The following is a 144,179-nucleotide window of genomic DNA, read 5'->3' as shown; positions in this document are numbered from 1 at the left end:
TGTTCCTGAGAATCTAAAAGCTGAGCTGAATTGTGATTCAAATGCTGTGTCCTTCTCATGGGATGAGGCAGATGGAAGAAAGTTTTACATTGTGACTGCTCATGACAGTCAAAAGGTCACTGCTTTATTCAACACTAGTGACACAAAGGCTCAATTCCCAGACCTGCAGTGTGGTGAACATTACACAATGTCTGTTCTTGCAGCGGACAACTTCTGCAGAAGTCCCCAGAGTGCAGTGGTGAATGTACATGCAGGTATCACTCATTTCCACAAATCATTTTGCGACATTGCATCCATAAACAGTATTTCAATGTGTGAACTTTTATGTTCATTTTAATATTCTTTGTGGTGGATCTCTGTACATGGTTTAGTTTACATTGTAAACGTCCTTTTATAGAACCACAGCTAGGATCACTGTTTGTGTATTTTGATACTGTTAGTATGACCACCCAGAAATGCCCACACACTTCAGTTTTATGTCCTGTTTGGATCAGTAAAGGTATTTGAGGTCAACAAGAGCAGGTCTGTTGTTCAAACTGGTTTTGGATAGTACATTTTCCAAGCTTGCCTTGTTCAACCAGTAAAATTGTCCAAAATTCAAAACTTATATCTTTCGACTTGCCTAACACCAACTTCTTCTGCACAAGAAATATTATCACTAAGAATATACATCTGAGCCAAACATTATATTTATTGCAGAGCTTGGTACTTAAGGAAGAGTAGATTGAACTAACATCTTTCCAGGTTCATGGAACATATGAGGAAGTTTATTTCTCATGAGAACATGTGAAACTGTATTGAAAAGTGACTTGTGGTGAACTAAGCTGTTAAAATGTCTTTCCTAATGGTTATTGCCTATCCTATAGGATAAAGAAGATTATATACAACACAGAAAAGTGGCTCAGACAGTGAGGAACATTGGCAAAAGGCTGCTCAAGTAATTTTTAATACTTTCCCTATTAGCCCTAATGGTTGGGCTGCTCTTTCACTGTTGTCAGACTCATTATAAGGCTTCTTCACAGTGAAATTAACTTTGCAGGAAATTTGAATGTCCATTCCGATCGACTAGAATGCCATAGAAGCTGAAATGTGGAGTCAGTGTTAAAAGGTTGAAGCAGAAATTAGTTAGAACTACTAGGTAGTTACAGCAAATAATGACAAAACCATTATTATTACTTTTAGTCAGTGCCGCTAACTGATGAATAATGCACATATGTGATTTATTTTCTATTTTCTTTGCATTTTATAGAATGATGGATGCCAAAAGAATTATTGACTATTTAATAAATTTATCCATCCATGTAATTATTTCAAGTTATACTAATTGTTTGAATCTGTTATCCTACATCTATTTTAACTTTTAATGTTATTTCCAGTTGCTTGCAAACCACAGAACATGGAAATAAGACTGGATTGTAATCTAAACACAGCCTTGGTCTCATGGGACCATAGTAGAGGTGCTCTGTGGTACACTGCTATTGCGGAAGGACCTGATGGCAACGTCACATCGTGCAGCACATCAGAAACATGGTGTCGAACGCCTGTGTTACTCTGTGGCCAGTTATATTCTGTGTATGTCATAGCATCTGACAACACATGCAACCAATCTCAGAGTTCAATTGTTAAAATTCAAACAGGTAATTCCTTATTTGACCTGACAAAAAAATGGATTGTGTAGTTCACAATGAAGTAATCTTCTAGAATATTTTGATAATTTGTACAATACCGCAGTGCATGACACGAAGTAAAAACTGTCATTGTCTCTATGGCACGTTGTTCAGCTTTCCTTTACACCACGTCATTCCCGATCATTAGATTTTCCCAGAAATCTGAGATTCCACACTTACCTATATTTGATTGTTTCTGACAGCTGTCATAGAGTCATAGAGTCATAGTGATGTACAGCATGGAAACAGACCCTTCGGTCCAACCCGTCCATGCCGACCAGATATCCCAACCCAATCTAGTCCCACCTGCCAGCACCCGGCCCATATCCCTCCAAACCCTTCCTATTCATATACCCATCCAAATGTCTCTTAAATGTTGCAATTGTACCAGCCTCCACCACATCCTCTGGCGGCTCATTCCATACATGTACCACCCTCTGCGTGAAAAAGTTGCCCCTTAGGTCTCTTTAATATCTTTCCCCTCTCACCCTAAACCTATGCCCTCTAGTTCTGGACTCTCCAACCTCAGGGAAAAGACATTGCCTATTTATCCTGTCCATGCCCCTCATAATTTTGTAAACCTCTATAAGGTTACCCCTCAGCCTCCGACGCTCCAGGGAAAACAGCCCCAGTCTATTCAGCCTCTCCCTGTAGCTCAGGTCCTCCAACCCTGGCAACATCCTTGTAAATCTTTTCTGAACCCTTTCAAGTTTCACAACATCTTTCTGATAGGAAGGAGACTAAAATTGCACGCAATGTTCCAACAATGGCCTAACCAATATCCTGTACAGCTGCAACATGACCTCCCATCTCCTGTACTCCGTACTCTAACTAATAAAGGAAAGCATACCAAACGTCTTCTTCACTATCCTATCTACCTGCGACTCCACTTTCAAGGAGCTATGAACCTGCACTCCAAGGTCTGTTTGTTCAGCAACACTCCCTAGGACCTTACCATTAACTGTCATCACATTCTAACAAGCTCTTCAGGAAGGCTTTTGCCATTCTCCCATTCTCCCTACACAACCGCTAAGTACAAATTACCTGTATCCACAGAACAAAAATGAACTTGGTTTTGATCCTAGGCTTCATTACTTTCAACTCCTCTGCAATGCAACCAACACTATGTTCACTAGCTCTTAGTTCCTTATTGTTCAGCCAATGGCTTTTCCATGTTGCTACATTTCCTCTTCAATCATGCGCCTGAAATACTGATAACAAAATTCTTATGTGACATCTTATCAACCACCTTCTGCAAATCTCCATTCACTATATTAGGATCATTTAAAATATGATGGCATGGATAGACCAGTGTTGCAACATTTATTTTGGACATGATACTGTATGCTGTGAAAGGGTTAATTAAGGGTCTCACAGTAAAAGATCTTCCAGGCAATAATGGTTGTAGCATTCAGTTTGGGAGTTAGAAACCTGAGTCTGAAACTAGTGGCATAAACCTAAATATAAAGGCAGTTATAGACATATGAGGACAAAGTTGGCTATAGTGGCCTGGCAAATTAAGTTAAAAGGTGGGACAGTAGAAAAACAGTAGCAGACATTGAAGGAGGTATTTCATTACTCAACAAAAAAGATTTTCCAATAAGAACAAAAGAATCTGTGACAAGCATGCCCCATGTGGCTAACTAGAGATGTTAAGAATGGTATCAAACTGAAAGTGCACAAAGCCACAAAAATAAATGGTAGGTGAGAAGATTAATAATTAGTATTTAGGAATGTTAGTTTTTATTGCAAGAGGGAAAACTATAAAAGGAGGGAAAATTTGTTCCAACTCTGACTGTGTTACACAGATTCTTTTACCTATAGCAAGACAAGGCTTGGGGAGACAGGCAGAAAAGTGGTCATAGTCAGAACTGCCATGATCTGAGAGTATGGCCGAGCAGGTCTCAGACATCAATTGGCCTACTCCATTTTCTAATGTTATTAGGTAACAACTGCAGCAATACGACTGAAATACCAGCGTGTGCAAACAATGTGACAATTAAGATTAGATGCAGTTAATGTTGTTATTTGCTAGTCAAGAAGACATTATCATGCAGCATGTAATTTCCTTATTAGCCAAGTATGAAGTTTTTTTATTTTTTTGTGTCATTGTTCCTGGACATAGATCCTTTTGATGTTAACAGAAACAATTACATTTACATTAATTATAAATCATTTCAAATGCAATATGCATGTGCACAATCATAAGCCTATGTTCAAAAAAGCTTCAGCCTTAATCCATCTTGTTTCTCTGATAACCCTCAGCCCCTTGCAGTCCCCAGACTGTAAGTGCTTCTTTGGAGTGTGCAACACACACAATGTCAGTATCGTGGGAGCAGAGTGATGGTGCAGTGAGCTACATTGCAATTGCAGAAGGAATGGAAGGGGACAGATATTCATGCAACACAACAGAAGAACGAGAGTGTGAGATTGTAGACCTCCCATGTGGTCAGATGTATAGTATTACAATATTAGCAATGGATGGGAGTTGTGCCAGTTTACCAAGTCCACCTTTTGAAATGCAAACAGGTAAAACTATGGTTTTGATGAAAATAAGCAGAATAAAGTCCCTAAATGATATTAAGAACTGCAATTAGTATAGCAATGCAAAACTGTATATTTAAAAAAAAATTGTCACATATTCTGTGTATTGCTAATTTCACTATTAATCTTAGTTACGCAATCAACCATCGACATTTTTATAATGGTAGGTAGTGATCTATGTTCTAGTCCCTCTGTTGCAGAATTTACTTTAATTTGGTAATGCATCCTAGCATGTTAGAATCGTAGAATGGTTGTAACTCCAAAGGAAATCAGTCAGCCTTTTGATAGAGTCATAGAGTTGTACAGCACTGAAACAAACCCTTCAGTTCAACTTAACTATGCCACCATGGATTATCCTGGATTAATCTAGTCCCATTTGCTGGCATTTGACCCATATCCCTCGAAACCCTTCCTATTCATGTACCCATTCAGATGCCTTTTAAATGGTGTAATTGCATCACCCTCCACCAGTTCCTTTAGCAGCTCATTCCATACACATACCACCCTCTGCTTGAAAAATTGCCCTTTAGGTTCCTTTTAAATTTGTCCCCTCTCAACTTAAACCTATGCCCGCCACTTTTGGACTCCCCCACCCTAGAAAAAAGACTTTGGCTATTCACCCTATTCATGCTCCTCATGATTTTATATACTTCTCCAAGCTCATCGCTTAGCCTCTGATTATCCAGGGAAAATACCCCCCACCTATTCTCCTCTCCCTATAGCTCAAGCACTCCAATCTCTGCTATATTCTTGGAAATCTTTTCTGAACCTTTTCAAGTTTGACAACATATTTCTATAGAAGGGACACCAGAATTGCACACAGTATACCAAAAGTGGCCAAACCAATGTCCTGTACAGCTGCAACATGGCCTTCCAACTACTATACTCAATGCACTAACCAATAAAGGCAAGTGTACCAAATGCATTCTTCACTACCCTGCTTATCTGCGACTCCAGTTTCAAGGAAGTATGAACCTGCACCCCAAGGTCTCTTTGTTCAGCAACACTCCTCAGGACTCTACCATGAAGCGAATAGGTCCTGCCGTGATTTAATTTAATTTAATTTAATTTAATTTAATTTTCCAAATGCAGCACCTCACATTTATCTGAATTAAATTCCTTGGCCCATTGGCCCATCTAATCAAGGTCCCATTGTACTCTGAGGTAACCTTCTTCAGTGTCCACTGCACCCCCAATTTTAGTGTCATCTGCAAATTTACTAACCATTCCTCCTATATTCACATCCAAATCTTTTATATAAATGACCACAAGCAGTGGACCCAGCACTCATCCTTGCAGCATGCCACTTGCCACAGGCCTCCAGTCCAAAAAAACAATCCTACACTGACCCTCTGTCTCCTATCTTCAAGCCAATTTTGTACCAGACGGCTAGTTTTGCTATTGACTCCTTGCAAGAGTAATTTCGATAGTCATATACCATCATCATCATAATTTCTGATATATTGCAGCTATGGAAATATAAATGAAATGTTAAACCTACGGTCTGTCGAATAATGATTATATCTCATTATGCTTATCAAAGGGAGACATCATGAGTGTTGTCTACAGACAACCAGGCACATCTAAAATCTGAAATGAGGTCCAAGCCAGTGTCGTTCTAGGAATATCTCACTGACAAAACTCTGCATGTGCTTAATTAGTTAATAAAAAGTTCCTGTTCGCCAATATGAAGGCAGACATGCCACTATCAGTGCAAACTCAACATGACTTACTACCTTAAAGATTAAGAATTCTATTGTCTGTTTTCTGTTGTCTGCAGTGCCTTGTGTCCCACAGAATGTGGTTGCTCACATCAACTGTGAAAATAATAATGTGTCAGTGTTTTGGGATCCCAGCAATGGTACAGAGTCCTACCTTGTAACTGCACAAGGAAACAATGACCATTGGGCCTCATGCAAGACAACAGGTACTGAATGTGAGATCTCTGATGTGTACTGTGGATTCAGCTATTATATAACAGTACAAGCAATCCGCATGGAGTGTAACAGCTCTCAGAGCTCTGCTGTTACAATTAAAACAGGTAATTCTGACAAAGAACTTACAATGCAATATTCTAAAATATATACATGTATTTAAATATTGTAGCTTTGTATTAATAAATAGTCAAATGTACCAATGTTTCTATTTGATGGTCTTTATGAATTTTCACTTTGCAGTGCCATGTATCCCACAGGATGTTGATGCTCATGTGAACTGTGATGCTGGATATATGTCAGTCTCATGGGAGTTAAGTGAAGGTGCAATTTCATACATTGCAATTGCAGAAGGGAGCAATGTCCAACATTGCAGCGCTAATCAAACAATGTGTGATATCACTGAGCTCAACTGTGGAGAAACTTACAATATCACAGTCCTTGCACACGATGACTATTGTGACTCTGTTGAAAGTCCTTCTGTCACCATGAAAACAGGTAACTGATAGGGAACTCGAGTTCTCTGTGCGGTATCACTAAATTCTTCATTAATCTCACTCACACTAATGTTTGCGCTGTCCAAATTACTGTTCTCCAAATAAAATCTCAGCTACATTTACATCAATCAGAAGATAATTCTGCAGATAAAAGCAGCTCCTGGGTAAGTGCTCTTTTAAATGTTTTTGTTTTTTTCAGTATCGTGCATTCCACAGAATCTCGATGTGCAGCTGGACTGTAACACAAACGATGCTTCTGTGTCATGGGCCCAAACTAAAGGTGCAGTGTCTTACTCTGCAGCAGCAGAAGCAAGTGATGGCCACACAGCATCATGTGATACAGCCAACAGACAATGTCAAATAACCAATCTACACTGTGGACAGATGTACAAAGTAACTCTCACAGCATTGGATGGTGTTTGTGACTCTTCAGAAAGCTCTGTATTTAAATTCAGTACTGGTAAGTCTTTGGTATGGAATTAAGTGCTTCAAAGGTCACACAACCAATTCACAACATCTTCATTTATATAGTAACTCATTTCAAAACACCTCATTAGGAAGAGAATCTGAAAACTGAACAACAATTGGAAGAAACAAAAACAGAAATTGCTGGTTAATCTCAGCAGATTTGGCAGCATCTGGGAAGAAAGCAGTTAATGTTTTAAATCCGGTGACTCTTGATCAGATGCTGTCCGACCTGCTGAGTTTTGCCAGCAATTTCTGGTTTTGTTTCTGATCTCCCGCATATGCAGCTCTTTATTTTATCATAGGAATTGGGAGAAGGTGTGATTGAAGTTGGGATTGAAATTAAAGTGCAACATCTGGGTTATAAGGAGCTTGTTGAGGATAGGTAGAGAGGTTTCAAGTTTAAATAAATTCCACACAATCAGTTTGTGATATCTGAAAACTTGATCAGCAACCATAGGGTGGAACTATTGGGTGCTAAGGGAGACAAGGAGGAATGGAAGAAAATTATCTGGAATTGGAAAACCAGGGACTGAAAAGTGCAATAAGGAACTGGAGATATTTTCTGATGTAGGATGAAATGAGACAGTGCATTTGAAAGGGATGCAGACAAATATGTTACAAAATTTTATTTATTAAAATGAAGTGCATAAAGTGTTAAGTATAGTTCTGAGCAAAATTGCAATTATTGTTACTTTCCATTTTGAAGAGTTTGGATTGCAGATATTCCTTGCTTAACCAGGGCTAGATTATGTTTCGGTGTTTTGCAGCCCCATGTGAACCTCAGAATGTTGACACCAAACTAAATTGTGAAACCAAGAATACGATGGTGACCTGGGAGAAGAGTGGTGGAGCACTGTGGTACGTTATAATTGCAGAGGGAGAAGGTGGACACATAACACAGTGTAACACAACAGAGACAAGCTGTGAATTCATGGACCTGCACTGCAGTCAAATGTACTTGATCACTGTCAAAGCAATGGATGGTTCTTGTCAGAGTGTAAACACTTCCATGTTTGAAACTGAAACAGGTAACACTTCTACAGACTTTTCTGAATTTACACTGGTGCTGTTGTGAGTTCTGAGATTCAACAAGCTCTTAGTAGTAATTCAGAATGTTAAGATCTACTTGTTTTCCTCTGTGTGCTGACCTCTTCAATGGAGAGTTGGAATGTACTGGCCTCAGGTTTCTGTTCAGTTATTAACGTTAACAATTTGTCTTAGCAACCACAAGGCTCTGTTTGAAAAATTGAGGAAGACATTTTTCACTTCTTCCCTTCCATGTGAGCAATCTCTCTGGAATTTATTAAAACAAAAGCCCCAATAAGAAATTATTGAATATTTTGCTTCTGGATGGAAATGTAGCTGATGCACATGTAGTGGGGATATCTTCAATAGGTCTTTACTTACTGATTCAGTATTAGAGGTAGCCACGGATCAAAGCTGTGGCTGAAAATGTTCTGTGCGAGGTTATCCATCTTGCAATCAAGAAAGACAACATGGAGGGTATTTTCTTAATGGTGAGAATGGGAACTTTGATGAAGCAGAGAAATATAGAAGTTCAGGTCCAGGTATACAAACAGGAATAAAGGGACAGTTACAAATAAATATTGTCATAGAGTTATACAGCACAGAAACAGACCCTTCAGTCCAACTTGTCCAAGGCGACCAGATATCCTAAACTGATCCAGTCCATTTAACAGCATTTGGCCTATTTCCCTCTCTATTAGATTAGATTACTTACAATGTGGAAACAGGCCCTTCGGCCCAACAAGTCCATGCCGACGCGCAACCCACCAAGATCCATTCCCCACACCTAATACTACAGGCAATTTAGCATGGCCAATTCACCTGAACTGCACATTTTTGGACTGTGGGAGGAAAGCCGAGGAGAATGTACAAACTCCACACAGAGAGTTGTCTGAGAGGTGGGAATTGAACCCAGGCCTCTGGTGCTGTGAGGCAGCAGTGCTAACCACTGTGCTACCGTGCCGCCCACAAAAGTCTGATGCTCTAACCGACTGAGCTATCCAGGCTCATGTACCCATCCAGATGCTTTTTAAATATTATAATTGAACGAATCTCCATCACCTCTTCTGGCAGCACATTCCATACAAGCACCATCCACTACATGCAGATGATCCCTGTCCAGTCCCTTTTAAATCATTTCCTTCACATCTTTAATCAATCCCCTCTAGGTAGTGGAATATTGATCATCATTTCAAAGCTGCTGGATTACGAAGGAGTCGGGAATTTCTTGATTTGTTTAATTCTCTTTTTAAAAGTTTTCTCAAATATTGTGGTCAATTCGAGGTTTTGTTTCACAGGCAGGGTATATTGAGGCAATGGAGATTCACCAGCATGATACCAGGGCTCACAGAACTTGTATTCCCCCCAGATTAAGGGACAATAAAGGGTGTTTAAATGATTAAATTGTTCAAAAGGATAGATACAACTGGCACCCTCAACCACTCTGCTGGGAGTGGTTGAGGGTGCCAGTTGGAGAATAGTTGCAATCACAGGGTATGGATGTAAAAATAGAATTAGGTAATTCAAGAATGATGTCAGAAATTATTGATCCACATAAATGATAGTGAAAACTGCAATTTGCTCTCCCAAAAATGTTAATAATGTGTTCAAAGCTCAAATGAATAGAGTTTAAATTCAGCAATCAGGGCTAGAATCATAGATTAGCTATGACACAGAGGAGGCCATTCCTTGCTAGCTCTCCAGCAGCAGCACCTATAGCCCCACTGCCCTGAAAATTTGTAAGTATCTTGCATTTTCTTTCCTTAGATAATCATCTGATTTATTTTCCTTAGATAATCGTCCAATCTCCTACTACCACATTCTAAGGTAGCACATCCCAACCCTTAACCACTTGCTGGATAACAAGGTTTCTCATGCTATTGTTTTGCCCACCAGTATGAATCAGTGACATCTGGTTCTCAAGCCTTCAGCCACTGGGACATTTGTCACTCTTTGCTGTCTCCTGGCACTTCAAGATATTGAACATTTATATGAATTGAACCAATATACAGATAAATGGTTAAGCTGGTTAAGGGGAGGCAATGGTCTAGTGGCAGTATTGCTGGACTGTTAATCCAAAGACCCAGGTAATGTTCTGGGAACCCATGTTTGAGACTCACCAAGGCAGTTGGTGGAATTTGAATTCAATATATATCTGGAATGGCGAGTCTAATGTTGACCATGACTCAATTGTCATGTATTGGAAAAATCCATCTGGTTCATTAATGTCTTTTTGGGAAGAAAACTGCCATCATTATTTGGTCTGGCCTACATGTGACTCCAGCCCCACAGCAATGTAGTTGACACCCAACTGTTCACTGGGAAATTAGATGTGGGGCAATAAATGCTAGCCAAGCCAACGATGCCCTCATCCCATGAACAAATCTTTTAAAAAACTACAGATCAACTGCAATCTAATTGATTACCACAGCAAGGATGAAATGAGCTACTCCTTTACCTACGTCCCTATGCTCATCTTTGGATCTTTTTACTGATATCACTAATTTGTGACATCACATTTCTCTTTCCACCTCCCAAAAGCACCCTGCCCCCCTCAGAATGTACAAACTGATATTGACGCTGTCACAGCCTCTGTAACATGGGAGCCAAGCAATCTCACAGTGTCATACACTGCAACAGCCGAGGGGAGTGATGGACACACAGCCACTTGCAGTACATCTGAAACAAACTGTTTCATCCCAGATCTCCACTGCAGCCAAATATACAACATCTCTGTCCTCGCATTTGGTGACAACTGCAGCAGTATTCAAAGCTCCAGTTATGAAATTTGGACAGGTAATATTGAATAAAGTAAATTTGACTTTATATAAATGTTGTTAATCAGCTCAGGCCAACTGAAAAGTCTTCACGGTAAAGATATTATTTTGGATGAATAGACAAACTGAGCAGCCAATTTATTCAGACATGCCGTCCTACAGTGAGGTTCCAGGTTTTACTGCAGACAATGGGAGGATTTTAGTCAAAAATGTGGTGCTGGAAAAGCACAGCAGGTCAGGCAATCTCTGAGGCGCAGGAAAATCGATGAATCGGGCAAAAGCCCTGCATCAGGAATGAGGCTGGGAGCCTTGGAGGTGGAGAGATAAATGGGAGGGGGTGGGGCTGGGGGGAAGGTAACTGGGAGTGTAGTAGGTGGATGGAGGTGGGGATAAAGGTGATAGATTGGAGGGGAGGGTGATCTTTGTAGAGAGAGGAGGAGAACTTTCGACTAATGGGAGGATTTTAGTCCCATGCTCCACTGGTCATATCCTCATGCAGCCAGCACATCAGCAAACTTCAAACACTGTGAGATCAGCAATAAACCCGAGGTTTTTGAATCAGTATTCTAGTGGGTTCATCTGGTATCATTAGTGCAAAGATCTAACATTTACAGAAAAGACTTGGTTTTACTAACTAGAGATTACATTGACCCAGGCCTGAGCTGAAATTTGGTTACCAAAACTCATAAATATCTGACTTATGTCATTTCAAAGTAAAGTGTGGTGGTGACTGTTTTACTGAGATTACTTAATTCTGAAGCTCTGTTCGTAAAGATAAATATGTACAAAATTATTTCTCTCATGTACAGTCAAGTAACATTAATTTTAATGTTGATGTCTTTTCCACAGCTCCATGTGCCCCTGATGAAGTCATTGTGAATATGGACTGTAATGCTAATAGAGCAGTGGTATCATGGGGTCAGACTGACAGAGCGGTCTCTTACGAGGTAACTGCAGAAGGCAGTGATGGAGATTCACACTCACTAAACACAACAGAGACACGCTATGAAATTCAGGATTTACACTGTGGACAGTACTATAAGATAACTGTAACAACATTGAGTTATAGTCGGAATGGCATTTCAAGTACTTCTGTACAAACTCAAACTGGTAATGTTGCTATTACTTAATTAACATCTACTATGTTATTAGTATTATATTTAGTTGTTCTAAGTGTTTACAGGATGGAGATCGTGAATTAATGTTTGTTTGTATTTTCTCACCAGCACCATGTATTCCTGAGAATCTAAAAGCCGAGCTGAATTGTAGTTCAAATGCTGTGTTCTTCTCATGGGATGTGGCTGATGGAGCAATGTATTACATTGTGACTGCTCAAGATAGTCAAAAGGTCATTGCTTCATTCAACACCAGCGACACAAAGGCTCAAATCTCTGACTTGCAGTGTGGTGAATATTACACAATCTCTGTTCTTGCAGCGGACGACATCTGCAAAAGCCCCCAGAGTGCAGTGGTGAATGTATATTCAGGTATCACTCATTTCCATAAATTATATTCTGCATGCCAAATATTTCCCTTTACCCATTCACTAGCCCCACCAAAGTAGTGCTAATTCATATCAACCCATGCTGCTCACCCATGTTTTTACACCCTCTGTATCAATCCTGTGCAACTGTCAGGACCTTTGGTGAGATGAAATAACTCAGAGCTCAGACTGCTTATTGGGGACTCCTCCAAGTAAAAACAATTCTCATTCATGAAACCAATTCAACGCTTTAAAGTTCTTTGAAGCACTTTATCCTTTATGAAATGCCTGCCTTTTAGAGTATAATTAAGTTTCTACATGCAATTGGATAGTCACATGCTTAGGCTATAATGGTATAGATCAAGGCAGGGTGACATTCATGGCGTAGATTGTGGGAGTAATCATCTGTGTGCTTCAACTTTATACTCACTTCCATTATTAAATTATATGCTCCAGCGGGAATGATGGCTATTTTGAAATGTATCCATAACTTTAATTATTTCAAGTTACACATGTGGTTTGAATCTGTTTTTCTAACTTTCTAACTTTCAATGTCATTTCCAGTCGCTTGTGCCCCACAGAATGTGGAAGTAAGACTGGATTGTAAGCTAAACACAGCCTTGGTCTCATGGGACCATAGCAGCGGTGCTCTGTGGTACACTGCCATTGCTGAAGGACCTGATGGCAACATCACATCATGCAGCACATTAGAAACATGGTGTCGAACACCCGTGTTACTTTGTGGCCAGTTATATTCTGTGTATGTCATAGCATCTGACAGTACATGCAACCAATCTCAGAGTTCAATTGTTGAAATTCAAACAGGTAATTCCTTGATTTATTGATTTATATAGTATCTAATTTAACAAACGCAGCAATGTTCTTGCAACTTTAATTAACATATCGTACAATAATGTACTGTATTGACATTCAATACAATCTACACCAATAATGCCACAGCTCCTCTATTAAACCAAACCTTTCAATAGTTTCTGTTAAGCGTGTTCTGTCAATACTTATTTATCCTCTTAAGATATATCACCTCACTACTCTTCCATATTTTATGACACACAATTTCCCTTCTAGCCAACATACATCTTGCTGGAGTCCCTAAGAGTTTTACTAACTGTTTGCCAAATCCCATATTTTGTGTCCCGTTCAATTTGTTGATCCCTGGAGCTGCTGCTGTCTCATGCACAATAGCTGACCAAAGACAAGGAATGGTCTCACTGTTCGGTATTTTCCTCCAGACAGCCTGTGTGTGCAAGAGTCCCTTCAGGAATTGTGGGAGGTCTTGTTTCCCAGAGATGGCAAAAGGAGACCTCCCTCCCGCCCAATGTCACCATTCAACATCAGACCTGCTGAGGTTCTCCAGGTATTTCAGCATTTGTGCTAATTTTATAGCCCATCCCAGATTACTCGATTTACTTAAATGGAGAATCAAATCAGCAGGGGTCTAAAACTAGCATTACATCCAATCTTGTCACTTTCGTAAACTTTCTGTTCATATTGCTTCATTTCCTTTTATACCATATTGATCAGTTTACTAACCTCTGTTGGACACATTATTGAGCACCTTCCAAAAATCTGCACACTCCACAGTCATTACATTTCCTTTATCTAATAATTAAAATAATTAAGCATTAAAACATCTTTACCAAATCCAAGTTAATGGGCTGTAATTAACCTATTACTTCAAAAATATTCACTAATATTATCTCCAGTCATGGAATCTAATAACTTTTCCACAACTGGCATTAAAGTTCCAACAAAGTTTATTTCTATTCAAAAATTGGAGAAACAACGGGATGTAACAAGGTGAGCTCTGGCGTATGAAATGATTATCACATATTTTATACATGAACCAGATAAGATATTTTAAGTTTTAGAGTTTCACTGATCCTGCACATGGCTCTTTTCCATTGGAGCTTGGAGAATTATTTTAGAATTTTAGAATACTTCTAACAAACTCATATTGTGAAATTTAACTAAAAAGGTGATTGTCTCTTTCCATCTTATTTCTCTGATAATCTTCAGCACCTTGCAGTCCACAGGCTGTAAGTGCTTCTTTGGAGTGTGCAACACACACAGCATCGGTATCATGGGAACCAAGTAATGGTGCAGTAAACTACATTGCAATTGCAGAAGGAATGGAAGGAGATTGGTATTCCTGCAATGCATCAGAAGAACTAGAGTGTGAGATCATAGATCTCCCATGTGGTCAGATATACAGTATAATGATATTAGCAATGGATGGGAGTTGTACCAGTTTACCAAGTCCATCTTCCGAAATTCAAACAGGTAAAACCTTTCTTATATTCCTATGAATATTAACAGACCATAGTCCACCAAAGTCAAGAACATTTAGAAATCACATAATGCTATTGAACTGTTCATTTACAAATTCTACAACATACTTTACATGTTAAGATATTTAATACTAATTATGTTGCCTCTCATGCATGTTGTATATCTCATATTAAGATGTAAAACTGTCTGGAATTCAGTACATTACCAGAAATTAGAGTGTTTACCCAGCTGGCATTTAGACATCTGAATACATTCAGAACCAGTGCCTTTTATCCACATTTTCTATTTTTGGGCTTCCTTTCAGCATTGTTTTAGTATTCATTGAAACATATTTTCCAGTTGAATTCTATAGTCAGTTGTTGATTTAGCTGTGTGTTTCTCTTAGGCAATAATATGAAAAATAGAAGGACTCAAACTCACTGACAATTGGGTTGGCCACAAGATGAATTACCATAAGCGTCAATATAATAGGCAATAGGTGATTGGGTCATTACAAGAGAGTTTTAAGAGTTACCACAGACACCATTTAACCTTCGAACAGCGCTAAAAACAATTTATTTACATTTTATCATCTTCTGAGAGTACTTTTTGCACAAATTGTATGCCACATTTTCCCACATTAGTCAGTTTTCAATATTATGTAACTTTTGGTTGTATCTAGATTGCATTGAACCTATTTCAATTCAAGGATTCTTCTGTTTGCAGTGCCCTGTGTCCCACAGAATGTAGTTGCTCACATCAACTGTGAAAGTAATAATGTGTCAGTGTTTTGGGATCCCAACAATGGTACAGAGTCCTACCTTGTAACAGCACAAGGAAACAATGACCATTGGGCATCATGCTACACGACTGGGACTGAATGTGAGATCTCTGATGTGTATTGTGGATTCAACTATTATATAACTGTACAGGCAATCCGCATGGAGTGTAACAGCTCTCAAAGCTCCGCTGTTACAATTAAAACAGGTAATTTTGGACAAGAATTTACAATGCAGAATTTGAAAATGGATAAAGAGAAAACATTTGCAGTAGAATTAATATCTTTACTGCAACTGTATTTCCTGAAGACATAATGCCAGCTCTTCTTCCAAAGCATAAACCGCATTCCATTGTATTCCACCTCTCATTCCTTGCTGCTCCTCCCTGATGTACAACCACACTTACTTCATTCTCTGCCAGGACATCCATCCTCTACCCAACCCCACCTCTGTAGTAGAGCAGTTTGTTTGCTAATATTGTTCTGTGAAAGTCTGTTCTCTGTACCCAGGATGGGAGAGCTGGTGGTTCTGACAATCGGTGTGTTAAATATTTTTAAACCTGGGTATAACAAGGCATTGCCATCAAAGGAAACTATCATTATACCCCATAAACTGGCCAATCAAAACAGTACAGACAAAAAATGTATTAACATTACAGATTAGTTGGAAAATTAAGGTTTTTGCATCTTATAGATGGTTTTGTGACTCACTACTTCTCCAGTAGGTAATATTTACAAATGCTTGTTTTGCAGTGCCATGTATCCCACAGAATGTTGATGCTCATATGAACTGTGATGCTGGATATACGTCAGTCTCATGGGAGTTAAGTGAAGGTGCAATTTCATACATTGCGACTGCACAAGGGAGCAATGTCCAACAATGCAGTGCTAATCAAACAATGTGTGATATCACTGAGCTCAACTGTGGGGAGACTTACACCATCACAGTCCGTGCACACGATAATTATTGTGACTCTGCTGAAAGTCCTTCTATCACCATGAAAACAGGTAACTGAAAGAGAACTTCATCAATCTCACTTACACTGACGATTGTGTTGTCCAAATTACTGTTCTCCAAAGAAAATCTCAAATACCATCAGTTAGAAGATAATTCTACAAATAAAAGCAGCTCCTGGGCAAGTGCTGTTTCAAATACTTTTGTTCTTTTCAGGGTCGTGCATCCCACAGAATCTCGATGTGCAGCTGGATTGTAACACAAATGATGCTTCTGTGTCATGGGCCCACATTAAAGGTGCAGTGTCATACTCTGCAACAGCAGGAGCAAGTGATGGACACACAACATCATGTGATACAGCTAACAGACAGTGTCAAATAGCCAGTCTACACTGTGGACAGACGTACAATGTAACTCTCACAGCATTGGATGGTGTATGCGATGCTTCAGAAAGCTCTGTATTTAAATTAAGTACTGGTAAGTCTTTGATACAAAATCAGATGTTTCTTAATTGAGGGTCTGAGGCCCTTTAAAAATACCTCTTGCAAAGAACTTGCCCCTTTATATACTGGAATAGGAAAGTTAGCTACTGATCAAGAATTGAAGTAATGTTACATTAGATTTGGGAAATGTTGGTGTTTTGAGTGATACAAATCTTCATTAAATTCAGAAGTTACTTACATCAATTTTTAGGATAAGGAATCACAATGTACATATAAATTAATGACTGCAGTTGACAGATGCAGACAGCCAACAAAGGGACTTGGCCTGGAGGGATTATTTAGTGCATTCCATCAGCGACTATTGTCATTCAGTATTAAATAATGTAAGTACAACTGCCTAAATTCTAACAACATTTTGCCCATCCACAGCTAGTTTGTGTTTCTGTATTTTGCAGCCCCATGTGGCCCTCAGAATATTGACACCAAACTAAACTGTGAGACCAAGAATACGATGGTGACCTGGGAGAAGAGTGATGGTGCACTATGGTACATTACAATTGCAAACGGAGAAGCTGGACATGTAACACAGTGTAACACAACAGAGACAAGCTGTGAATTCATGGACCTGCACTGCAGTCAAATGTACTTGATCACTGTCAAAGCAATGGATGGTTCTTGTCAGAGTGTAAACACATCCATTTTTGAAACTGAAACAGGTAAACGTTGTACAGAACTTGCTTTTTTTTAAAAGGTATTTTTATTGAAAATTTTAACAAGTTTACAAAAGAAGACTAAAAAAAAGACCCAAACTGATATACAGTTGAATCTTAAATAAATAACCAAAATCTATCAAACAAGAAAAAAAGAAATACCAAGAGAAAAAAAAGACAAAACTCAACTAACTACTCATCTAACTTACAACTAACCAGAGTGTATCATTAAAATTCTTACATTATTCAAGAGAAAAAAAAAATTCCAACGGATAACACATAAATTGAGTAGTGATATATATGCTCGGAATGTGTTAACATCACATCACTACAAAACCCGTATTTATCCAAAACATCCCGAGCATAGAGCATATAAAATTCACGATAATAAAAGCTCTTTAGTACATTCAGACCAGTATAATAAAAAAACTATTTCTAAATAGTAAAAAAAAGTATAAAACGTATTTAAATGGAGATCTTCCCCCTTATTCCCAGGGGGCATCACTTCCTTTCCAAAAAACCCCATCATAACCTCTCCCAACCAGTGCCCCACCCTTGACCCAGACACCCCACGATAGGATAAAGAAAATTCAAGTATACTACTGAACTAGAACTAACAGTGAGTACCCTCTCCCCCATCTACACCAACACCTGGATATATTTGGTAATGTTAATACCATATATGAACATATATGACTATAAAATTACTGTCTCAGCAAATAATTAAATATATTAATACAAAATAACAGGGGAAAACAACCCCGCTCCCAAGGACAAAGATAAAATAAGATACGGTAGCCACCTTCCCCCCATCTACATTAACTAGACCCCCCTGGCCTATATATATAAAAAAAAGGGGGTAAAGGAAATAGCTAAGTAAAGAATGAATAAATAAACCCTTCTTCCCAACCCCCGGAGATAATATTAAACAGTAAGATAATGAAAGGAAACAAAAAGGGGGGTAAACCGAGGTGGGGGTAGGGCAAAACAACATCAATTAACTCTTTTAATTTGTCTCAGAGAGTCCAAAAGTTCCTTGGCCTTCTCCGGTGATCCAAAGTTATACACGGACCCTTCATGGCTAAAGCATAGTATAGCTGGGTAGTGCAAGGAGTATTGAATGTTTAAATCCCTTAAACGCTTCTTTGCTTCATAAAACACCTTCCTCTTTCAGACCAAAGCTGGGGAAAAGTCCTGATATAACATAATCTTGGATCATTTATAAGTCATGGCTTGGGGATCTTTCCCAAGATTTCTGGAGGCTTCCAAGAGCATCTGCCTCACCTTTTAGCTCTGCAGCTGGAACAGGACTGGGCAGGGGCACTGGTTCAAGCCGGGCCCGCATACTGCAACCTGGTAGGCCCATTCTACTCTTACCTGGCCTGATCCAGTTTCCAGATTCAATAACTGCGGAAGCCACTGTTCAAGGAACCTTGTAAGCCTGGCCGCCTTCTTCCAGTTCAGGAAGGCCCAGCAAACGAATATTTTTTCGACGACCTCGATTCTCGAGGTTGTCAGTGTGATTCTCTAAAGTCCAGACTTGCTGCTCGAGAGTCCAGACCCAATCCACAACTGATTCTGCAATGGCCTTGGAGGTCGCGGCCTTTAGCTCTGCCCCACCGACTCGGCATTCAATTTCTTCGATGTCTCGGCTGTGCTTTTGTCGTGCGGCCAAGAATGAATTCCACCGACTTTGGGACTTTTCTATGAAAGCATCAATCTTCGCATCAAATTTGGAGATTATTTTCGCGAGGCTCGCCACCATAGGTAAATCCCCCTGGGCGGCTGCGGACGCCTCTGCTGCAGCTGGGGAGAGTGGGGGAGGGGCTTCTGCCTGCTGAGAACTGCAGGCTCCGTTCCCCCTAGTCATTTTTACAGGAGACTAAACTGTATAAATTTAGTACTAAACCACTAATTATATTAAGTTTAAACTATTTTTAATTGATTTGGTGAGGAGGGTGGCCCACTTTGCCTAGGTCTTGGGAGGAGCACTATAGACTCAGACTTGCTGAGTCGCCGCCGTCTTGGATCTCCGTACAGAACTTTCTAATGTGTGGGAAATGTTAAACTGATACAGTAGCAAGTACTGTTGTGAACTGTGAGTCTAAATGCTCCAGTCTCTGAATTTGTGTCCACCAGCTTTAAAACATCTCATTAATGACCACTGGGCTCTCTTGTTTTTCTTCCTTTTCCTCTCAGCTTCTTTAGAAATCTGCATACAAATGACCCAAACACAATTTATAGTTCATCTTGAATTCTCTGGACAATCTCCAGTAGGTGGTTATTTATTGCGATTCAGAGCAAGGGAAACAATTAGACCTTTTTACTGATATTATTAATTTGTGACTTTTCATTTCTCTATCCTCCTTCAATAGCACCCTGCCCCCCTCAGAATATACAAGTTGATATTGACGCTGTCACAGCCTCTGTAACGTGGGAGCCAAGCAATCTCACAGTCTCATACACTGCAACAGCCGAGGGGAGTGATGGACACACAGCCACCTGCAGTACATCTGAAACAAACTGTTTCATCCCAGATCTCCACTGCAGCCAAATATACAACATCTCTGTCCTCGCATTTGGTGAGAAATGCAGCAGCATCCAAAGCTCCAGTTATGAAATTTGGACAGGTAATATAGAAAGGCAATAACTTTTGCCTTCATAAAACTCTTTTAGTTACTTTCAAACACTTTGTCATAAAGGGATTGTTTGTGAACAGTGGTCCTTAGTGTCATATATGTAAACAGAGCAATCAGATTGATCACAACACAGTCTCCCAAACACCAATAGTTTGAACATACATTGCACCATTAACATTAAACTTCCCATAGGACATAATGGAACAGAATGCAACAAATGTGACACCCAGCCAAGAAGATGTAATGGGTTTACTGTCAAGGGTTTGCTGATAAAATAGTTTTTAAACTGCCTTTTAAAGGAGCAGAAAGATCTAGGGAAGCCAAAATGTTTAGAGAAGTAATTCCAGAGCTTAGGTCTATAACTCAATGCACAGTCACTGATGGATCTCTGAAAATCAAGGATCTCTGAGAGAAACAATTAAATCAAATTAACCTATTGAAACAATGTTAGTAAGAATAGCTCCCAAATGAAACAATTTGCAACTCTTCAAAAACTAGTGCTGTGAGATCTTTCAACCAAAACCGATGTGACAGATGCATGTTTAAAGTTTTATTGGCAAGACAGCATACGGACGAACAGTTCAACCTCAGTATGATGTCTAGCCAAGTCTGATGAATTTCTGACCTCCTTATTTTAATGGTGAACAGACAGAGGTAATGACAATTAGTAGCTACAAAACAACGATGTCTGGTATTAATATGAAGTGAGGCCCTGACAGTTACAGCCACCACCATGTCAGCTTAATTAGCCACCTTTCAGAAGTAACTAGTTTACAAATATCGAAGCCAAAAGTAAAGTGGGACACAAAACCACTGCCTTACAACTTCACTGAACAGTGCATGTGCCAACCTGCTACCCTGGAGCTGCCATTCTGCAGAGGGGTTGGAGGATGCTCCTGTAGAAAGTGGAAGCACTGCGGCCTGATGCTTCACTGATTAGAACATAGAACATAGAACATAGAAGAATACAGCGCAGTACAGGACCTTCGGCCCTCGATGTTGCGCCGATCAAAGCCCACCTAACCTACACTAACCCACTATCCTCCATATATATAGAACATAGAAGAATACAGCGCAGTACAGGCCCTTCGGCCCTCGATGTTGCGCCGGTCAAAGCCCACCTAACCTACACTAACCCACTAACATCCCCATTCAGGCTGCACCTCAGCAACCTTCACCCATGATGATTACCAGAAAGAAACTGAGGATTTTGCAATCAGCATCGTTGTGTTCATCCATTTGTCTGTTAATTTTAATCTTACGGATTAATGATAAGAAAAAAAATTGGAAGACTTAGCAATAAAAATGGGGACAGACCACAATGGCCCAGAATGTTGAGCTTAAATTTGGTTGCCCTAAAACACAACATCTGCATTTTGTGTGATTACAATGTGGGTATAGTGCTGGCAGCATTAATGATGATATTTAAGTTTGGCAAGGGTCATTTAACTATAAGGCTTTTTTTAACATAACGTCTTTGGACATCAATGTTCACTTCACCTTTTCCACAGCTCCGTGTGCCCCTGATGAAGTCATTGTGAACGTGGACTGTAATTCTAATAGAGCAGTGGTATCATGGGGTCGGACTGATGGACCGATCTCTTACGAGGTAACTGCAGAAGGCAGTGATGGAGATACACACTCACACAACACAACAGAGACACGCTATGAAATTCAGGATTTACACTGTGGACAGTCCTATAACATAACTGTAACAACAATGAGCTATAGTCGAAATGGCATTTCAAGTACTTCTGTACAAACTCAAACTGGTAATGCTGTTAATTCTTGCATAATATCCAATAATAAAATCCATGGGAATAAATTTATATTTATTTGTTCCAAGCTTTTACAGGATGCAGAATGTGGTTTGAACGTTATTTGTATTTTCTCACCAGCACCATGTATTCCTGAGAATCTAAAAGCTGAGCTGAATTGTGATTCAAATGCTGTATCTTTCTCATGGGATAACACAGATGGAGCAAAATTTTACATTGTGACTGCTCGAGACAGTGAAAAGATCACTGCTTTATTCAACACTAGTGACACAAAGGCTCAAATCCCAGACCTGCAGTGTGGTGAATATTACACAATCTCTGTTCTAGCAGCGGACAACTTCTGCAAAAGCCCTCAGGGTGCAGTGGTGAATGTACATGCAGGTATCACTCTCTACATTTTATTTTCTTAATTCTGAAAATTTCATTCAGTTATTATGCCTGGTGCAGATTAAATTCATATTGTAGGACTTCTGGCAGTGATTTCACAATAGGAATTATCATCTATGTTGTTGACATCTTTGGTCTGACAACCCTGTATTTTGATTTTATTTAAAGTACTTTGCCCAATTTCACTGGAGCAGCCTTTGGTGTTCTAATCGTTTTTGTGTAATGTGCTAGTATTTTTAACATCTCTTACTTAAGAGTGGTAATATTTTCCCAAATTCTGAATTTATGTCTAAAACATTACCACTATTTCTCTCCTCATGGATGCTGCCTGACCTGCTGAATAATTATTGCATTTTCTGTTGTTTTAGATTTCCAGTATCCATGTCATTTTGCTTTTGTGATTGAAAGTTCTATTTGGCTCCTATGTTTTCAGTTTTGAGATTGTGAATACACCTCTTCTGGAATCTCAACCCTTTTACTCTTACAATGTCTGCAGTTCACATTAATTGTTTGGAAAAGAATAATAAGTACTCAAGTACTGCATTCTTCCAATAATCACACACTTGAAAAAGAGCATGACACAAAATATTATCATTTCACCTCACTTCTTCAGCTAAATCACGTTCATCAAAAGAAAACTTAAATGGCTAGGTGTATGGCTTTAAGGCAAAGAACACATCTCTTTATAGCAACTATTTTAAACTTACATAAACTAGAACCCATTCTACTTTTAGGTTTTAAATAAACAAACAAAAGGCTATTACTAATTATCACGTCTATTACTAATATAGACTTTCTCAAATATCCTGTATAAGTTTCAAGGGAAATTGTAAACTTCAGGGAATCATCCAATCTTCCTTTGACTTATTACCCATGAAACTAGGGGAAATATTCTTGCATTCCAAGATTTTGTAAGTGCTGACGGGAAAGTAAAAGTGTACTTTCCAGATCTCTGAGCTAAAAATAATTCCATCAGGTAGTCTTTGTGAAGACTCATTAAAAACACCATCTTACTATTATATGATTTTATTTCTACACCACAAGTCCTTTAATAGTCTAATCGAGTCCTTCTATCTACATGATTAAAACATTTCTTCAAATTCTACCCATGTCTGCGTGGGTTTCCTCCGGGTGCTCCCACAGTCCAACGATGTGCAGGTCAGGTGAATTGGCCATGCTAAGTTGCCCATAGTGTTAGGTGCATTAGTCAGGGAGAATGTGTCTGGGTGGTTGCTCTTCGGAGGGTTGGTGTGTACTTGTTGGGCCGAAGGGCCTGTTTCCACACTGTAGGGAATCTAATCTAAAAAAATGTCTTGCTGCCAGTCTCTATTTCCTTCAGTCTCTCGTTTTGATTAACATTCATTTCAGCTTTATATTTTAGTATGATTCCCGATTTACCATTAAACATTTTAATATTTAGCATTCTCCTTTAAATCTTCCAAAGATGTTTTAAAAATGCCAATGTCAGTGTAACATAATGCAAAATGAGGTAGATGAAAATTCATGTCAGATGTAAAAGTGCAATAAAATATTCAGGTATTTACAATTTCTGTGGCAGCAAGTTATGAATAAATGTGCAAGTATGTAAGATTTATTTGACTCTTTAAAAATTCATTTGAATTAACATTTTTAGATGATCTTTTACATTATCACAATATTATCAGAGTTCTAATTTCTCTAAGAATTTTGTGATGAATAATGTTAAACGTGTCTTTCTCCTTCCAAATAATTGCAGCACCATGCATCTCAGAGATAATTTCTGCCTATGTGGATTGTGATGCAAATACTGCAATGGTATCATGGGAGCTGAACAATGGGAGCAATTTCTATATTGCAACTGCAGTGGGAATTGAGAGTGATACACATTCATGCAGTGCAAGAGATGAAACCTGTGAAATCTTTGACTTACAATGTGGGCAGTTGTACAACTTAACAGTAGTAGCCGTTAATGAGATGTGTAACAGTTCAGAAAGTTCAGCAAAGAGTTTGCAAGCAGGTAACTGGCTCTACTTGGATAGCGTTATTCTGTTATTTGAACTAATAATTAAAACTTAGTGTTTTTAATAAAAAAGGTTATCCTCCATAAGTGAAAGCTTTGCAATATTTATCACATTAATACATATTAATAGAGGACACAAGATTTTGGTGTAGATTTTGCTGTGAGTGGTATGAGAATGGCTTTCGCCATAGAAGTCAGGATTTTGGCCAGTTGACACAAAGCAGTATTGAAGACAGATATCAGTGATATCTGTGAGCAGGGAGACACAAACTGTAAAGCAGGAATTAAGAGGATAATTACAATTTCATTGGCATTGCATTTTGAAGCACAATGCTAGTTCTCCTCAGATGGCTGTGATACGCACATTTGTAATTTTGAGTTGCATTCATCATGGGAAAGGAAGCTCTATTAGTTCCATAGAAATGGGAAGGGAAATAGCAATATTTTTATGATTGATTGGCAAGAACAGGAAATTTGGGGTTTAGATTAGAGTGGTGCTGGAAAAACACAGCAGGTCAGGCAGCATCAGAGGAGCAGGAAAATCAACATTTCGGGCAAAAACCCTTCATCAGGAATCAGGAACCCTATTGAACCCATCTCCCCCTTTTACAACCAAGAATAGGAAATGGCATGCAAATGAGGTGGAATGGGTTACTAGTGAGCTGTAAATGCATAAAGTAGGGTAACCTTGCTAAGTAGCAGAATTCTGAGGCTGTCACTTAAAACTTAAGGGGAAAATCCTCACATTGAGATTCTGATTTTACAATCTCGCTATATTTTCTAAACATTTTTCTATTGCTTTCACCACACCAGGGAGGAGAAAATTCCACCTCATATTTCAATGTTTCTTTTAGGGCATTCCAAATTCAAGAATGTTGTGTCATCTTTAACCAGTTAAGCTACTCGTTAATTATGTGGATAATGTGAACATGTGCAATGTTATAGACCAATGTTCGGCCATTGGTATTTCTGAAGTCACAAAGAGGAAAAGAGAAATAGCTGCCAGCCACCATTTTAATTCATAATAATCAAATTTTGAAAGAAACTTGTCAATAATTTATTAAAGTATTGCAGTGCATTCCTAAATATCTGTAAGCTGCATCATTAATCTAAGAATTATTTTAAGTAAAAATTGATCATTATAGGCTTATGACTTGTGCTATGGCACTATTTATAGTGGCTCGCTTTTTCTCAAGAAATAACAAATCTTTTCCAATCTTCCAGTACCATGCACTCCAGAATATCTTGAAGTTGATGTGGACTGTACAAATGACTCAATGTTACTGTCATGGGGTCATAGCGATACTGCAATATCCTACATGGCATTTGTAAATGCCAGTGATGAAGATCTACTTCATTGTGACACAACAAACACAAGCTGTTACATTCAAAATCTGAGGTGTGCCACCCAGTACAACATTTCTGTTTATGCTTATGATGGAATTTGTACAAGTATGCTTAATTCTTCTTATGAAGTTGATACAGGTAAACATTCTACTAATACCAATTATTATATTGCTTGAACTTAACTGTAGCATTCTTTTATAAATATGCTACTTTATGCAAAAAATGCTTGTCATTAAAAGTTCAAATTATAGTTTGCTTTATACAAATTCAGATTTGATGCATGATTAGTAATGATCTGAAGAAAATGTAATCTAGATTGATTGTTTAATTAATTTTATTCTGTAATTTAATCCTTTATGCTACATAGTACCATGCATACCAGAAGGCATTCAAGTTTTGCTAAGCCCTGCCAATAATGGTGTACAAGACATAGAAGTCTCCTGGAATAGCAGTCACTGTGCAGAAGACTATGAAGTAGGTGTAGAGGGACAAATTGAAAAAGATCCATTCTCCTTGTATAGCTTACGTTCATATTGGACAGCCAGAACTTTCTTCCAATTCCCCGTTCCTTGCAGTTCCACATACAAAATTTCTGTCACTGCAAGAAATCCTACAGGAATCAGCAGTCCAAGCAATCCTTCAACTGGTTTCACTGGTAAGTAACAGAATCACAAATCATTAAAAAATCACAACTTCCTGCATATAAAACATAGCCATCACTGGGAATTAAGTCCTAGCATTCTACATCTTTGAGCTTTAAAAAGATTGTTATTTGAAAATAAATAACCATCATATAATCTCATATGTACTTTATTAAAATCCTTTCATAATGGTACTAAAGTCACTTAGTATTATATCATAGCACCAGGTCATTCCATCAAACTTGTCTCAATATTTGTTTCCCATGACCTTTCTAGACATGCCATCTGTTCTCTCCATTTGTTTAAATGTTGCTGTGTTTTAAATAAAGATCTAAATCCTTATCAAACAAAGTGAAAGAAGGACAAACTTGCATTTATACCTTTCATAGTCTTGGACATTCCATAGTGTTTTACAGCCAATTATCTAGTTCTGAATTGTAGACATTGTTGTAACATAAAAAAGGTAGCAATCTGTTTGTCCACTGCAAGGTGCCATGAACATCAATGTGACAACAGTCAGATAATCTTATTTTTGGTGTTGGCTGAAGGATAGACAATGGCCAAGAGGTATGGGAGAGCTTCTCTGGTAATCAAAGTAGTACCACTGGATTTCTTCAACTGATAGGACTGAAGGTGCTTGGTTCAAGGGACTTGCTCAAAGCACTTCTCACAATGAAGCACTCTTTCAGTATTGCATTGGTGTATCAAACTAGATTTGGGGATGAAAGTCTTTAAAGTAGGCATGAAGAAATGGTTCCCTTTAGTAAAGGGATCAATAATCAGGGGGCATAAATTTAAGGTAAAGAACAGGAGGCTGAGAGGGGATTTAAGGAAAAAGATCTTGAACTCAGTCAAAAGTTGATAGAGGGGAAACCATCTCCACATTTAAGAATTCTTTAGATGATCACTTGAAGTGCCTTGGCACTTCTCTGCCCAACTCTCCAGTCTATGGGCCAAATGCTGGGAAAGGGGATGAGAGTAGATAGGAGCTTAATGACCAGCATAGACATAATGGATTGAAGGGCCTCTTTCCATGGCCTAAGACTCTGACTAATTTATAAGAAATAGCTATACTTTTTAAGGATGTAATCATCCCTAAATCTGAAACAAGTAGAACTCAGAAATTCCTTAACTGTATTCCAATCCTTATTATTCAGAGAATCTAAGCATTTCTGTCAACTTATTCCACACACTTTAGACATATCTCTGCTGCCTAATACTGCATAATTGAATGGTTATGCTCTCAATACATTCATCACTGGAATAAAACCTTCTGTCAATACAATACAATACCCTTGTCAACATCTTCTTCTGAATCTTCATTTCATTGTTTAGTTTTGAATCTCTATTTGGGGCAGTACGTGATGTAATGGTACTTTCAATTACACCTGAATCACCAATGAATACACTCCAATAAGTCTTGGATTAGCTATTTCATTGAAAATCTTAAATTATCTTCACTTTTCAAAATACTCATAAGCATTTCTTTCTTCATTTCTCTTAGTTAAAATTCTTGTTATTGAATCCCTCACCCTGGGAAAAAAAATACCTCTATCCACCCTGTCTATACCCTTCATGATTTTGTAGACCTCAATCAGGACTCCCTCAATCTCCTTTTATCTAATGAAAACAATCCTAACCTACTCAATCTCTCTTCATAGCTAGCACCTTCCATACCAGGCAACATCCTCGTACACCTTCTCTGCACCCTGTCCAAAGCATCCACATCCTTTTGCTAATATGGCAACCAGAACTGTACACAGTATTCTAAATGCGGCTGAACCAAAGTCTTATATAATTTTTACATGACCTGCCAGGTCTTATACTCAATAGCCTGTCCGATGAAGGCAAGCATACTATATGCCTTCTTGACCACTCTATCCACCTGTGCAGTCACCTTCAGGGTATAATGTACCTGAACTCCCAGATCTCTCTGCCCATCAACTTTGCCCAAGATTCTTCCGTTTACAGTATAGTTGCCTCTAGAATTAGACTTCCCAAAATGCATCACCTCACATTTGCCTGGATTGAACTCCATCTTCCACTTCTCTGCCCAACTCTCCAGTCTATCTATATTCTCCTGTAATCTTTGACAATCCTCTATGCTTTCTGCTACTCCACCAATCTTCATGTCATCTGCAAACTTACTGATAAGACCAACAATGTCCTCTTCCAGATTATTTATGTATATGAAAAACAACAGTGGCCCCAGCACTGATCCCTGTGGAATACCACTGGTCACCTTTCTCTATTTCGAGAAACTCCCTTCAACTACTACTCTCTGCCTCCTATTGCTCAACCAGTTCTTTATCCACCTAGCAAGAACACACTGCACACAATGTGACTTCACTCTCTCCATTAGTTTACCATGTGGAACCTTATCAAATGCCTTACTAAAGTCCATGTATATGACATCCTGTACAGGGGGACACATTAGATGGTCTCACCAAGCTATTAACATATTCTTTTCCATCTTCAATTGTCCCCTTTGTTCCATAAACATGGCTGGAAATGAATGCTTTCCAACAAAGTTTGGTAATGCCTCTGACATTTATTCTAGCTGTGTATCCTTCTGCAAATTTAAGTCTTCTCAAAACTAGAAGTTTGTCTAAACATGATATTTTGGTGCAGTCTAATAAATTAAATGCCAACACAGATTGGGGAATTTCCAGATGGAATTTCTCCAGTTGTGTGAACTATCTTCACTTCCTGAATTTATCAGAATTGGATCACGCCTCATGAGAAGTTAATAAATTATTTTTTTGACATATTATTTTCAAACCTTCATCTATGTTTAAATCATTGATCTCTAATTCTGAAAAAAATTGCTTCTTATCCTGCTTTTTGTCATGGCCACACCTTTATTTATCTTCAGTGAAGATGTAATGCAGGTCTTCATCATTAATCTATTCTTCCACAAGCCATAATGTCCACATTCAGATGAAAGGTGCAGGTATTAGCTTTCCAATATTTTAACTTTGGTTTCAACTGTCTCTACGTAGTCTTCCTCCCATTAAATCTTTTGTTAATATCTTGATCTCAGATGATGGTACTACAGGATATATATATATATATATATATATTATATATATATAACATGGATATGTTCATTCACTGACACATAGTTAGTTACACAAGGTTGCAGAGTTTCATGTGCTACAGAAGAGAAATTAATGATTTGGTTGAGAAATGCTAATGTACAATCACTAAATTTGCAGATGATACAAAAATAAATAGGACTGCAAGTGGTGAGGATGCCACAAAGAGTCTGCAGAGGGACATGGACAGGTTAAGTGGGTAGGCCAAAATTGTGGCAGATGGAATACAATGTACAAAAATGTAAGATCATGTACTTTGGCAGGAAGTGTAGAGGAGCTGAATATTAGTTAAATGGAGAAAAACTCCAGAAAGCAACAGAATAGAGGGATTTGGAAGTCCTTGTACATGAATCACAAAAAGCTAGCATTCAAGTTGAACAGGCAGTAGGGAAGGTAATGTTGGCCTTTATTTCAAAGAAAATGGAACATAAAGTAGGGAGGTTTTGCTAAAATTGTACAAGGCACTATTCAGACCACAGCAAGGATACTGTGAACCATTTTGTGTTCCTTATCTAAGGAAAGATATATCAGCATTGGAGGCAGTCCAGAGAAGGTTCATTCAGCTATTACTAGGTATGAAGGGACTATCTTATCAGGAGAAATTGAGTAGATTGGGCCTTCATTCATTGGAATAAAGAAGAATGGGAAGCAACCTTATTGAAACATACAAATTTTTTCAGGATTTGACAGGGTAAATGCGGAGAGGTAGTTTGCCTCCATGGGAGAGTCCAGGAACGGGGGTATAATCTCAGAATAAGGGGGCACATTTAAAAAAGAGATGAGGAGGAACTTCTTCCCTCTCAGAAGGTTGTGAATCTGTGGAATTCTTTACCACAGAGGGCTGTTGAGGCTGAATTATTAAGTATATTCAGAACTGAAGTAGACAGATTTTTAATCTGTATGGAAACATGGGTAATGAGGAATAGGCAGAAAAGTGGAGTTGAGGATTATTGGATCAGCCATAGTCTTATTGAATGGCAAAGCAAACTAGATGGGTTGAATGTCCTATTTCTACTCCTATGTCTTATGGCTTAAGTTAAGTACACAAAAGATGAAAACAAACAAAAATGAGTTATTTCGATATGGAACACAGTTAGAAGAAACTTTCTTGAAAGTCACTTTATTTCCCAACATCACCACTCTACAGCAATGCAAATCCAGATTAAATTACTTTAAATTAGAATTTAAATGAAGATGATGCTCTCCAATTCCTAAATTAAAATTAATTCTTGTTATCCTGAACCAAAAGCAAGCTAATAGTCTTCAATGTTGACACCACTCTGTCATAAGCAACACAGTATGAACAATCTTCCATTGACATTCCAGGAGTTTCCTGTTCTCTGATATATACTGGATTAGGTCATTGCTAAGCAAAGCCAGTCTGACCTAGTTTATTTTATAAACTTTTCACAAAAGTCACCAACCTCTTATGTCGCTATTTTAAAAAGGAAACTCAGAAAATGATATATATGATTGCATAACTCTTCATTAGACATAGGAGCAATTCTAGTGTTTAATTCCTGATGAAGGGCTTTTGCCCGAAATGTCAATTTTTCTGCTCCTCAGATGCTGCCTGATCTGCTATGCTTTTCTAGCACCACACTCTCAACTCTAATCTCCAGCATCTGTAGTCCTCACTTTCACCACAGGAGCAAAAATAGACCATTCAGCCCATCGAGTCTGTTCCACCATTCAGTGAGAAACCTTTAGGTTTAATAGAAAATGCTTAGTTTTCAATCTTTGACTTGCTGACCATCCTCTGTCTCCAATTTTAAAATGTTGATTAAATAGAGTCCAAGTATATACTTTTCTATTCAGCTAATACCAGGTATGAAAGGACTGTCAGGAGAAATTCCGTAGATTGGGCCTGCACTCATTGGAATAAAGAAGAATGGGAAGCAACCTTATTGAAACATACAAAATTCGTTGAGGATTCCAATTCTCACATCACAACACTTCAACACACTGACTACTTGTCAATGCTCAGTCTTCACCCAATCATCATTTAATTAATGTATAACCATCATCTGTTCCCTAATTCCCCTATTCTTAGGCATCCCTGCCAGAGCATGCCAAATTATAACACCAATCCTTCTATCTTGCTTTGTGTCCACAATGTTCCTCTGCTTCCAATATTTATTTTCACTTTCATCACATGATGGATTAGTCTCTGTCTCATGTATTTTCTGTAGCAAGGAATTTAACCAAGATTAGTCTTCACAGGCTTTCCAGTCAGAAACAGAAGAAGTCTTTCTCATTTTTTTACCTTTCACATTTCTATTAAATCTTCTCTTAGCTTTCTTTGCTCCAGTGGACAAAATGTCATCTTCTCCTTGTAACTATTGTTCTTCATCATGGGAATCATATTTCGACAATGCATTCTATATTCTCCATGGCTTTAAAGTCCTTCCAGAACTGTGCTACATATAATAACCATGATCCTGCAGAACTGTCATAACTTTCTTGATATGTTTTACACCCTTTTCATAAAATACAACAATTCTTATTTTCTTATAGTTTTATCAAACATATTTACACTTCCAAAATTATTTATTTCCATTCCAAGGTTTCTTTAACCTTCAAGTGTGTTTATCCATTACTTGTTCTTCTTCCCAAAATATGTTCTTCACTCTGTTAGATTCCTAGTTTCCTTTGCCAATTCAATAGTCCAATCCAAAAGGATTATAGTTGGACTACTTCTCAATTTCATTCCAAGCATTCTAATGCTGTGATTCTTTGTTATATTAATAACACACTGCCCTTTCTCCTTCCTTAATTGTCCTGAAAATGTATATTTAATTACCAATCCCGATCACCTTCAGTCACATTTTCCAATCATTAAGCCATAAACTGTATCAACTGATTTTGTTCACTGGAATATCAGATGTTTACACAGAAAGAATATCATGCACAGAACAAGCCATTATTGTGACATGTGTTATATTGGGTAAACAGTAATAACCTTCCCCGAGTTAACAAAATGTCATGAAACTCTAAGTTATTACCAGTTCTAACTTGCTAAATATCACTTCACAACACAGGATTGTCCAAAAATCAGCCAGTAAGTCAATTACTGGATATAAACAACATGTATGAGATCACGTCTTGACTTCTTTAGTTTGTATTATATACAGTGATTTATAAAGTGATTTTTTTGTTTGTTTGTTTCAGTTCCTTGCCCTCCAAACAATCCTATTGCTTCTTTGGAAAATGATACACTATTCATCTCATGGACAGAGTCAGTTTACGCTACACAATATATTGTATATGCAGTTTCTAATTCAGAAAGGAGTGAGATATGTACAACATCAACACCCTCTTGTGAAGCTCCAAATGTACAGAAAGATACAATTGAAATTGTAGCTTTAAATTCTGCTGGTGAAAGTGAAACCCTCAAAGTTAATTTCTTGCAAGGTAAGCTTTCCAACTGTAAAGTTAATTAATATTCAGTAAAGGTTTGTAAGTAAGTCTACCATATCACAACAAGCAGATCTATCTGGAAATTTTCATTGTAAGGCAGTAGATGCTGTACTAACATATGGTGATTGGATTGTCAAATTTCACTTTTATTGCATGGCCTATACAAATTTATCTCATACTTTGCAGATAGAGCTCATAGAGTCACAGAGTTATACATTACAGAAACAATCCCTTTGATCCAACTCGTCAATGCCAAATCAGGTTTCTCAAACTAAACTGGTCCCACTTGTCTGTGTTTTGTCCATTTTTTCTGTTCATGTACCTGTCCAAATGTCTTTTAAAGGTTGTATTGTACCTGCATCTACCATTCCTCTGGTCTATTATTTTATAAAATATATAAATGAGTAACCTTCATACACACACTTTTTCTACATATTTAATTTGTATCTGATTTTTGTTATGTATATAGGAAAGCTACATAATATGTATTCAAGCAGAAGCACTGAAATGATGATCCATCTCAGCCTCCTCCTGAGGACCCCAGCATCACAGATGCTATTTTTCAGCCAGTTCGATTCATTCCACATGATATCAAGAAATGGCTGTTGGTCCTGGATGTACAAAAGCTAAAGGCCTTAACAACATCCCAGCAATAATATTGTAAGCTTGCTCCAGAATTAGTCCACTACTTGCCATGGTATTCCACTCAACTACAGCACTGAAATCAATCCGCCAATATGGCAAACTGCCCAGGCATTTCCTGTCCACAAAACAAGTTGACAATTCTAAAAAAATGCACTTACAAGGGAATCACTGCTGACTGACAATCAATTTGGGTTCTGCAATGGCCCTCATTACGTTCTTGGTCCAGACGTGAACTGAGAATTTGTTATTTCTTAATGGGATGTGGGTATTGGTGTCTGGGCCAGCATTTATTGCATATCCCTAGTTGCAATAACTAGGGATTGTTATTGAGAAGGTAGTTGTTAGCTGCCTCTTTCAACTACTGCAGTCCACTTGGTGTCCCTACTCCACAATGTCATTTGGAAGGGAATTACGGGATCTTGCAGGTGGTGGTATTACTATGTATTTGCTGCCATATCCTTCTAAATGGTAATAGTCATGGATTTGGAAGGTGCTATCTCAGGAGCTTTGTTGAACTTCTGCACAGTATTTTGTAGAAGGACTACCCTTGACATCAGGGAAGTATTTGACGAAGCACCATCAAGGAGCTTTGGAAACATTGAAGTCAATGGGTATTGGGGGAAAACCATCCACTGGTTGGAGTCATACCTAGTAAAATGAAAGACGCTTGTATTTACTGGAGACTAAATTTCTCAGTTCTACTACATTACTTCAGGAGTTCCTCACGTTAACATCTTCAGCTGCTTCATCAGTGATCCTCCCTTCATCATAAGGTCAGATGTGGGAATGTTCACTGATCATTGCACAATGTTCAGCACCATTCGCTACTCCTCAGATATTGAGGCACACCATGTACAAATACAGAAGACCTGGACAATATCCAGGCTCAGGTTGTAAGTGAAGAGTAACATTCATGCCAAACAGATACCAAAGACCATTTCCAACAAGGGAGAATCTAATCTTCTTTGCTTAACATTCAATGGCCTTACTATTGCTGAATTTCCAACTATCAACATCCTGGGGGTTACCATTAATCAGAATTTGAATTGGTTCAGCCATTTAAATACTCTGGTTACAAGAGGAGGTCATAGGCTAAGAATTCTGTGGCAATTAACTCAACTTCTGTCTTCCCAATACCTGTCCATCATCTACAAGTGCATAAATCACAAAGTGTTTGTCTGCAGGTAGAGCAAGTAATCAGGAAAGCTAATACAATATGATGATGGTTTATTGTGAAGGGAATTGAATTTAAGAGTCAAGTTGTTATGCTTCAGTTATACAGGGCATTGGTGAGACCACATTTGTAGTACTGCTCACTGTAGTTACAGAAGGATGTTAATATGCTGTAAGTTTTTTAGACAATGTTTACTAAATAAATACCTGGAATGAGCGTATTGCCCGTTAAGGAAAGACTAGACAGGGTAGCCTGTGTCCATCGGAGTTTAGAAGAAGCGGAGGTGAGTAATTGAAACATGAGGCTCTAAGGGGAATTAACTAGGTGGATGTTAAAAGGATGTTTCCTCTTACGGGAGAATCTAGAACTAGAGGTCATGGTTTAAAAATAAGGGGTGTCCATCTAAAACAGAGCTGAGGAGAGAGTTGTGGGTCTTTCAAATTCACTTTTTCAAAAGGCAGTTGATGCAGAATCTTTAAGTATTTTTAAGGCAGAGGTGGATAGATTCTCGATTACCAGGGGGATGAGGAATGCAGAGTTGAGGTTAAAATCAGGTTGGCCAGGATCTTATTGAATGGCAGGACAGGCTTGAAGGGCTGAGTGGCCAACTCTTGCTCATGATTCATATATTCGTATAAGGCACAAGTTAAGAGGGTGGTACAGTTCTGTTCACTTGCCTTGATGAGTGCAGCTCCATTGATGCTGAAGAAACTTGACACCACTTAGAACAAAGAAGCCCTCTTGATTGACACCGTATACTAACTTGATTTCCTCCCTTTCTAATACTCACATTCCATGGCAAAATTTTAAAAGATCAAAATTTGGATCTAAGTATTCATGCCACATTCAAGCCCAAAGTGCCATTTGACTGCACAACAAAATTTTAGAGCAAATTATGTAGAGCAAAAATTATCATTTTTATTTGTGAGGACAGCAGCAAGCCATCAATTTTGTATTTCTGGTTTTTAATTGCCATTTATAATGTTTGTCAGAATTATATAAATCAAATCCACAACAATTACAGGATTACCAGCAGTTAATTCAGTTGTGATTCACTATTTCCAAATTTTACAAGCTGGATTTTATTGAAGTCCATATACCAGTCCGCAAGTAATTGTTTGATTTGGGAAATTGTACATTGTTATTGGGCTGAGATACTTTCTAGAACCAATAGATTTCCTAAGCTTGCATTGCTAGAAACGTTAAAGAAGTGGAGAATTAGAGAAGGAAATAGACAATCTGAGCCATTGTACTGATGTTGTGTTGTCAATCCCAGATTATTTTCAGTTCAATATCTTCTTCATATCTATCGATTTAGAAGCAGTCAGTTGCCAATCCAACTTCCTAAACTGTAGTGCATTTTGTATTTAATGCATTTGCTAAATTTACATGGTAGACATACACCATATGTGAAGAATGTAAATCGTCAATTACTTGTTTGTCACAACTATGTTTGCTCTCTGCTATGAAAATAATTTAATCTGTTGTGTGATTTTCATAAATTTATTATATTAATTCTGATTTTTCAATGTCACAGCAAGAATGAAAAGAGATTCCCCCAATTATCCTTTCCGTACAACATTTGTACAAGTAAAATTGGTTTGATTGTAACAATTACGAGTGCAATGTTTTAACTATTTTTAGTGGCCATTTCAATGGTTACACGTTTACCACTAAACGTCAGGAATAAGCACTCCTGACCTTGATAACATATTCACCAGCACTTTCCAACCCTGGGCTTCTACCACCTCAAAGGACAAGAGAAACAAACTCATGGGAGTGTCATCACCTGCAAATTTTCACCAAGTCGCAAACCATCCTGATTTTAAACTACAGAAGAACCTCGATTATCCAGCATTCAAATGTCCAAGTTTCGGATTATCCAAACAGGATCGCAAGGTCCCGTTGCTGGATAAACTGTGTTATCTGGAATTTGATTATCTGAACAAAATACTCCCCGCCCGTGTCATTCGGATAATCAAGGTTCCTCTGTATGTTGCCATTTGCTCCTTGTTTTTGGGCCGAAATCTTGGATCAATCCTACTTAACAGCACTCAGCATGCATTACACCACACAGATTGCAATGATTCAAAAAGGTGGCTCAACACCATTTTCTCAAGACAGCAAGGGATGGGAAAAAATGCTGGTCTTGCCAACGACTTGCACATTCCATAAGTGAACATTAAAAAAGTAAGGAGGATACATAGTGCAGCACGCACCTCTATCACAATTCTGGCTGATTTTATTGTTGCATAAAAAGTGACAGTAAAATTTACAATCTTAATACAATTATGCAGCTTTTCCTTGTTTCTTCACCATTTGATGCTCTGCAAAGATGAAAAAAATATTTTATCAAGAACTTCTAGCTCACTGGGAATGCTTCATGCTAATCACCTCCAATAACCTGTTCTGAAAATTCTGCTTATATTTTGACACATCACAGCAAGTGAGACAATCTACAGTATTCTAAAACTATCATTAACATTTGAAATAAAACAATCCACCACTTTACAAAAAAAACCAGTTCACATTCTCAAAGTAAACTGATCCTTTTTAAAAACTTGCATTAAACTGGATCTCCATCCTCACCAAATATGGAACAGTTCTTTGGATCTTGTTACATTGAAATTTGTCATTTAGATTCTCAGGTACCTATTTTGTTACTAGGCTAACATGGATAGAGGTAATGTTTTCATCCATCATCAGTGACAAAGGTAAAAGTAGATGTGGGGTCCAAATCTACGGAATCCACACCTGATTCCTAAATTCAGATGTTTATAATCCGGCAATAAAAAAAAATGCCTGTTTTAATTCTGGGAAATATGGTGACACAAATAATTAATGTGAATAGAACAATGGGTAAATAGTGATCATTGATTGTATTAATTGTAAAATTAGAAAAGGTTAATAAGCATTGGACTGGAAAAGGTCAAACAAGCTATGCCTGTCTCTTTGTTGGCTACGTACAACAGTCCATCTTCCGTAGTTACACTGGCACCACTCCCACCTCTTCCTCCGCTACATTGATGACTGCATTGGCACCACCTCGTGCTTCCGTGAGGAGTTTGAGCAATTCATCAACTTCACCAACACATTCCATCCTGACTTTAAGTTTACCTGGACCATCTCTGACACCTCCCTCCCCTTCCTGGACCTCTCCATCTCCATTAATGACGACCGACTTGATACTGACATTTTTTTTTACAAACCTACTGACTCCCACGGCTACCTGGATTACACCTCTTCCCACCCTACCTCCTGCAAAAATGCCATCCTGTATTCCCAATTCCTTCGCCTCCGGTGTATCTGCTCCCAGGAGGACCAGTTCCACCACAGATCACACCAGATGGCCTCCTTCTTTAGAGACCGCAATTTCCCTTCCCACATGGTTAAAGATGCCCTCCAACACATCTCATCCACATCCCCCACCTCCGCCCTCAGACCCCACCCCTCCAACTGTAACAAAACAGAACCCACCCCCCCTGGTGCTCACCTTCCACCCTACCAACATTCGCATAAACCAAATCATCCGCTGACATTTCTGCCACCTCCAAACAGACCCCACCCACCAGGGATATATTTCTCTCCCCACTCCTTTCCGCCTTCCGCAAAGACCGTTCCCTCTGTGACTACCTAGTCAGGTCCACGCCCCCCCTACAACCCACTCTCTGTCCTGGCACCTTCTCCTGCCACGACAGGAATTGCCCACACCTCCTCCCTCACCTCCATCTGAGGCCCTAAAGGAGCCTTCCACATTCACCAATATCATTTATTGTATCCATTGCTCCTCTACATTGGAGAGACTGGATGCCTCCTAGCAGAATGCTTTTGGGAACATCTCTGGGACACCCGCACCAATCAACCACACCGCCCTGTGGTCCAACATTTCAACTCCCCTCCCACTCAGCCAAGGACATGGAGGTCCTGAGTCTCCTTCACCGCCGCTCCCTCATCACCCGACGCCTGGAGGAAGAATGCCTCATCTTCCGGCTCAGAACACTTCAACCCAGGGCATCAGTTTCCTCATTTCCCCTTCCCCCACCTCACCCCAGTTCCAAACTTCCAGCTCAGCATAGTCCCCATGACCTGTCCTACCGGCCTATCTTCTTTTCCATCTATCCACTCCACCTTCCTCTCTGACCTATCACCTTCATCCCACCCATTGTACTCTTTGCTACCTTCCCCCACCCTCCTCCCTGACCTATCACCTTCATCCCCACCCCCACTCACCTATTGTACTCTATGCTACTTTCTCCCCACATCCACCCTCCTCTCATTTATCTCTCCACCCTTCAGGCACTCTGCCTGTATTCCTGATGAAGGGATTTTGCCCGATACGTTGGATTTTCCTGCTCCTTGGATGCTGCCTGAACTGCTGTGCTTGTCCAGCACCCTTCTACTCCAGAATCTGGTTTCCAGCATCTGCAGTCATTGTTTTTATCTAGAAAAGGTCAAATGTCAACTGAGACAAAAAGATATCTGAACCAGACAGGTTGACTGATTTGCATTAAGTTGAATACAAAATTAATAAATTCCTATTTGGCATCAAAGCTACTCAGTTACAATAATTACTATATTGTATCCTGGGCATTTTAGTCTTTGTTTTAACATTTGCTATCACAATTATCCATTATGCTATGAAAATTAAATAAATGACTTTATTATTGATAAATTGGTATAGAAACTGACCTGAAAAACGTTAAAATGTCATAAAATTAAGATTAACAATATTTAAAATTGCATATAAAATGAAAAATGAAGTAGGAAGATTAAAAAGGGAATTTAACAGGTTAAAAGGATGTATGGAAACACAAGAACAGATAATATAGAAGAAAATAGAGCATTTTTAAAGTATATAGGAAACTAACTACTTAAGGTTAGGACTACTCAAACAGAAAGCTTAATTGTCGAGAATGAGGATGTTGTAGAAATATTAAATACGTAATTTCCACTGCAAGCAATAGTTGAAATTAACTTGTAGATTAAATCAAGAATGATATGGTACAATTGTTGGATGAAATTAACTTACAGAAATCATGTCATAAAGAATTTTTTAAAATGAGGAACAAGTGTACCCATGAAATGAATACTCATTGATACAGTTGGCTTCAAATGTATAATTCCCTGAAAAGACAGGTAAAGTGTATAACTGATCATTAACATTTTGAACTTTACAACTATAGTTACAGAGTATGAGATAGAAGGAGCAATGAAGAATTCATACAAAATATTGGTTGATAACATTGTTAAAATACATTGTGATCAGTTTGGAGGTACCTTATTATAAAAATGTCATTAAAGTAATCAAGACCATTCAGTGGAGAATATTTGAGCTATAGAAACAGGAATAGGCCATTTAGCTCCTCAGCCTACTCGGCCATTTACTGAGATCATAACTAATCTGTGACCATATACCTGCCTTTACCCCACACTCCTTAATACATACTTCAAATTAACCTGTTTAATGATGTGATTATACAGTCTGGAGCATGTGGGACTTGAATCCAGCCCCCCTAGGTTAGGGGTAAGGACATTACCACTGGACCACAAGGTCTCTTCACATTCCTTAATACAATTTATCAATCACATTCAAAATTAACCATTGACCTAGCAGCTTGCAAAACAGTAGTCTGAACTTCTATGCCACGTTTATGTAGAAATGTTTCCTAACTTCGCTTTTGGAAGATCTGATTAATTTTTACATTGTGCTTCTTTGTACTAGACTCCACAACCACTCTAAGATTTTTTTAATCTCCTTAATATTTTGAAATCTTCATTCAAATCATCTTTAAGCTTCTAAGTTTCTGAAATTATTAGTTTCTGAAATTATTAGAAAAATAAGTTTCTAATTATTCTTTATGATTTGAATATTGGAATTCTTCTACAGTCCTTCCAAGGCAATGCGTCTTACCTAATGTGTAGTGCCTCAAACTGCTCTCAATATTCCAATTGTGGTCTAATGAGGTTATTATATACCTCCAATGTAACTTCCATCCATTATATTGTAGTCCTCTATTTATGAAACTTGCACAGAATTAATCATTTTGGTTGTTGTCTGTATCTGATTTTAATTATCTCTGCTGAAAGTAATGAGGGGCTTGAGTTCCCAGAACTATTTTCTTTGAAGAAAACAAAGAAAAGTTTTACAGGTTTTCAAAATGATGAATTGTTTTGATAGTGAATAAAGAAATTCTTTTCCTCAACTTGAGTCTATGCTAATCAGTAAAATTTAAAATTCTAATTAAATAAATGAGGACAGTGGTTGACAGATAATAAGTTCAACAGGTTATGATTGACAAAATGGAAACTTTTGTGACCGGGAATGCTTAATGCAAAGATCATTCTATCTTTGAAGGATAAAGTGTTATTTTTGAAGCAGAGAATATTTCAAAGCAATGATATGGGTGCAGGCCAGAGAGGTTAGTTTTGGATTGTTCTATCAGAAAGCCAGTGCAGGTGTCTTGAATCTAATGGTAAATTTCTGTGGTTTCTATCGGAAAAAGTTGATACAGGTAGAAATATACAGTATATAAGAAACATTTAATATTTTAAGCTTAGGGTCTCATCACCTATGTCATCCTTTTGCTACTTTTTCTAGATTCTTCTCCTGCTCCAGAAGCATTTTATTAGAACTATTACTAAGTGCAAGCAAACCGGCTCCTTGAAGAGATGGAAAACATTATACGTCACAACTAAGAATGTGTAACAGATCTACGTTGAACTTGTTATCATGATTACATCAGTTTATCTGGTCTTCCAGTTGATGAAAGTGTTGTTATAGTGTCAGCAAATAAAAACAATTCCATTAAATGTAAGAAATACGTTTCTACATGGCAAGTGGAAATGTTGAATTCTGATCTCACATTTATGAGAAAAATCACTTACCATTTAGCTTAGCTACAGTAAATTATCTATCTGCCACAATGATAGTTTACCAAACAAGTCTAGAAAAGCTAGTAATATAGAATACCATAGAAAATATTTTAACATGCTTGATTGTTTGCCTCTTGGAGGTATGATTATCTTGGAAAGACATGCTGATGAAAATTGCAAATGCTCAGTAGACATCCTGTTACATTTTCTATACATATTTCTAATATATTTTATTTTGTGATGTTTCTATCATGATTACTGTTTTATACCTTTATGATGTAAAATTAATAGAATGATTTTCTTTGAACTTATGGAATGCAAAGGAAGTGCAATTTCATTATAGACGTACAATTATTTCAAATATAAAATCAATGCAGCTTGTATAAAAATATATTTTTACCAGTTTCATTGTGAAGTACTGTTTCTGTTTTACTGCACATAAATAAAATCTCAGCATTTTACTAGCTATTTTGGTTTAGCTCATAACATGTTTTCTAGTACTTTTCTAAGTGATGTTCAAAGAAGATTTAAACTAGAAAAAACTGTAATATCTGTCTTAAATGCAAGTGGGATGTATTTTCATCCTAATTATGTTACAGACCAAAGGACTGTAAAAACCATATGGTGCATTTCTGTAAGGAGAATGGTGTTATATTTACTTGCAGTGCAACATTTAACAGCATTTAATCCTTTAAGGCTATTAGGTGTAATTACCTATATCTTGCTGAGTTACATAGAAAGTTAGTTGCTGTTAAGCAAATCCAGAAATTAATTTGAGATTAGCACAAATCAGCAAGTAATGTAATGAGTTTTCATTTTATGTAAAAGTGTGACATAAAAGCTTGAATGTTTCAAATCTGAAAAACCATACAACATGTAGACAGGCAGAACTCTTGTGTTCAATATGATCTCATTAAATGACAGAACAGACTCTGGGGAATGAATGACCTACATCTATGCCGGTAGCATTAACAATGTGGAATCAGCAATTTTCTATTTTGTAATAGTAAAGGCATTCAATAAGAAGAACAATCTGAATTTGTCTAGCACATTGAAATAGTAAAGCACCTCAAAACACATCACATGAATGTTATAAAACACTGTCCTGAGTTTACTAAAATATAACAGAAGATACCTAACCTGGAAGAACAATCGAGAAGAAATTGTGCATCAACTGCTCTCTGTATCCAGGTATCTCAGCCACTCCTACTCGTAGGTATTTTATCATCCATTTTTGGAAATATGAAGCTTTGTTTTGAGTTTCTAATTTTTAGCACTACTTTGACATGCAATTGTGTTACACAATACAAGTCACAAGAAGGTGAACTTGTAACTCTTGTCTATCATGTATGGTTATACCTACATATTCACATTTGAATTTACATAATGCTAAGTTGCCCACTGATATGCAGGTTGTTTTCATAATATTGTACCTGTGTCTGTTCTGTCTGTAATTAGTATGTTTGTATATATCTTGAATTCGCATATTATAGCCATTTAGTATTATAACTCATTCAATTTACTTAAATATGCAGTCCCAATTAATAACATAACCACTAAAACAATGTGGTATTTCAACCTGCTTAACAACCAAGGATTGACATTGTTAGACTGTTTATTCACTACTGCTTTAGTTTGCAGTAAGGAATAGTTGGGAGAAGTTGGTATAATTTGTGTCATAAGTTATCATTTTTGTGGGAATAGAATTAGCAAAAAAAAAGCACACATACCTGAACTTCATTTCTAAGTATTAAGTTATTACTACTTTAGATATAAAGTCAGAGACTGCATTAACTAAACAGTATGGTTTCAGGAAAATCCACAAAAAACAGAATTCTGTCTTGAATTTGGTCAGAAACTAAGATTTCAGTTGTGGCAAGAAACATTTGCATAGTTCGAAAGCTGATAACTTTGGAGTAAATCCTAACAGGTTCAAGGTAGCAAGTGATTTAAAAATCTCTTGAGGTTTAGAACAAATTTGCCTTGGATAGATTACCAAAATTGTAAAAGAAATTGAGTTCAATGATCTCTAAAATAAACTTGAGATGGACTATGAGAATGAAACATTTTCAAGCTATTATGGACTGCTGATAGGGATGGTACCCATTCTTCCACCTTTCAGCTGACCAAAGATGATATGTTTTTAAAGATGATGTTTTAGCCTCTTGGTGCTCTTGCACACACTAACAGACAAATTATAAGCTTTTCTTGTACATTTTAAAGGAAAGATAAATGCTTATTCTTTAATTCCCAAATATATTTGCAACCACGCTCTCTTGAAAATTCATACAGAAACACATCTACTCCAGAAAAGACAATGAATATAAAAAGTAGCATGCATTTACATCTTAATAATTCAAGAGATCTGTGTTATACATGCTAACCTCTGGGATGAAGCACTGAAATGCTACAAACCTATTATCCTTGTTTTTTTGTCTACTGGAGTCTAGAGATTTTAGAAAGACAGACTCATTGCTATTACTTATTCATTTAGGCATGGAACTGATCTCTACATGGTCAAGTACTAATCCAAGAACTTCCTCCTGTAATTGTTTTGCATCCTGGCCTCCCTTCTATAAGCAGAACTCTCATAACAGTAATGGCAGCTTCAATACCTTTTTTTAACCAGAACCTTTGCATTCATCAAGCTCTCTGGTAGGAAGATCATGCTGTTCACACTTGGTAATGATTGGGTAGCTCATTTTTTTTCCTAGTAGGGCAACTGATGTATCATTTCTCTGGAAGGGCACAGAATATTCTCTTGAAGACAAAACCTTGATATCATTCAGGGATTTTGACTGCTTCTACAGCAGCCAGAGAATTGTTCCTGGAGGGTCAATCACTGTGGGTAGACCACGCATTTGTGAACAGTGCCGAAAGAAGGTTCCACGCAAGATTGGAGCACCCTTTTCTGGACTGGTTTCCTCTCAAAACCCCTTGGCTTCCCTTGAACTTCCAGCAGCCAACTTTCGAATGGCCTATTATATTACTGGAAAAAAACCACCTCTACACCTTTCCTTTTGACAAATGAGGCACCCTTGCACTCTTTATTTTAATTTCTTTTTATTTACCATCCCGTCATCTCAAATTCAGTTCCTCAGATCAGGAGGCTACAGGCAACTCAGATCGGCATGGTAGCATTTTTTTTGAAGCAGGTTCCATCAATGATCAAGATGTTTCTTTTCTCTGCTCCAAAACTGTGCCTTGTTAAATATCCTTATCAGAAACTTGACTTCTGGTATGTGACCAAAGCATTTCTTTCCATTGTCCCCATAAACATTTCTGATGGCTAGATCATTGTCAAGCAGTGGGATCTAAGTTTCAACCATACACATGCATCGTGGTAAAACAGGGCTTTTCAAATCCTGAAGACAATGGTCAGAGAGGTCAGTGAAGCAAACTCTGAAATTACAAATAGCTTTAATCAACTCTGCTTACATTATTTCAAATTGCCAACCTAATGACATACTCATCTTCATTAGAGCGAGGCTTGTGGGGAGTCTTCTTTCAGAAAATAAGATGGAAACAAAGAAATGCTTGACTGATTTGAATGACAGAAGCTGCCTTTTATGTCCATTGGTAGAAGTTTATGGCATGTTTCAAAAATGTTCAACATCTTTCTGGAGGTATAATTTACTTTTCCAAATTACAATCTTGGATAATTTTTAGTATTTAAAAAATTACTATCAATCCCTGACCAGAATATGTTCATTATGAATAATTTTTCATGCAATATTATATTTTATACCTGACAACTGTAGAAATTAGGTAAAAACAATGACTGCAGATGCTGGAAACCAGATTCTGGATTAGTGGTGCTGGAAGAGCACAGCAGTTCAGGCAGCATCCACGTAGCTTCGAAATCATTCGCCTTGCAACAGATTCATTTCTAGGCTTCAACTAATGGATGTTGAGTCATTCGGGTTTTTAGGGGTCATTATAAGAAACTTATGACTAAAAATGTGTTAGCTGCACATTCTTGATCATTTTGCTTCATGCACAACTTAAATTGTGTTGTGTTCTTCTGACAATGTAAACTACATTTACCATGCAGCAAAGCATATTGCTAAGGCTGTAAGACCCAATAGTTATCAGAAAATCAAGAAGAAAATGATAGGGGATTTGAAACATAGACTGGGACTGCCGTACAGTTAAGGGCTTGGATGGAGAAGAATTTGTTAAGTGTGCACAAGAAAATTTTCTTATTCAATATGTGGAAGTACCTACTAGAGAAGGAACAAAACTTGACCTTCTCTTGGGAAGCAACGCAGGGCAAGTGACTGAGGTGTTAAAAGAGGTGTTCTTTGGGGCCCGTAATCAAATTCCTATTAATATTAAGATAGTTATGGGAAAAGACAGAACTGATCCAAAAACTACAGTTCTAAGTTGGAATATGGATAATTTTGACAGTACAGAGGAACCTCGATTAGCCAGCATTTGATTACCTGAATATCAAATTATCCGCAAGATTGCAAGGTTCTGATGCTCAGCTAAACTATGTTTTCCGGCATTCAATTATCTGAACGAAATACTCCCCACCCGATTATCCTTTGGATAATCGAGGTTCCTCTGTATTATGCAAGAACTTTCAAACGTTGATTAGGAGATGCTCTTCACAGGTAAAGGGACAGTTGAAAAATGGAGGCCCTTCAAAAATGGGATAGCAAGAATCCAGACCAATACCTTCCGGTTAGTGTTAAGGGCAAGGAGTACCCTAGGAGAGAAAGAGAGAAGTTCTGGGGATATTTCCATACTTGAGGCAAAGCAAAACTGCCAAAACTTACGTGAACAAGGTCGCTGGAGAAGAAATTTCAGTTTCTAAAACAGTTTGTGTTTTGCTACTCAATATAGTCATGGCTGATTGGATTGTGGTATCAACTCCACAGTCCCATCTACTCCTTTGGTCAATCCATCTTCCTCTTCCTGAAAAGCACTCAGAGATTCTACTTCCATCACTCTCTCGGGGAGAGAGTTCCAAAGACTTATGGGTATACCAATTAAAATCAGGAATGCTCAAGTGACAGGAATTAGATGGGGACAGAGATTACAAACAGCTGTGGGTCAGGAAATTAAAGAAAAGGAAAGGTAAGGTCATTTGGTGGTGGTGGAGCAAGATGAGGGATGGGCAAGGTTTTATTTAGAATTTTAATTTGCTATGCTGCACACATAGGAACTGGGCTAGTACGGTGAGCACAGGATGATGGATAAGCTTGACTTGAGTTCGGACACAGACAGTAAGTTTTGAATGACACAAAATTGCAGATGAGAGAAAATGAGAAGTCAGTCAGGAAGTTATAGGAATTGTGAGCAATGGAGATGAAACTCTGTGGAGATACCAGATTGTGCTAAGGGCCCACTCATTTCTGACTGATCTAATTTTTGTTAATAGCAGAAAGAGGACAAGTTTGACTCAAATGGGAGGGAAACCCAAACTCAGAATGGTCATTTGAACTTGCTGCCATGTTCAAACAAACCCCATTTTGACTTAACCTACAGTGTTGGAGGTACAAATTTATGGAGTCAGTGTAAATGCTCCTGAAGAGCAAATAAAGTCTGTTTGACAGTATCTGAAGTTATGTGAATCCCTAACTTCTTAAAACTAAAAGCAAAACAGGCTGCAGGTGTCAGTGATAGCTCAACTAAAACTATTCTAGCAATTTGAACAGTTCAGTTTGAGACTTCACTATGGCCTCTTTATAAATGCTTGTATGAATTTCAGAAGATAAATTTATCTCTGAATAATCCTGCTGAGTGTATTCTGACAGATTAAAAAGTTTATTAAAGATTAACTGTTTTTGATGTGGTGTATGAATAAAAGTTTTTTTTAATAAAAGATTAAACTTTCTTGAATAGATGCCTTTTTAACCTAGCTGCATTAGGTTTTAAAATAATTTTATGTCAAAGTAGCTCTTGAGCTCTGTCAATGACTTCTTTTAATTTATTTTTAGAAGACTTTATTGGGATGTGTATTGTAGCTCCTTTTGTTGAAGGCTAGAGGGTCTAAAACATCATAATACAACCAGGATGAAGTCTCAGAGAACAAAGACAGCACTCAGCTGCCACAATTCTACTCCTTCTCAAGTGTAGTTTACACTGTGGGAAGAAATACTCCTGATACAATTCTAGAGTGGAATGAGCTACTTTGTTAAATTGGGCATTTTCTACTTATAGAATGTTAAGGGGAGATTTGAGGGGACCAAACAGTAAAGGGAAAGAAATGATTCAATTTGCTGTGTTTAAAATTGCAAAACACAGATTCATAGCATTGGCATAAAGCAACATGAGGTAAGAATTTCCTTAAACAGCAAGTAGTTATGATCTGGACTGCAGTGCGTTGACAGGTAATAGAAGCACGTTCAGTCAGAAGGGACCTAGCAAAGTACTTGAAGATTTAGAAAAATGCAATGAGTCCACAGGGAAAGGGTAAGTAACTGAAACTAACTAGATGGCTCTTACAGAGGACTGGCATGGACATGACAGGCTGAATAACCGCTGTCTCTGCTGTAACTGTTGCATGAGACTATGAATATGAGTTGATGTCTCCTTATCCTATGCTTACAATTAAGTTAAAATCACTTTAAGCATCTACTTTTTCTAAATGGTTACACATCCACTTAAAAACATTGAGTTGAATTTACCAAAGGGTGCCAGTCTCAGATGGCCACTACTATCTTAGGAAAGAAGGGAGCTCTGCAGTTCCGAGATTCCATTCAGGGCCCCCTCAGAATGCAGCCATACTTCCATCCGTAAAGTTCTTTCCTCGCACAGAACTGACAAAGGAAGGCAAAAGAATGCCCCCTCTATCACAACAGTCAGTTGCTGTATTCTAACATTTAAAGATCCCAAGTCACTTTGACAGCTGCTGTCAAACCATATCTACATAAGTGTGATGTTAGGGTGCTTGGAGAGTACAGTACCAGGAGTAGGATACCAACTAAAAATGGAGCAAGCTGGGGTGGGGTAGGGTATGTGAAATGGGATGCCAGATGAGTAGAGGATAGACAGTTCACTTAGTAGGGTACCAGGAGCAGTGGGTTAGGATCAGGGTGACAGGCAAATGCCAAGTGAACAGGATGCAATATGAGTAGATGACAGCTGGGGAGGCTATGAGGTATCAGGAATAGGATGCCGGATGAGTAGATTTCTCTGTGCCAGACAGGTGAGGACATGGGATGCCAGATAGTGATTAGTGTGCCAATGCCAATTCTGGGCACAGAACCTTGGAGCTGCTATGTACATGCATAGCTTAGAGCCAGATTAGAATCTAGTGCTGTTTAGGGTCTGGAAGAGGCATAGTTGGAATTAAGAAAGGTAAATATGGGAGTCTTGTTGACTAGTTGCTCAAGAGTTAGATTATATATTTAATAGCCTAATTTTTCTTGAGTAATTATCTTACTTAATCTCACTGGAATTCTCCAAATCTTCAATTTAAATGGAGATTTTTGAAGGGTACCAGGCATACAGGAATTACTCAATGCAAATGAGCAATCCCTTTGGACTCTGCATCGTGGAGATTTCATAGGTACCCTGGCGCAATTTCTTATCTATATTTGCATAACAACTCTCCGGCTAGTAGAAAATCTGGCCACTTGTCTCAGTGTTTGAACCATTTTCCAAACTGGTTCAAACTGCTCATCTCCATTTCTCTAACTAGAAGTCGGTTTCATCTGCCTTAGAAGATGTCGCATTATATCAACCTTAGCGGTGTCTTTGAATTCAAGTTCCTTAGACTTAAGAAATAAGTCGAAGACATAAGACTTAGACTTAAAGACTTATCCTTAAGTGTAAAGACCTAAGACTTAAGAAATAAGTTCAAATTCATGACGCTTTGAACTGCTTTTGTATTCTATGCCTCTATTTTGAAGGGCAAATGTCTTGTCAGCTTTAATAACTTTACAATTTCAAGAATTTGCGTATTTAAATCCAAGATTTTTTGTGTCTCTGTACCCTCATTAAAATTGTATCGTTACTAACATTCCATTAACAACAGAAATGTGCTAGCAAATTTGTATCCAGCGAAGCTCGTAGACAGTATGGAAAAAATAACTAGAGAACACTCATGACATTCGTTTAGGGAAAAATAGGGCCAGTACAACTCCATGATCAGGGTACAATGTTCATTGTAGTCTACTATATGAACACATCGTTTGTCAGACTTATATTTTACTTGTTTGTAGAATTCAATAAGTTTTCTTTTACTGACAAGTCTTCCAAATGCTACACAAATCATTTCCAAGTTCATGACATGTCTTCACTGTATAAACAAAGATGGAGATTTCATTTTAGGTATTTTAATCTCCTTGAGATTTGAATGCTCTGCATATATGCAACTTCTTTGAGCTTGAACGACCACAAAATAGTATCAAACTGGCTTTTTGTCAATACCGAGAATAGGATGCTTATTTATACAAAGTGAAAATGATCATAAAGTGTTAAATTCGAAATTGCATCCTTCATAAATCCAAAATAAATTACAGCTACTCAGTCTCTCTAGCCTAATAATCTTTCTGAACAGGAAAAATTATGACAAATGCATTCATTAACCTGCTTACGCTTAAGGAACTTGATGTAACACATTTTACCATTAAGCGAGATTTGAACTTGACAGTTTAGGTCCAACCACAAGTAAAAATACAAAATACAGCTTGGGGACTGTTGAATAGTTGTCGCAGAGCCTGGGGATTACAATTTAGGGTGAGGATTAGTTTTGGAGAATAGCACTTGGGATCCAAAAAAAGTTCAAGTTAACAAAGTGAGATGAACAAAGTATTCTGCATTCCTTGCAAAACTGGGAGTAACCTGGGGAGTGGAACAGCACCAAGATGCAGTCAGTAAAAGCATCTGTGACCCGTGGGGAACTTGACTCCGTGTGACATTGCTTCCATAAGGCATTCAGGATTGAGTTCTTACTGCACTTGAAGAATAGTCTCAAGGCAGCAAACTCCATAATCATCTCAGGGGCCACTGCCTTAGTCTCATGCCAACATCTCATTCATTGCCACTCAATTTGCACCTTCAGCTTTGATCAACAGCAAACAACAGAAGGTAAGCAAGAATTAGCTCTGAAACAATTTTGCAACTTGGTATGTCACATGGTGTTATATCCAATTAAGTACTTTCTGAAGTGCAGTCATAGCTGTATTGTGGATAATTTGTAAGTTCGCTCATATATTTAATTGCATAACATATATAAAACGGTTATGTAATTAAATTGAAGCCATGAAAACAAATGAGTGGCTAGGAAGCAGTTGATCAACAAGGGAAGTCTGGATTGTGGGGATCTGAAGTGATGCACTAGGGTCCTTGTTGGTTGTGACACACTCGGTTTCAACATAACAGAGTAGTTCCATTCTTGCAAGATCTCGCGTTATAAGAAAATGCAGCAATAGCAATGCCATTTAAACGACTGTGGCTGGAATCGCGTCAAAGCCAATACAGGTAAGGAAAGTATGTGTTCTACAAATAACTCCTGATGGAATACCAATTTCAACCAGCTACTCGTCCACAATGAGGACCAGAACATATTACACCAGTACAGATCAGATGCAAATATTCATACATAGAATTTGGTATTCATTGTGCCCAAGAAACTGACAATATATAGATAAATTTCAATTTAACTGCGTCCAAGCTAATGATGACCATGATCTACACCAAGTTTCAGATCAAGCACATGGTAGGAGTTGACACTTGCCACAAAAGCAGGCATACAACAATTGGACTGGAGTATTTTTTCCATCCGCAAAAATAAATACTTGCCCTTTCTTATCTTGGCGCAATAATTCTGAGTACTGCATACGTGACCTGAAACACTTGTGAATTTGAAGGAGTGGTGGAACTTATCCTCCAGAAAGGTGGTCCTGCAATTAGCAAAGCTGAATTTGTTCATTTAAGCAATAAAAACCTTATTAAAATCCAGGGGTGGCTTAAATAATTACAAGTTTCAAAAGTAGTCTATATATAAAAAAAAAACTCTGCACTACATTGAGAGAAAACCTGAATATCAGTCAAATGGAATTAGTTATAAAGCTTAAGGGATTTAGAAAATTGTGGGGGCTGGGACATGACTGGCTGTTTTCCAATTCTACATTTGCAGAAGCACCTATATACAAGCTCCATGGCATTTCTCTGGGGTGTTTAAACAATATATTTGGTCAAGTAAAAAAAGTTACTATTGCTACAAAGGGTCGGTTTTGGATTATATTAAATCATCATTTCAATTTTACTTCCAGTTAATTTTGACAAAAGCCACTTCCTATATGTATGAGTCACCCTATTAGAACCCTCTAAATACATCAATGAGCCTGTACATTTTTGCTGCTCTACTAAATCTCACAAAAGGTACTGAGCATTTATTCCTTAATGTTAATGTTCTTAAAATGCAGTGTAATTTTCATGCCACGAACACTTGGTTGTTGAGAACAGTGGAAGAAACTTTGAACTGCATGCGCAACTTTTGCATGTTTTTTCAAATAAAGGCATACTACAGTGAATACAGCAAGTAAAATAATTACATTTAGCAGAACCATTCCTCCAATATAGTGTGTGCTGGATCTGAAAAATATAAAATTGAGGCTGAAAAAATTACCTGTGAAGCAGGTAAATGAATGGCATGGTTATGAATGAACTCGTTAAATAAAAGCAATGGCTGACGTGCCAATCAGTTGTGTAATGCCTACCCAAATATCATTTGAAGCATCTGAGGCAAAAATGTAGCCCCAAGATTTCAACAAACCGTAGCTTTCCCATGTGTTTGTCCTCTCACTCAGGAAAAAAAAATTACAGCTATCTTTATAGATCACATACAGAACACCCAACACTTGGTTTCAGGCTCCAGTGCTGAAGAAACTAAGTTCTCAAGCAGAATTGGTCATCAACAGTGCTTAGCAGTTTTGCTAATCTTAAATACTTTAAAAGGTTTCCCCAAATGTCCAAATCTATAACCCCTTACCACAGTCACAAATCCTAATGTTTTGATAATAGATTTCACCTTTAAAGAATTAAGACCTCCACATTTTCTGAAATGTCCTTAATAAACTGTACATTATACACCAAAATCATGTAATATTTGTCTGTCATTCACTCATGGCTAATAAGCATTCTCATCTTGATGTTACCTGACCAATATTTCCCTTCAGTAACTGGGGAAAACATCTCTGTACAAAGTTAGGGAATTAGTATTATGTGGATCATTTATTATTTTTGTACTTGAGAATTATTCATTTATATAAGAGTCCCCAAAGTGGTTAGGTATAGATGCATTGCCACTAAAACACTTAAGAGCAGGTATAAACCAGCTTTTTAACCATTTGCGAGATACCTCTTATGAGGAGGAATAATTTGAAATCTTACACTTTATTTCATTCTACTGCCACTGATTGATAATAGGTACAGAGGGTCAATGTAAATATCAGCTTTCAAAAAGTCAGCTCCAAAATCAGAATTTCTTTACTGGATCAAGATAACCTTTCTCCAATGTTATATTAAAAGTTTTCAGCAAATCACAATAAATAGATAGGCCTTCTGAGACCCTAAAACATCCCTGGACCATGAACAAATCTGTTCAACCCATTAAAACACTCTCGCTACCATCTCAAAAAAAACCACAAAATGCATCAACTTGCATTTCTCCTATAACCAAATTACAATGGTTTTATAAAAGTGTATTTAAGCTTGAAATTATATTTAGTCCATTAAAACTTAAATTAAATAGATCCATGCTGAATGTCACGTTATAGCACTTAATGTTCTGATATTTTAAAAGAATGAACATACCATTAAATTAGTCAAGCTACAAAATGAAAATGCAAGGCCAAAAGAAAGCCTTGCAAGATATTTACTGCATAATATTAAGAAGCCAAGTCTAACTTCCTTATTCACACAATGTGATACATTTTAATACTGTTGTTTTTTTTTAAAGTTAGCTATTTCTATGTAGAATATTTGCACGAATGCCATGGAGACAAATACCAATTGTGTCAATGCAGTATCTCCCAAATAAAATGCCACCATCCACTTCTTTTCTAAAACTCAAAGATTTGCATGGTCTCATCAAATAAATTAAAAAAAACCAATACAATCCTGCTGAACTTAAAGATATCTACTCAAGGGCAAGTATGTCAGGCATAAATGCTATAAGTGTATTAACACAACTGTTTTAAGTACTGGCAGTTTATTGCCCATCATACAAAATGAACCAACATGGCAATTGTGCCAATGATTAAAACTCTCAGAACATATGTACATAGTATACTTGCAAAAACATTATTTCAAACAAAAACAAATCTGTATCAACTACATTGTACAGAATAAAGTTGGTCTTGAATTACAGTGGTAAGTTGAACAGTTGGATACCAAAGGCACTTCCTACAAACAGGAAATATCATCTGCAGGCTACTGGAATTTGAAGACGTGTTTATCCTAGCCATAGCATAATTCAATTTTTAAAAAATGTTCAAAAGCAAAACAATTTATTCACTGTACAATTAGAGATTTAAGTAATATTTCAGTCATTGTCAGTGGTATTGCCTTGCAATAGTCCTTCTGCATTGCTTTTGTTCTCTCTTTCTGTACTGAGACTTCGGCGGCTTAGTTTGCTTGAATGGTCCTTACCATCACTGTGACCTTGCTTGTGAGATCGTTCTTTACTTTGACTGCGTTTGTGAGCTTTCTCTTTGCTATGACTACGCTGTTTCTTTATCCGTTCACCATTATTCTCATCAGTCCTTTCTCTGCTAATGCTTCTTTTATTTGATTTTTCTTTATGTTCATTTCGATGTTTAGATTTCTCTTTGCTTTTGCTTCTACTACGTTTGCTGACATGACCCCTACCAGGACTATTGCTTCTGTGTCTTTTCTCTCTGCTCCTGCTTCTACTATGCCTTTTATCTTTTTTTGAATCCTTTTTATCATCCTTGTGTCTTTTTTCATCTTTTTCTCTTTTTTCTTCCTTACGTTTTCTGTCTTCAGTCTTTGATTGACTTCTTTTATCCCGGTCTCTTGATCTCTCAGAATCTTTCTCAACATTTCTGTCCCTGTCTCGATCACTCACTCTTTCTTTGTCCTTTTCATAATCTTTGTCTCGCCTTCTACTTCTTTCATTTTCCTTCTCCCTCTCTCTATCTTTTTTAGTACTTCTTTTATCTCTACTGCGACTTCTGTGGTGGTCTCTGCTTCTGCTCCGCCTACGGTCTAAACCTCGGTCGGTGCTTCTAGATTTATGTCTATCCTTCTCACTTCGCTCTCTGTCTTTTATCTGTTCTCGTTCCCTTTTCTGTCGTTCTCTCTCTCTCTCTAATTCCTTATCAAAACCAAAAGAGCCATGGCCTTCTCTATGACGGCTTCTGCTTCTAGATCGTCTAGGAGATTTACGAGGAGTAAGAGATCTTCTTGGTGACCTGAAAGAGTAAAATAAAATTGCCATAAAATTCTATATGTTTTAAGAAGTAGCATATTTAACCTAAGCTGTGGCATTTAAATAATTTCAAATGCATTACCTTGAATGTCTACGCTCTGAAAGGCGCTCTGGCTCTTCCATGCTATCCTTCCCATCTTTTTTGGCAATCTTCCTTGGTCGAGTTTTAAGATACTGGTCCAAATTCTTTTGAACAGGAACTGGAATTCTTGGAAATAAGGTAGAGAACCATTCTAGTTTAGTAAGGAAGGAACGAATCATCTCTCCTATTGTCATGACGCATCCTCCACCAGCCTTTACATCTAGCTCCTGAAAAACATAACAATTATCATACTATTGGTAAAACAGATTTTTCACCTTTAACATTTGAGTTAGCATGTGAAACAATTGCAGAACCCCAGCTTTTTGATTAAAAAGAATGTACTACCTTTGATGTAAACTACTCATTTTCACATGCAGTTCTACCTGCAAAACTTTCAAGCCTATCCCAAAATTAATGTTGAGGCCTGTAATAAAATGGTTAAAAAATTAGACTGTTCCTATTGAAACTTTGTAATCCACTAACATTTTATGCAAACTGTTTTGCATGTATATGTAAAATGTTAGGTACAATCCTTTCTAGGACTGACAAAGCAACCCCATAATATTTGATCTAAAGCTGAATTTTAATAATCCTGCTTGGAAAAACCTCCCACAACCAATCTTGGTAGGATTTTACAGAAATTACTTAGTGTACCAGCAATGCAAATTTAATTAGCATTTACGAAGATACAAGGATAACAGCTAAATTTGAAAACTAGGGCACGCTGTTCAATTTTCATCTTGTATGTTGTGATACTCACTGAACTTAACATTAAAACAACTTTTTGAAGCAATAGCAAACCAACTGCCATGAAGCAGTGAGGTATTATCAATTAACATTCAATATAATATATTTTGAAACTGTATCGTCCACAATGACCATCATCTTTGGAAAAGGGTCATTACCGCATGATTGCCTCCTTGCCATGCCCTCTCACAGCTCAGGACATGTTAGTCAGCTATTGTCAGTTTCCACCTACAGTGCAAGCACACAGGAAAATCAGATTTTATTAGGCTAGCAAAACAAAAAAGACAGTCTAAACATAAAATAAGCGCTTGCACTCACACACATTAATCAATAGTGTTGCTCAGCTACATTTCCAAATTCACCTGCTGCCCAATGAAGATCTAAAGAAGAAAACAGGGCAATTAGCTTATTTGCTAGCAGTCTCAGAGCTTCATTCAACTCAGGCTCAAATTTTAATTTCCGATGGTGGCAGATGTAATCACAGGCAGAATGGTAGCTTCATGTCTTAACAGTGCATTTCAGTACACTACTTAGAGCGCGTCCAGTACTACCAAGGCACTGCAGATAGGTAAAATGGAGGGAGAATAAAAAGTACTTCTTAAACGCATTCAACAGAAACTAATGTTCTTTTAAATGCAATAGTTATTTTTGTTGGTATGAATAAATACAGTTTAAAATGTCTATGTTGTGGAGATGCTGGTATTGGACTAGGGCGGACAAGGTCATAAGTCACATGGCACCATGTTATAGTCTAACAGGTTTATCTGAAATCATAAGCTTTTGGAGCACTGCTCCTTCGTCAGGTGACTGTTGGCCTGGTGTTGTGTGACTTCTGACTTTAAGTCGTCCGTGACATGGATGGAATAATTACATAACTATTAAAGTCTCTGCTGTATCACCTTTCTTTCCTTTTCCCAACCACAAATTAACTGGATTTAGTCTGGATGCTTTTGTGCATGTATCTTATAAGTTTCCTAATACACCTATAACTAAAATTATTACAAAAGGAACCAATCAAGACTTTAAATGCATAGCTTTAAGTAGAAGCAAAGAACAGCTAACACCAGCAAATAGTTTAAACATAGGAAATATTTAAGATATTCAGAGTAAACTATTTGCTACACACAAAATATAAACTGGAATTAAATCAATTCAAAGAAAGATAGACTTTTTTGCTGACATTTCATGGAAAAAGACAGAGACTACACCAGAACAAGATATTCTCGTTAATGTTCGTAATAACGTCTAGGATAGTTTTTTTGCCTCATGATATAGGTTACAAGTTATGCAATTAATAGGGATGGGAATGAATTGTTGCATATAGGTACCAATAACCTCTGGTAATCACTGCCCAAAATTCTATAGTGTAATACTGTACTGTTCTTTTTCCAGGAGTTAAAACAAAATTGTAAAATCTTCCTTTAAAAAAAAATGCAGGTATGAGTAATATCATATGCAGACACACTTCATGAAATCAGAATTACCACTACTTGTTGATATAATGGTAATCTGGACTCAATTTTCTGTAATCTATAAAGCTAACAAATTAACAGCAAAATGCTGTGGATGCTAGAAATGTGAAAATAAAGCTATAGTGATGGAAAACTCAGCATTTGTGGAAGAGAAGCTACCTTAATGAATCAAATATGACTGCAGTTCTAAAAAAAATTATTTTCAACTTGAAATATTATGTTTCGCGCTCTGTGCAGATGCTGCCAGGTTTACTTTTTTTATCAGCACTGTTTTCATCCAATTAATATATGTGCTTAAATAAAATATGAAGATAGTAAAAATCAGAGTTTGTACTTTAGCATAAAAAACAATTGTCCATGAAGTATAAACAATTTAAATTCACCAAGCTTGAGACTTATTCTGTCAAAGGTTTACCTAGTAAAACTTTAAACAGTATGTGCAGTCGCCAGATCCAACTGTGAACCTGGTTTATTTTCAGAATTTAAGCAGAAAGTTAAGAATTTAATAGTAGCAGATATTGCAAGGCAGAGTGTGCAAAGATCTGAATGACACGCATTTCTTTTCACCATCTTTTGTAACTTAGTAAGAAACTGAATAAATCCATAATTGGATTATACTGGATAAGTAGCACAGAAGCAAACATTTTGACCTACGCAGTCTAGGCCAACTTTTTAATTTCATTTTTACTTATCTAAATCCATCAATGCAACCATCTAAACCCCTTGCCCTCAGATGCATTCTATCAAAACCTTTCAGAGTTTTAATGGCTACTAATGGGTCACTATTTATTCTTCAAAAGAGACAACAGATACCCCCAATTTTTTCCTGATGGGTGCACCCAAATATTTCTGACATCCTAGTAAGTCTTCCCTGTAGTGCCCCTAAATCCTTTTATATGGTGGCCAGACTGCAAACCATACAGTGTTTAATGAAGTTTTGACACACAGAAGAACATTCACAGCTCTGCAATTCTGACTGCATTGAGAAACCATGAAAAAACTGCAAGTGATACAATGGTGTGTATAGTGTTACATGTCTTAGATCACAGGAGAATCATGATACTGTGGGTAGTGTGCCTATTCCTGATGTCTGCTAACTTTGAAGACTGCAACATGTTCATGCTTTCCTATGCTCTACATGCAGAAGGTCTGAGCCAGATTATATCCAGCATACTGTCAGGTTTTTATCCTGACACAATAGTGGTATTGAAACCTTGGAACAACTTAGAGGGAAGGCTTTCGAACTGACAAACCCACAGCCATTAAATTAGCTAAGACAGACACGTGGAGCTGATGATGTTTAAAGTGGAAAAGCACAGTTTGAGACACGATCAATGATGTTAAAAGAAGGATTAACTCCCTAAAGTAGGTAAATCAGGAAGGATTAGCGGATATTAAATTTAAGATACAAAAGCATACAACCAGCTTATCAAAAATAAAACTTCAACAGATTAAAGAAAGCGTCTTTCACAATCTCAGGACATCCCAATGTGCTTTCTAACTAATGAGACACTTTAGGAAGTATAGTCACTATTGTAAAGTAGGGAAATTGTGGGGGAGCTAAGTTGCACAATGCAGAGCCTCGGCGACAGCGATGAGATACAAGAGCTGAAAATCAGTTTTAATGACTTTGGCCAGAGTACTGGGAAAAACATCCCGGATCATCATCTTACAGGAACATCTGCAAGAGATGGACAGTTCTGATTTGATGCTTAATTCTAAAGGCAGGACCTCCAAAGGTAGCAGCCCTTTAGTATTACATTTCACTGTCAGCTTTGACTAAGTGCTCAAGTCCTGTAGCAGAGTCTGAACTAACACATTTTCGAATCAATGGTGAAAATGCGACTGCTGAGTCCAGGTTAGTTGTGAGGAAGTAGTTTTCACTGTCAAACTGTGACTAAGTTGCTAGCATCTGCAGTGAATGTTGATTTTCTATACATATTCAAAGCAGTTGAGACCCTAAGAACACTTAATATCTCAACATAAAAATTGTGGCTGTTTTGCTATTTATCGTGATGGCTTGCAACTAGTTTGAGATGAAGAATTTTCCAGTTTCTCCCTGAATTGGGCAACAGTTATGAAAAATTGTCACTGCTAACTCTTTCCACCCAGTATAGTGTGCACGTTACACTGTGCCGGGACAACTGTCTGTCCCTTTTTGTATGTTCAGTATCTCTCTATCTAAAAAGCAACACATTTTGGAGGCAACTATATTCAGGTAGCCATAGCATTTTATAGCGCAGGATGTTGTTATAACAACAGTACCCAAGATCTCTCTTCACTTTCTAAACAGAGAACTGAAATGTTCTATCAAGAACCTAAGTGGTTTGTTGTCTCAACTGGCTGCACGACTTTTTGCCTGGTTTGAAATGCAGAGTGATGCCAACAGCATGGGTTCAATTCATGTACAAGCTGAGGTTACCACAAAGGACCCTCCTTCGAAACCTCTCACCTCACCTGAGGTATGACCACCCTCAGGTTAAATCAATCTCTAACGAGAGAGAGCAGTTCTGTGGTCCTCTGGGACTAAGGAGACCTCGTTCAATTCTGGTCTCCTGCCAATTGGAAAAATGTTGTGAAACTTGAAAGGGTTCAGAAAAGATTTACAAGGATGTTACCAGGGTTGGAGGATTTGAGCTATAGGGAGAAGCTGAACAGGCTGGGGCTGTTTTTTCTGGAGCGGAGGCTGAGGGGTGACCTTATAGAGGTTTACAAAATTATGAGGGGCATGGTTAGTGTAAATAGGCAGAGTCTTTTCCCTGGGGTCAGGAAATCCAGAACTAGAGGGCATAGGTTTAGGGGGAAGCGGGGAAAGATATAAAAGAGAACAATGGGGCAATTCTTTCACGTAGAGGGTGGTATGTGTATGGCTGCCAGAGGAAGTGGTGGAGGCTGGTACAATTACAACACTTACGAAGCATTTGGATGGGTATATGAATAGGATGGGTTTGGAGGGATATGGGCCGGGTGCTGGCAGGTGGAACTAGATCGGGTTGGGATATCTGGTCAGCTTGGACTGAAGGGTCTGTTTCCATGCCGTACATCTCTATGTCTCTATAACCTCAAGTTCCCATTCTGCAATAAATCAAACTGGACTTAGCAGAGGAGTCTCTTACAAGCATTAATTGGAGTCAGCTCTACATTCCCATGAATTCAAGTCTACAGGATTCCAGAACAGTGGTTCAGTGGCTTGGAGGGTCCCCTAATTATATGACATTTGATTCTTAATGGGATCAGTCAATTTATTAAGTCACAGCATCCAGGACAAAACAAATAAAACAGAATTATGAACACAAAAATCAACATAAACCCTCCTTAGATACACGTTATTTTACGTTATCTATTTTTTTAGCAATTGCTCATAACAAAAAACAGACATACCGAATATACATGATTCCCAAACCTCGGATGTACGGAGAGTCAGGGTGTGTTATTAGACCCATCACTTGTTTACAAGTTAACTTTAGGGTAAATAGCTTGTAGAGCAGACAAATGAACACAAAACTTACGGAAAATATTACTCCTCACAGATGAATACAAACATTTACACCTACAAATTACAATGTTTCAATATATAGGAGATAGATTCATTTGAAAAAAGATAAATCTAAAGTCCAACTTTTTGTCCGTAAGCCCAGACAATGAAAAACACAATCCTTGCCAACATACCTCTTCATCATCTAAAAAAGGTTCATACCAATCCCACAAATCAGCTGGGGGCTGTGTGTACCTTCAAAATAAGAGATATTCAAAAAATTACAAATACACAGACAGAACAAATTATCACTGATGGGCATGTTAAGTCTGATACATTACAATTTGATTTCTGCAGATCGTAGCCATATTGGCCACTTGACATAGCTCCCCAACTTATAGACTCCGGAGCCATGCTATGTCAAATGCCAGACTGAAGGAGAATTGGCAAATCACATATGCAGGACATGGCAAATTCAGAATATCTACTTTTACCCAAGTAAGGCAGCAAGTGTATTTACAGGGGCTCATGCTTTAGTTACGCATTTCCAAAATAAAGCACCCTTAAGAGCTTCACATTTCTTTTGACATTACAATCATGCATACTGAACTAAAGCATATACATACCAAATGAAGGTCCTGACTAACAAACTTATCTTTCAGACTCTAACATCTTAACATGTGGATCCCATTTTCTGGTGCACACCCTCAACAGTAAATCATTCCTCCGTTTCAAGCATTTTAAACGGAAAATTGCCTAGAACACTAATGTTGTTTAAAGTACAGCAGCCAACTATCACTGTAATACATTCAGAAGTACACTGACTGATGGTTCAAGACAAATCTCTTTAAAATTCTTAAGTATAAGATGCATTGCATCAATGCTTCGTGAGTTGCTTGCAGGGAGCATTAGCATTGAGGCTTGATTCGCTGTTCAACGGTCCCTTCTACCATTACCTGCCTGCCTCATATGCCTCTGATGCTTTAGATTGGTTAAAATTAATTTTGCATAATCGACATAAACCCTACTTAGATACACATTATTTTACGTCATCTATTTTTTAGCAATTACTCATAACAAAAAACAGACATACCGAATATACATGAATCCCAAACCTCGGATGTACGGAGAGTCAGTGTGTGTTATTAGACCCATCACTTGTTTACGAGTTAACTTTAGGGTAAATAGCTTGTAGAGCAGACAAAAGGCAGTAGAAACAATGCCTCCTGTTCCAACACCCCGTACCTGAAATAGGAATCAGAACACAATTTTGTATGAGCCTACATGGAATGTTATTTCAGTAAACACTTTATTTTCTCCCTTTGGAGACAATACTTGGATCGGAAGTGAGGTGAGAAGGATTAACTGATCATCTTCAATAATGGAGGACAGCTATTTGCTCTTAAAAATCTCAAAAGAACTCAAAGTTTATCACTGACCAGAAACCTAATTTGGACCAATCACAAAAACTGCCTGCAGGAGATTGGATATTCGACAATTAGTGTGACCTGACTCCAGATTCCCTAAAGCCTTTGCGCCACCTACAAACAAATCTGAAAATTATAGAATACGCTGCACTTGCCAGATGAATGCAGATTCAGAACATTTATGAAGTTGAACACATTCAGCACAAATCAAGCCACTTGAATGGCAGCCAGTGCACTTTAAATGCTAATTTGGTCTAACATTGACACATGATGGCAATGTATGCACCTACAAGATGCAATGCAGCATTTTATTAAGGTTTAACAGCGTTACACAATTAAATTGCAAACCAATTTCAGATTTTCAGTCGAGCTCATTGTGTGACGTATTTACATGTGCTAAAAGCCACTAATTAACATACAGAACTCCATCTATGTAGTCAAAAGGAACTTATACATGCACTGCATTTTCTCATTGGGGAAAATAAAATGGGGTCATGGAAACTACCAATCTCTGCTACATTCTGACAACACTGACTGATCAGAATCTACTTGCTTAACTACCTGCTCCAGCTGCACTCCCATGGCCCCAATCACTTTTTTCTCATTCTGTAAAAATTGGTGTTCCTTTTTCAAGTTTTTCTTCCCCCAATAAAAGTATTAGTTCTGATAATTGCAAGGTGAAAGCTTCAACAAATTCACTTCCCAAGCCCATTGCCTGGATAGAAATTGTCAGCCAGCAAATGAAAGCATCAAGGACAACATCAGCCAAACTTAAAAATATAAAGCAATCATCATCCCCTTATCATAGTTTGAACAAAGCTCAGGAACACCCTCTTAGACTTGAGTGAGTCCTTGCACCATAAAGAATAACTGAAGTAGTTCAAAATGCAGTTCACCATTTCTCTTCCAAAGTGAAATATAGATTTGCAATAAATGCTGCCCTTGCCAATAGGCACATATAAATGTCTGAAATAAAATTCTATTTTGTAAACCATTGACAAAATATCAATAACCTAAACATGAACTGTTTTTCTCTATATAGATACTGCCTGATTTGCTAAATGCAATTTCACTCGAGCTCACTTTATTTTGCCACAAATCTATTAATTCACTCCCTCCCAAGGAGTTGTGACCATGGAAACTAGTATGAGTGTTTCCACTGCTCATCTTACGTAACTAGGTTTCTCCCCTTTTCAAAAAATCCTTTCCACCCACTATTTTAACACTTGCTTAAAAGGTATTAGATATCATGGCACTTCAAAGTAACTACAGGAAAGGAAGTGGTTGTAAGTAGTTAATTTTTTCAACTGGTTATAATGGATTGAAAATATTTTCCTTGAATTGGATGTGATTTGATTCAAAATATCTACTGTCCTTTGATGATTTCCTAGCCTATTTTTCTTATAAAATATTATCCGAAGGAGATCTTGAGGTCCCGATAGAAATATTACATCAAAGACGTGTTTCCAACACTGATCGTGTCTTTTGTTTACAGTGATTAAACAGACACTGCCTCCAAATGACTGCCCTCTCTACCGCTCTCTTCCCCCACCCCCCTGCCAAATACTTTCCCTGGAGCTCTACAGAGGGGTGTACCCTAAACCCAGTTTCCCCAGGTAATCTCTTCAACGTCATCCTGTACAGTGCAAAGGCAGAACTGGTAAAAAAAATTGCAGTAAAGAATTGTGTGTGCGTGCTCCATTTGGAGACTCATCCCCAAAAAGGCAGCAATCTTGTTGCTGGTATCCAGTCTGGTTGCCCCGGATAGGGGGCAGGGTGGATGGATGGCTGCTGCCTTGTGTCCTGAATGTCTCCTTAAAAAACTTCAAAACCCAGAGAAAAGGCATATTATCCGAACGAAATCGTGCCCACCCATCTCGTTCGGATAATCGAGGTTCTTCTAATTATGCAGGTACTCTGAAAAACCAGCAGCAGTTTACTATGACAACAACCTACACAAAAAAACCGGAGAGAATATGATTGAAGTTGTTACTAACTTATACAGAGGTTGACACATAAAATAAGCGAAGTCGTTCTGGAGGGCAACTGCATGAATTCTGTAGGTATGTTAATATCAAACAATTTTAATAACTTCAACAAATGACAGGTACTTTGATAACTTTACATGTGGGTAGGAATTCTACTACAAGTTGCCAATCCATAATACAGTAAAAATAATTGAAGTTTAAATATGTGCAATTTCATAAACTGCAAATTTATTAGAAAACATTTTTGAATTTAAGTTTAAATTTGAAAGAGGAAAATTAAACATTTGTAGTTAATTAGAGGTGCTGGAGGAAGAAAGGCATTTCAGAATACACAAAGCATCATTTTGAAACAGATCAGACACATGAAACACAACTGGGAAGTATCCAAAACTAATGGGAACAACTTTGTTAATTGTGCAATTCCTGTTGAACAAGAAGTCAGAGAATAACTGTTGGTTAGATTAAGACTTAATTAAGGTCAAACTAAAGCAAACAAAACAATTCAGAGTTTAAACCAGGTGAAGCAGGATGAATTAACTCCTAACAACTTAATCCTTTTGGTTGGCCAACAAGATTTTGTTTGCTCTAGCGTACAGCAAATTTCACGTCAATTAAAATATAGTTCACTTGTTCACCAATATCAAAACTAAAGAGCCAATTGCAAGATTTCTCGAGTGAATAAGCAATTTACAAATCCTGAGAAAATAAGCATCAAAATAAAACTGCTATAAAAGGTGACAATGTCTAGTACAAAAAGATAAAATAATATGCAATTTAAAAATCCTGTGCCCTTGAGACGTTCAATGAAACATGAGGAAAAGGTTATTTAATCGACATCTTGCATCCTCAGCACTAGCAAATGTTGCCGGTTATCTTTGAATTCTTGATGAATAGATGTTTTTCCAATGTGAACCCAGCGTCAGCAGAACTTACAAAAGTAGCAGACATGCTCTGCCATTCAATCCAATTGCGGCTTCTGCTCACTTTCCTCGCTAGCTCCTCTATCCTTTGACTCAAAATTGTTAATTAAGAATCTATATATGCATTAAACATATTCACCAATTCTACAATCAAAAATACTGTCCAGGAAAAAACTTCCACAAACTCTCAATCCTCAAATAAACTCTTGACTCATTCTTAAATGGAAGATTCCTTATTTTTGAACTGTTTCCTCTAGGTCTAAGCATCTGCACAGGGAAACATCCTTGTAACAATATATTAATATACAATAAACAACACAGTCAAACCAAAATGCACCTACAAGAAAGGATAATGGCAGTTTATGCATCATCAGTAGTACTGCAAACATTGGAAATACAAATTAATCTTTACAAAGATACAAAAAGGAGTACAAACATTGGCTCTTGACTCCATGTTGATTCTTAATGATCTACATTGATTTTCCTGACAATTGATTCATCAAGATGTACTTGGACCAAATTAGGAATGGCTACAGAGGATGCATGAACAGAAATACTCAAAAGGTACTTGTGCACTATTCCTGGAGAGTGGCAGAACAGGTCAGCAAGGCAGATTTTAAAGCAAATGTTATCACAAGTAGAGCCAGTATAATAGCCACATGGCTACATGAAACAGGTATAAACGCCGGTCCATTTCAGCTGGAGTGTGGTGTGTAATTCTGCGTTACCTCACTTTAAGAAGCATATAATCCAAGATGGAGGATGGGAAAAATTTCTGGCTAAGAACTGCTCCTTTTTTTGAGGTAATTTCCTCAAATTCCAGGAGCAGAAATTACTGTTTTATATGCTGTTGCATTGTTTTGGAACTTTGAAAAAAAATGATAGTCAAAACAACAGCACTTTTAAAAGGGAGAAGAGCAGACAAAGGAAGCACATGCTGAGGAGAGCGCGCAAGAGGGAGAGCGCGCAAGAGGGAGAGCGCGCAAGAGGGAGAGCGCGCAAGAGGGAGAGCGCGCAAGAGGGAGAGCGCGCAAGAGGGAGAGCGCGCAAGAGGGAGAGCGCGCAAGAGGGAGAGCGCGCAAGAGGGAGAGCGCGCAAGAGGGAGAGCGCGCAAGAGGGAGAGCGCGCAAGAGGGAGAGCGCGCAAGAGGGAGAGCGCGCAAGAGGGAGAGCGCGCAAGAGGGAGAGCGCGCAAGAGAACTTGCACAATTACTGCCTTTGCTGTTTTTGAATTCATGTGTCGCTGGACACCGCACTGCATCTGGGAAAATTAACAAACTGTGAATTTCACAACTAATCTTGGAGGATCCGGTTTGGGCGAAGTTCACAACAGAATCAGATAAATAAATTGTTGTTTTAAGTCTGTCCAAGAGGAAGGCTGTATTAGTGAGTACAGTGGGTTTTTTCTTGATATGTTTTTTGAGATAAGTCTTTTGATTAAACTTAAAATACAAGCCATAGCTCTGAATTTAACCTGGCGCAGTGTGTTGAAGAGGAATAAGACGGTGTTATTTTCTGGGTCTGTAGATTGTGAAGGAGCAAAAATGGCCTTTGCAATGATATGTACTTCTTGTCAGATGTGGAAGTTTAAAGAGAGTTTAAGGGTTACTGCGGATTATATCTGCCATAAATGCTGTTGGATGCGAATCTTAACAGATCGAGTGATAAGTTGGAGAGACAGATAGAGGTGATGAGGAATTTGCAACAGCAACAGTATGTGATAGGTGGCAGTTATTGGGGGGGGGGGGGGGGGGGGGGGAAGGGCGATGTCTCAGATACAGTCACATAGATGTGTTAACTCCAGGAAGGGTGAGAGAGGTCGGCACCTAGGGCAAGAGTCTTTTGTGGATATACCCATTTCAAACAGGTATGCTGTTTTGGAAAAATGTAGGGGGCGATGGATTCTCAGGAGAACGTAGCACAAACAGCTAAGTTTCTGGTATTGAGACTGGCTTCCAAGAGATCAATTGTGCTGGGGATTCTGTAGTCAGAGGTACAGACGGATGTTTCTGTGGCCAGCAGAGAAAAAGCAGAATGGTGTGTTGTTTCCCTGGTGCCAGGAGAAAGGATGTCTCAGAGAGGGTGCAGAATGTTCTCACGGGGGAGAGGGGCTAGCAAGAGGTCATTGTCCACATTGGAACCAACGATATAGGAAGGGAAGAGATTGAGATTCTGAAGGGAGATTACACAGAGTTAGGCAGAAATTTAAAAAGGAGGTCCTCAAGGGTAGTAATATCTGGATTACTCCCAGTGCTACAAGCTAGTGAGGGCAGGAATAGGAGGATAGAGCAGATGAATACATGGCTGAGGAGCTGATGTATGGGAGAAGGATTCACATTTTTGGATCATTGGAATCTCTTTTGGGGTAGAAGTGACCTGTACAAGAAGGATGGATTGCACCTAAATTGGAAGGGGATACTAGCAGGGAAATTTGCTAGAACTGCTTGGGAGGATTTAAACTAGTAAGGTGGGGGCGGGGTAGGACCCAGGGAGATAGTGAGGAAAGAAATCAATCTGAGACGGGTACAGCTGAGAACAGAAGCGACTCAAACAGTCAGGGCAGGCAGGGACAAGGTAGGACTAATAAATTAAACTGCATTTATTTCAATGCAAGGGGCCTAACAGGGAAGGCAGATGAACTCAGGGCATGGTTAGGAACATGGGACTGGGATATCATAGCAATTACGGAAACATGGCTCAGGGATGGGCAGGACTGGCAGCTTAATGTTCCAGGATACAAATGCTACAGGAAGGATAGAAAGGGAGGCAAGAGAGGAGGGGGAGTGGCATTTTTGATAAGGGATAGCATTACAGCTGTGCTGAGGGAGGATATTCCCAGAAATACATCCAGGGAAGTTATTTGGGTGGAACTGAGAAAGAAGAAAGGGATGATCACCTTATTAGGATTGTATTATAGATCTCTCCCCCCCCCCCCCCCCCCCCCCCCCCCCCCCCCAGGTAAATGCCAGGTGCTGCATTTCGGGAAAGCAAATCTTAGCAGGACTTATACACTTAATGGTAAGGTCCTAGGGAGTGTTGCTGAACAAAGAGACCTTGGAGTGCAGGTTCATAGCTCCTTGAAAGTGGAATCGCAGGTAGATAGGATAGTGAAGGCGGCGTTTGGTATGTTTTTCTTTATTGGTCAAAGTATTGAGTACAGGAGTTGGGAGGTCATGTTGCGGCTGTACAGGACATTAGTTAGGCTACTGTTGGAATAGCGCGTGAAATTTTGGTCTCCTTCCTATCGGAAAGATGTTGTGAAACTCGAAAGGGTTCAGGAAAGATTTACAAGGATGTTGCCAGGGTTGGAGGATTTGAGCTATCGGGAGAGGCTGAACAGACTGGGGCTGTTTTCCCTGGAGCGTCAGAGGTTGTGGGGTGACCTGATAGAGGTTTACAAAATTATGACGGGCATGGATAGGATAAAATAGACACAATCTTTTCCCTGGGATCAGGGAGTCCAGAACTAGAGGGCATAGGTTTAGGGTGAGAGGGGAAAGATATAAAAGAGACCTAAGGGGCAACTTTTTCACGCAAAGGGTGGTACGTGTATGGAATGAGCTGCCAGAGGCTGGTACAATTGAAACATTTAAGAGGCATTTGGATGGGTATATGAATAGGAAGGGTTTGGAGGGAAATGGGCCGGGTGCTGGCAGGTGGGATTAGATTGGGTTGGGATATCTGGTCGGTGTGGACAGGTTGGACCGAAGTGTCTATTTCCATGCTGTACATCTCTATGACATGAATGATTTATAGAGTACCATCGATTTACTGCAGTGGTTCCTAGGAGGAGGGATTAGCATTACATGTACTGGAGAATTTAGGACGATTTTCCTTAGAACAGAGAATGCTCTGGAGAAATTTGATAGAGATTTTTAAAATTATGAAAAGGTTGGAATTACCATAAACAAATAAAACAGTTTTCAACAACTAAAGGGTCAATAATAGCAGAGCACAGATTTTTGCTTGGTAAAGAGACAGACCCAAAAAAAAAGGAAAATGCCCTTTATGGAGTGAGTGATTAGCATTTGGAAAACATTATATGATATAATTATTGATTCATTTCAACTGCAGCCTTCTAAATAAAACTGGATAAAACATTGCAAAGATATGGGGCAATAGCAAGAGGGCATGAGATTCACTGGATTATGCTTCCAAAGAGCCGAAGATTCAAGAGATAGTTGTCTCCTCCGTTGTATTATTTCTTCTGTATAAGTGATTTCAAGTGTGGCATTAAAGAGTTAATTTGCTCTGCTGATCTGCAGGAAATTGGATGTCCTAAGGTTAGGGTGGGGTGCCTGTGACTTTCAGGTAGATTGCAAGTGAATTTACATTCCTATCCCTTGTCATTCAGAGCCACTTACATGGCCATCTCCTATCATTCAGAGATAACTTATATTTGCATCATCCTATTCAGAAACCAATAAGAACATTAATGTTGGAATTTTGACTATCCCCTGGGGGATAGGATTTTTTGTAGTTTAAAAAAAACGATTTGCAACAGATTTGACCATTAAGGGTGATTTATATTATAATGTTTCTGGAGATAATTAGGTCACTGCATTGTATCTTGAGTGACATGTGACTATGGGGGAGTGCCTTGGGGATTGTCTTGTGGGCATTGCTGATTGTGATGTAAAGGTTTTGTTCCTTTGGTCAAAGGCCTCTCGAAGTTCTTTGCAAGCATGGCAAAGAGTGTTAAGAGTTTCTCCACAGCTTATACTGTACTTGCTTAATAAAATTTTGGTTGTTCACAGTAGTTGGTGTGTTGCAGTTGCATCAACTGTGTAACGATCTCAGGAAAAAGAACTTAACACAAGCACTAAACATTTAAGCAGACTAACAAGGAAGATAACCAATGCTGGAGAGAGCAAGACAAATACTTGAGAACACCTACAATTGCAAAAAAAAATACAAATGTAAGTATTTCATTTACTCAGTAATGTTTGAAAAATAGCTTACTGAGCTCAGTTTTTAATAATGACACAATGTCCTGCCATATTTGTAACATGGCATGAGGTTTTGGTATCAATTATGATTGTTGATGGTGTCTCTGGAAAGAACTACAGGCAGTCCCTGGGTCGTGAATGGGTTTCCAAGTCCATTCATACAGAAATCAGCACAATATTAAGTAGCCATCCGTAAGGAGCAAATGTTCGGATGTCACATTTAAAATTACACCTCTGCATGGGACTGCATTCTTAGGTTGGATGTTTGTAAATCAGGGACACTTCGCTTTCATTAGACAAATAAATATAGGTCTGAAGAATAGAAGAGTTTTAACAACGAAATGAAAAAAGCATGCCTAACTTGTGTAAGTTAGAAACTGACAGAATGGGAGAACCAGAAAAGAGAACTGTAAAACATGCAAAAATAGAACTTGGCTAAATTTGGGACGCTTTTCTTTACATCTATCGCTAAACCTTTATTACAAGTTTAGAATTCTTCGGCCTTGGGCAATCAGCCTCTGCTCAGTGGCACTTCTAAATCAGAGGTTTGTGGTTTTAGGTCCTAAAAAAAAAGAGACTTTGATCACATTACCTATGCTCATACCACTGGTGGTCCTACACTTTCTTTAGAATAAAATATGAAACCAGTATGCCTTCTTAGGTAAATGTAAAAGCATCCATGTCACTATGTAGAGGGTGGTGGCAAGTACTCTCTGATAACCCTCAGAATAAAAAACAAATTATACCCATTTTTCTCCAACTGCAGTCACAAATTAGCTGCCATCTTTGACATAACAATAGTGACAACAGTTCAAGTATTGGATGGAAAGCAATTTGGAATATCCCAAGTTCATAAAAGAATTTGTATTTATGCAATACTGTCTTTCGAAAAGGAGAAAATGCCTGAGGAGGGGACTTGAAATTCTAAAAGACAGATTGTGAAGCAACTAACATAAAAGGTAATTACACAGTTATAACCAGATTGCTTTCGGAATTACAAAGAAACCTTTCGGGGAAATATTAACTGCAAGAATTAAAAAATATAAAACCCCAATTCGCTTAAATATCTATAGTATCAGTGATTATGTTTAAGAGGTTGTAAAGCTGTTACAGTCCTCAATACCGCTTGAAGGATTTAAGATTCCCTTCACTTTTGTTTCCTTTTCTTCCTCTCTATCCAAGGATATATGAAGCTAGTTTAAAATGTAATGTTATGGTGCAAGGATGATTACAGGTGCAACTGCACACGTGCATGACACCAATGTAACAAAGCATACAGATGGATCACAGTCCAAACTTGTGTTGTGAACAATTACTCTGAAAACATAGAAGCAATGATCAAATCAGATGAATCAGAACAAATCTGTTCCAGATAAGTGTCACAACCATCAGAATGTGTGTTAGACAAAACTGCAAATGAATTGTAAGACAATATATGGGTAGTAGAAGAGGAAGTTTGAGGTTCATTCACAATAATTCTGCTCCTGGAATCAAAACTTAAATGACATTATGCTGAATATGAACTAGCTAAGAATGGTGGAATTTTACAAAATGTAACTGGGAAGTATTGAAGGCATTAGGCATAAACTGATTCCTGATGAAGGGCTTTTGCCCAAAACGTCGATTCGAAGCTCCTTGGATGCTGCCTGAACTGCTGTGCTCTTCCAGCACCACTAATCCCGAATCTGGTTTCCAGCATCTGCAGTCATTGTTTTTACCTAACAAATAAATTGTGCCTCAAGTGCAGTCACTCAAAAGCATCAACACCATATGATTAATAGGGGGTTTAAGGAAACCAAGGAAGGCTGGAAATATTCATCATCCTCCACAGATTCTGCCTGAATTGCTGAATATAGTGAACATTCCAGATGAATTATCTTTCGCCTTTCAATTTTCTTGAAGGTCTTTGACAATTTACAGTACATGCTATTGGATGATGGTTGTGAATGCAATTTGCTGAGTTTTTGGAGGGTGCAAAAATAGATGGGGGACGCAAGCAGGGAGGATGACACAAGGAATCTACAGAGGGATATAGGTATGTTGTTAAGTGCGTGAGCGAAAACCTGGCAAATGGAAAACAATGTGGGAAAATATACGGTCAAATATATTGGCAAGAAGAAAAGATGAACTAATAATTTAAATGAGAAGACACTACAGAAAGCTACAGCACAAATATTTTGGGATCCTTGTGTATGAATCACAAAAAAGCCAGCATGCAATTTCAGCAAGTAGTAGGGAATTGACATAGAATATTGGCCTTTATCTCAAATGGAATGGAGCATGAAAAATAGGGAAATCATAACTAAAACTATGCAAGGCACTAATCAGACAGAATATGGAATAGTGTAAATAATTTGCTCCCCTTATCCAATACCAGTGTCGGAGAAGGTTCACTAGATTGACCCTGGGAATGGAAGGATTTTCTTATTACAAGAGGTCGAGTAGGTTGGGCATTTACTCATTGGAGATTAGAAGAATGACAGGCATCTTTATTGAAACATACAAGAATCTTAGGGACTCAACAGCGAAGATCTAGAGAGGCTGCTCCCCCTTGGTGGGAATGTCTAGGACCAGAGGACATAATCTCAGATGAACGGGTCACCGATTTAAGGCAGTCTGGAGGAGAATTTTCTTCTTTTAGAATCTGTGAAATGCTTTATTGCAGAGGGCTATTGATACTGAGTGTTAAGTATATTTATGGCTGATGCAGAGAGATTTTTAGTCATTATGACAGTCAAGGATTATGGGATGAAGCAGGAAAATGAAGTTGAGAATTCTCAGATCAGTCAAGATCTCACTGAACATCAGAGAGGACTTGGTGGACCAAATGGCCTAGCTCTGCTCCTATGTCTACTGATCTGAAATGTCAACACTGCTGTCTCCAAGATAATGTCTCACTGGCTGAATTACCAAATAAGCAAGTGTCTACAGATAAGATTTTTTGAAAAGTAAAGCACGTACTTCTACTTACCCCTCCGCACATGCCTGTCTGGCCTGCAGTCTTCCTGCTCCCCTTCTCCCATGGTTCAATATGAGTGACCTGTAATTTAAAAGCAAAAAAAAGTTAAAAAAAGGTTTAGTTAATAGCATCAATAAAAAAGCAAGCTAATCTAAATTTAGATTGTTTCTGAAATTAGGTTATAATTTGGATGTACTTTAGTTGTCTGCAACCAACATTGATTTGACTTCATTACCTAGCAGAATGAGACAAAATGGAATCTGTATCAGGAGAGGTTGCACTGACTAAATACTGTGAAAATTTGTCACATGCTCATTTTAATTTGTCAAACTCAGTTAAAACATTTAGATTGGATATTAAGCTTTTCACCATGCCTCAAAGTCACAGTTGTAACAATCACATATTATATCTTTCTTCCTCTATGCACGACCCTTCCCAGTATACTTAAATGAATTTCTTAAAGCCTATATTCCAAAAAAAACCCAAAGGGGCTTGTCTGACCCCAGCAACAAAAACTGTGTTTTTCTAAGTTTGTACAATTTAACCTATTACAGAAGTAAGATGAAGTCTTATAAATTAAACTATTTAAATTTAAACATATTAAATTTTTATTACTCATGTCGCAAGTCATTATGAACTTGACCAAATTTTATTGTTGCAAGTCAAACTAGTAATGATCCATTGCTTATTGGTTTTAGAATACTACATTTGCACATCTTTGTATTTTGAACAGCTAAATTTGAAAGACATTTGGAAACAGGGTGAACTTTCAGCAACAGAAACTAATACATTTTTTGATTTGGAGCCCATTTTTCATGAAGCCATTTACATGCCATTTTAATTAAAGAAGACTCCATCAAGAAAATTCCTAATTCTTCCTCCTCCCTACCAATCTAAAGCAATGAAAAAAGCAACTTTGCTATTCTAAATGACATATTCTTGAGTAAATAAGGTTTCATAACTGCTACAGAGGGAAAAGAAACAAAAACAAAGTTTGGTGACTGCTACAGTAATTTACATTAATACTATTTCAAATAATTTTATAATAAAATAATCAATAAAAGAATCTGCATATAAATAACATTTAAAGAGAAAAATATGTGTTCGAGATCAGCTTCTGAAATACCACCTGCTTGGTCTCAATGAGAAAAGAAAATCACGTATCACAAGATGAATTGCATTTCCGTATGGGTCAAACTTTCAATAAAACTGGTAGCAGTATTTTGAGCACATTCAATATTGGAGAATAACTTAAAGGAAGTCAAGCTATAAGCCAGCAACCAGTAAGGCTAATGGTTTAAATACCATCACCCAAACAACTCAATTATACTGCAAATTTCCAATCAACTTTTAGGAGGTCTTCTTCATTTTCTCAGCAGGATTATACATTTGGCTAAAACAGAAGTGGCTGCCATTCACAGCACAGCTTCCTTCTATAGTGGTATAAATATATACAAGAGTTGTCTATTTAACATCTTGCAATTGTTCAGCCAATTAATTCAATCAATCATGATTGGCCTCTACCTCAATTAATTTTCGTTTGTTTGCTCCATCCTGCTTGATACAGTTACCGAACAAAAATCTGATAAATCTTGAATATTCTGATTGCCCCTACATCCAGAGTGTTTTGGAGAGAATACTGTATGTAAGTTTCCATCACTCAAGATGAGTGAACAATTTTGATCTTTACCATTTAGAAAATACTTATCAGGAGGTCACATTGAACTCCATCTGTCCTTGTTTCGCTCAAACTGTCTTTTCTAATTTTCTGCTCCCATTTGTACCACTCTGTCACTCCAAATTTAGTGTTACTTGCAAATGTGGACATAACTGTTCTGCATGTAATATCATGAATAATGCAAGACATCAAGGTCCAGAAACTGATACACACATCACACCCTATTAATCAGAAAAGATAACCATTGATTCTTTCTGTTGGCCATCTACCAACTTCCAACTCAAGTTAAAAGACTCTTTCCAAATCCACACCATTTTAACTCAAATTTTGTTAAAGCAACAATCTAGATTAACATTTGTAATTTAATTTAGGACTTCAAAACATCAAAAGAAACTATAAGATAGTTAACAGAGACTATTTGTCAGCAGTAGTGAACAGGAAATTATCCAGAAAATCCCAAAATCTCTTTTGGATTACTTAATAACACATTTAGAAAATCATATGCTCCAAGTCAACACAGTTTCATGGGAGAGAGATAGACAAAGAATCATAAAGCATGGAAGCAACCCTCAAGTCTAATTAGTCCACGCAGACCATGTTCCCAAACTAAACTAGTCCCACTTGTGTGCATTGGACCCATATCCCTTCAAACCTCTCCTATTTGTGTACTCATTCAAATGTCTTTTAAATGCGCTAACTGTACCCGCTTCTCTCTTCCTCTGGCAGTTCACTCCACATAATGAACTACTCTGTATATAAAAAAAGTTCCCCAATGTCATTTTTAAAATCTTTCTCCTCTCACCTTAAAAATATGCCCCCTAGTTTTGAACTTCCCCACCCTAGGTAAAGACCCTTGATATTCACTGTATGCATGCCTCCTGATTTTATAAATGTCATTCCTCAACCTCCTACGCTGTAGTGAAAAACATCCCAGCCTATCTTTATAACTCAAGCCTTCCATTACTGGCAACATCCTGGCACATCTTTTCTGAACCCTCTCCAATTTAATAATATCCTTCCCATAGCATGGTGATCAGAATTGTGCATCGTAATCCAGAAGAGACCTCACCAACACCCTGTGTAACCTCAACATGACATCCCTTTTGTTTTTTTGATTTTTGGAATTCTCCACCTCAGAACAAGTGGATGCTACACGGGGTATATTCAAGATTGAGACTTAACACAAATTAGGAGTAGACAAGAGAGTGGAGTTGAGGTAGAGATCAGCCATGATTGTCTTGAATGGCCAAGCAAGCTCAAGGGATTGAAATCCCTATTCCTATTTATGTTGCCAAAAAAAAATGGTTGGAATATTTTCAAGCAGAATGAAGAATTTCTTAACATACAAACTTACCACACTATCACTGCCAACCACAGGATTTACCAAAGTGACCTCAAATGTATTCAAGCCATTCTCAGCTATAAAACTAACTGTACTATGTATAGATATTTACATAATCCCTTTGATGACTAAAAAGGCCTCTTCCTAAAGTACTTCACAAACAAAATCTGAAGAACTGTCATGATTTAACAAATCTGGCAGCCAATTTATTGACAGCAAGTTTCCACAACTATAATGAGCTAAACAGATTTTTCGATTTTTACATGTTGTCCAAGAAGTTGGGAAAATTCTCTATTCATCTGCAAATTGCATACAGTTTTAATATCCAGCTGATCAGGGGATCAGTTTAATATCTTAGCTGAAATGCAGGACTTCCATGGCCCATATATCATTTATTACTACATTGTGTCAGACTCTATTATGTGTTTGAGTCTGTGGGGTGGGGCTTGAACGTATGGCCCATTGCGCTACTGCTGACACGGTCAGCAAATCAGAATTTAAAAACACTTCTTGGATCCAGGTTTAAGATCAAATCAAACTGATGAATGAAACAATTCTTTCAAATGGAAATTAAAGTCTAAAAGATGGATTTAATTACATCAACAGCAGCTTCTGTTCATACAGGAATGAAGTTTGAATGCAAAAAAATCCCAAAATGCTTAAAAAAAACAAAGGAAAGCACTAAGTCAATGGGAATAACAAAAGAAGTTAAATATCTCAAAGACCGAGTGAGTGAGATCTGGGGTTTAATTGTGTGAGATTAAGGGCATCATAGCCATAGGTGAAACAGATGGAGCAAGCTGCAGAAGAATTCAGAGATTTTGAGAGTATTATTAATGTATGGGGGATGGAACAGTGAGGCAGACAGGAGAATTAGAACAATGATTTTTTAAAATTTATGGGGCAGAAAGCTAATGTGGATTAACTGATGTACATGAAACAAGTTTTTTTAAAAAAATGAAATTTCTATGCAGATGGGAAGCTGGCCAAGACAACAAATCACTTTGGAGGGTTTCACTGATCAGATGAGGTTGGCACAAAGACAACTTATACATTGAAAGTGAAAATAAGCGGTATGAAGATGGCAAAAATGTGAATTGGAAATCTGGGTTGCGATCTGTAGTGCTAGGTTTCCTCGAAGTTTAATACTACATATAATCAAGTACTAATTTCAGAAAGATAAACACAAGGCACAAATTAAATCACTACACAACAATCGCAACTTGAATTGTGAAGAGATGTATTCCACATAAAGCAAACAACAAATAACAATTTTTTTAATGTAAAATCAGAATGCTAGAGGAGAAATTAAACATCATTACGGATTTTGATCAAAAGTAACTAACAAAATAGTTTCCAGTAGCAGAGGGCAAGTAAGCAGGGAACACAGATTTAGAGCAACTGACAGAAGATTCGTAGGCAAGACTTGAACTAACTTTATTGTCAAAATGCAACAAATTTCAGTGATATGGAATGCACTGCCTAAAAATATAATTTTCAGAAAGGAGTTGGATAAATACTTGAAATAACAAAATTGCAGGGATTCTGGGAAAGGGCAGAGTAGTAGAGTTAATGAGCAGTGCTTCCAAAGACACAGCACAGACATGATTTGCTATTAAATACCAACTATGAAAATATGATAAAAATCTGATCCAAGCACTCTGTATCCACTTCCTACAATCAAATCCTACTGCTTCCAGTTACTCAAACATTTATTCTGTATAACTGAAAATTTTACCTTTACATACATAGAGATCACATTTCAGGGATTCTAAACTGAAGGCACATTATTATATTCCTGTAATGTTAAAATATTAAATTGTACTCTCGCTGGACATTAATATAATTAAAATGCACTGTCTTTGGTTGGGGACGACATTCATTCAGCAATGCGAAACACTTCATTTTGACAGTCATTTGCTACCACTCCCCTACTATTATCAAATTAAACTCTCATTCAGCCCCTTCTATTTAGAAATACTTTCACAGTCATCCACTGCCAATCAGGTTCGCCTGCATGATCACCCAGAGGCTGAAGCCTATCACACATACATTGTCTGGGGAAGTAGCGGAGCCAGAACACGTTTACAGGGCTGCTCCAAAGCTAGGAGATAAACATATAACACCTACACTGTCTTGGGGAATCTTAGTCAGGAAATAGTCTTCATAATGATTCCCCAGAATTAGGGCATTTACATTATCTCAGAGGATGACCTCATCCCACCATTGTATCTGGGATAATGTGGTGGTTTGGCTAGAGTACCTGTAAGGTCAGGCAGCATCCAAGGAACAGGAGAATAGACGTTTCGGCCATAAGCCCTTCTTCAGGAACCTGAAGAAGGGCTTATGCCCGAAACGTCGATTCTCCTGTTCCTTGGATGCTGCCTGACCTGCTGCGCTTTTCCAGCAACACATTTTCAGCTCTGATCTCCAGCATCTGCAGTCCTCACTTTCTCCTAGAGTACCTGTAAGCATTACCAACTGACCTGTATAAAGGAGTTGTGTTTTCTTTATTTGGGACCTCTTTTGGCTCAAAGAGGGCCTGCAAAGAGGGTCAAAGGAGGTCACCTAGGTTGTACAGGCTTTAATAAACTTTTAACTGTTCGCAGAAGTTGGTGTGTGCAAATTCTTGGGAAAAGAACCTAACATCCCAAGCTTCCCTCCAATATTGAACCCAATGTAGTCCCACACTTGAACAGCATAGAAGTTCTTAGAAACATTAAGGAGGGTTGTGGTGCCATGATTGTATCTCTTTATTTGTGCCAGCAGACCTAGGTTCAAGTCCCACCGGCTCCAGAGGTGTGTAAAAACATAATTGAACAGGTTGATTAGAAGAATAAGTTAAATAAAATAGTTTTTAACTAAAATGAATTAGAAACATTGAGGGGTGTTCTTGCAGCACAGTGGAAGTACCCCTACCCTTGAGCCAGGAGGCCCAGGTTCAATGCTCATATGTTCTGGAGGTACGTAATAACATTTGAGCAAGTTGATTGAAAAATACCTAAATTTCTAGTAAAGTTATCATTTACGACTCGTGTTGCAGTTATTTAGATTAGATTACTTACAGTGTGGAAACAGGCCCTTCAGCCCAACAAGTCCACACCGACCCTCCGAAGAGCAACCCACCCAGACCCATTCCCCTACATTTACCCCTTCGCCTAACATTACAGGAAATTTAGCATGGCCAATTCACCTAACCTGCACATTTTTGGACTGTGGGAGGAAACCGGAGCACCCGGAGGAAACCCACACCGACACAGGAAGAATGTGCAAATTCCACACAGACAGTTACCCGAGGCGGGAATTGAACCCGGGTCTATGGCGCGGTGAGGGAGCAGTGCTAACCACTGTGCCACCCTCGGAGCCAGGAGACTCAGGTTCAAATCCTACCTGCTTCAGCGGGGTTGTAATGTGTCTGAATGGGTTGATTAAAAATATACAGAGACATTGAGTACGATGCATAACAGGGGAAAGGTTATATGGTGAAGTAGTGGTAAAAACACTGGTTGTACATGAAAGCACTTGCGGATATGAAGAAAAACGTAGAAACATTGAACATTCTGAACGGGAAGGTTGTATTGTCATCCCGTTTCCTCCCTCTCAGTCAAAGCAAAACGCCAAGAGACCTTGCATAGTTTTAACTCCTTCATCTTTATTCCAGTCCCTGGAAGGAGAAAGAATGATTGCCCAAGCACACATGAGCTCTCTTTCTTCTCTGGAATAGCAGTTTCTCAATGAATTACATAGTCATTTTACAGGGAGGAACATCCAAACAAATCAACATACATATTGATTGGGTGACCATTACAATTAGCGAGCATCAAGAGTAAAGGTTAAGCCATCTGCTGTTACACAATGTATGTTCTTAACCTTAACTGGCTTCACATAATGAATATTTTTCACCTTGCTAACTGACTTTACATACTGAATGTTTCCTTATCTTGTTAAATGGCTCTACATAATGAATGCTTTTCCACTTTGTTAACCCATTATTCTTGCCTCCAGCACCCCATTGTTAACTGGAAGTTCTTATCTGATCTGAGTCATGCTCAGCTGATCCTCTTTCACAAAACTCTGAACTGAACTCTTTCCCTCCTGCTCATACCCTTTACACATTCTCAGTTGAAGTTCAAGCCCCCACCTACATCAAAACTGTGTAATAGTATTTCTTAACAGGTTGATCAGAAAATACCTAGAAACACTGGGCTTGGCTCTTGTGATGCTGTGGTAGTGTCCGCTCCTCTGAGCTAGAAGATCCAGGTTCATATCCCATCTACTCCAGAGGTACATCATAATATCAAACAGGTAGAGTAAAAAAAAACAAACACTGAGAAAAACAAGCACATTTAGCTTGATTAAAACACACCAGAAGTCTTAAAAAAAAATGCTCCAGGTATAAGTAACGTTTAGGTTTCCAAGAATCTCAACTTTAATTTTAAAATTTGCAATGTCTGGTGAAAGGAGATTTAAGATGCATGTTGTCTGTGCAATGCTAGATTCGTTCAGAAGCTTAAAATGAAAAGTAAACATTAAATAAAATCTGACTGTTACTGACAAAATCTTTGGAAATACTATTGGAAAGAGAAAACATTTTGGCTCAGATCAATTAAACATCTCTAAAAATAAAAATACATGGAAAAAGAAGTATTTGCCTAATAGGGTAAAGGTTGAGTGGATACATTGAGTTGTAGAAGATCATGCATCAGTCTCCAAGTCTCCCTTAATAAAAAGCTCCACAAAGCACAGTAAATCCACACATTAATCTACTACCAGAATTGCATCTAAAACATATGGACCACCTGCAATTAATGGGATATTGTTATTATGAACCTGCAGAGGAGTTAAAAATATCCTGAGATAAAAGAGATCAACAAACCACTAAATCTTTTAATATTACACAAATACTTAACTTAAAAATATATTATAATATGGTTTCATTTCCAGTGTTAGCAACTGATCAGTGGCTTACAGAATTTCCCCACACAAAAATCCTGCAAAGCATATTCAGAAAAAGCATTTGCAATAGAATACACAAGTCAACCTTTTGGCATCCTAATATCAGCACTTGATTGAATTAAGTATTTCCCAATATGTGGAGAGACCAAAAAGACTTCTGATGTAGTAGTAGGGTTTTCACCTTTGGGCCAAAAGATCCAGAATGAAGTCATACCAGCCCCAGACACATCTCATAACATGCTGAATAAATTAATTTTTAGCTATGGGCAAAGCTAGAATAAGATGGCAGCCCCAAAAAGGTCCCGTCAGCCATGTATTCCACCTTGGCATTATGTCAACAAAGCGGATCCTTTACTGAAGGAATGATGGAAATTGTGGATGCATTGGTCATTATCTCCCAATTCTCTCAGGTACAGTGTGATGACAGAGGACTGAAAATCTACAAGCCTTTCAAACCCACATTCAGAAACAGGATTGTTACAGCTCAGAAGGTCCATCATGCTTGCACCAGTTCTATAATCGAGTTCTAATCTCCTGCCTTTGCCCATATCCACAAAAATGATGATCCAATGGCTTCTTCAATGTCTCAATTGAACCTGTCTCCGCCACATTTTTAGATGAGGATAAACCCATTAACTACAAGCCATCAAATTTAACCCATATGAAGCAAAAAGGTTTTAGAAATGATAACTTAGGATAAAATTTCAATTAAACAGTCAATTGAACAAATTTAGATTTAAAAAGGCAACACAGATTTGTTACGGCGATGGAATTCCTGAATACTTGAATGTAAAAATTTATTGCAGAGATAGGTGAAGTGATTAAGTTTGGGAGGAAACTGAGGAGTTGCATGCAAAATTCTAAAGCAGATGCAGAAGGCAAGAAATCTGGAGGTATATGTGCCTATTTCTTTGAAAGTAGGAGGTCAGGTTGAGAATGTTGATACTAAGAGTCACCAAATCCAGGATTTTATTTATAAAGTACGAAAGAAGACTGACCTTTATAAACAATTGTCTTGGCTTCAGCTGGAATAGTACGTCGATTAGTGGGTTCTTAAGAATGAGGCAATACAGTGTGTTCAGAAAAGATTTAAGGACAGCTGAAGAGATGAAAAACCAGAAATAAGAACAGCTTGGAAAAGCTGGGGTCATTCTTCAGAAGGAAAGGAAGATTGACAACAGAAATAGTTGAGGTACAGTATTCAAAAATCAAAAGGTAATTGAGACAATGTAGATCGGAAGACACTGTTGCTATTGGTGCAAGTCAAGAGTCAGTAGTGGCTTAAGTAGAGGGTGCTGTGTGTGGAACAAGTTCAAGCTATGTTTCCGTCCTGTATGACTCTACGTAGAACAAAATAACCAATAGCAAACTTTTTTTTAAAAAGTAGGTGTTTAAGATCTACTGTGCATTGCCCGAGTGCAGTGGAAGCAATTCAAGTGCACCTTTTAATTGAGCTTGGATAATTATTTGAACACAAACTAAAGATGTGACTAGTAAAATGACATTTTTCTATACTATAACCATTTATAATCCTATAAATTAAAATGTAAACTAATTACATGAAAAATGATATATCTCGCCAACAATACAATATGTCCACTAGTTAGGAGGGATGGAGAGAAAGGAGATTTCAGTATGTTGCATGCATGCGTCTAACTTACACCATCAGACTCCATTGTACATAAGATGTTTTAGTAGAAAAACTTGACAGTAAGTGTCTACAGACATAAGAGTAACATTTATTTTGGCGTAAACATACATTTAAAGTAACAACCTATGCCAACAATGCCATCCAAACTTTAAAACGATAATTTTCAAGATTCAGAACGGTCCATATATTAGGACCAAATTTCTCACGTATGGCAAGAACATTTCCAACTCCCAAATCGTCGTCAGAATTTTAGCCGACTTGGGGGCAACCTAGAAATGTTCCAGCTGACCTCAGCCATTCTGAACAATTTTCGAATGACAGAAACACTCAACTATATACTTTTAATAATGATATATTAAAGCCATTAATATAGGGAAACGGTTATCCATTGAGGCCACCACTGTGTAAAGATAAAACACTGACTCCTCCCCCTCTGGCCTTGGTCAAATGCCCCTTCCTACCTTTACCGTACACAGAAATCAAACATGGCGTCACCATTGGAGCCCAATCTACCAGCAAAACAAATGGCTGATGGAGGACGCCGAGGCCTTAAAATAAATTCTCCAACCAGTCTCTTACCTTGAAATAGATCTCATCTACAACCTCATGGTAGGTTTTCAGTTCATACAACTGCACTTTAAAGTAGGGTGAGGAGAGAATATTGGTGAGGATGAGCGGGTTGAGGTTCATGGTCTTCTCGTTGCCCCACAGTGGCAGCACGTTGCCCTGTTTAATGGAGGAGGCCGGCTTAACACTTCCCCCCGCTTGCTGCTGCTGTTGCTGGTGGTTTCCAATGGCCGTTTTGTTAGCCATCTCGCTGCTGCACACTACCGCTCACAGCAGAAAATATCTCAACATCAAGGTGCCCTCGCCCGTGGAAAAGATTACCGGCATAAACAACCTCTGCTAATATTTAAACGCACATAACCTATCACGAAATGGGTTTAATCGTAGAATTTAATTTTAAAAAACTCTTTCGAAACGCGCACACATACCCCTCACCAAATTAAAAAAAACACAAAATGGCGTCCGCTACCTCTTTCCGGCTAAAGGAAGTATGGTGACGTACTTTGACAGACAGTCCCGTTGACCAAACGTACTCTAGATAATGTGCAGTTGCTGGCGGTCTGACCAATAGAAGAAGGAGAAAAGGGCGGGTCTATGTGCGGGGAAATGGTAGAATGCGTCATGTTGCTGAGGTGCCGGTTTGCGCGGAACTGAGTGAAAGGATGGCCTTTTTCAAAAATGCCTCTTGCTGACGGTCTGTGGTTTCTCCATGGTTACAATTTTGGTTTTTATTGCGTGTGTGTAGATTTTGTCACCACGCTTTTTTCTGTTCTTAAAGATGGTGTATGGGAGAACGCCGGATTATGTTTTTAGGTAATTCAAGTTGATTGGTCAGACACTAAATCCTGCCCAACTCACTCCATTTGAAATCTTGACGTTCTTTTTCATGTTTCATTTGTGCTTCCATCATTTCTTGGGCTCATTCTAAATATTATGTGGTTTAACTTTAGCGCGCATTTTAAAAAACTGAGTTTCCTTATTTAAAATGTAATGTGTAATCTTTGCAATTCTGTTTAACCTGGGGTTTTTTGTCCATTAAATTGTGTCGAATACATATCCACTATATTGCATAGCGTTTGTTTTCTGTTGCATTGTAATATTAATCCTAGTATTGTCATTAAATATATCTGTAGTTTAAATGCTTCCCCTGTAATACAGCTCACGATAAATCAGTGATTATTTTAAAATTAGCTTGATGGCATTTCAGCAAAGCTGAATTCGTCCAGAGACTTCATCTTTATGGCTTACTTCACACTTCAAAATGCTAATGTAGTTTCACTCCTTTTATATGATACTTTAATTTTATTCCTAGAAGATATTTCTAATTGAATATTAATAGAATTCCTACGGGGTGGAATTAGACCACCTGGCCCAACAAATCCAGACTGACCTTCTGAAGAGCAGGCAACCCACTCCTCCATCCCACCACTCTACATTTCTCCTAACCAATGTATCTAACCTACATATCCCTGAACACTATAGGCAATTTAGCATGGCCAGTTCACCTAACCTGCACGTTTGATTTTTTTTTATTAGATTAGATTAGATTCCATTCTGTGGAAACAGGCCCGTCGACCCTCTGAAGAGTAACCCACCCAGACCCATTCCCTCAGACTAAAGCACCTAACACTATGGGCAATTTAGCATAGCCAATTCACCTGACCTGCACATCTTTGGACTGTGGGAGGAAACTGGAGTACCCGGAGGAAACCAAAGCAGGCACGGGGAGAACTTTCAAACTCCACGCAGACAGTTGCCTGGTCCCTGGAGCTGTGAGGCAGCAGTGCTATCCACTGAGCAACCATGCTGCCCATAAAAGAATATAAAAAATGTCTTTATTCAATGAAGAATGGATGTTGTTCCCAATATTTGTTCAACCAACATCTGTAATGCACATTATCTGATTACTTGTGTTTATGGGCCTGTAAATTGATCATGAATGATTACACTTCAGAAGTACAAAATTGGTTATAAAATTTGAAATGAAAAATTGGAGATTATTCTGAAGGAATGAATTAATCTCTGCTTGGAGAGGCAAGGGTTGGTCAGGGATAAACAGCGTCACTTTTGTCGGGAGATCATGTATAACAAATTAGATTGAATCTTTCCACTATGTGACCAAGTTTGTTGAAGGGGATTGTGCAGGTGTAGTTCATATGGATTTGGACGTAGATTTGCTCACTGTGCTGGAAGATTCATTTTCAGAAGTTTTGTCTGGAGGCTCACTGACGATATTACCGAGTATGGTGACGAAATGTCTGAAAATGTACCTTCCAGCTCAGTGAGCTAACCGACATCCAGAACCTCAACCTGAGCTATAAATCTTCTCAAAACCCGATAGTATATGGATTTCAGCAAAGCCATTGATTAGGACCCATATATGGTGCCATGGTAGGGCAACTTATAAAACTTTTCACTTTATTTTTCTTGTAGAAGTACACGTGACAATAAATTTCTATTCTATGAGAGATATTGGCAAAGAAGCCACACGTGACTCAAATTGGCTTAGTGGTAGGAGGCAGGGTGGTGGTAGCAGGCTATTTGACTTTTTTAAACAAAATTATTCATTCATGGGATCTGGGTGTCTCTGGCTAGGCCAGCATTTTTGCCCATCCTTAATTGCCACAGAGGACGGTTGAGAGTTAATCATGTTGCTATGAGTCAAATCAAATGTAGGTCAGACCAGGTAAGGATGACCGTTTCCTTCTCTCATAGACCATAGTGAACCAGATGGCTTTTTTCCCAACAATTGACAATTGTTTCATAGTCATCATTAGACTTTGAATTCCAGATTTTTATCAAATTCAGATTACACCATCTGCCATGGCAGAATTTGCACCTGGGTTTCCAGAACATTATTTGGTCTCTGGATTAATAGTCCTGTGAAAATGCCACTAGGCCATCATTCCCCCTGTTGGAGGCAAATGTCAAATTGTCTATCATGAATCAATATTTTCTTTTTTAGTGATATATATGTATACAAACAAAAAGAAGAAAATATAGGGTGAATAGTAAGGTAGGTATTTGATTTGATTTATTGTAGTCATGTGTACCTAGGTATAGTGAAAAGCTTTGTTTGCAAGTAGTACCAGCAGATCATAGTAAGCAAGGATATACAGAGCATAGTGCGCTTAGAGTGTGGCATATAGACTGAACTGTACATGAGGTGTGCGAAGAATGCTCAACATTATTTGAAATTAATGAGTTCATTCAGTCTAATAACAGCAGAGAAGAAGCTTCTCTTGAACAGGTTGGTGTGTGTCCAAGCTGCTGTATTTTCTGCCTGACAAGATTGTGGAAGAGCATTACTGCTGTTGGCCGACTTTCCGCAGAGACAAAAGTGTAAATGGAGTCCATGGATGGAAGGCTGGCTTCCATGATGTCCTGGGCTGCACATACATACCAGTTCCAAAACCGTACAACCCAGATGGCCTCCTTCTTCAAGGACCGCAATTTCCCCCCAGACGTGGTCGACGATGCCCTCCACCGCATCTCTTCCACTTCCCGCTCCTCCGCCCTTGAGCCCCGCCCCTCCAACCGCCACCAGGACAGAACCCCACTGGTCCTCACTTACCACCCCATCAACCTCCATATACAGCATATCATCCGCCGTCATTTCCACCACCTCAAAACGGACCCCACCACCAGGGATATATTTCCCTCCCCTCCCCTATCAGCGTTCCGAAAAGACCACTCCCTCCGTGACGCCCTCGTCAGGTCCACACCCCCCACCAACCCAACCTCCACTCCCAACACCTTCCCCTGCAACTGCAAGAAATGCAAAACTTGTGCCCACACCTCCCCCCTTACTTCCCTCCAAGGCCCCGAGGGATATTTCCATATCCGCCACAAATTCACTTGCACCTCCACACACATCATCTATTGCATCCGCTGCACCCGATGTGGCCTCCTCTATATTGGGGAGACAGGCTGTCTACTTGTGGAACGTTTCAGAGAACACCTCTGGGACACCCAGACCAACCAACCCAACCACCCCGTAGCTCAACACTTCAACTCCCCCTCCCACTCCACCAAAGACATGTAGGTCCTTGGACTCCTCCATCGCCAGACCATAGCAACACGATGGTTGGAGGAAGAGCGCCTCATCTTCCGCCTAGGAACCCTCCAACCACAAGGGATGAACTCTGAATGCTCCAGTTTCCTCATTTCCCCTCCCCCCACCTTGTCTCAGTCAAATCCCTCGAACTCAGCACCGCATTCCTAACCTGCAATCTTCTTTCTGACCTCTCCGCTCCCACCCCACTCCAACCTATCACCCTCACCTTGAACTCCTTCCACCTATCGCATTTCCAACGCCCCTCCCCAAGTCCCTCCTCCCTACCTTTTATCTTAGCCTGATGGACACACTTTCCTCATTCCTGAAGAAGGGCTTATGCCCGAAACGTCAATTCTCCTGTTCCTTGGATGCTGCCTGACCTGCTGCGCTTTTCCAGCAACACATTTTCAGCGAGGGTCTTTATGGACATGCCAAATTTTCTAAGCTGCCAGAGGAAAAACTATTGTTGTGCATTCTGTACAATCACATCCACATAGGAAGTCCAGGACAGATTGTCGGTTATTGGCACTCCTCTGAACTGGATGCTCTCCACCCTCTCAACCGCTGCTCTGTTGATGTAGATGGGGTGTGTTCTTCTCTTTTCTTTGAGGTCAATGATCAGTTATTTTGTTTTGCTGACATTGAGAGATAGATTGTTATCGCTGAATCACAAAACCAAGCCCTCTTTCTCCTTTTTGTATTCTGACTCATTATTATTTGATATCTGTCCTGCCACGATGGTGTCATAGTGACCTGTATATGGATGGCATGAAGATGGCAGAGTGGTTGACAATGAAAAAGAAGGTCTTGGACTACAGATCGGCAGATGGAATAAAAATCCTGATAAATTTGAGTTAATGTGCTCTAAACGTAGTAAGATAAAGAAGTATTCGATGACTGGCAGGACACTAGGAAACTTAGAGGAACAGACAGATCTTGGGGTGTTTGTCCAGAGATCCCTGAAGGCAGCAGATTAAAAGGTAGTTAGGAAAGCATATGGGAAATTTTGATTTTATCAGTATTGACAGATTATAGGACCAGGGAGGTTATTTTGGAGCTGTACAAAACTTTGGAGGCCATAGCTAGAGTAGTGTGTGTAGTTCCTGTTATTGCACTGGAGAGGGGGCAGAGGAAATTCAACAAGATGTTGCCTGGGATAGAGCAGTTTAGCTAAGAAGAGAGGCTGGATAAGTTTGGGTTATTTTTTATAAGAGCAGGGGAAGGCTGAGGGGACCTGATTGAAGGTCGTGGATAGGGTGGATAGAAACCAGCTGTTCTCCTTATTGAAAAGTCAATAACAAGGGACATAATTTTAAGGTGAAAGGTAAGAAGTTTAAAGAGAATGTGTGGAAACATTTTTTCTTCCAGAGGTTGGTTGGAATCTGGAGTGCACTCCTGGAAGGGTAATTGTTGCAGGAAACCTCACAACCCTTAAGAAGGAAATGAATGACCACTTGAAATGTCATAACATTTGAGGCTATGGGTCAAGTCCTGGAAAGAGGGATGAGTGTAGGTTCAGAGGTTTGTGATGGATCAAAGGGCCTCCTCTGTACGATATAATTCTATTTTAAATTCAACGGTTTTTTTAAATTGACTGCAACAGTTTGCCTACATAGCAGTAAGGACTACTTTGAAAGTACTTTAGTTAGAATGAAGCACTTTCGATGTTGTAAGCTAATGAATATACTATTTGAGTGCAAGTTCTGTATGCTATTGCTTTGTATTCTATTGCTAGTAATTTGGATTTTTAAAAGAAACTGGCAATAAAGATGTGGCATTATTGCCTGGGCCAGGAGCTCAGAAGCTTTTGCATCTTGCATCCCGTGCACTATTTTGTCAAAAAATCCTGCCTTCACCATTATAAAAATAATATCGCACTTTTTCCAAGGAGTGTATTTTTACATGCATGTTAGTATTACATTAACCATTAATGAAAAATTTTAAGGATATTAAGATTGAAATAATTTTGCTGAGAATGTGTTTGCTAAATCATTTTTAAAAAATGAGTTATTGATTTTGTCATTGAGAAACCTGTGATTGCATTTCATTAAGTATCTACTGTCCTTGCTTTAAATGACAGAGGTTGTGTGTTTAGAAGACGTTAAGGAGATGGGTAAAATGTTGCAGTATCTTGTTGATATCTCTGGGCCAGTGTACACTTTATTGACATAATAGTTTGTCAACATTCCCAATCCAAAATGGTAGTGGACCACATATATTATATGTGTTAGTACGTTATGAATGATAATGGGTTCTGTTATCATGGTTTAAGTATCTTGGCTTTTTGAACTTGTTGATGAGTAATAAGCTATGTTTTTCAGTTCCAGCCAAGTTTGTGGCAGCAAGAAGTGACACTGAATATTTTGGTGCCTTACCACAACCGCAACTTGGTCCTTGTCATGGCAAATTTTATCTGGTGTACATTTGTAGAAGAGGGCAGTTTCATCTGCATTCAAGATATCCATTGGATTATAATCTTGATAATTTCTTGAAAAGATTTGTCAGTCATTCAGATTTGAAGTGACTCGCAGATGAGCGCTGTCCACAAAGCTGCTTGCAGATGAGGTTATGTTGTGATTTAAACAGCAAAAAAAAGCTATTGCTCTGACTAAAGTTGTCAACATCTATTTTCTTTGCAAAGCTCTCTGCTTTCTCCACAGAATCTTATTTTGTTAATACTATGTGGGTCAGTTTATACATAAAGGATGCATTCTCCAACTCTGGACTTATTGGGAATTGTATTTTTTGATATTAGTATTCCATGCTCCACTGTCATATTAGTCTTTAATTTTTCAGCATTCTTTATCTAGCCAGTCAGTTTACTAAGTCTGACATAGAATTCAGTTTGAATATGTTTGTGTGGTCTTCCTTCATTAAGTGCCTTCAATGCCCTGAACTTGGTTTAGCCATGATTTTGACAGCAATAACTGAAACATGTTTTCTTAAACTGCAGCTTGTGCATCTATTTTAATAAGATTAGTATCCTTTTTTATTATTTTTATATTTGAAACATTAAACTCAAGACATTAATATCTAGGTTGTTTCAAATAGAAAATATTGCAATATGAGTAAAGACTTCTTGTTGACTCATCACATTACCCCTCTGTCAATGTTGCGAGAGAGAGATAGAAATTGCAAAGCGAAATACGGATTGAGATGTTATTGTCTAATTGACAAAGTCAGGATGTTGATTTATGAAGTGTTAAAATAAATAGGTGGCCTTGTACACTACTGCTGCATGTCACTGTAGAGGGAGTTGATGGGGTGCCAATCAAGCTTTGTCCTCTAATGAGCTTCTTGAAAGTGTTGTTGGCGTAGCACTCAAATGGTCAAGTGGAAAGTATTCTGTCACATTCCTGCCTTGTAAATTGTGAACAGATTTTAAGGAGTCCTGAGTGAGATACTCATTGCAGAATTCCTCATCTTAGAGCCACAGTATATTGTTGGTGCAGTTTGTTTTTTTTTGTTTGTTGGTAGCCCAGATATTAATTGTGGAGGATTCAATCGTGATAATGCTATTGATTATCAAGGCATGGTGGTTGGGTTGTCTCTTGTTGTATGTGGTTGCTCCCTCACACTCATGCAGTGCGAATGTTACTTGTCACTTATCAGCCCAAGCCACATAGTTCAAATCTTGCAGCAGTTGAATATGGACTCCTTCGGTGTCTGAGGAATCACGAATGGTGCTGAACACTGACATCATTGGTAAACATTACCCCTCTGACCTTTATGATGAATGGAAGGTGATTGAAGCAGCTGAAAATATTTGAACTGAGGACGCTGTAGTGATGTCCTAGGGCTGAGGTAATTGATCTCCAAATCCACAATCATTTTTCTTTGTGTTAGGTATGACTCCAAATGTTGGAGAGTTTTTTTCCTCTTGATTCCCAATTACTCCAGTATCATAGGGTTCTTTGCCACAGTCATCAAATGCTACTTAATGTCAAAAGCAGTGACCTGCAAATCCCCTCAGGAGTTCAGCTCCTGTTTGGACCAAAACTACAATTAGGTTAGGAGCTGAATGATGCTAGCAGACCCCAAATTGAGCTTGTAAGCAGCTTATTGAATAAGTGCCACTTGATAATCCTCTTGAAAGTAGACTAATTGGGTGCTAAATAACCATGTTAGATTTATTTTGATTTTTGTGGCTGGGATACACAAATTATATTCACTTAAAGTTAGATTTCCATTCCTGAAAATTGTGGAAATAGGGCCTTCCATAGCAGAAAATAAAATAAAACATGTTACAATATACTATTTTATATGCCTAACTTGTACATTGATTTTAACAGTTATTTAATTTACCAAAAACGTGTTACTTTTATATTTTTAATTACAACATTGCAGATGATACCGAGTGCACACCATAAGATAGAGGAGCAGAAGTGGGAGACTGCTCTGTCATTCATGGAGACCATGGCTAATCTGATAATCCTCAACTCCACTTTCCTACCTTGTTTTTAAAACCCTTCATGAATAGAAGGATGTATATCTCAAACTCAAATATGCCATGGCAAAATTTCTATACATTCTCCACCCTCTGGAAAAAGGAAATTGCTCCCCATCTTGGTTTTAAATGGACAACCCCGTGTTCTGAGATTGTTTTGGGGGGCATTTGCAGATTCTGAGGATTATGAAGTGCCATTTAGTTGTTGAAATGTGCAGGTAAAATGGTAGCTTCTTATAAGAGCAAAATTGGGTTGGAGGTGCTGACATTTTAAAGAATTGTGATAGAGTTGGATGAAGCAAGATTTGGACAATATCATGCTTGGTCTGATAAGTGGTGAACTGTATTCATCTTGCACAAATGCTGATCAATGATCACCTCCAGCAAGAGAATCGAATTATCTCTACTTCACATTCAACAATATTATCACCACTGTAGTTCCACTCTCAAGATCTTGGCAATTATCATTGACCAGAAACTGGAACAGCTATATAAATACAAGTGCAGGACAGAGGCTGGCAATTCTACACTGAGTCACTCGGTTCCTGACAGTAACCCTAGAATTATATTCAATCAGAATCAGCAATGGACTGTCAGCTGGAGTCCCATCAGATGTAAAGGAACATAATCTCATCCCAGAATATCACTGCAGGAGGTCATTAAAGCCAACCCTAGGCCAACCCACTCATGAGGGTCACCCCCTCATTCCTGATGAAGAACTTATGCTCGAAACATCAACTCTCCTCCTCGGATGCTGCCTGACTGGCTGTGCTTTTCCCACAACACACTCTTGAGTCTGATCTCCTGCATCTGCAGTTCTCAGTTTCTCCTAGTTGATTACAACATGGCACATGATTAGGAATGATCAAGGGAGTTGATTCAAAACACCTTATGTTCAGACCAAATAGAAAGCTGATGGCTGACTACTACTCCTCTGTGAATCAGCACACTTTCATATTGAATACCACAAAATCTGCACTTAAGGGTAACATGGACACAGTATATTCTGGATGAGGGTCTTCAATGTGCTTCACCACTTCATATTGCACTGACCCATAACTTCAGAAGGGAAAATTAACTGTCCCTCCGACATCAAACTCCATTCATTGCAGATTGTGTTGGATTATTGAAAGTTAACTCTGATGGGCCAAATTTAACCTCATAATAAAAATGAACTTGAAATGTTCCTAATTTTACAAGGCAAAAATCTCAAAAGGTGACTTGTTCTGCAGCTGATCAAAAGGTACCACTTTCCCACTGAAATGTTCAGTTTACATTTTCCTTCCATTTGATCCAACTTTAATTATGTACAGTCTTATTCTGTGACAGCATATCTTAGCCCATAACCCACTCTTTAGAAGCTTATTCAAAATTAAGTTAAATTGCCTCAATCTTACTGTTCAACATTTTGTTTTTAGAGAAGCTTTACCTCTATTTAATTTGAGCCTCTTTAATCTCAGCAACTAAGAATGGACAAAAATGGTCTCTAGTGATGTCTACTTTCTATGAGCAATATCTAAAAATGCTACCTGTATTTTTAACCATTTTAAAAATTTTACTCCTGGATTCTTTCCAGCAATCTCCATTGGAAGTGTGCATATGTTTATATAAGGAGACAATAAATAGAACTTGTGAGATGTATCACAGCTGAGTTGACGGTTAACACTTGATTTGAGCTTTACATATGAATGATAACTATCTGAATGAAGTGATGAAAGGTAATTAGTGTCTATGGATTGAGGCAAAATTGAGCCTTTTTCAACTATGCTAAATAAAACAAGGGCTATATGTTTTTGGATGACATTTCAAATATAGTTCAAAATTTGAACTATAAATTAAAATAGTTATATGATAACTCCTAATTCATTTTTTTTATGTAAGAGTTTAGTGATTCCCGATTTAAGTAGTCTTTCAATGTAAGATAATGACCATTGCTTTTCTGTGGGGTTTACAAATGAATTTTGTGGTTTCCATTACCTATAAATATCCTATTTAAGGAAAATTTAAATTAAACTTTACAAAACATATCTGAAGCATCCTTTATTATATGGTCAGTTGCTAGCATGAAGAACATTATCTTAGCAAGATTGAGATAGATGGACAATACCGTAAAATTCTAAAAAATTTAATGTGAAGTTCTACATTTGAAAGAAAATAGTGTACAAAATAATAAAAATGCTTAATTTTGTCTGCCTTGACATTACAAACCAAATAGTGTTCACAACAGTTAGAAGATGACTGTCAAAGTTAACTGCTGAAAATGTGTTGCTGGAAAAGCGCAGCAGGTCAGGCAGCATCCAAGGAACAGGAGAATCGACGTTTCGGGCATCAGCCCTTCTTCAGGAAGAAGGGCTGATGCCCGAAACGTCGATTCTCCTGTTCCTTGGATGCTGCCTGACCACCTGCGCTTTTCCAGCAACACATTTTCAGCTCTGATCTCCAGCATCTGCAGTCCTCACTTTCTCCTCCTGTCAAAGTTAACAACCAGTTGAGTTATTCCTTAAAGCTTATCTTATGATAACATATTAACTTATATTAGCAAATATAAACTGACCTGAAAGAAGTATTGTTGGAACTCCCTCATTGCATTTTTGAATAAAAACTTGCAGCTTACCTTTTTCAGTGGCTCCCACAAGTGACATAATTAGGCATTCCAATTGACAAATGGCAGAAAACTAGCCACCAGGATACATGAACATCAACTAGCCACAAACCAACATGACCCACTCTCACTAGTATCCATACATATGGATGAGGAAGGACACCACTTCAATTGGGACAACACATCCATCCTAGAACAAATCAAACAGAGAGACACGCACGAAAATTCCTAGAAGCGTGGCATTCCTACTGGAACTGTATCAACAAACACATTGACTTGGATCCCATTTACCACCCCCTGAGAAAAAGAACAGGAAATGACATCACCAACCGTAGGAAACTCAAACATATAAATAGAAAGCAGGCGGCTACACTATTGCTTCAGTTGGAGGCTCACTGAAGATGTTACCTAGTGTGGTGATGAAATGTCTGAAAACGAACCTTCCAGGTCAGAGAGCAAACCTACATCCGGAAACTCAACCTGAGCTACAAATCTTCTCAAAATTCAATAGCTTAATGAATGAAAGTTTTGTCTGCAGTTTTTGAAAGATATCTGATCCAATGTATAAGGATTATTATTAATAAAATTTCTATCTGATGGCTTTGGGAAAATATACATTATAGATAAGTTTAAGATTTCCCAATATACTTTTATATTATTGTTCTGATCTTCAGATCATTGATTCCTGCTGTGCTACAGTTGCAAAAGTACCAAGTACGTTCTCGTACCTTTTCTCACTTTGTCTAGCAGTTGACACTAGGACTGGTTAGAAACAAGGTTTAAAGAAAATTTCTGATGCTGGGGCATTAAGAACAACAGTATATTTTCTTACTATTGTGGTCAAATCGGCTTTTAAAGGAGTGGTGAAGGATCACATTTTGGACCTTTTACAATTACCAATGTTCTGTTTTACCGCAGCGTTTGTCCGAACACACTTTGAGAAACAAACTTGTAAGGAGATCTCGGCTATCTGTAAGAATAATAGGGTAGCTATGGTCGGGGATTTTAACTTTCCAAACAAAGACTGGGATTACTATAGTGTTAAGGGTTAAGATGGAGAGGAATTTGTTAAGTGTGTATACAAGACAATTTTCTGATTCAGTATGTGGATGTACCTACTAGAGAAGGTGCAAAACTTGACATATTCTTGGGAAATAAGGCAGGGCAGATGACTGAGGTGTCAATGGGGGAGCACTTTGGGGCCAACGACCATAATTCTATTAGATTTAAAATAATGATGGAAAAGGATAGACCAGATCTAAAAGTTGAAGTTGTAAATTGGAGAAAGGCCAATTTTGATGGTATGAGGCAAGAACTTTTGAAAGCTGATTGGGGGCAGATGTTTGCAGGTAAAGGGACGGCTGGAAAATGGGAAGCCTTCAGAAATGAGATAACGAGAATCCAGAGAAAGTATATTTCTGTTGGGGTGAAAGGAAAGACTGGTAGGTATAGGGAATGCTGGATGACTAAAGAAATTGAGGGTTTGGTTAAGAAAAAGAAGGAAGCATATGTAAGGTATAGACAGGATAGATTGAGTGAATCCTTAGAGTATAAAAGAAGTAGGAGTATATTTAACAGGGAAATCAGGAGGGCAGAAAGGGGACATGAGATAGCTTTGGCAAATAGAATTAAGGAGAATCCAGAGGGTTTTAACAAATATATTAAGGACAAAAGGGTAACTAAGGAGAGAATAGGGCCCCTCAAAGATCAGCAAGGTGACCTTTGTGTGGAGCCGCAGAAGATGGTGAAGATACTAAATGAGTATTTTGCATCAGTATTTACTGTGGAAAAGGATATGGAAGATATGGAATGTAGGGAAGTAGATGGTGACATCTTGCAAAATGTCCATATTCCAGAGAAGGAAATGCTGGATGTCTTAAAACGCATAAAAGTGGATAAATCCCAAGGACCTAATTAGGTGTACCTAGAACTCTGTGGGAAGCTAGAGAAGTGATTGCTGGGCCTCTTGCTGAGATATTTGTATCATCGATAGTTACACTTGAGGTGCCAGAAGCCTGGAGGTTGGTTAATGTGGTGCCACTGTTTAAGAAGGGTGGTAAGGTCAAGCCAGGGAACTATAGACCAGTGAGCATGATGTTGGTGGTGGGCAAGTTGTTGGAGGGAATCCTGAGGGACAGGATGTACATGTATTTGGAAAGGCAAGGACTGATTAGGGATAGTCAACATGGTTTTGTGCATGGGAAATCACGTCTCACAAACTCATTTGAGTTTTTTGAAGTAGTAACAAAGAGAATTGATGAGGGCAGAGCAGTAGATGTGATCTATTTGGACTTCAGTAGGGCGTTCAACAAGGTTCCCCGTGGGAGACTGATTAGCAAGGTTAGATCTCATGGAATACAGGGAGAACTAGCCATTTGGATACAGAGCTGGCTCAGAGGTAGAAGACAGAGGGATGTGGTGGAGGGTTGTTTTTCAGATTGGAGGCCTGTGACCGGTGGAGTGCCACAAGGATCGGTGCTGGACCCTCTACTTTTTGTCATTTACATAAATGATTTGGATGTGAGCATAAGAGGTACAGTTAATAAGTTTGCAGATGACACCAAAATTGGATGTGTAGTGGACAGCGAAGAGGATTACTTCAGATTACAACAGGATCTTTACTAAATGGGCCAATGGGCTGAGAAGTGGCAGATGGAGTTTAATTCAGATAAAGCAAATCTTAGCAGGACTTATACACTCAATGGTCAGGTCCTAGGGAATGTTGCTGAACAAAGAGACCATGGAGTGCAGGTTCATAGCTCGTTGAAAGTGGAGTCACAGATAGATAGGAAAGTGAAGAAGGCGTTTGGTATGCTTTCCTTTATTTGTCAAAGTACTGAGTACAAGAGTTGGGAGGTCATGTTGTGGCTGTACAGGACATTGGTTAGGCCATTGTTGGAATATTGCATGGAATTCTGGTCTCCTTCCTATCGGAAAGATGTTGTGAAACTTGAAAGGGTTCAGAAAAGATTTACAAGGATGTTGCCAGGGTTGGAGGATTTGAGCTATAGGGAGAAGCTGAACAGGCTGGGGCTGTTTTCCCTGGAGTGTTGGAGGCTGAGGGGTGACCTTTTATCGAGGTTTACAAAATTAGGAGGGGCATGGATAGGGTAAAGAGGCAAAGTTCTTTCCCTGGGGTCGGGGAGTCCAGAACTAGAGGGCATAGGTTTAGGGTGAGAGGGGAAAGATATAAAAGAGAACAATGGGGCAACTTTTTCACGCAGAGGGTGGTATGTGTGTGGAATGAACTGCCAGAGGAAGTGTTGGGGGCTGGTACAATTGCAACATTTAAGAGGCATTCGGATAGGCATATGAATAGGAAGGGTTTGGAGGGATATGGGCCAGGTGTTGGCAGGTGGGACTAGATTAGGTTGGGATATCTGGTCAACATGGACGGATTGTTTGTTTCCATGTTGTACATCTCTATGATTATAAGGCAGTAATAGAAAACAACAGAGAACTAGTTATTTAGATACAAAATTCGCTAGAAGGTAGGAGATACGGTGGTAATAATAAGAGTTTTGGACTGGAGGCCTGTGACCAGTAGTGTGCTGCAGGGTTTGGTGCTGGATTTGCTGCTTTTTGTCATTTGTATAAATAATCTGGATATGAATATGGAAGGCATAGTTAGTAAGTTTGCAGATGACACCAAAATTGGTGATGTAGTGGATAACTAAGAAGGTTACCTCAGAGTACAACAGGACCTTAATCAGATACATCAAGGAGTGGTGGATAGAATTTAGATAAATATGAGGTGCTACATTTTGGTCAGGCAAATCAGGACAGGACTTATACACTTAATGATCAGGTCCTGGGGAGTGTTGCTGAACAAAGAGACCTTGGAGTGCAGGTTCGTAGTTCCTTGAAAGTGGAGTCAACGGCAGACAGGATGGTGAAGAAGGCATTTGGTATGCTTGCCTTTATTGATCAATGTGTTAAATGTAGGAGTTGGGAAGTCATGTTGCAACTATACAGGACATTGGTAGACCACCTTTGAAATAATGTAAGCAGTTATGGCCTTTCCTGGTCTCGGAAACTTGTTGTTAAACTTGAAAGGGTTCAGAAAAGATTTATAACAATGTTGCCAGGGTTGGAGGGTTTGAGCTGTAGGGAAAGGCTGGATAGGCTGCGCTATTTTCTGTGGAGTGTCAGAGACTGAGGGGTAACGTTTATCGAGGTTTTTAAAATCATGAGTGGCATATATAGGGGGAATAGTCATTCCTTTTCCCCAGGGTAGGGGAGTCCAAAACTAGAGGGCATAAGTTTAAGATGAGAGGGGCAAGATTTAAAAGGGACCTAAGGGGCAACTTTTTCAGAGTGTGGGGCATGTACGCGATGAGCTGCTCGATGTCGTGGAGGCTGGTACAATTACAACATTTAAAAGATGGGTATATGAATAGGAAGGGTTTAGAGGGATATGGGCCAAATGCTGGCAAATGCCACTAGATTAATTTGGCTATGTGATTGGCATGAACAAGTTGGACTGAAGGCTCTATTTCCATGCTGCATATTTCTATACACTAAATTGATAGATTCTAGCAGTAATAAAATGTCATTTTTCCTTTATCATTCCCTTATCTACAAATAGTAACTGAATCCAAAGTACAGTCTTCAAGGCCCCAATTACGCTTGTTATTTTTGCTTCGTCAGCCTTGAGAATTTCAGTAGACAATCAAACACTAGATTTTTCAAAGTTCTCCAATCCTTCATTCACCGCAATTCATATGCACAGGTTTCTGATAATGCCCACTGGGTAATCTTGATTTTTTTTCCCCCCTATCTTAAGCAAAGGTGAAATTAAGTGGAGTTTTCCACCACTATCCTGCCAAAGGTCATCCAACATAAACGGACCAGCAGTCAAACATGGAACCTTCAAGATTAATGCCACTGGAGATATTTTCCATGGACTAAATGGGGTAAAATGGCAACAGTTTTGAAGAAGGTTCATATTGGACTCAAAACTCAGTTTCTCTTTCTACAGATGCTGCTAGACCTATTGAGTTTCTTCAGCATTTTTAGTTCCAGTCTCAGTATTTGCAATAGTTTGCTCTCTTGAAGCAACAAATTTTAATTGATGAACATAGTACAACATTTACGTTGTCTCCCTTTTGTGCAAAACGTTTTTGTTTCTTGCACCTTGTCATTTACGGCAGTTGGGGAGGGCGAATAATACTTGGTGCCTTGCCTTCCAAGATTTTGCTTTTGTTCAGCCAGAAGAATGGTCGTGACATGCCATGTGCATCGGGGATAGTCAGCGATTTTCTAATTTCTTGTTTTGTGTGATTCCGGGCGACAGAAGGGTTGGTGGGGGGGGGGGGGGGGGGCGGTGTTGGATGATATAGAGTCTATTCAATCTGTAGAGATTCATAAGCACTAAATCTCAACTGATGGTCCAATGTAACACTGAGGAAGTGCTATGCAATCGATCTCTGCAATGAGACAGTAAAGCGAAGCTCCATTAACACCCTGCAGATGATCCCATGGCACCATTGATTAGAGAAGGGAAGTCCTTCCGGCAATTCTTAGCAAAATTTATTCCCGAAGCAGTGTCTGAGACTGTCTAGTGGCAACCACAATATCGTTATGGGGGAACTTGCAGTGAGCAAATTTGATTACTGTTTTCCCTGCTTCAAAACTAAAAATACTCCCACGCCTGTGAAACACAATGGGACACAAAGAAATGCTTTAAGCATTGCTATATTATTAAATATAATTTCAATTTGCTCAAATATGAGGATCTCTGTCACATTGTGTCGTGTGGTAGAGTGTGCCTTACTAGGTCTGTGGTTTGGATCATTGCCCAGTGGATGGGAGAGGGAGAGATGTTCTCGCGAGAAGAGATGAGCGGGCCGTCGTTGTCGGGGGAGTAGCGGCCATTTCCCTGAGAGGACATTCAGGTGAGAGGAGGATAGTAGAGCCAACAGTCCCATCATCTCCCAACGTCGCGACAACACACACTCTCTCACCAATGCGGACACCAAGCTAAACTCGAAAGTGGCGGATTAAACTACACTCCCCATCGGCCATGGCGGCGGAGGTGAGCAGGCGCACTGGCATCTGTGCTGGAATTAATTACATTAATAACTAACTGCCTGTACTGTTTTGACAGACAGCTGCCTGCGGCTCCGAGTCTACAATCTCCAGCTAAATGTAGAACATTGCTTATCAGGTACTCCCCTTCTCTTTCTATTGCATGTCGTAATTAAGGTAAGCTCTCACTTATTAGCCGGAATTTAACAACTGTCAAGTCCTCTCAGTGGATGACTTTTGCCTCTGACTCACAAAGTTCCGGGTTCCAGCCCTCCTCCCGGTCTTGAGTAATAAGTCAAGGCTGATACTCCAGTGTAGTACCGAGGGAGTGCTTCACTGTCGGAGGTGCTGTGTTTTGGTTAAACTAAGATCCCCTACCCTTACCTCCCATCTACCCCTATCTCCCGCTGCTTTTACACCGCTTTTCGTGGAAGCTTGCAGTACACACAACTGGATACCGCTGTTATATTGTAACCTGAATTATAACTTAACATTGCAATTCTGTAAGTAGTTAATTGGCTGTGAAATTCTTTTGAGAAGTCTACTGGTGGTTTAAAAATACTATACTAATTTTTAAAAAAGATTTTAATAATTACCAGGCCAAGAACAGAGATCTCAAATCATTTGTCATCTAATGAATGTCTGTCACACTGTAGGATCTGTTAGAAGCTCAGAGAGTAACGAAAAGTCTGCTCCATAGAGGGAAACCAACCATTTCAAACTCGGCCAGGTTATAACGTACTTGGAAAACAAAAGTTAAAGAATGAGGTTTTAAAATAGTGTCTGTTGGTTAAGGTGTTTCAAAGGCTATTTGGAGATGTGTGGTAGTTTTACCTGAGGACAAATACTAAGTATTGAAACTTCTGTAGCAGCATACCTGATTTGAATATTTGTACATATAATTTTAAGTGCACATGTTTGTGTTTTGTATTCATTCTTTCTTTGGTTGTGGGTGTCCCTGGCTAGGCCAGCATTTATTGCTTATTCCTAATTGCTCTTGAAGGTGGTGATGAGCCACATATAATCACAGCCAAACTCTGGATACTTTTGTGGTTGAAACATATGCAATCATTTTCCTGTGTTGAATCTAGACATTAGTTATGTTTTAAACACTGATGCAAAAGCAGCTGACATTCTCTGGAAACAAAATTAGTAAGCTTCTTTATGCCTGTATTCTCATATTAATTTCTTCAAATCTATTCTTAAACAAATATTTAGCTGTATTCTCTTTGAGGGAGTTAATCTATATCACATAAAGTTTATTTACAGACAATCCATAGCACAGATCATTTGGCCTTAACTGGTTCCAAAAAAAAGTATGGAAACAGTGAGGTCTGCAGGTGCTGGAGATCAGAGTTGAGTGTGTTGCTGGAAAAACACCGCAAGTCAATCAGCATCCAAGAAGCAGGAGAATCGATGTTTCGGGCAGAGGGGTCCTTCATCAGGAATGAGGCTGGGACCCCCAGGGTGGAGAGATAAATGGGAAGGGGGTGGGGCTGGGGAGAAGGTAGCTGAGAGTGCAATAGGTAGATGCAGGTGGGGGTAAAGGTGATAGGTTGGAGAGAAGCATGGAGCGGATAGGTGGGGAGGAAGATTGACAGGTTGGATAGGTCATGAGGGTGGTGCTGAGCTGGTAGGTTGGACCTGGTATAAGATAGGGGGATGGGAAATGAGGAAACTCGTGAAGTCCACATTGATGCCGTAGGATTGAAGGGTCCCGACGTGAAAGATAAGGCGTTCTTCTTCCAGGCGTCGGGTGGTGAGGGAGTGGCGATGGAGGAGTCCCAGGATCTGCATGTCCTCGGCAGGGTTGGGAGGGGGGGGGGTTGAAATGTTCAGCCATGGGGCGGTGGGGTTGGTTGGTGCGGGTATGCCAGAAATGTTCCCCAAAGCGCTCTGTGAGAAGGCGTCCAGTCTCTCCAATGTAGAGGAGACCGCATCGGAAGCAACAGATACAATAAATGATGTGTGGAAGTGTAGGTGAAACTTTGGATGTGGAAGGCTCCTTTGGGACCTTGGATGGAGGTGAGGGAGGAGGTGTGGGTGCAAGTTTTGCAATTCCTGTGGTGGGAGGGGAAGGTGCCAGGAGGGGAGGTTGGGTCATTGCGGGGGTGTGGACCTGACCAAGTAGTCACAGAGGGAACGGTCTTTGCGGAAGGCAGAAAGGAATGGGGAGAGAAATATATCCCTGGTGGTGAGGTCCTTTTGTAGGTGGCAGAAATATCGGTGGATGATGCAATTTATTTTGGAGGTTGGTGGGGTGGAAGGTGAGGACTGGGTGTTCTGTTCTTGTTGCAGTTGGAGGGGTGGGATTCGAGGACAGAGGTACAGGACATGGATGAGATGTATTAGAGGGCATCTCCAACCACGTGGGAGGCAGAAATTTGATCTTTAAAGAAGGAGGCCATCTGATGTGTTCTGTGATGGAACTGTGGTTCCATTCGTAGGTGGTGGAAATGTCGACGGATGATCCATTTGTAGGTGCGGTTTCCTCAAATAGGAAGTATGTTTAATTAACCTGTTTGCATGTTGTGACGTACCTCTGGGGCATGTAGAACTTGAATGTAGAACTTCTGCCTAGAGAGAAGAACGCTATCACCACATGCCAACCTTGCAAGCTTAATTTGTCAATGTTGTTGTTTCATTTCTTCAGAAGCCTTTTCCCATTCCTCTTAATCATAACCTTTTATTCCTTTCTTTCACATTGGCTTACTTAACTGCCTCTTAAATGCGACCTTTAATTGAAAACCTATTCCAAAGGTCCATCAGTGGATGTGGGAGGAAAATTGAAAGTGGCAATCTTAAATGAGTGATCCTTGCTCTGATCAATGGTCAGACTATGTTCCTGCTTTCCTTGACTACATCAAAAGGAGTATGAAAGAAAGGGAAACTGCTTTCCAAAATACAAAGAAAGTCAAATTAAATATGAATTAGCTTCAAATTTATTTAATTTTAGGAAATAATATTAAAATCTGTTTGATTTTGTTTTCTGCATCTAATAATTGAAGGCAACAACAATGTGGTATAATTTGCTTAAAACCTTGAGTCTTAAAGTTAGGCCAAATAATATGCTTGGTAGAGCAATAAAGAGGGATGTGAAATTAGAGGAGCAAAGACAACCTGAAAAATGCTGCATAGAAACAAAAATGTATTTCTTCCATTTAATCAGAGCTGAAAAGCTACAGAGATCTCTTCTCGAGGGAAAATTCAGAGCACCAAAAAGGGGTTGACGTAGGCATAGTGGCTGACATGTCATCAAGTGATTGTAACTAAGGTATAATATATGTGTGAGAGGAATTGAGCATAGCATGCCATGCTACAAGAAACAATAGCCAAGCAAGAAGCTGAAGAACACAGTAAGCCAGGCAGCATTAGAAGGTGAAGAAGTCGACATTTCAGGTATAATCCTTCTTCAGGAACAGCAGACTGATAGTTTGACTAGAAAATAAGACTCTCAAGGAGTACAACAAACCATTAGAATGGAGTGAGTGGGTTGGTTTTTGGTATCCATGGGAAAATAAGTCAATCATAACGTAATTCCAAGAGCACTAACTTATTTCTTTTTGAAGATGCATAAATGTATGACTTAAAAGTAAATGGGAGCTGTAAAGCCATATCCCAAACCGTATCATTCTGTTTTCTCTGACACTAAAGTTGATGTTTAAAGATGGGATATAGTAGGCACAATTGACTTGTATTTCTTTATAACAAAGAAGATGCTTCTCCTTCTCCCTCCTTCAGCTCCCATCCATGTTGTGACATCTAGCACTGATGTCTGTGGGAATTTTAGAAAGGTTAGTTTTTATGTATTCAAAATAAAACTTGAAACTAAAACTGCTCTTATGATATGAATTAGTGTCAATGTTTAACTTTTTTCCAGGTAAATAAAAGTGGAAATATGTTGCTCAATTTGAAATACATTTCACTGGGAGTTCTAGTATTTCAGACTACCAGCCTTGTGCTGACTATGCGTTATTCACGTACATTCAAGGAAGAAGGACCCCGTTACCTAGCATCAACAGCTGTTGTAATTGCAGAGATGATGAAGATTGCAGCATGCCTTTTAATAGTCTATAAGGATTCTGGTATGTACACAATTATAAAATATATTCTTTCTGACTTAAAATTGTAGCAATTTCTTGCTATTTTTGTTTTATTTTATATATTAATGTATGGAATCCCCTGTTGAGCGTATCTTTTTAAAAAATTGTCTTGTCAACTATTCCAATATACTGATACTTGGAGGTCTGATCAGAATGAATAGAAACAAAGTCCTGTATGAATCACAAATGCGGAACTGCCAAACGCTTTAGCTGGACCTGTTTGTGTACATTTCAAAGTCCTCCTTGGCTACGCCCTGGATTTGCATAACTATTTCACCTATTCAACCATTGAATAAATTGAAGAAGAACTATTTTCATTTTATTAATGATTCAGTAATATAAATTTGCAGGTAACAAAAGAACAAAGGAATAAGTTAGGCTTATTTATTCAAATGCACATGATAGTTCTAACACTGGAATCAGTAACAGTTTTTAAAATCGAGATGGATAAATATTTGGCAAAAATAAATGTGTCTGGCAAAGTGGTATAGGACATAGAAAGATGGAAAGACTGGCAAAACAGAACAGTCATGCAGCCCATTGTGTCTGTGCAGGTTGTAAGAGTTATCCAGCCTCATCCCATCTTCCAGTTCTTGCTCAATACTCCTATTATTACCAAGTGTTGTTCTTTTATTAGATTGAAGAGTTTCTGCCACTCCCACCTTTTTGAGGCATTCCACCCACTCTTTGGAGGAAAGATTACTCTCAGTTCCTCCCATCCCAGTTCTACCAGTTATGATAAAGCTATGGTCTCTCTGCTTAAGGAAATACGTCATTCTAACCTTCTGTCTAGGTCTTTCATAATTTTATACCTTGAATCTCCTCTCTGTTCCAAAGAAAGCCTAGGCGTATCTGATGTTTTCTCATGGCCAACCGTCTTTACTCCTGGCAAAATCATTATAAATATCTTCTGTATTCTCACTTGTTCAATCCCATTCTCCCTATGATGCAATGATACCATAGCTACAGTTTAACAAGTATACAATACGTACATAAGCTCCCTGTACTCCCTGTTTGTGTACTGGCTGTGGTACAGGATTTAGAAAGACATTCCCACACACCACCTTGACACATTTTATCTATTTCTCCTGGTTCTTTTCAGAAATCTGTGAAAATGTATTCCAAATTTCCTCAGTTCCTCTGCACTTCCCAGAGTTCCACCATTTATTGTTTATTTCCTTGTCTTGTTTGTCTTCCCCGAATATGTTATGTCAAATTTGTCCAAATTGAATTCCGTTTGCCATTTTTCTGCTGACATGACCAGTCCATTGACACCTTCCCATAGCCCTGAATATTTTTCATTAGTATTAATAACGATAATAAAAGTTAAATTAAATCGATGATTTAGCAGCCACAGATGTAATAGGTCAAATTACCTATAATCATGGAAAATTATGTGACCAATGCTTGGAATCCTGTAGGAGTTTAAATGTTTCAGCTTACTTCTGTCAGTTTACAAAAACTAAATCTGCCTGTGCTGATGTCAGTTGGAAAAACATATATAAACCATTATTGCAACTTGTTTTTGTATGAATTTCTAAAAGAGTGCAATGAGAAACTTGCCCTAATTACTATTTAAGTTTAGATAACAATTTTCTTTTATCATCTATACTGTTTCAAGATTACTTTTCAGAATTGATTTGTTTTGTACGTCTTTAATAATTAGTAAATTTCTGTTTTAAAACTGACCAGTAAAGTACTGCTTTTTGTCATTTATGTAAACGATTTGGATGTGAATATAGGATGTATGGTTAGTAAGTTTGCAGATGACACCAAAATTGTAATGGACAGCAAAGAAGGTTACCTCCGAGTACAATGAAATCTTGATCAGATGGGTCAAAGGGCTGAGGAGTGGCAGATGAGTTTAATTTAGATAAATATGAAGTGCTGCATTTTGGAAAGGCAAATCAGAACAGGACTTATACACTTAATAGTACGGTCGTGGGGAGTGTTGCTGAACACAGACCTTGGAGTGCAGGTTTATAGTTCCATGAAAGTGGAGTCGCAGGTAGATAGGATAGTGAAGAAGGGGTTTGGTATGTTTTATTATATTGGTCAGAGCATTGCGTATAGGAGTTAGGTCATGTTGCGGCTGTACAGGACATTGGTTAGGCCACTTTTGGAATACTGTGGTCGGTTCTGATTTCCTTCCTATAGGAAGGATGTTAAACTTGAAAGCTTTCAGAAAAGATTTACAAGGATGTTGCTAGGGTTGGAGGGTTGAGCTATAGGGAGAGGTTGAATAGGCTGTAGCTATATTCCTTGGAGCATCTGAGGCTACGGAATAACCTTACATAAAATCATGACGGGCATGGATAGGGAGAATAGACTAGGTATTTTCCCTGGGGTGCAAGAAGTCCAAAACTAGAGGGTATAGGTTTAAGGTGAGAGGGGAAAGATTTATAAGAGACCTAAGAGGCAACTTTTTCACACAAAGTGTGGTGTGTGTGTGTATGGAATGAGCTACTAGATGAAGTGGTGGAGGCTGGTACAATTACAACATTTAAAAGGCATCTGGATGGGTATATGAATAGGAAAAGTTTAGAGGTATATGGGCCAAGTGCTGGCAAATGGGACTAGATTTATTTAGGATAACTGGCCAGCATAGACAAGTTGGACTGAAGGGTCTGTTTCTATGCTATACATCTCTATGGCAGTATGTTTAAAACATATTGTAATCGTTCAAGTAATTAAAGATGTCAGCATGAGCGCTTTGATAGCCAAAGTCTATTTATGCTATTTTCACATTCTTTTCCCTTTAGATTACAGTTTTAAAGCACTAAATCGAGTATTACAAGATGAAATTATGAACAAACCAATGGATACACTAAAACTTGCCATTCCTTCTGGAATTTATACACTTCAGAATAATCTCCTTTATGTTGCATTGTCCAATTTAGATGCAGCAACATACCAGGTAAAATATTCATCTCTCTCTAGCTTTTTTCTACACCTCCAATCCAAATATTCTTTCTCAGTTTATGATTTATTTCTGCATGCATATCTTGTCTGGGAATAAAGGGTTTTGGAGGATTTCACATTATTAAGCTATTGGCAGTATTTTAAGACATGATTTAGTTAGTTTTGTTTTATCAGATAACTTCTGAAACTTTCCACATGAGGTATTTAACAACAAAACCTTGCATTAAATAGAACCATCAACATTGTGAAATGTAACAATTCTTCACAGAAATATTATTAATCAAAACTTGACACTGAGCTACAGAAGATGATATTGGCCTAAATGAAGAGTTAAGATTGAAGGAATGTCAAAGAGGAGTGTGTGATGGAGAAGCAGAGAGAAATTTGGAGCAAGTTCCAAAGATTAGGTCCTGGGTGGCTGAAGTTACAACTGTGAGTTGCAGAGCTTTTCCAGCATTTGTTTCTGTTTCAGAATTAGTGGAGTGCAGAGAACTCTGAGAATTTTAGATTTGGAGGCAAGTATGCAGATTTGAAGCAGTGAGCCCATGGTGATATTTGAAATGAAAGATGTGGATTCTAAAATTAAGACACTGCCAGAAACCCAAAGTTTTTTTCTTGTAGCATTAGTGTTTCTGAGAAATGATGAGTTTGATTCTGACATTTGCAACTTTAAATTGCAGAAAACCCCTGACTGAGAAGGAACATAATCCAGGTATTTATCAAAATGATAGACATGGGTAATGAGAGTGAAGAACTGGAACATCTGAGCGCACAAAGAAAATCTCAAATTGTATCAAAGTTTAATGGAGACTGTAGTCGATTACTGGAATAGTTTATCTAACAATCAAATGTTTGGTGCAGCTTCATTTAACTTTACAGTGAAAGTATGATACTATCAGGGAATGAGATTGAGTGTTTTAAAGATGGTTACCTGACTGGAATGACTACCTCATGCAGTTTAGAATAAATGCAGTTGCCATTATCATCAATCCTCCATTTCTTGTGGTTGGTTGGTTTGAAATTGAGATGTCAGTGTTGATGTGAGTTTACTGATGGTTTATGAGCCCGAACTTAACCTTGTAGGCTCAACCAGCTTTCAACTGACAGAGGTTGTGGCAGAGTGTTGGCTTGAGCAGCTATCCTCTCTTTCTGTCTCTGTTGCTATTGTCTGTCTGGCTACTGCTGTTAATTGAAAGGTCTTGAGAAAATTCATTTTGGTTGTGATTGGGCATCTTCTGCCGTACGTTAATGTTAAGAGAGCAGGTCTTTGTGGAGGCTTTAAAGTTGTCTTTGAAACCTTTCCTTTGGCTCCTCTTCATCTGGTCTCCCTAACTTGGCTTTCTGTAGAGCATCAGTTGTCTTGTGTCAAGTGTTCCAATAACATGTCAGATCTATCTCGGCGGATGTGAAATTACATAGCTTCAACTCTACCCTAACATTTAATGCTATCTTAAATTTTGGAGATATTCGTGCTTTGGTGAATCGAGGTAATTGTGTGGTCAAGGAACTGAAAATATAAAACTATGGAAATCAACTGGCCAGGTTTGAATAAGCATAGGTAGAATTTCTAAATATTGTTAAATCAATTATTTGTAGCTTTAATGCAGCTTTCGTCTTATGCAGGTTACTTACCAGCTAAAGGTTCTTACTACAGCTTTCTTTTCTGTGACGATGCTTGGTAAAAACCTAGGTGTTTATCAATGGCTTTCGCTCTTAATATTAATGGCAGGAGTCACACTTGTTCAGGTATGTGTGTGAGCATTTCTCATTCTTATAATATTGTTCAGTTTTTGTGATAGGTTTATAATTCATTCTAAAATTTGAAATCAGAAACTTATATATTTGGCATTGTAGGCTTCAATGGCTTTTGAGTGATATTAGCATTTAAAGTTTTGTAATTTACGTAATTAATTTTTGAATTTTTGTCCCTGCAGCATGATTATTAAATGTATGACAGTATTTCTTGGAAAGCACACACAGAGTTTCAAGCTCTCTCCTATTTGTGTATCATGTGTTTTTAGCTGGGAGAGTTGACTAAACCACTTGCTGCGTACTCTGAGACATTCCAGCTATTTTTCCTTCTCTTGAGTAAGTTCAGGATGGAAAAAGTGTGGTATAATATTTTTGACTTTGTTCTGGTGATATGTGTTCATTACAGTATGATTTCATTCAAGAGGCAATTAGATATCTTTCCAGAAAGAGAAGGGATTATGTGTAATACAGTGCAAGTATGGGCAGGTGGGGCAGAACTGATTTGGAATGGGGAGATGTGCTTATTTGGCTTTTGCTTTCACATTTTTTTATTCTTTGGTTTATTTAAAAAGCTATGTCTTAGAATTCTGCTTCCATTATATTCCATCAGACATCCAACAAAAAGTTCTATGTATTAAATTGTATGAAAATTTGGTAAAGTGTCAGTGTTGGGGAGTTTCATATAGGGTTTCCCTCCGTGAGTCCTAGCAACTTTCCCATGCAATTTTATGCTGCTCACCTCATGAAGGATTCATCAGGTCTCCATGGCACTGCTCTCGTGCTGAATTGCGCTCAACAGCAGCGAAGTGCTCATTGGTGCCATATCTTCTGGCATTGATGCCATGTGCACCATATTTTAAATCCCAGCTTCACATCATTTCAAATACTGCAATACAGGAACTGCTCTTCACAGTTCATGTATCTCAAGAATTCCAAAGGAGATTGTGACAGTGGCAAATTGGCATCCCAGTTTAGGGACATGGTGTTCCTGATAGACGTATCAGCAGAGGAGGTGGAGAGGAAGCCCATCTTCTTTTTTCCCCCCAGACCGCCCAAGCAGACCACTGTAAAATAATCTGCCAGCCTGAACCAAAGTTGCTACCTAGGTCATTCTGTTTCTATAATCCTAAGAAATACCTGGCAGTGCAGGAGGAAGGTAAAAGAGTAAGTACCACTATCTTTTCTCTGCTGTCTCATACTGAGTTAAAAATCTCACAACACCAAGTTGTTATAGTCCAACAGATTTAATTGGAAGCACACTAGCTTTTGGAGCACTGCTCCACCCGATGAATGAGCGGCACTCCAAAAGCTAGTGTGCTTCCATTTAAATCTGTTGGACTATTACCTGGCAGTGTGATTTTTAACTTTGTACACCCCAGTCCAACACCGGCATCTCCATATCATGTCTCGTACTGACTGTAACTTAGCCATTGCATACACCTCCTTTCACAGCTCATAGTCTACCACTGTCACTATTTCATGCATCTTCCCTTGATTGCTTTAACGCACCCTTTCCCACCTCCCAAATCAAAAAGCTTCTACATCTTCCTGTTTTCTGGCTTTCTACTCCAACTGGCACACCTCACTACCTTACCTTCATCTGCATCCATACCAACAACAGTGCCAACTTTTGTATTGCTTAATCTCTCCCTTTGTCTCACTACAGGACTTAATGACCCATATTGTTGCTGAGCAGGTGGCAAATGTTCGTCTCCTCACCAGCATTCCCTCGAATTTTGTTTCTCTTTCTGAAGTCTTTGTGTAGCACTGATGATTGGCAGTAGCTGGCCTAGGAAGGAATGCTGACACTAAGATCTGTTGGAGACCAGGCAGCAGCTGAGCCCCAGAGAAGAGAAAGTCCCCTAGTATTGCCCATTGCTAACTTTATTAAAATGCATAACAGAGATAGGAGCAACAAATAGGTTTGTCAGAGATGTTCTGCAAAGGTTGGACAAATTCAACATGCTGTCTGTATTGCACTGGCTATGATATGCATGCATCTGGCTATCTCCGTGGACAGGTAGATAGCTGCTGTGGAAACCCAAGTCCAGCAGAACACTCAATGGCAGCCGGGAATGTGCACCGATCTGCTAACCTATAGAAGTTAGTGTTAGCATCAATGGTAAGATAGCAGGGAGATGAGGGACTTCCATCTCACTGCAGGTGCCCCTTCCTCTTGTAATAAAGTGGTGCCGGTAGGCACCCAGTTGAAGGAAGAACCACATATAGATCTTGAGAAGTCTACTGTCTGGGCACTTCTGACGTGCCAGGTGCCTCCACCTCCAACCTACCTGTAACCCTCAAACCTGTGGAATTTCGAGCTGAGGAGGCTGAATCTGCATCTGGCCAGGACACATTCAGTATGTTTGGGTTCTTTATTTACAAACCCTGCCAGGGCAGACCACTCGACTCCAAGGTCAACAGGATCTCTCCAACCTAATTGCAGACCCTGAGACTGCAGCCAGGTCTAATCAAAGAATCCCTATAGTGTGGGAGCAAGCCATTCGGCCCATCAAGTTGATACCGCCCTTCCGAAGAACATCCCACTACCTTATCCCTGTATTCCTGCATTTCCCATGGCTAATCGACCTAGTCTGCACCTTTTCTAGATGCTATGGGCAATTTGGGCAGATTGGCCATGCTAACTTGCATATCTTTGGACTGTGGGAAGAAACCAGAGCACCCAGAGGAAAGGAAAAAGAAAAGCCTCGGAGGGCATCTAGGTAGCATGGGTGACATTCTATTTATAATGTAGTATCACCTTTGTAGATTTATTGGCACTTTACATCATTGTCTATCTGAACAGCTGTCATTTTAGCTGGTGATACAAGAATAGTGCTACCCTCCCTTAGTATCATCTATGTTAGAACCCTGACTGAAGGAGTGCTACTCTTTCCCAAACAGGAATCATGGCATTATGGAATCATAGAAACTGGTTTCAATTCAGTGCTGTCTGGCATTTTGCACCAAATGTTGCTGTGCTCTAGCCTGGTGAACGTAATGTTCCTGCAGTCAATATCCTCATCTTTTTCTGAGAAAGGCTGCTGCCACTCTGCCAGCTGTATGGTTTCCCATACATCCTTTCTTTCTGCTGCAGTTGTCCAGAGCACACCATGCAAGGACTTGGTGGTGCAAATCACCACAGACGAGTTAAAGCTTCAGATCCTTCTCATGAGAAGGCCTGTTATTTGCCCCACAGTGGCCCATGTGACAGAATGGGCTGTGTTGTATCTATCCTTGACATAACTTAAGATTTGTGTTAGAGTAGTTGGCCGAATAGACCCTTTTCCTATTAATGAAGTCAGTCTCTTAATGATATGGCGCCTCAACACAATGTGTGTACAGTCTAAGCACACTACACCTGTTCCCACAACTGACCGTTTTGTTCCTGTGTGCCAACACGTTATCTTTAGCATCTCACTCATTTAGTGGAAAAGATATTGACGATGAATGACTTCTAGGCTTCCTGTATCTCCTCCACACCCTTCTGCAAATTCTTAATTTGGAGGTTGTTCAGCAGCCATTGAATGTTGCAGCTGTTTGTGGGTTGTGGCCCCTTGTTGGAAAGCTTTTGTGAATTGTAAACCACAATTGATGTGGTAAAGGTCGCCTCTGATTACTTCTACTTCAGAGATTACGAGGATTAATTTATAATGATGAATATCGTGGTCATGATTACTTTGGTGTCATCTGCAAACTTACTAACTGTGTACCTCTTATGCTCGCATCCAAATTATTTATGTAAATGACAAAAAGTAGAGGGCCCAGCACCGATCCTTGTGGCACTCCACTGGTCACAGGCCTCCCACCACCACCACCACCACCCTGTGTCTTCTACGTTTGAGCCAATTCTGTATCCAAATGGCCTTTGTATTCTCCCTGTATTCCATGAGATCCAACCTTGCTAATCAGTCTCCCATGAGGAATCTTGTCAAACGCCTTCCTGAAATCCATATAGATCACATCTACTGCTCTGCCCTCATCAATCTTCTTTGTTACTTCATTAAAAACTCAATCAAGTTTGTGAGACATGTTTTCCCACGCACTAAGCCGTGTTGACTATTCCTAATCAGTCCTTGCCTTTCCAAATACATGTACATCCTGTCCCTCAGGATTCCCTCCAACACCTTGCCAACTTCCCGTCTTCTGGCACCTCACCTGTGACTGTCAGTGATACAAATATCTCCGCAAAAGGTCCAGCAATCACTTCTCTAGCTTCCAACAGAGTTCTCAAGTACACCTGATCAGGTCCTGGGGATTTCTCTACTTTTAACTATTTCAAGACATCCAGCACTACTTCCTCTTTAATCTGGACACTTTGCAAGATGTCACCATCTATTTCCCTACAGTCTATGTCTTCCATATCCTTTTCCACAGTAAATACTGATGCAAAATATTAATTTAGTATCCCCCCCATTTTCTGTGGCTCCACAGAAAATCCTTTAATTAGGCAATCACTGCTTCAAATTAATGTAGTTGTGTCTCAAAGGGCCCCATGCTGTACACAGTAGAGCTTGCTTACAAAAGTAACATTACTGTGCCTACTCTTGGTATGCTAGCAGCCATTTTCATGGCTATTGTTGAGTTGAGTTGAATAGAGATGGAAGACAATACAGCTAACACTCCAGGTAGTGCTGCAGGCTCTGTCTGTGACTGTAGATGCAGTGTTACTCCACCTCCCCCAAACACTCAGATTCCTTTCTTCATAGCCTGTCAACTCCAATAAGCTTGACATTCCCACATTCCCACCCAAGTTTAACTGTTCATCTTCAGTGTCTCTCCTCCCCCAGACTTACTGCTTCCTAATGCCCAATATAGTTAAGGACCTGTACACTTCATTCTCTTCCCCTGCCCCCTCCCCACGTCCAGTGAAAGGTAGAGTAGTGGTGACTGTTGATGAATACCTCCATCACAATGTAATGAAATGAATCCCCTTATGTGCCTAGCAGCTGACTGTGACCAAGTCCCTGGACTGAGATCAGCTGCTGTCCTTGACAGATTGTAGCAGGACCCACTCACTGACCCATGATCCTCCTTGACTCGACTGAGGAATATTTCCTCTGAAACTTTCAGATGTCGCCATTTGCTTGCAGCACACTCAGTGTTTAAGTTGCTGTCACATGCTGATGCTGGAATGGTCAGGGTAAAGGGAAAGTAAGTGAATGCTAAGAAAGGAGTTGAAGAGCCTTGAGATGCATCCTGTCCTATGTACGAGGTGACTTCTTGTTCTGCTGCAAAGTGGCCTGGCAGCATCATTGTCTAGTGATCTGCACAGTGCACTACTGATTTGCTGAACTGTATTATGAATGAGGAGAAAGTGAGGACTACAGATGCTGGAGATCAGAATCAAAAAATGTGGCATTGGAAAAGCACAGCATGTCTGGCAGCATCCGAAGAGCAGGAAAATCGATATTTCGGGCATGCCTGATGAAGAGCTGAAACATTAATTCTCTTGCTCCTCTGATGCTGCCTGATCTGCTGTGCTTTTCCTGTGTCATACTTTTTGACTCTATTATAACTGCATTAGAAATGTGTCATGGTAATGTGGTGAGGCTGGTACTTAGCTGATGCTGTCCTCCATGGTTGGGGGCAGGCAGTCTCTGTCCATGGAGCATCCTTGAGATGTTGGGAAAGCCAAGATGGAAGTCCAAAAATGTGCTAACGACCTACCATATAACCACTCAAACCTTTAAATCTAGAATTGGTGTTGTGTAGTTTCTCTCCTGTGTGGGAAAATAGCAACTTGCATATAAATGATGTCAGATTAGGCAAAAATAAGATGTTAATGCATGCAAATAGGCCCCTCACTGTTCACTAATGGAGTTTCTCATCTAGCTATTGATATGTCATCTGGAAAGTCAGATTTCTTTTCTCAATGTCCAGAATCTCACTTTTCTATTCTCACCAAATGTAATCAAAGTGGAGAACAGGCATCAAGCAGTGAAATTGCTAAAATCAATGTTTAGCCTTAGAGTCTGTAAAGTAAGAAGAAAATGTGATGGTATTCTTCCAGTTTATCTTCACCTTCATTGGAACATTTAGCAGACCCAGGATGGAAGTGTTAGCATGGGAGCAAGCTGTTTCATTGAAATGTAACTGGAAGATTCATTGAGGTGGGGTCTCAAGGGATAAAACTAAGTCCTTTAAGCACAAAGTGCTCAGCGAAGAGGAAGGTCAGAGGATATAGTGAATACTTGGAAAGAGGTAAGATGAGGAGGGTTGGAGTCCAAAGCATGGGAAGAATGTATCCAGAGGAGCAGTACCTATGAGTATGACAAATTGATTAACGTGCAATATTGGTGGGGAAGGAAATGGAGCAACATACACTGCTATTTTTCCTCCTTCCTTTCAATTTCTAATGGTATCTAAAATAATTTTGTAGTCTCCATAAATCTTACAGATATTTAAAAAGATAATTAAACGCTATTGGATTATCTACAACATAGAAAGGAGACATTCAACATATTGTGTCTGTGTTAACTATTTAAAAGTTGTCCAAATTAGTTCACACACTAGCTTTTTCCCCATATTCCTGCAAATTATTTCTCTTCTGGTGATTTCACCATTTATTCGAGTATTGCATTTCGGATGATGATTCTTTGATCAATTGTTTTGCAAGTTATTTTAAATCTGACATCTGGTTACAGTATTACTGGCCATTGGAAATTGTTACAACACAGCTGTAAATCCTTCTGCTAATTGAACCAAACACTCCGAAAAGCTTACCTCACCTTGTAATCTGTTAAAGTCTGAGTAACAGAGTGCTATCCAAATTCTACTATTTAAAGAAAAATAACCATTTTATTCTTTAACTCTAAAATGAACATTAAACAGCAAACTATTTACATCTCTGAGCCTCCTTTCTCTTAAAGGTTTCTTATCTACCTCCTATTCTCTAACAATATCCTGATCCAATAAAGCCCCTGTTAAATTTACAACATCTCAATTTTCAAAACCAGACAGTGGTTGTCGTTTTCGGTTGTCATCTTCCTGTGTCGATCTCCCCTGGGTCATCTTTGGTCTTCTGAAAGATGTTTCATATGAAAAAGATACCTTTTGATAATGTGTGATGAACAGCAGTCTTTCAATGGCAGTTGGTGCTGTTTCTGGCTAATTGTCCAAAATGCCTGCTTTTTTTTACCCCCCAAACATTAGATCGTCTCATTGGTTCGAAGCTGTCAAAACAGTAAAATTTAAATCCAGTTGGTTTTTAGGATCTTGGGGCATAATTTAAACTGGATATGTTCTTGCTGTGAAAACAACTGGTATCTAGGTTACAGCCAAGTGTTACATCTTTCAATTTTCCAGCACACACTGTGACATAGCAGGTGCTTGCCAGCTTTCAGCTTTCATTCTTTTTTTAAAAGGTGCAGTGCACACCTTCAACTTCATAATAGAATGATTTTTCCCAGCATGCGTTATTAAAACTCCTGATTATTTTCAATATCTGTAGGTCTTTCCTTAACTTTTTCACTCTGGTGAACTATCTCTCCAATCTCTCCACATAGTTGATGCTCATCATCCTCTGTATCATCTTGGTAAAGTTTCTCTGAACACTGTTCATGGCCTCAACAATTTTCTTTGATTTGGTGCCCAGCCAAGTTTGCAATGCTGCAGCTGAGGTCGAGCAAGCAGTAACTTATGGAGATTTTCAGTGGCTCTTTCGGAAAGATATTAGCTTTATCGGTTTTCCCTGCCACATTCAAAAGTTAATGCGTTTGTACTTGTGCTCCTGTCAAAATTTTAATTATGCTGCTACTCCATGTTGTTTCTCCTAAAGTTTGAGACTTCACATTTTGCCTATATTAAATTGAATCTGCTGTGTCATTTCACTCTCCTGTGTTGTCCTGAATTTTGCTGCTCACTGTTTACTATATTGCAAAGGTTTGCGTCACTTGCAAACTTGGAAACAAACCTGCATATTATTTTATACTTTATTCTTCGAAAATTCATGCTACAATGTATTGCACTGTATTCCATCAGTAAATGTTTTGATTAACTAGCACCATCCTTTCCCTAAGCACCCTGGATAATTAAGATTTTATAAGAGATACTGTACTGCTTTCAACGTGTATATTTGCTCTTAGCATTTGATTTGGAGAAAATCTGATTATGACACACAAAACACATTTTCATAGGAAACATGTCTGCAGTCAGTGTGCATCTTAATACAAACGTTGGAAACAATTAACTTGCAATACCAATACGCAAAGGTGTAGAGTAAACGTCGCAGCCCTTCTACCCGATGAAATTTGTCTCTCTCTAACTCTGGCCTCTTGCACGTCCTGATGTAACTGATTCATCATTTGGTGCCAAGTGACTTTTGTTGCCAACATTCTAAGTTCTGGAATTTCCTGAAAACCTCACTGGCTTCTATTGTAATATATTTTTGAAAAATAAAACCAATTCCAACTTTATTTCTTTAGGTATTAGTCCATTTTTGAAAAACATTGTACAAACATAAAGCCTTTCAAATCTTTTAAGATCTTGTAAATGACTTCACTGTTAATGAAGTACTTTTGGAATTTAGTCATAACAGGAAAATCTTTATTATCCAGTGTGCTCAGGGAAAAGATGGTGCCAGTTAATCAAAACATTTACTGATGGAATACAGTGCAATACTTTGTAGCATGAACTTTCAAATAATAAAGTATAAAATGATATGTGGGTATGTTGGAAGAAATGAACAGTAGTTTTTAAACTTCTAAGCTCTAGTACATTAAAATATAAACTGAAGTAGAAAATACGGGGGTAATTCTTCGAAAACACTATAGTTGCATTCCAGCGAAACCTCACTTAATAGAAAATTGCTTAATATAATTGATAAGGCCATTGGGAAAAGTGATATTAGGAGCAGACCAACAAAACAAAATCATTCACAGTCATTTAAAAATCCCCCAAAAGTCAAACACAAAGTATAGCACAGCCTGAATGAAGGTATAGATCATATTTATCAATGAAATAAAAGTAAATTTAACACAGTGCATTTTAAAAATATTATTAATGCAGGGCAGAGGGTCATCATTGTGCATAAGGTAGACTCCCTCATTCTTGTTAAGCAAGCTATATCACATATTCTTTCCTTATGCTCAAAACACTTTATAATATAGAGTTTCTCTTCTAGTGTTGTAGTCTTTCTTTTGTGTTCACCACCTGCAATTTTTATCACCAGGATGCTTCTTGCTAACATTCTTGTCACAATGCCCTCCATTTTTTTCAAAAATGGGGATAACCTAGGAGTAGTGTACCTTTCATAGGAAGCTGTACAATGTACTTCTCTCAAAAAGCTGCTCTGTCAGCAGCCGATAGTGATATATGCACAGAATGCCATAAAGATTGGCGCTGACATCAGTGCATGCGCGTGAAACGAGTACTGCTGGAATTGCATTATTGCAAATAGAAGTAACCGTTCTTGAAAATATTATTCCTTAATTCCTCAGCAACATTATAAACCCATTGCACTGCCGTAATGCATGTTATCCGAGAACTACCTGTAATGCAGTACGTAGGTTTTTGAGGAACTAATCCTCAGCCACTCTTGCACCTGTTCCTGAAGATGTAGAAGGCATTGGAAATTGTTCAGAATATGTACCATCTTTTCCTAGCTTCTATCAGTTCCACAGAAAGCTCCCTGGACTCAAAACATCCCTGTGCTTTCTCTCCACAGATACTGCTGGACTTGCTGAGTTTTTACAGTAATTTCTGTTTTTGTTTCAGCTTTTTCTTATTTTTAATTTATTCATTTTGTGGGATGTGGACATTGCTGGCTGGCCAGCATTTATTGCCCATCCTAATTGCCTTCGAGAAGGTGGTGGTGAGCTGCTGGCTTGAACTGCTGCAGTCCACCTGCTGTGGGTTGCCCCACAAAATCATTAGGGAAGGAATTCCAGGGTTTTGACCCAGTGATAGGGGAGGAATGCTGATATATTTCCAAGACAGGATGGTGAGTGATTTGGAGGGGAACTTGAAGGTGGTTGTTTTCCCATATATCTGCAACACTTGTCCTTCTAGATAGAAATGGTCATGGGTTTGGAATGTGCTCTCTGAAGTGAATTTCTGCAGAGCGTCTTGCAGATAGTACACACTGGTGCTACTGAGCATCGGTGATGGAGGGAGTGGGTGCTTTCAATGTAGTACCAGTCAAGCAGGTTGCTTTGTCCTGAATGGTGTCCAGCTTCTTGAGTGGTGTTAGGGCTGCACCCATCCAGCCAAGTGGGTATTCCATCACACTGCTGACTTGTGCCTTTGTAGATGGAGGAGAGGCTTTAAGGAATCAGGAGGTGAGATACTCGCCACGTTGTTCCCAGCTTCTGATCTGCTGTTGTAGCCACTGTATTTATGTGGTGAGTCCAGTTGAGCTTCTATCAATGGTACCCCCGAGAATGTTGATAGTGGGGGATTGAGTGATGGTAACATCATTGAATGCAAAGAGGCGGTGGTTAGATTGTCTCTTATTTGTGATGGTCATAGCCTGGCATTTGTGTGGCGCGACTCTTATTACTTGTCAGCCCAAGCCTCGATATTGTGCAGACTGCTTCAGTATCTGAGGAGTCATGAATGGTGCTGAACATTCTGCAAGCATTGACGAACATAGGGTCATTATAGTACAGGAACAAATCCTTATGCCGAACATAATCCCATACTAAACTAGTCCCATTACCTGATCCTGGCCCATTTCCCTCCAATTAGATTAGATTACTTTAGATTAGATTACTTACAGTGTGGAAACAGGCCCTTCAGCCCAACAAGTCCACACCGCCCCGCCGAAGCGTAACCCACCCAGACCCCTACATCTACATCTACCCCTTACCTAACACTACGGGCAATTTAGCATGGCCAATTCACCTGACCTGCACATCTTTGGACTGTGGGAGGAAACCGGAGCACCCGGAGGAAACCCACGCAGACACGGGGAGAACGTGCAAACTCCACACAGTCAATCGCCTGAGGCGGGAATTGAACCCGGGTCTCCGGCGCTGTGAGGCAGCAGTGCTAACCACTGTGCCACCGTGCCGCCCATGCATCTTTCCTATTCATGCATCCATTCAAATGTCTTTCAGACTTTGCAATTGTACCCAATTCCACCACTTCTTCAGGAAATTCATTCCATATGTGAACCATCCTCTGTGTAAAACAAAAACCTCTGACTTTTTTTAAAATCTCTCTCCTCTCACTTTAAAAATATGCACCCTAGTCTTGAAATTCCTTCAACTCTACTTGTACCTGCTTATTATTTTATAAACTTCTATAAGATCACCCCTCAACCTTCTTTGTTCCAATGAAAAATGTCCAGTCTATCCAGCCTTTCTTTATAACTCAAACCTTTCTAACCTTTCAACATCCTAGTAAATCTCTTCTGAACTGATCTTTTGAATGATAGAAGGTCATTAATGAAGCAGCAGAAGATGGTTGGGCTGAGGACAGTACCCTGAGGAACTCCTACAGAGATGTCCTGGAACTGATATGACTGACCTCCAACAACCACAACCATTTTCCGATGGAGTCATACTTGACGCAACCATCGGAGAATTTGCTTCCCGATGCCCATTGATTTCAGTTTTGCTAGGGCTCCTTGATGCCACACTCTGTCAAATGCAGGATTGATGTCAATGGCTGTCATTCTTACCTCCCATCTGGATTTCAACTCTCTTGGCCATTTTTGGACCAAGGCTGTAATGAGATTTGGAGCTGAATGACCCTGATAAAACCCAAACTGGGCATCATTGAGCAGGTCGTTGCTAAGCAGGTGAGGCTTGGTAGCACAGTTGATGACACTTTCCACACTTTTTACTGATGACTGAGAATAGACTGAAGGGGCAGTAATTGGCCAGGTTGGATTTGTCCATCTTTTTATGTATAGGACATACTTGGGCAATTTTCCACATTGTTGAGTAGATGTCTATGTTGTAACTATATTGGAATAACTTGGCTAGGTGACTGGTAAGTCTTGGAGCATAAGTCTTCAGGACTATTGCCAGAATGTTATCAGGGCCTGTAGCCTTTGCAGTATCCCAGTGTGTCCAAACATTGCTTGATATCATGTGGAGTGAATCGAATTGGCTGAAGACTGTTATCTATAATGCTGGCGACCACTGGAGGAGGCCAAGGTGGATCATCCACTCGGTACTTCACGCTGAAGATTGTTGCGAAAGCTTCGGTCTTTTGCATTTCCAGTATTTGTTGTTCTTTGTTACATTAACACTTGGATAGTATCAAGTTTAGACTGACATGTGGCAAGTAACATTCATGCCGCACACATGACCGGCAGTGAGCATCTCCAACAATACACAATCTGACCATTGCTCCCTGATGGCACCACCATCACCAAAACCATTAACTAGGAACTGAATTGGTATTGTTATATAAATGGCAAAAGTGGGTACTACAGATGTTGGAGATTAGATTCAAGATTAGAATGGTGCTGGAAAAGCACAGCAGGTCAGGCAGCATCCGAGGAGCAGGAGAGTCAACATTTTGGGCCAAAGTCCTTCATCAGGAATCGATAGCCACATAAATACTGCAGCGATAAGAGCAGGTCAGACGCTTAGAATCCTGCACTAAGTAACTCACCTTTTGAGTCCCTAAACCTTTCTACCATCTACAAACACATGTTAGTAATATAATGGTAATTCTCTACTTGCCTGGAAGAATGTATCTCCAACTGCTTGAACAAAAACAGAAGTTGCTGGGAAAACTCAACAGGTCTAGCAGCATCTGTGAAGAGAAATCAGAGTTAATTTTTCAGGTCTGGTGACCCTTCATCAGAACAAAGGCACCAGACCCACAACATTAGCTTTGATTTATTTTCACAGATGTTGACAGACCTGCTGAGTTATTCCCAGTAACTTGTTTTTTTTTTCAGATTTCCAGCATCTGCAGTTTTTTTGTTTTTGTTATACAATTACTTGAAGCTTGACACCATCCAGATCAAAGCAGCCTACTTGATTCTCACCACATCCATAACCATTCACTTCCTCCTACACTGACACTCATTAGTAACAGTGTGTAACATCTCCATTTCCACTGCAGCAAACATGCGCTGCCAGAACACATGTTATTCAACAACTACCTGTAATGCAGTACATAGATATTTGAGGAACTAATCCTCAGCCAGTCTTGCACCTGTTCTTGAAGATAGTCACAGGTGAGGTCCTGGAAGACTGGAGGTTGACTAACTTGATGCCACTGTTTAAGAAGGGTGGTAAGACAAAGCCAGGGAACTGTAGACCAGTGAGCCTGATGTTGGTGGTGAGCAAGTTGTTGGAGGGTATCCTGAGGGACAGGATGTACATGTATTTGGAAAGACAAGGACTGATTAGGGATAGTCAACATAGCTTTGTGCATGGGAAATCATGTCTCACAAACTTGATTGAGTTTTTTGAAAAAGTAACAAAGACGATTGATGAGGGGAGCGTGGTAGATGTGATCTATTTGGACTTCAGTAAGGCATTCGACAAGGTTTTCCATGAGAGACTAATTAGCAAGGTTAAATCTCACAGAATTCAGGGAGAACTAGCCATTTGGATACCGAACTGGCTCAAAGGTAGAAGACAGAGGGTGGTGGTGGAGGGTTGATTTTCAGACTGGATGCCTGTGACCATTGGAGTGCCACAAGGATCGGTGCTGGGTCCACTACTTTTTCTCATTTACATAAATGATTTGGATGTGAGCATAAGAGGTATAGTTAGTAAGTTTGCAGATGACCCCAAGATTAGAGGTGTAGTGGACAGCGAAGAGGGTTACCTCAGATTACAACAGGATCTTGATCAGATGGGCCAATGGTCTGAGAAGTGGCAGATGGAGTTTAATTCAGATAAATGCGAGGTGCTGCATTTTGGGAAAGCAATCTTAGACGGACTTATACACTTAATGGTAAGGTCCTGGGGAGTGTTGCTGAACAAAGAGACCTTGGAGTGCAGGTTCATAGCTCCTTGAAAGTGGATTTGCAGGTGGATAGGACAGTGAAGAAGGCGTTTGGTATGCTTTCCTTTGGTCAGAGTATGGAGTACAGCAGTTGGGCTGTCATGTTGCGGCTGTACAGGACATTGTTTGGACCACTGTTGGAATATTGCATGCAATTCTGGTCTCGTTCCTATCAGAAAGATGTTGTGAAACTTGAAAGGGTTCAGAAAAGATTTACAAGGATGTTGCCAGGGTTGGAGGATTTGAGCTATAGGGAGAGGCTGAACAGGTTTGGGAATGTTTTCCCTGGAGCGTTGGAGGCTGAGGGGTGACCTTATAGAGGTTTACAAAATTATGAGGGGTATGGATAGGATAAATAGACAAAGTCTTTTCCCTGAGGTCGGGGAATCCAGAACTAGAGGGCATAGGTTTAGGGTGAGAGGGGAAAAATTTAAAAGGGACCTAAGGGGCAACATTTTCACGCAGGAGGTGGTGCGTGTATGGAATGAGCTGCCAGAGGAAGTGTTGGAGGCTGGTACAATGCAACATTTAAAAGGCACTTGGATGGGTATATGAAGAGGAAGGGTTTGGAGGGATATGGGCCGGGTGCTGGCAGGTGGGACTAGATTGGGTTGGAATATCTGGTTGGCATGGACGGGTTGGACCAAAAGGTCTGTTTCTATGCTGTACATCTCTGACTCTACGTAGAAGTCATTGGAAATTGTTCAGAATATATACCACCTTTTCCTAGCATCTTCCAAACTCTTAATCACTGCTATCCAAAAGGACAGGGGTAGCACACACATGGAGACACCACCATTTGGAAGTTCTCCATTAAGTCACTCATTATCCTGACTTGGAAATATATTAATATATTATTGTTCCTTAACTGGGTCAAAACCCTGGAACTCCCTCCTGAAAGATATTGTAGGTCTGCCTATACAAAATGGACTGCAATGGTTCAAGGAAGCAGCTCAGTACCACCTTCAGAGCAACACAAGGATGGGCAATAATACCAACACCCACATTCATGAATGAATAAAAGAAAAGAATGAATAAAATAAAAGAAATTCACTATTTCTATAATTTCATTTTAGGTCTTACATTAAATGCTTCTGCATCATCTTCAGAAGAGCCTACTTTAAATGTAATGCTTAGTAACCATTTTCTTCAAGCCCTCCTCAACATTGCATGCTTTACTGAATTCCAAGTAGAGGCCCCATTTTAAAAACAAACACATTGATGCCAGAAATCAGTTGAAAAGTTTTAGTGTTTTCATGATGATGGACTTGTTTGTCAACTCACCTTTGTATACCACTTTACGTCTTGAATTTCATATTCGCAATGTACTTGGCTCTTAACTGTCTTCTGAAATGGCTTAGAGAGCCACATAAGCCATTCAGCCCCTTGAGTCTGCTCCACTGTTTAATACAATTTTGATCTCCCCTTAACTTGTTAATTTCCTGCTCGGTCTCCCATAATCTGTTTCCTCCTTACATTTTCTCCGTGTCCTAGCATCCACCATATCCTGGGGTAATGAATTCCACAGATTCACGATCCTTTGAAGAACTAGTATCTCCTCATCTGTTTGACTCTGACTCGAAGTCTGCTACCCCTTATCCTAAAATTATGACCTTTTCATCCTCGAGTATTCTGCATGGCATAGCATCCTTTCTACATAGAACATAGAACAATACAGCACAGAACAGGCCCTTCGGCCCACGATGTTGTGCCGAACTTCTATCCTAGATTAAGCACCCATCCATGTACCTATCCAAATGCCGCTTAAAGGTCGCCAATGAATCTGACTCTACCACTCCCTCGGGCAGCGCATTCCATGCCCCCACCACTCTCTGGGTAAAGAACCCACCCCTGACATCTCCCCTATACCTTCCACCCTTCACCTTAAATTTATGTCCCCTTGTAACACTCTGTTGTACCCGGGGAAAAAGTTTCTGACTGTCTACTCTATCTATTCCTCTGATCATCTTATAAACCTCGATCAAGTCATCCCTCACCCCTCTCTTTGTTAATCCCTTTTAGCAATTTATATACTTCAATTAGTTCTCCTCTCAATCTTCTAATCTTCTCATCTTCAAAAACAATAGCAAGTCAGTTCATGGACAATGAATGTCAGTCCTGTCAGTAAGGAGAATAAAGGATTCCATCCTGGTCCTCATAGATTCAATTAATGAGATCACATCAGTAGGCAGGAAATTGACAAGAATATTACTGTTCACTAACTTGGATTCATGAGGGGGAGTTTGGCTGACTAGCTTCACTATTTTCAAGCTTGCTTATTTTTCAAAAATGTTCTTTCACCACTAGTTCAAAAACATTGTAAGTATTCTAGAAGCATTTCTTTGTCGATCCATTTGTTTGCATGACTCTAAATTGTAAATTATAGGTAACTGCAAAAGCTATAAAAGACTGAGGATGCTTAAATTTTCAGAACAGAAAGCTTCCTGCAAACCTACAGCATTTGCAAACTGTACTGTAGTTCTATCTTTGATTAAAAGTAGAACCAGATTCATTTAAATCTGCCAGGTTAGTTTCTGGCAAACATTGCCAACAAATTTGATCAAGGAATAAATGATGTTCATAAATTAACTTAAACCTTTCACAGTATTTTTCAGCAGCTACACGAGCAACAGATTTTTATTAATTAGATATTCCAGTACTATGACTAAGTTTAAAACGCAAAAGCCACCCATCAAAAAATGCACATGATGCAACCAATTTAAAGTCATAGAGATTTACAGCATGGAAACAGACCTTTTGGTCCAACTAGCCCAGGCTGACCAGATATCCCAACCTAATATAGTCCCATTTGCCAGCACTTAGCCCATATCCCTCTAAACCCTTCCTATTCATATATCCATCCAGATGACTTTTAAATGTTGCAATTGTACCAGCCTCCACCACTTCCTCTGGTAACTTATTCCATACACTCACCACCCTCTGTGTGAAAAGGTTGCCCCTTAGGTCCCTTTTATATCTTTTCCCCCCTCGCCCTAAACCTATGCCTTCACTATCCTATCTACCTGAGACTCTAATTTCAAGGAGTTATGAACTGCACTCCAAGGTCTCTTTGTTCAACAACACTCCCTCAGTGGATAAGTCCTACTCTGATTTGCTTTCCCAATGTGTAGCGCCTCGCATTTATCTAAATTAAACTCCATCTGCCACTTTTCAGCTCATTGGACCAACTAATGATGATCCCATTGTAATCTGAGGTAACCTTTTCCACCTATCACTACACTTCCAATTTTGATGTCACCTGCAAACTTACTAACTAAACCTCCTATATTCATCTCCAAATCATTTATTACAAATGACGAAATATAGTGGACCCATCGCCGATCCTTGTGGCACACCACTGGTCACAGACTTCTAGTCTGAAAAACAATCCTCCACCACCATCCTCTGTCTTCTCCCTTTGAACCAGTTCTGTATCCAAAAGGCTAGTTCTCCCTGTATTCCATGAGATCTAACCTTGCTAACCAGTCTCCTAGTCATCCTCCACTCTGCCCTCATCATTTGTCCCATTTTTGTGAAAAATATAATGAACTTTGTGTAATCTAGCATACTACCAGCCAAAATTTCTGATATTTATCTAGAAAACTTGATAAGACTGGGCAAACTTCTAGTTTCAAGGTTCATGGTTCCTTGAAAGTGGAATCGCAGATCGATTGGATAGTGAAGCAGGTGTTTGATATGCTTTCCTTTACTGGTCAGACCATTACGTATAGGAGTTGGGAGGTCATGTTGTGGCTGTACAAGACATTGGTTAGGCCACTCATGGAATAGTGTGTGCAATTCTGGTATCTTATCAGAAGGATGTTGTGAAACCTGAAAGGGTTCAGCAAAGATTTACAAGGATGCTGCCAGAGTTGGAGGATTCCAGCTATAAGGAGAGGCTGAATAGGCTGAGACGGTTTTCCTGGAGTGTCGGAGGCTGAGGGGTAAGCTTATAAAGGTTTATAAAATCATGAGGGGCATGGATAGGTTAAGTAGACAAGATATTTTAATAGGGGTGTTGAGGAAGTCCAGAACCAGAGGGCATAGGTTTGGGGTGAGATTTAAGGGGCAACCTTTTCACGCAGAGGGTGACGCGTGTATGGAATGAGCTGCCAGAGGAAGTGGTGGAGGCTGGTACAAATACAACATTCAAGATGCATCTGGATGGATATATAAATATAAGTGTTGGCAAATGGGACTATATTAGTTTAGGATATCTGGTCGGCATGGACGATTTGTACTGAAGGGTCTGTTTCCATGCTGTACATCTCTATGACTCTAACCACGTTGAAAGCAGCGACAGCCTAGAAACACCACAAGTTAAATGACTGTTCAGTTTGTTCCAGATAGTGTTTGCTTGAGAGAAACAAGTTAGCCAGGGCACCATGTAAGCTTCCTATCTTTTGTCAAAAGCTTCTCTAGCCTTCCAGTAGTAGACTTCTGTTTGACATGTTATCCAAAAGTTAGCACCTTCAGTAATGCAGCATCGTATTGAAGTCTTGGCCTAGAATATATGCCCAGGTCGAACAGCAGGCCCTGAATCAACAACCTTCTGACTGAGATGAGAATGACGTCATTGGAACCAAGTTGCTGTCTCTCTTCATTCTATTGTAATATATTGGAAATAACTTTTTAAAAGTATATTTGTTTCCACATACGAAAATAAAATTATGCAATTTGTTTTAGTGGCCAACAGATACCACAGAAGAGGTAAAGCAGGAGCTCTCTGCAGGTTCCCAGTTTGTGGGTTTGATAGCTGTGCTCAGTGCTTGTTTATCCAGTGGATTTGCAGGAGTTTACTTTGAGAAAATCCTTAAGGGGACAAAACAGTCAGTTTGGATTAGAAACATTCAATTAGGTGAGTATGACCAAATCTGAATATTTCTATTTTGACCTTTTGATTGCACTCTTAAAATGCAACTCAAATGTACAATACCAGTAATATAAAGGTAAACATCTTTATATAAAAATTGTTATTTGTGATTAACTTGCATATGTTTACCAGGGACCAACCATAATGCTCCTAGCCAAATGTTGTCCACTCTTTGTTCACTCTTACCTAGAGCCACTTGGTTCTTTTTGATGCCAGTTTTTACGTCAACCATTTTTTTTTTCCCAATTACTTACATCTGTGGAACAACAAAACCCTGATGTGCCAGCAGTGGTCAAGACAGTAGTATGAATCCAGCATGGCTGAACAGACCTAGGGCAAAGTTGTCTCATTTTTCTGAAACCTTCACTCCAATCTCTTTTTTTTAAAATCTTTGTGTTATTGTAGCTCCAGGTGACCTCTCTTATCTGACTCTCGATATACCTCTGACCTAGTATATGCTGGTTGGCATTTTGCTACTGAGAGGTTCAAAATTAAAATAGTCAATCAGGAAAGAGATTTGCTTTGCAAAAGTAACTGTGCATTTTAACATTTTGGCATGATAAAATCTCAAGTCTTGAAACTTACTGCTTAAAAACAATTCTTCACATAACCCAACATTTATTTCCATAAGCATGTACACCCACCCAAGTCATGATGCCTTTACAAACCCCATGTCTAAGATTTAAGTGCTATTTTTGCAGTATCTGGTGAAGCCAATTCATCTCTATGCTAGCAATGTTTTGACCACTTCTGCCAGCGTCACTGAACTGGAATAGTGTAAGCTTTGCATTTATATTTGGACAAATGATCACAGAGATAGGTACGTTAGTGCGAAGACAAAGAAATTAGCAGTTAGAGGACATTGTCATGTGAAACAAATGAAAAGAGAAGTAGAATGTTGTGAACGCTTTATTAATCAAATACTAAGTAGTAGTTAGTATAATTTAGAAGATAATGTCATTGTCATAGTACTGGATTCCTGAATCAATGGACATGGCATAAATTAACCCGGCTTTATAACTGGTACCTGCCATAATAAAGAGAAAAGGTAAATGAGGCAAACAAACTTGGAAGTTTGAACTGATAATGAAATCATAAAATACATCTGGAAGAAGACATTGAAATAGGAATGCATATAATGAGCAATGGAAAATATATTAATGACTCAGTTATGTTTTAGCAAGATAAGAATCTTGAAATGAGAGTTGATTGCAATTGAGCTGATAAAGAAATTAATTTAAAGAGTGTTGTAGATGTGAAGAAACAGATATGCTGTACTAGAGGAAGTAGTGTTTTTGATAATAACCATGATATTGAATCAAACCAATAGGAGTAGATCGCTTAGAAAAATAACAAACCTAACACCATATCAGATGGATAGCGTGACTATTAGGAAGCACCTACCTACATGCATACATATCTTCTTTGAAAGGGGTGGGACAAATTAAGAAGACTATTTAAGAGAGTTTTATAAGTGAGGTAGAGTATAAAGTACGGAATTAAGGTAAACCTTCATAAATTACTGGTTAGTCCCCAGCTGGAGAATTTTGTTTAATTCAGGCACTATATTTTAGGAAGGATGTCAAGATCTGAGATTTGCAGGTTATTAACTATAATAATACCCAGGATGAGAAACATAAGTTATGGAGAGATCAATAACTTGATCTTTAAGGGAAGAATATTTAATATGAGATTTGATAGATGTATTCAAGATCTTTTAAGGATTCCAATATAATAAATAAGGAAAAATCATTTCTAGTGGCAGAGGGATCTAGGGGCTACAAGCAACATGGTGGGAGGGAAGAGTTAATCAGTGAATTTTATGATCTGAATTACACTATATGAAAAGATTCAACAACAGTTTGCTCATGAAATAGGTTACACACTTGATGTAAAATTTAAAAGGTTAATGTGAAAGAGGAAATGCATGTGGCTAATTGTGTAGATCCTCTATTGCATTAGGACAAGCATAGTCACATTTTATGCTGTATCATTCTATGATTTTATAATAATATCTAAATTATGGTTAATCTTGTTAGTTTAGTCAAGGCAAAACAGATAGGCCAGAGGTAAATTAACTTCATGTCTCAGGCAGTGGGTTTAAAAGTTACAGAATTAATTCTAACAGCAGAGATCAAAGCTAACACTAGGGCTACAGAATTCTAGGTCGGAATTTGGGATAGACCGAGGTTTCAGTGCATGTCTTTGCACCAGAAGTAATTGTTCCAAATACAAGATTAAGTCACTTTGAAGTTTAGTAATGGTTAAAGGAATTTACCTGCAGACAACACCCCAAAACATATGCCAGTTTAGCTGTAGAACATTGCATTTTGCAATAGAGTTCAAATTTATGAAAGGAAAACGAAATAGTAAAGATGCTGGGAATCTGAAATAAAAACAATAAATGGTAGAAATAGTAGATCAAGCAGCATTTCTAGAGAGAAAGAAAGAGTGTGAATATGTCAGATTGAGATGACCTATAGTGGAGGAGGTTTTCAACCATTGGAAGGCAGCGTGTTAACGGTTGGAGAACAACAGGTGGGAAGCTCTATGATAGGGTGCAGGGCAGAAGAGAGAAAAATAAAATATTTAATGATGTAACGATGAAAGGGAGTGGTAGTGGATGTAGTACAGATGTAAAAGTTTTATCTGAATTAATGCATGAATGACTACAACCATTTCAACCCACCAAAAGAAATCAATAATGGGAAAAGATTTAAAAAAAACACAGACAGACAGAGATGTGTGATGGAATGAACTCAGTGTTGTGTCCAGAAGGCTGTACAGTAGTATGCAAAGTTATAAGATAAGGTGTTGTTCTTTGAACTTACAAAGCGCATCACTGGACTCTGATGTTGATTGAGGAGTAATGCTAACCAGGTGATTAGGAAAAACTCTCCTGCTCATCTTTGAGACAGTGACCTGGATCTTTTATGTCCATCTGGCAGCATAGATGGGATCTTGATTTATTATCTCAACTGAAAGACAGCATTTCTAGCTGTTTAGCACCTCCCTCAGACTTGCACTAGACTATCAGTTGTGATTTCTACTTTTAAACCCTGAAATGGAATGTGATCTTATGACTTGGGTAGAATGCAGACAACTGAGCCACAGTTGCCAACTAAATATGAATAAGAAAAAAGATTGCAATAGCATGAAACTAATCAATGAAATATAATTGTATCTCTTTGCAGAGTAATGAAGAAGACCTATGTGGGCATATTTGAAATTGTGGGAACAATGTAATGCTAATTTATGTGTCTGAGAAGGAAAAGAATTAAAGCAATATAAATGACCATGGGAACTCTAGACTGTAACTCCAACTTGAATAAACATAGAAGTTACACAACACCAGGTTACAGTCCAACAAGTTTATTTGAAATCGCAAGCTTTCGGAGTGTTGCCCCTTTGTCAGGTGAAGTGGAAGGAAGTACACAGGCACAGAATTTATAGGCGGAGAGATAATTGCTGGGTGGGATGCTGTTCGGAGTGTCAGCTCGGACTCAATGGGCTGAATAGCCTGCTTCCACACTAGAGAGATTATATAATCTAACGTGTATATTTGAATTAAGTTCAAAACATTCAATGTAAAATATGATTCATCAAATAGGTCTAAGACATTTCTGGATGCGTTTGATACAAATTGATCCACTAAAAACAGAAAAAGGTGTTTATCTTTCCTCTCAACGAATTATACATGCTTGGAATATAAAATTTGACAGCAGTTTCATCATATTTATTTTTAAGATGGATGAGCCTTCCAAAAGAAAGAAATAGAATTAAAATTTGCTTGAACTTTAAAATTTTGCTTCAATAAAATTAGATGCAACCGTTCTGCTCTCATTTCATCTTGTCAGGTTCTGCAATCTCTGCTTAGATAATAGAACAAGTAAGAAACGATTTTGATTGTGATGCTGCTAGAGTATTCAAATCTCAAAGACTGTAAGCATTTGTATACACCTGTCATGTTTAGACCAAGTAATCTATGATTTTACCTTTAGAAACCCTCAGGACATGAAAGCAATGTACCTACCTTGTATTCAATGTCAAGGATGATTTAAAGATTTTACAGAGTCAGATGGTCTTCAATACATTGGTTTCATGTTTTCAGTAAGATTTTGAATGTGGCCATTCAGCTGTAACTCATGTTTCAAGTGTTCCATTCATGTACAAGACATATTGTGATTGTGATTGACACTGAATTAATACAAACACTTCAGAAAAATCAAGAAAGATAAAACTATATTTCCCTATTTATATAATTCAATTAAAATATTAGATGCATAAAATAGCAAAAAAGAATATCATAATGGGTTGATATTTTCTTATCTCCTCTAGGTTTGTTCGGAAGTATTTTTGGAATCATGGGTGTATATGTATATGATGGGCAACGAGTAAAAGAACATGGAATCTTCCAGGGGTACAACAAATTCACTTGGATTGTTGTCATTCTACAGGTCTGAATTCAATCTTAATGCAGGTATTGTTGAAAATGACATATTTTTGATGTTTTTTATCCTGCACTCAATAGGACAGTTTGTAAGGATACCAAAGTAAAGGGAAAACAACATTCATGCTGTAGAAGAAGACAGACAATTAGTTGAACTCTGGTTGGTAGAGACGTTGTCATGAGAGTGCACCAGTTAAACAGCTAACTGCCAGGTTTTGTTTGAATTGGAATTGACCAAGTTGACTCTAGTCAAAGCATTTCTTTGAGGAATGAACCAAACAGTGATTGTCATCTATTTTGTTGAGTTCAAACAGGTACATTGTACATATGTTCTTTCTTTCTTAAAAGACAGGGCCCTGTGTACTAATATGTAGCTTCCAATCTATGTGGGTGCGCCACACTGTAAACCCACTTTCTAACCAATTGGTTTTCTCCTGACATACAAACATAAATGTTGTTTTCCCTTTATGTTGGTATTTTTGCAAACTATCCTGATGAGTGGACAATGAGAAACTTCGACAAAATATGTCTTTTTTCAGCAATACTCAAGTTCTGTACACCCAAACAACAACGTAATGAAGATGTTCAAATATTGAAATCTAAGGGGAGATTTGCCCTGAAGCACAGCACTGCAAGGTTTTATGACAAAATTGGGCACAAATGCCCATCCGTTAATTAAAATTTATAAAATAAATCTCCCAATCCCTGAGATAGATCTGAAATCGGAAAAACGTGCAGGAACTAGCACCGAATTGAGGCTTCTTCCAAATGCTGCTTTGGATTTTGTTTTATTGGAAAAATAATTGCAGCTATCTTTTTTTTTAGTAGAGTTTTAAACAGCTCTAGTTAGAGAGAAATTTAAGTCATGTAAATGTTTTTGCACCCACCTGGTGTTCTGCGATTGTAATAGAATAATCTCTTTTAAAGGAGTAGAAAGAAAATATAAGCAACTTATTAACTGGGGCCGGCAGAAACTGAAAAGGGGATTTGTAAATTAGTTATGATCTGCACTGATATTATTACTGGACAAAGCAGATTCCAGTCTGAAGCATAAGTCGACAATGCCAAAGATTTTGCATTAACAATAAAACAGAAGTTTATGAACAAAAGAGATGATGAAATTAAATCAAATTTATCCACTTAAATGTTCATAGATTTTAAAAACACACAGTAAAATATATTATCCCATTAATCCTAAAATAAATCCTTAATAAATTGAAACAAAAAAAAGCTTTTGTATAGAACCAAAATGCACCCATGATACAGTATTGAAAATCACATTTTGTATAGGACCCAAAGTTTAATTCACTTGTGACTTTCATTTATGGACTGGGACTGGAACTGGAACTGGGGTGGCACAGTTGCTCAGTGGTTAGCACTGCTGCATCACAGCGCCAGGGATCCAGGTTCAATTCCAGCCTTTGGCAACTGTCTGTGTGGAGTTTGCGCATTTTCCCCGTGCCTGTGTGGGTTTCCTCTGACAATCCAAAGATGTGCAAGTCAGGTGAATTGGCCATGCTAAATAGCCCATAATGTTAGGTGCATTAGTCAGAGGGAAATGGGTCTGGGTGGGTTACTCTTCTAAGGGTCGGTGTGGACTTGTTGGGCCAAATGGTCTGTTTCCACACTGTAGGAATCTAATGTAATCTAATATCATCTACCTGGATCGATTATACACCTGAGCTGAAACATATGCAATTTTAAGTAACTTTAGGATTTTATCCCAACACTTCTGGTCTGGAACGATCAAAAACACTTTAATATAATTTAGCTTCCCTATATCCTTCACTTCTCAGGAGTACTGGTGACCACAAGACTCTTCTTCAAAGGAATTTGCAGGACTGCTCCAAAACTCAAAATTGGAAAGAAAAACTCTCTAAAATACAAGCTTTTAAATTTTAAAAAAACTTTCCTAACCTTCTCAAGTGTACCTTGTTTATCTTGTTTAGTTGTAAAACTCCACTAATTTTACAAAACATATTAATTCTGCAACCAGGCCTCATAAAACTGTGTAAAATGAAATCACCATGACTACAGAAATATTCACAAGTTAATCATTAACATCCGATGCATAGAAAACCCATGTTACAAACTTAAAATTTGAAATTTACAGTAAATGGTATTAAAAATATGTACAAATCATGCAGTCTGCATCACCTAGTATGCTACTATTTTAGTTTAAATACACTTAATAGGATCAATCATGATACAGTTGAGGGAAAACAGCTAATAGCAGTGTTTAAAATCATAATTAGGTTCAGACAAAGTTCTTTTTTTATCAATTTCTAATCTTTCCAGTCCGTGCTCTCAATTTAGTTATCCACTTTCTATGTTACTTCTGTCAGTTGTTTTATTGAAACAAATGTTATAATGTTGAGTTTGAAAGCTGTTTGTTACCTCTTGATGCTTTTTACCCAATATATTATCTCTCGAAATTCTGTGATCTGATTATGTTGCTATGATAAGCCATTCATACATCGTCTCCTGTGATAGTGAAAGAGCATCCCTTGCTGCAGGTGGTAATGACTAATATTCTCCTATTTAATTCTACAGAATTTTGCAGCACTGAATGAGGCTTTAGTCCATCAATCTTGCATGACTCAATGTAGAAGCTATTCATTTATACTTTTCTTCAAATATGAAGCCTAACATGAACCCACTTAAAAATTATTAGCGATCCTGTTTCTGTTTATTCCAACAATCCTTTTGTGTTTGAAAGCAAAATTATTGCCCCCTTTCATTCTCTTTATTTTGATCTTAAGCATGTGTCCATTAGTTACATGTTTCCTGGCCAATGGATACAGTTTCTACCTTATCTATTGAGTCAAAAACTCCTTGGTGAGTTTTGTGTAGAGGCTTCAGTGCTGTGTTGTCTATTTAGACCTCAAAATGATGGCCATGATGAAAGCACACTTTGAGCAGGAAGTGCACTGCTTATCAGATTGAGCTAAAAACATGAGGCATCCAGTACCTAAGATACCAGGGAACACTTACCCTGAACATCCCTTCAATTTAAAATAAACCAAGCGAATTCTCAACACAAATGCCACCAGTCACTGTCCTGAGATCACCAATGTCCAATCTTCAGGCCCTCTCTACCCAGATATCATCAGCAATCCAAAGGCACCAGTTCACTTACTTGATGCAGCCTACTCCTGCAGCACCATCTGCATTTATAATGAAGAATTCCCTTTCAGGCAGCCCCTGACAAATCACATCAACCCAGGTGTTTTCAAGAGCACTATCCTGTTCATTGACTGAGTTTGGGTTCTACCAAGATCACTTTAACCCCAGATCTGATTGACTCACAACTGAAGTGGAAATGCCTGCTTTTCACCTCAAGGTAGCATTTGGCCCAGTGTGGCACCATGGAGTCCAAGTAAAACTGAAGTCGATTGGGATCAGAATCTAGAATCATACCTTGTGCAAAGGAAGGTGATAATGATTGGTAGAGACAAATCACATCAACCCAGGTGTTCCACAGCAAAATGATCTTTTCTCAGCTAGCTTCAGGTACTTCATTACTGACCTTCCCTCTATAATAGTCGAACTTAAGAAAACAAACAGATTGGCAAGGTGCATAGTGTAACTTAATTAGCTGAAATTATGAATGGAGAACAACTTCCTGGAAAGCCAATGTTTATTATCTATCCTCCATTGCCCTAAGAAAGGGAGCAAGACAACTGAATGACACGTTAAGCATTTCTCCTCGCAGTCGAGAGTCCAGTAGCACTGGAGTCACATACAGGCTATCTCTTTGGTGTAACTTTCATCCTACATTAAAAGACAGTGCAGGTCAATGGAAATTACTTAATTATTTTCCACAAATGCCTGAAAAATTAAAAATAGTTATCGCTAGCTATAATATAAAATATACTGCTCTAGAAACAAGCTTGTTTCCTAACTTACTATAACAACATTAATTACATGGAGTGGCAGCCACGATTTGCTCCACTTAAGTGTTTTGAACTCCGCTTGGTGTAATCCAACCATGGAAAATGATCAGTGGCTCAATGGGTAACAGTACTGTGTTCTCTGGTCTTGAGACTGGTCTGGATTGCAAGTCATAGATGCGTTCTGACAAAATAAGTTTTCTTCCAGTTTTAAAATTTATCATAATTGTGAAGTCCCTGTGCTTTAGTGGATTTTTGTTTATTTGACGTTCATAGTGTTGTCAGTCTGTATTGAGTATCAATAACCTTTTGTTACCTTGTTTTGGTTAAAAATGATTACTAAACTCTGTGTACTATTATTTCTTTTATTCTACTTTTTCTTTCACTAGGCTCTTGGCGGTCTAGTAATAGCAGCAGTCATCAAATATGCAGATAACATCTTGAAAGGCTTTGCCACATCATTATCTATCATTCTTTCAACATTGATCTCTTACTTCTGGCTGCAAGACTTTGTGCCCACCAGGTATTGAGCAAGGGATGATTTATTCTCCTGATTTCTTTGTTATTTTCATCCTTGACTTTGTTGTATTTTCATTGTAAATAAAATGTTAATGACCTACTTAAAGTTGAAGATAATGTTCTGCATTAAATGTTTGAAATTCTTTTATCTTGTTGAGTTTTAAAGTTAACGTTTTTGTAAACTTTAACAATTACTTTGATAAGCCCAACCTATTGTTTCTAAAGTATAATGGATTGTTTACTACTCAAATTTCCCTAAACTGTGTCACTAAAATCTAGTTGTAAAAATTATGTCTGTTCTAAAGGCATTATTATTCTATGGATTCTTATCTAATATTGTTGAATGAGACAAAGACCAGATTCATCTTGATCAAAATCGGATATAAAACTGGCTGGACATCAGTATTTAGAACATTTTATAAAAATAATTTAGTTGTAATCAGGAAAGGTGACTTTTATCCTACATATTGTATAGTTGATTCACATCCAAGTTTCAAGAAAGATATAGCGATCAGGTACTTCCATGAACTGTTATATTTGAATATCTAAAATCTTCTACTTGCCTAAACTATGTTGATTTTGACCAGTTGAATTCTCAAAGCTATGGGACCCTTATATTGATCATATTTATGCATATTGTAAATGCAGTGTTATATTTCAGGGACAGATGGAAAGATGATTTCGATCAACGGTGTATTGAAGACTAATAATGTTATTATTAAACTTTTTGTTTTGGCCTGGATGATCTAAATGTGCATTCTAAAGAAGTTGCCTTGAGCAAAATCTGAGAGATTTAAAATAACAACATAATGTAATACATCCACACTCAAGTGTTTAGATCTTTTGGATTCTTAGCATATGTAATTCAGTGCATGAAAACAATAAATATAGGAGCAAGGAACAAACAAAAGAAATATTAACTTTACATAGCCGTTTTATAGTGTTCAGATAGGAAATAAATCAGATGTAGTGGGTAAATATAACCTAATGCTTGACTGTAGTAAAGACAGATGAAAAGATTAAGATTCACAGTTTGGACGGATTGTTAGATTATTCTCCAAATTTATGCTAAAATTTTTATGTTTGTGATATTTCAAATAATATTTCATAAATCAACACAATTGGTCAGCTTAATAGAATATGGCTTCATTTTTTCCTTTCCATTTTAAAAGTATTCCCTGATGTGTTGAAGAATGATCACCTTGTACAGTTTTATTAATGCTATTGAAAATAGGTTTTTCAGCAAAATATGTTTGTAATTAAAGTTGTCTGTATTCCGATCTGATTCAAAATCATTGAACGTTATAAAACTACATTCAACCATTTAAAAACTTAATTGGTGAACACCTTATAATTCCCTCAGGTTAACATTTTTGATGTGAAAGGGCTTTTAAAATATTCCTGTGACCGAAAAAAAACCGAAAAAATTTGAAGAACTACCAAACCAAAGCAATTGCAGGAATTTGAAATATATCAGCACAAAAGATCACAGAAAAGAAGACATTGATGATTTTGAGTATAACTCAATTCAAAAATTCCCCAATCTTTTGAGCTTTTTCAGCTGATTTTGCCTGCACTATGCTTGTATAATTTACAGAAACTCAACCCCAAGTTATTGAGTTATATTTTCAGTGACATAAAGCACAGGTCATAAAGATAGTATTATATGTTCTGGCCATTCAGTGGGTAGATACATGACAGATGAAATTTAATATGGATAAATGTGAAAAAAAAATATTTTAGGAGAAAGTTACCTTAAGTAAAGTTAATGTCTTGAGTAAAGTTAATGAATAGCAAAGTGATGAAGTTTTAATAGTTATGTAAAAAAAAGTATTAATATAATAGACAAGGAACGGCTTATTCCCTTTTGAGGAGTAGTGAGAAAGAATCAAAATTCTAAATTGAGTGAGGAAACATTACAACAAACCTTTTTGTACAGAGGACTGTTGAAGCATAAGCAAATATTTGAAGGAGAAATAAAATATGATTTGAGAATGGGGTACTATGCTTAGTTTGGTTTGCCTTTTGTATATAATGGACCATATGGCCTTTTTCTGTGCTACAAACTTGCATATTTCATCTAACATTGAAAAACCTCATTTTAGTGTTACCTAATCCCTAAATTCTACCAAACCTCACCATTTTCCTGTTTTGGGTGTCTTAGATGAAGAGCTTGAGCGTGGCATTTTAATTGCTCAAATTCAAGGCTAATTTCAAGAAATATGTACTTCTGAATAGAAAATGGATTGATTTAATACGGTAGAAAGTTAGTTAAGGTTTAATAGGCTTCTCATGTTCCTGCATTTACTTTTTAGATACATATATGTAAATAAAGTAAGGTTAACCAAGAAAGATGCATTAGTATACCAGTCAGCCAGATATAAGCGTGTCACTTGCAGAGCACCATATAAAATTCTAAACTGATGTTGGTAAGTAAAATGTCAGAGTAGTTCGCCTTCATTAAAGCTGTATACAGGATGTGTTGTGTGGTAATTCAATACTTTTGGTATAGGGAGAGACTTCATCTATAAATGTGTTTCTTTGTTTCAGTGTCTTTTTCTTCGGAGCCATTCTGGTGATAACTGCAACATTTCTATATGGATATGAACCCAAGAACATCTCCGATCCAAGCAAAGCATGATGCAGTATCAATCAGCACAGTAGTTCATTCATGTGCAGGTGTAAAACTCATCAAGGAGTCTAAATACTCACCTGGAGGCACTTAACTGTCCAAAATAATGTTCTTTGACTTACATAATTATTATGGAACTTGCATTATAATTTTAAGTGGGTATAAGTGGGAAGATATATGTAATTTCATAGGATCTTGATGAATGTATAGACTGATGGCACTCTTAACCTTTGAATATCAATGGCCAAATACAAAGCAAATATAGGCAGATCAGTAGTTGGAACAATTGTGCTTGAGCTCAGTGACAGAAATAGACTATGCAATATATGATCAGGGTTCATAAATTGATACGGTTTACAAATAGATTTTGGTTTTCTGACAAAATATTTTGTCAAATTGAAAACAAGTTTACAAGTTGAAGCATGTTCATTTTCAAGTATGTGAATAAGTGAAGGATGTTCTATATCTGTTTTTCAATAAAATTATGATATTTTAGTCCAAAACCTGCAAACTACAGCTTTGTTTAAAACAAAAGAAATGAAAATGCCATGTGTTGCTGAAAGCCAACTTTTCCTTTGTCTTTTTGAAAGAGCAAAGTGGCCATTTTATTTCTGTGCTGCTGTTTACACTTTTATGCATTAGACCGGACCAAACCATGGAATCTGATTCCCAAAATGGTTAAAAAATCCAGAATTATGTGGTTTAAAAATTGATTTGCTTATCACAACAAGCCAGTGAATATGGATATAAATATTGCATCAAACAGTCTGCAACAATTTCACCATTGTGGAAAATGTTATTTGTCAGAATTCTTTATAGTGAAAAAGTCAATGAAGAGTAGTTCATCTGACTGAATGTGACTCAAATGTTGTTAATCTATTTCTGGCAATTAATACTCCTTCTGAAAAGTTTGATCTCAATTTTTCAAAGACAACCTATCCTAAATCTATACCTTAAATTATCTGCTGTGAAATGACTGGTACTATCTGATTAATATGTTGACAGAAACCTCGAACAGGCAATATAGTTAATGTTTGATGTAACAGAAATAGCTGATCCTTTAAAGGTATTTTCCACACTGCATTGTTTTCCTTCTATTCATCATTTTACTTTATCTTAAATTTTCTGTGCATAATCTGAACAGAGTTTAAAGATTGTTATTTGATTTGTGAATGTTATATTTTAATAGAGGGCTCCCAAGAATTGTAAAAAGTAACTCTCAAATTTCTTGTTTGGTTTATAGCATCATTACAGTAAGTCCTCGTTTATAGCGATGGTTGTGTTCCTGAAAATCATGACTTTTAAGTGAAACATTAAACCAATCATAACATTGTAAATAGATCAGTAGGACCTACCTTCTCAGAAAAACAGCTATTAAAATATTATACCCTTTAACTTGAAATATTTTATACTGATAAATTAAGTAACTTTTAAAATAAATTTAAAGTATGTAAAAAATGTAACTAGCTAATAACAGTATCTCCTTTTCAATAATGATCCTACTTAAAGATGCTCCTGTTCTCTGATTCTCCTTCTTACTCACCCTCCCCACTCCGCAACCCTGCAGTTTGCAGTTTTGCCCCTATTCTCTGACCTCCAAGTGTGGCCTCCCATCCTCTTGCCATTCCTTTTCCCATTGAAGATCCAGGTCCATCCTGGAGAGCTGATCTAGTGTAAGTGCAATTCCTCATGGTTCAGAAATTATAGGGATTTTACAATAATGTTTTTATAGGCTCCATCTCAGTGCTTACCTCACTTGAACCCCCTCTGTGAGCAAGGTCTTAGGAGACAAGCAGTGTGGCAGGAGCAGCTTTAAATTATTTTAAGAAAATGGACAACAATCTTGCATGCAGGTCTGAAGGTAAAAGTTATTTATATGCTATATGTTTAAGCCTTTCCTGGTCTTTCCACATTAGATTTCTTGTTCTGATCATAATACAATGAAATGTTTTCTTTAGAGCTGATCCTTTACCAAGAATGTAGTTATTTTTAGGGTGAAAGATCATTTGTTAATTCACGTATTGTAGTAATAGAGGCATGTCCACTTATTCCCTACATAATTGTTATAAAGTTGTTGCTGAAGGGTGTGGTTGATGCACTAGAAAGCATCTTGTTTCATTATTGCTTCTTGGGTATAAAGCTTACATGTTTCAATATGTGCTGGTTTTAATTAAATTGGTATTTTTCCAAGTTGTCAGTGATAAATATTTTGTTATGCCTAAGTTAAATTCTGTTCCAGTTATATATTCCAATATACTGATAAATTACAATTCTGTTAAAGTCTACTATTTATGTACAAAATAGTTTTATAATTTGGGTTTTGTCAGAGGCAAAGTAAATGAAATAGAGTTTGTTTTTAAATTTAAGTTTTCTCCTCTGAAGGCATTGTTCTTTCCAATACAGTTATATGGCTACTGGATTCTTATTGGTATCTTACAAAGTGACTATTGTTCATGTGACAATTCATAGTGACTGGCTGGTTACCTGAAGGTTGATGTCGCAGCAGACAACCTCTGCCCTCAACTGTCCTTCATTTTGCCTTTTACTGATGTTGAAAAATATGTGCTTTTACCGTTGTTAATGGATAGCAGTTTGAACCAGGATCCCTCAAAGATTTTCATTCCTTGATTCTTGATGCTATGACCTGTTACTGCCTTGTATCCACTGGCCTGTCTAAGATCTGCTTATGCAGCTCTTTCATGCAACTTTCTGCTCAGTGAGCCAACAGGGGAGGTCTGAATGGAAGAGTTCTTTTTGGAAAGGTGTTGCAGCTACTTTCAAGATCCCAGTTCATAGGTGATAATGGCAAATTGTATTGTGTTACATAAAGGTATCATCTTTGTTGAAAAATCCAGGATAGGTAATTATTAGTGAGCTTTCAATTTAAACAGAGAAAATGTGTTGGAGTCTATAATGTAAATAGTCAGAAATGTTACATGTTGGCTGAGAAGCTGATTCACATTAAATTAAATTTGCAATTATACACATCGACAGGAAAGTACAATTACTTTTGTAACCAAGAACGGAAGTATAATTCAATTTCCAGTGAAATATTTCAGCATAGTTTAACTAGTTGTGGTATTGAATGAAATCTTCCTTTTGCATTTGGATTATGTATAATTTTTTGATTTTTACATCCTGATAAAATTGTCCTATAATAATAATAGTTCACTTACATTCCAAGAATTATTTGGTTATGTAAATTTGTTAGTGGTGTACACTTTACTGATGCAATATCCCAACAAAAATAGGGGTTGCCAGCAGAGGTAACAAATTACAGTTTTTGGAGGAGGACTCTTGCTGGGGGCATCAAATTTAAAACTTTAAATTTCTATTCCTTAATATGATATGTAAAATATGGTTACTCAACAATGGCAAAGATTGGGTTTGGCATCTTTTATTTGTGATATTTTAATTAACTATTTGCTGTAAACATGCTGGTCTTGAGATTCATATTTTATAAATAAAGTTTTTTGATATTCTATTGGGCTTTATCTAATTTGTGATAAGTTGATATTTGGACTATCCCAGCCATTGTGTGAGGAAGCAGTACACTATGTTTTTTTTCAAAGAAATAAATGTTAGAAATTCAGTATTCTGTTTGAATTCCTACCGTGTGTGCAAACCTGTCCTCCATCTAGCCAGAAATTAGTCCTGCTTTGTGGCCTGTTCTAATGTGGAAAACTGGTGGCATTGTAGTGATAATACTGAACTAGTAGTTTGGAGACACAAGCAAATGCCCTGAAGTCTGGGTTCAAAATCACAATGGTATCTGGTGGAATTTGAATTCAATTAATAAATTTGGAATATGAAGCTTGCCTCAATGGTGACCATGGAACTATTTGTTTAAAGTTTAAAGATGGTTTTAAAAACCCAAGTAGATCAGTCATATCCATTCAGGAAGAAAATCTGCATTCGTTAGAAAGCTACACCAACATACAAAGAACAAAAGAAAATGTACAGCCTAGGAACAGGCCCTTCGGCCCTCCAAGCCTGAGCCGATCCAAATCTACTGTCTAAACCTGTTACCCAATTCCTAACCATTGGTATCCCTCTGCTCCCCACCTATTCATGCATCTGTCCAGATGCATCTTCAATGAATCTACCGTGCCTACCTCTACCACCTCTGCTGGCAATGTGTTCCAGATGCCCACCACCCTCTGTGTGAAGTACTTGCCGCGTGTATCCCCCTTAAACTTTTCACCTCTCACCTTGAAAGCGTGACCTCTTGTTATTAAATCCTTCAGCCTGGGGAAAAAACTTGTCTCTATCCACCCTTTCTGTACCCTTCATGATTTTGTAAACCTCAATCAGGTCCCCCCTCAATCTCCTTTTTTCGAATGAAAACAAACCTAACCGACTCAACCTCTGTTCATAGCTAGCACCCTCCATACCAGGCAACTTCTTCGTAAACTTTCTCTGCACCCTCTCCAAAGAGTGCACATCCTTTTGGTAATGTGGTGACCAGAACTGTCCACAATATTCTAAATGCAGCTGAACCTATGTTTTGTACAATTTGAACATGACTTGCCAGCTCTTATACTCAATATCCCGTCCAATGAAGGCAAGCATACTATATGCCGCCTTGACCACTCTATCCACCTGTGCAGCAACCTTCAGGGTATAATGGACCTGCACTCACAGATCTCTGCCCACCAGTTTTTCCTAAGGTTCTTCCGTTCATTGTATAATTCACTCTAGAATTAGTCTTGCCTAAATGCATCACCTCACATTTGTCTGCCCAACTCTCCAGTCTATCTATATCCTCCTGTATCCTT

General features: G+C 38.5%; 2 protein-coding genes across 15 annotated transcripts; one reads left to right on the top strand and one right to left on the bottom strand.

Moving 5' to 3' along the window:
* Window positions 1–52,908: 52,908 nt before the first annotated feature.
* prpf38b (pre-mRNA processing factor 38B) lies at window positions 52,909–83,670 on the bottom strand. 5 transcript variants are annotated; one of them, XM_072573785.1, is made up of 6 exons: window positions 83,211–83,670; window positions 73,017–73,085; window positions 61,856–62,007; window positions 60,957–61,017; window positions 55,069–55,295; window positions 52,909–54,969 (listed from the first exon to the last, which is right to left on the bottom strand). In XM_072573785.1, the coding sequence occupies exons 1-6, from the start codon at window positions 83,442–83,444 to the stop codon at window positions 54,078–54,080; spliced, it is 1,635 nt and encodes a 544-aa protein (XP_072429886.1). In that variant the 5' UTR covers window positions 83,445–83,670; the 3' UTR covers window positions 52,909–54,077. The 5 variants fall into 5 exon arrangements, with proteins under 5 accessions (XP_072429886.1, XP_072429888.1, XP_072429889.1 ...); XM_072573787.1 differs by lacking the exon at window positions 83,211–83,670 and having other exon boundaries at window positions 73,007–73,085; XM_072573788.1 differs by lacking the exons at window positions 61,856–62,007; window positions 73,017–73,085; window positions 83,211–83,670 and adding an exon at window positions 56,134–56,195.
* On the top strand, window positions 83,115–142,885 carry LOC140479730 (UDP-N-acetylglucosamine transporter-like). Of its 10 annotated transcripts, XM_072573802.1 has the most exons (10): window positions 100,180–100,201; window positions 100,414–100,473; window positions 104,076–104,128; window positions 104,215–104,419; window positions 107,200–107,354; window positions 108,983–109,105; window positions 127,721–127,892; window positions 132,246–132,364; window positions 136,640–136,773; window positions 139,320–142,885. In XM_072573802.1, the coding sequence occupies exons 4-10, from the start codon at window positions 104,233–104,235 to the stop codon at window positions 139,408–139,410; spliced, it is 981 nt and encodes a 326-aa protein (XP_072429903.1). In that variant the 5' UTR covers window positions 100,180–100,201; window positions 100,414–100,473; window positions 104,076–104,128; window positions 104,215–104,232; the 3' UTR covers window positions 139,411–142,885. The 10 variants fall into 10 exon arrangements, with proteins under 10 accessions (XP_072429893.1, XP_072429897.1, XP_072429896.1 ...); XM_072573793.1 differs by lacking the exon at window positions 104,076–104,128 and having other exon boundaries at window positions 100,102–100,341; XM_072573801.1 differs by lacking the exon at window positions 104,076–104,128 and having other exon boundaries at window positions 100,107–100,341; window positions 104,326–104,419.
* The last annotated feature ends 1,294 nt before the right edge of the window (window positions 142,886–144,179 follow it).

This window comes from Chiloscyllium punctatum, chromosome 7, assembly GCF_047496795.1.
Source record: "Chiloscyllium punctatum isolate Juve2018m chromosome 7, sChiPun1.3, whole genome shotgun sequence".
Classification (NCBI taxonomy): Eukaryota; Metazoa; Chordata; class Chondrichthyes; order Orectolobiformes; family Hemiscylliidae; genus Chiloscyllium; species Chiloscyllium punctatum.
This window is presented reverse-complemented; position numbering and strand designations above follow the sequence as displayed.

Excerpts from the sequence above, each read along its gene's own strand:
- prpf38b (XM_072573785.1), bottom strand. The coding sequence starts at position 83,444 with ATGGCTAACAAAACGGCCATTGGAAACCACCAGCAACAGCAGCAGCAA. Across the intron at positions 73,086-83,210 it reads TAGATGAGATCTATTTCAAG|GTCACTCATATTGAACCATG; the intron begins GTAAGAGACTGG and ends TTTAAATTACAG. Across the intron at positions 62,008-73,016 it reads AGACAGGCATGTGCGGAGGG|GTACGGGGTGTTGGAACAGG; the intron begins GTAAGTAGAAGT and ends TTCCTATTTCAG.
- LOC140479730 (XM_072573791.1), top strand. Across the intron at positions 109,106-127,720 it reads CAGGAGTCACACTTGTTCAG|TGGCCAACAGATACCACAGA; the intron begins GTATGTGTGTGA and ends AATTTGTTTTAG. Across the intron at positions 127,893-132,245 it reads GATTAGAAACATTCAATTAG|GTTTGTTCGGAAGTATTTTT; the intron begins GTGAGTATGACC and ends TATCTCCTCTAG.